Raw genomic sequence first — 144,179 nt, 5'->3', positions numbered from 1 at the left:
CTACTGAATGCCATGACTAGCCTACCCATACAGAGGAGATGGTCACCTACCAACTCAGATTTCAGCGCGGTTGAAGAGGCTCCTCCCCCCAATGCAATACTGTTTCCCTCTTTATGTGTTCGTTGAAGTCTTGATTTCTATCATTTTTCCCCCAAATCCTTTAACAAGGAACAAGGCATTCCTTTGCTCAATTAGACTTAAGAATTAAACTCCTTTATGCAGAAGGAGTGCTGTATTCAATACGGCGACCACGCTCTCAAAAAGCAGAAAGTGAAGGCAGTACTTGGAGACCAACAGAGAACAGGAGACACTGAAAGTGTCAGAAACAAACTAGGGGGTCAACGTTTTGTTCCTGGTTTTTGCTGAAGGTAATAACATACTACATGTACCTAGGATAAGGATTGGAGAATTAGTTCTGAATATTTAGACCGATGATTTCTATTTATAGGAAATAATCATGGCTGGTCATAAAAATAACTGAACACTGAACAAATGGACTCTTCGTGGCCCTGTGGGCCAGTTTCCAACAGTGAACATAATCTTCGTACCATTTTGTTCCCATAGATGCACAAAGAGTTGCTGCTTCGGTTTTCTTGCCCAGAGAATTGGTCCATTCAGCTCATCCATATGGTGCCCTAGATTCTACTGAACAGTCAATGAATCATGTGGGTGAATGGCAGTGGACCACTTCTACATCCTCATTTTCTTTTCCATTATTTGGGGTTTTAAAACTTTAGTTTGAGTTCATTTTGATTGCTAATTATTAAGTCTCTACAGCTGGTTAGAATTGCTGAGAAGGAGCTGAGAAGATGGTGGAAAAAGGCAAGAAGCTGGGAAAAGACTCAAGGTTGGTATGGGCATGTGACCAGCTGGGTTGCCCATTTCCTAGTGCTCCAGAGAGATCTCTATATTAAACCTTTTCTGCTAAAGTCTTTGCTTCAAAACCAGACTAATTCTCTAACAACTTCTTTCAGATGATTTTTTAAAAATACTCATTGCGCACCAATTATACAGGAAGCACTGTGACAGACTTTCAATTACAAAAATATTTTTAAAAAAATAATTCCTGTTTTCACGGAGCTCAGGGTCCTTGTGAAGGTTACCATGAAAGCCATACAGCTGAATAAAAACTATTATAATAACTGGTGGCAGATTATGAAGAGATGAAACTGTCTCAGAAGATAAGAGATGGAAGTGTTATCTAGCAGGAAAAACAAAGATCATGAAAAAGGTAGCATTGGAAGGAAGTCTTAAAATATTGTGATTGAGAAATATAATGTTATTTCAACATATGAGAACCAGAGAATCACTTCCAATTTCTCACCACCTGAGGGTGCGTAATACAATTGGGGGTTTGTGTTTCCATCCTATGCACTTTTAGCTACTTCCTGCTTCTATTGATGCACCGTTGGCTGGTTGGCTGGAAACTTTGCTACCACGTGTTCATCCTTACTTGTCCTTCATTCTTTATAAAAAATGACTCAACTTCTATAAACAGATTTTCTCATAGGTCTCTATTTCCCTATAATTTTATCATCTTTAGGCCCTTCCTTGACCATTTGTATGCCCTATAAATTCAGCTGTAATGGGGCTCTCCAAAGGGCAGAAGTATCAGACCTGGGACAAATCAAAATTGGTTTTCCTTCTCCCCTATGAAGTATGGTTAAAAAGAACATCAATGAAATCTATGAAGGAACTAAACAGAGAGGAGATCTCACAAAACCAACTGAAATGAAGCAGAGTAAGGCCTGCTTCTTCCTCTTGTTGAGGGAACACTGTCATAAAGGAAAGAGTAGGGACTCGGCCACTGGGAGCCTCTCCCACCTTTTCTCCCCATGCTTTCCATGTGATACAAAGCAGCCAAACCCTTGGTACCCACTTCAGGCCTGGATTCAAGTTGCATCTCTGTGCTTGTAAAAGCCCTCCATTCAGCTGGAACAGAGGGGACTAACTTAGTTGTCACAGCAGATAAGAAAGCACATGCAGTAGAAGTGGAGTTGCAGAACAGACAAGAACACACGGGTGTCGTGGAGGGCTTTCATCAACCTGAAGCAGAAGAAATCAGGCAGAGCACACACAACACAACACAACCCAGAGCAGAAATGCCTTTGTGTGTTCAGCACAAATTCATCACCCTTCCCTCTCCGCCCATTCATTCTTCAATAACTGTATCCTAGAAATTGATGCTCTATCTCTTCCATTAGTTATATTTTCATTTGCCCAGATGTACTTTTGCTCTCAACCTCTTGGCATAAGAAACAGGAGGACAGAATGGCCACTATTCTCCTGAAAAGCAGATTCCATCTTCAGTAGCTTATTGAAAGGCTGACAATAATTCATTCCTACCAACCACTTCCAGAAAGTCAGAGAAGGAACAGCCTAGCACCCTGAAGCAGAAAGTTAATTTCTCTGTGATTTTTAAATGTACAAAAAGAAAAATCTCTACTGCAGCACTGGCTATAAACTGCACAAACAATAAATTGTTTTGAAGATTGATTAAGCTCACAAGAGTTGCTATGACCATTAATCAATGGCATCAGCAAATCTTACATGACATAAACAGAGCAATTGTGAAAAATCAACAAGCACAACTAAATTTGGTTGTAATCTGTTCCAGCCATCTTAGACATCTCACGAAAATGGAAGACAAAACGAGTATTAAATGGTACAGAAGTCTAAGTATTCTGATTTTCATTACTACTGCACCAGCAGAGTTTGATTTTACATTGTAAAATTTTAGGGTAAATTTTGGTTTAGAATGTGTTCCCATTTTCAAGGAGGTAGTTTTCTTAGGCCAAAAAACATAGTCTGCAATAACTGTAAGTTTTTTTTCCCCTATATTTTTGTATCTTTGACAATAATACTTTATTTAACCCCTTTTCTCACCCTGTATTTTTTCTGCCTACCATTATAAATTTGAGGTGAATGAATAAGCTATCCAATTTAGCAAGCATTTTCTTTTATTTTTCAAGATTTATTTATTATTTATTTATTCTTATTTAATTTATTTTTTTGGCTGTGTCGGGTCTTAGTTGCGGCACACAGGATCTTTTGTTGGGGCGTGCGGGTTGTTCATTGTGGCATGCAGGCTTCCCTCTAGCGGGCCTCTCTCTAGTTGTGGCGTGCGGGTTTTCTCTTCTCTAGTTGTGGCGCGCAGGCTCCAGGGCACATGGGCTCTGTAGTTTGCGGCACAAGGGCTCTCTTGTGGAGGCGCACGAGCTCAGTAGTTGTGGCATGCGGGCTTAGTTGCCCTGTGGCATGTGGGATCTTAGTTCCCTGACCAGGGATCAAACCTGCGTCCCCTGCATTGGAAGGCGGATTCTTTACCACTGGACCACCAGGGAAGTGTCTGGCAAGCATTTTCTTTTTTAATTTATTTATTTGTTTGTTTTTGGCTGCGTTGGGTCTTCGTTGCCGCGTGCGGGCTTTCTCATTGTGGCGAGCGGGGGCTACTACTCGTTGCAGTGCGCAGGCTTCTCATTGCGGAGCACGGGCTCTAGGCACGCAGGCTTCAGCAGTTGCAGCACGTGGGCTCAGTAGTTGTGGCTCGCGGGCTCTAGAGCGCAGCCTCAGTTGTTGTGGCGCATGGGCTTAGTTGCTCTGCGGCACGTGGGATCTTCCCAGACCAGGGCTCAAACCTGCGTCCCCTGCATCGGCAGGCGGATTCTTAACCACTGCGCCACCAAGGAAGCCCCATAAGCAAGCATTTTCAATCATTAAAAAGCTGATGTAAAGGTAGCTGAATATGACCCAAGAAAATAGAATGCATCAGTAGGATTACCTGAAACTTATATCATCCTAAAGCAGAGGGGTCATCTCTAATCTTTTCTGCACCTCTTCTTAGTGCCTAATACAGGATATGGCATAGAATCGGTTCTCAGAATTGCTGGGTGAAATTGGTTAAAGATGAATATTCTTATGTTGTAAGAATACAGTAAATTTTGTTACCCACCTCTTTCAACATGGCCTCCATGGAAGCAGGAGACCATCCTGCCTCTTGGGGCTAAGCCTTGAAAAGTGGATTTGCCAAGGTCAATGTCAATAAGGCCAGTTACAGGATCATCCTTAGTAATCAGATCAATCTGTGCTGAAAATGTAGTTCTATATGTGTGAATTAGAAGTGATCTTATTAGAGTTTTATTTTTTAATTAATTAATTAATTAATTTATTTATTTTTGCCTGCATTGGGTCTTTGTTGCTGCACGCGGGCTTTCTCTAGTTGCGGCAAGCGGGGGCTGCTCTTCGTTGCGGTGCGCGGGCTTCTCATTGCGGTGTCTTGTTGCAGAGCATGGGCTCTAGGCATGCGGGCTTCAGTAGTTGCGGCACATGGGCTCAGCAGCTGTGGCTCGCAGGCTCCAGAGCACAGGCTCAGTAGTTGTGGCGCACGGGCTTAGTTGCTCCGCGGCATGTGGGATCTTCCCGGACCAGGGCGTGAACCCGTGTCCCCTGCCTTGGCAGGCGGATTCTTAACCACTGCACCACCAGGGAAGTCCCAGAAGTGATCTTATTAGGGTTTTAAAGTGTGAGACCTGACCGCAGTTTCAATCAAAATATCTCTTCAAGGAGGAGTCATGTATAACAGGAAGAGCACTGAAGTAGGAGTTGGCTGACAGAACTCTATCTTGACTGTGTCATTTTGAATGAATCTCTTTAACTTTCTAGGTCTCAGCATGCTCATCTGTAAAATGAAACAAGTTGAACCCCCAAATCTTCTATGTATGTCAGGGTGAAACTTTTTAAGTAGCCTGTTGCCTTTCACCTAGTAAACCAACAAATGTGAGAAATAACCATAACGGAGGTCTTTAAAATTTACCTTTAATAATTATTTAATAATAACAATAACTGAAATAAAAATGTGATGAAAGGGCGCATCTTATTTGATTCCTTGCCCACGGCCTTGTCTTTCCTCATCATTTTTTCTTCCTCTGTCTGATGCTGTTAGAACCTGTGGGAGAGCATGTGAGTGTACTTCTGGTCCCACTTTGACTACCGCGAAGGCTTAGTTTCTTGGATTTCCCCACAAGATTCTATTTGTCTGCCTGCGCTAGCACTTCTGTGATTTTTAGTAACTGCTTCTCTAATCCTCCAACATCACCCTTCCAGAACATCACTTCCTCAGCAAGCTCCCACATTTGTCTATAGTCTAATTTCTTCCACAAAATCTAATAAATCTTTTATTCCCATGGAACTTAGAGTGGCTCTGTTCTCTTAACTGAAAGCTGATGGGTACAGTGGCATGACATACCATGGTGACCACCAATTATAGTCTCTGACTTGTTGGCATATGTTGAGTCTCTACCTTCAAATCTCTTTGTCCTCAAGAAGGTACCCCCAAGAGAAAAGGACAGTGAACTTCCCTGACAATGTGATACATGCAGAATCACTGCATACCTATATACCTATTCTTTACCAGGTGGAACACAAGGTCTTAAGGATGCTTCCTGCTAAAAGGAGATCCTCGCCTATTCTGCGAGTATGAGAAGAGAATTCGTATGAAAGAGAAGTGTTTCTGGGCAGTTCTCTTTTTTAGCACCATTTCTAAAATTGTTCCTGAAGGGAAGAAGGAGTCAGGAAAATGGTTATCAGGTGAAACTCTTGTCAGTGTCCCCAAGATCTTCACACATTTGAAAATCCATTCATTCTCTCCTCAGAAAACTTAGGGTAAAATGCAGAAAATAATAAGAAACTGAAAAATAGATATGAAGGAAGCATTTAGTTAATGAAAGCCAGTATCAATAGACGTAAAACATACTAAAGAATAAAAGTAAAATTCTATTTTATTGACAAATGGATTTCACATTGTTCAGTGACGCAGAAACCTAGTCACTAGTGGAAGTGAGGGAAGGTATGACCTTCACTACTTTGAAAGGCACTCTGTCTTCTTTGTCCTATTGTTTTTCGAGTCCATTTCTAAGTGCCAATGCCCTATCAAATGCTCAAAGGCAAAAACTTGAGTTCAAGTAATTGTCAACACTCATCTGGACTCTTTTTTATTCCGTCTTACATTCCTAAATCATGTTTATTTCATAACTTTAAACTCAAGCCAGATGAAATCCCTTGACAAAAGAATTGAACAAGTCCAGGTTGATCTCTTAAGTGGATCAAGAGAAACTTAACTGAAATGGATTGGGGATTTTATCAAACTTGATATAGTAGAACACTAATAAGATCACTTCCAATTCACACATATAGAACTAAATTTTCAGCACAAATTGATCTGATTACTAAGGATGAATGGTCACCTTTAATAATGGATTAAGGTGGTAAAGAATTATCTTTTTATACAAAAATCCTTTTTTTTTCTTTTAAACTATTGGAGATTGCTTTAACTTTTCTTCTTATATTGAACTTTACTTGCTTCTTACATGGTCAGGTTTGAGTTTAGGATTGTTTTAATTTTCATAATTTGACCTGAATTTTTAAATTCAGAAATATCTTCTGAGGTATTCTCAAAAGGGAATTTTGTAACAGCCAGAAAAGCCATGATGATACAAATGTACTGCTCCAGTAAACCATAACATCCCTAAAAGCTGTTTGTAAGATAATGCAAATAATAATTAATAAAGCTGTCAGTATGACAGAGGAGTGTACATTTGAAGTGTTAGCTTTGTCCATTTTGTGACTATTAATATGATAATCCAGATACATATTTCTTAGAAGATCTGTTACACGTTAGAATTTATTAATATTATTCATAAAACATATGCATGAAAATTTGATGATCAATCTTCCAGTTGGTTGGGGTGAAGACTTAATATAGTGATGAATAAAGGCCAAAAATTGTATCTCTCTCCAATCCATTTGAAACATTAGAAGATTCATCCATCCAACATCCATGTCTTCATTCCTACATTCAGTGACTAGCTTCCGCAATGGTGTCAAGTGTTGGCTCAGAATGCTCCCAGCAAGTTTCACTTTTCTTCAACAAAGACAAAGAGTGGTGCTATGAAATGGTCAGATCCTAGGAGATTTTATTGGATACTTTGTTAGTGAATGCATGTGAATGTACCTTTTCCAGACCTTTTCTTCCTGGGATCATAGAATAATGTTCCATGACCTAAACCCCTTGGGAAAATCAGTCAGTCAATCTCCGTCTCTCTCTGTCTCTCTGTCTCTCTCTCTACTTTTCCTCTATCCCTCCCTTTCTTTTTGGTCTCTCTTCGGGTCTTTAACTCTACTGACTCAAAGTCTCCCCATCTTACATTAGGTAAATAGATCCAAAAGCAGAAAGCTTCTCTATACCTAAGAAAATGTTCAAACACTCAACCAAGGCTTTGTATCTTGTTCCTGCATGCTCCTTTGCTAACGGGTGGGTGTGTTCTAAATTAGAAATTCTTAAACATATTTGTGCTTCAGCAAGGAAAGAACAAGATAGAGCATGTGGTCTACTTTTTGCTTCTAGGTTCTTAGAACATAGATGGTTTAGACGGAGAAAATCCATCTAAAACGTTCTCTGTCTTTTTGGTTCAGGATAACTCACAAGAGTTTTATATTGGAGTAGGGGTCTAAAGCCCTAGAACTTCTGCAGTGTCCTTGTCCCTTGGGATGCCTTCTCTGTTCATCTCTGCCCAGAAGCACACACACACAAAGGTTGATTTGTCTAGTGTAGATTTGGATATAAATCTGTTCCTAAAACTAATACCACCGTAAGGGTCACACACATCTTACAACATTGGGAACTATACGAAATATAAAAATGGGCTTCCCGGGTGGCGCAGTGGTTGAGAAACTGCCTGCCAATGCAGGGGACACGGGTTCGAGCCCTGGTCTGGGAAGATTCCACGTGCCGCGGAGCAACTGGGCCCGTGAGCCACAACTACTGAGCCTGCGCGTCTGGAGCCTGTGCCCCGCAACAAGAGAGGCCCGCGCACCGCGATGAAGAGTGGCCCCCGCTCGCCGCAACTAGAGAAAGCCCTCGCGCAGAAACGAAGACCCAACACAGCCATAAATAAATAAATTAATTAATTAAAAAAAAAAAAGATCAAGATATTACAAATATTCTCAAGTGACATGGAATTATCCCTGATTTCCCTGAAGTCACTCTCCTCATGTAGGACTCTTAATTTTTATGTTGTTTTTGAAAATAAGTTTATTGTATTTTTTTTCTAAATGCAAAAGTAATGATGTGCTTATTGTAAAGTAAATATTTGGAAAATATAGAAAACTAAAAAAATAAAAGAAATAGAAACTCATATATAGTCCCACAACCCAGAGAAAATCATTATGCTTTAGAGAGGAACTACTCCGTGTTTAAGTTGAAAAGTTCTGGAGCTGAAGTGCTAAATTGAAAATTTCTTTCTGTTTCTAGACCAAAGCCCAAATAATGGCCACATATTTTGAATATTCAATGCAAGTAAAGGCTACCATTGCAGAAAGAAGAATGGTCAAGACATCCAAGAGACAAAGAATAGTTACCTCAATTTTTATTAAGAGTTAACTGATCCCATCCCCATTCCACTCACTCATCCTGCCTGATTATGTTGGAAGGAATTCAAAAGAGAGAGAGGGTAAATATACATGGTCTAACCATCTATGAGAAAGAGGATGCTCCCAGCTACCGCCAGTACCAGACCACTCCAGCCCTGCACAGAGAAAGCCCCTACCCATTTTCAAGTGGATGATAAGGCCTCTTTGACTTTGAGCAACACATCTCCTAAAAGCACATTAAGTGGACTATTCCTACCTCTTCTGCAATAAGGAGTCAAGAGGTTCTGTGGGGAGATAGGGTTTGAGCTCCTTTGAGAGACCAAAACCATAGTATAGGATGTGACATGAGTATGGGTAAGTAAAGTGGAGTAGCGGCAAAAGTTAATTAATGTGAGATAGTGGACAAAATGAGAGCTGAGGGTCATTGCTTGCTGTGAGATCAAATGTTACTACTTCCCTTCTTTCAGTGACCCTCTTGGAGGGATGCTTCAACATCCCCACTCTGCTGAACCTAGACTTGCTTTGGCCAAATAAATGTGTGTGAAGTGGTGTGAGTTAAAGAGATGCAGAGTTTTTAAGAGCTTGTTTGTGGTTTGCCATGCCTCTTTTCTCCTTCCAGCTAGAGATGGTTCCATTACCCTAAGTTCTAAAGGAAATACAAGGAACAGAGTCAACATTAACCACTGAAGGATATTAACATGAGAAAAATAAACATTTATGGTTATAAGTTAATAGGACTTGCGTGTTGTTTATTACTGCAGTGCACAATAGCCTATTCTGATGAATACATGCCAGGTGCCAAAGATTTCACAAACTGATGAGAGATAGATAATAATAGATGCTACCAACAAGAAGGGGTAGAGCAAACACAGCTGTAAGAACTGAGCTGCAAAAGAGATTTGTTTTTTTACATAAGAGTGAAAGGTAAACTTCTGGCAGCTGCATAGACTCAATTTTTTCACTGTGTATTTGATTTTGAGTCATACATTAATTTTATTCAACGTAATACTGTGAGCGTTTCTCATGTTTTAAACATTATTGGAAAGCAACATTTTTAATATGTTCTATCCCATTTATTCACTTATTGTGCCATTGACATTTGTCTCCTATTATATACCATTTCAATGATACTATAAAAAATATCATTATCTTGATACTCAAGTTTTGAATATGTAATTTTATAACCTTAGTTGACTATGAATTTTACTTATTTAAAATCTTTTTGTACTGTCCCTTGCATTATTAGATTGTAGCTCCTTATATGCACAGACTATGTCTATTACTTTCTCTTAATTTCCCTTGATATTTATTCCAGTAAATGACACAGAGCTAACCCATATAGTAATTATAACTAGCCAACTAACCAAATAGTGCTATGAACATACTTTTCTCTGACTCTTAAAGAGATAACTGACAAGATGGTGGAGTGTTTTCTTAACAATAGCTGCTGTATGGGTGAGGTAATTGCATAAACATTTATATTTACTTATAGGAAGGCTAACTCTGAGTTTTATTCTACATTTGATACAGATGGCCAGGCTCTCATCAAAGTTCTTTAGAAGACAAATTAAGAAAAATGGCAAAAGCCAGTATTTTAATACATCCAAGTCCCTATTTCCTTTCTTATTCAATAACTAAAAGCTATTAAACACAGTAAGATTTTACAAAGTCAAGATCATGACTGATTCAAGTGTGAAATAGAAAAGTCTGTGACTGAAAGAAAAACTAAAGTCTATACAATTAATCATCCGTAGATGACACATATTCATGCAGAAAATCTAGATAATTCCAGCAGGGAGTGAAGGGAAAGAACTAAGCTTCACCCCAATTATCATGTATGCTATACAATTAGATTCTAAATTCACCAAATGTAATGTGTAGATAAGATAGAGTGGGGTGATAGTTGAGAATGATAGCCAGATTTCTGACTTGAGCAATGAGGTGAATGGTGATACCATTCTCTAAGAGAGGGAAATCCAGGTTGAGGGGCTGGGTTGAAGGGGAAATGTCTCACATCGTCATGAACATGTGGAAAAAATGTGAGGCTAGGGTGTCTGACGTGTATATGTGCATTTATCCATTTGTCAAGTTTGGTGGTAATTTCCCATGTTTATCAACCTGGTTGGCGCAGGTTGATAAGTGTCTACCTGGTATCTAATCCTATTCATTAGCTAGTTACATACTGTGATTTAAACTTACAAGAGAATAGAAAAGCAGTGGAGAAACAGGAAAGTGTTTTACCAAGGCAGGAAAGTAGGGAAAATAAATGCTTACAAAATAATACGCTTTAACTCATTTGGAGTAAGTGCTGGCCATTAAATATAGTCAAAACAGTTACCATGCTGAGAATTACAGGGTCTTAAACATGCTTTAACTGATATTTGACATGTTAGCGTGTAATGGTGGGTGGAGAGAGGAGTATCACAATAAATAATTGAAGATAAATTCTAGGCCTCTCAGCAATGATTTCTTATGTGTTATTTTCACTTAAACACTGAAAGAAATGACAAAGGCATAAATAGAATGAAAGCCGACTTAATGAAGTCTTTTTTTATACAGTTAAGTAATGCTGAATCTAAACCAGTTTCCAGACAAGGCAATTTTGGCACTAGAGCCATGTCTCAGGACTGGTCTGCTGAGATCGAAACCGAGATGCAGTTCTAGAATTGTCTTTATTAGAATGAGTCAAAAAGGTGAATATCTTCATATCATCCACTTTTTGTGTTTTTTCAACTTGATGGTGTCTGCAAAATCCTTTTCAATTTACAAGATTTATTCTGTAGGTAGAAATGTGCTTCAGATTGGTGTATACTTAGTTACTTCAGAGTTTTGAGTGTAGCAATAAATCTAAATAAAGAAACACTATAGACTTTCAAAAGTTAAGGGGCCTCCAGCCCAACCTAGTTTACTTTTAGCTTCTAAGAGTACTTCTATCTGAACTGCCAGTGATCCAAATTCACATCATCATTGCAAAATCAAACCAAGTCAAAGATTATGCTGTATTGACCTTCCATACCCCAAGAGTTGTCTACGAACAAAAGTTGCTTCAAGAAAGGCAGTTGGCACTGGATATTAATTCATTCATTCAACCATTTTATTGAGGATCTATTTAATCTCAGACATCATGTACTGATATAATCAAAATATTAGGTGCATCTTCCCTATCTCTCTTTGAGACCTAGATATATGTATGGCTTGAATTGCAAATTTTAAAATACTGGGAAAGTCAAAGCCTTTCTCACAATTGATATGATTCCAGAGCCCTACTTTATCTTTAAGTCATCTTTTTTCCATACCCATCCATATCTGAAACTTAGTTCCTTTAACAGAAGATATACACACACACACACATCTGCCTATTCTCAAGTTTAGTAATGCTATTAAAAATACTATATACTCCTGGGGGTTTCCCTGGTGGCGCAGTGGTTGAGAGTCTGCCTGCCAATGCAGGGGACACGGGTTCGGGCCCTGGTCTGGGAAGATCCCACATGCCGCGGAGCAACTAAGCCCGTGAGCCACAACTACTGAGCCTGCGCGTCTGGAGCCTGTGCTCCGCAGCAAGAGAGGCCGTGATAATGAGAGGCCCGCGCACCGCGATGAAGAGTGGCCCCCACTCGCCGCAACTAGAGAAAGCCCTCGCACAGAAACGAAGACCCAACACAGCCATAAATAAATAAATAAATAAATAAATAAACCCCCCCAAAAAAAGTTAAAAAAAAAAAGTTCCCCAAAGGCTTCTGATTAAAAAAAAAAAAAAACAAACTGTATACTCCCAAGTATAGAATTATATGGCAGAATGTACAGCCTTCTCCCGTCTCTCTAGCTCCCCGTCTCTCCCCATTAAAACTCTCTCCTCTTCTCCACTCTCCTTCACCTCTCAAGACCTAAGCGGCAGCGCACTCGATGGTCCTACAGGTCTGTCTATTGCTTCAACAGTGTTTAGATGCACCAGACCCAGGGATGCCCCTTGCTTCAGTCTCTGCCCACCCTCCAACCTTTTTTCCAGTCTCAACTTTCCGAATCAGCCACTCATCTACCCTCGGCCACCAGGACCTGCCAACACCATTTTTTGATCTTAACTCCTTATTACCGATCAACCATGAGCTCCCAGATTCATCAGAATTATTCCCCTGAGGTAGAAGCTGTCGTCAACCGCCTGGTCAACAGGCATCTGCGGGCCCCCTACACCTACCTCTCTCTGGGTTTCTACTTCCACCACGACCATGTGGCTCTTGCCGGCGTGGACCACTTTTCTTTTCCGCGAAATGGCCGAGGAGAAGCGAGAGGGCGTCCAGAGTCTCTTGAAAATGCAAAACCAGCGCGGCAGCTGCGCCCTCTTCCAGGATGTGCAGAAGCCGTCCCAAGATGAGTGGGGTGAAACACAGGGTGCTGTGGAAGTCACCACGCTCACGGAGAATAACCCGACCTCGACCCTTTTGGAGCTGCGCGCTGTGGGTTCCGCCTGCAGACCCCGCCTCTGTGACTTCCTGGAGAGCTGCTTCCTGGAGGAGCAGGTGAAACTTATCACGAAGATGGCAACCACCTGACCGACCTGCGCAGGCCGGCTGGTCCCCAGGCTGGGCTGGGTGAGCATCACTTGGAAAGACAGCCTCAAGGACAGCTAGGAGCCTCCAAAGCCCAGCAGCCTTTGAGGAGCCCCTCTGGTGTCAGGGTTTCTGCCCGAAGCCCCTCTCTGCAGCCACTAGGCAGCTTTTTAACTACCCTGGAGCCCTCTCCCAAGCCTTGGACCAAATGGAAACAATAAAGCTTTTAGCAGGAAAAAAAAAAAAAAACCTAAGCAAACTCTTTTCCTAGTTGCATGCCTGACATTTCTGTCTTATTTTATTGAAATGCTCTGACTCAAACCCAAGTCTCTCTCTAGTCTGTGACGTTCGATTTCCCAATAAAATCTCTAATGTATAGAGCAAGGTTGTTCGATAGAACTTTCTGCAGTGAAGGAAATGTTCAATATTCATCTGGTCCATAGAATAGCTACTAGACATATGTGACTACTGAACATTTTAAGTGTAGCTAATACAAGTAAGGACCTGAACTTTAATTTTAATTAATTAAAGTTTAAATAGTCACATATGGCTAGGGGCTACCATCTAGAACAGCACCACTCTAGATCAAGTAATCTTTGCCAAGCATTCGAGTACCTGCTTAATTATCAGGGCTATATTGGCAACCGAGTCATTAAGTGTATCTTTACAGACCTCATTTTCTTCACGTTAAATATTCTAATCTCTTAATGAAAAAATGCCAAGGACTGAATTATCAAACCAGACTCACTTGAACCAGAGTTTCAAACTTTAGTAATAATTTTGAGTTTTAAATTAATCCATGGAAAAGGCAAAGCAGAGAAATCTGGAATCCCTAGTGCAGGTCCCCTGGTGCTTTCTTATCACATCAATACCTTCCAGCCCTGATGAATGTAGGAGATCACTAACAATGTATGTGACTACAGTACCTACACAGAAGGGATCTGTTTTAATCCTGAAATTCCTTCATTTTATACCAAATAGCTTTCATGACATTTCCTAGAAGGCCATGGCCACACATCCATAAATTTCATTCCCCGCCCCCTGCAATCCACAGACTGTCATAAGCAATCATGGACAGACCAGGTGCATCGGCTCAAAGTATTCCATAGATAAAAGACTCCCCCACTACTGAATGCATTAGTGCTTTTCCCAGGAGTTCTGTAATTAGAATGTGTATAAGAAGATTGACTGGGTCACCTTCGTTCTTTCTTGGAGGCATTTTCCAGGTAAAGGAAGAGAATGCATTGAAGACCTGACGCTTAACCATTTTCTTCCTACTCAAGAAACTGTCTTCACTGATACTCTGTTTTGTCCTAACTTATATGCATCCAACAGTTAGGCAGCTATGGTGAGACTGTATTACTGGTTAAGCATTATCCAAGATGTAGTTCCATATTTGGTCCAAGTTCAACAATCCCAGGGGAGCACTGAAAATGAAATCTTACTATCAGCTGCAGGTTACCTGGACTATGGAAATCTAGAGTTTTGATGTCCAGTATAGAAGCCACTAGCCATATATGGAGTCCTTGAATGTGGCTAGTTCAAATTCAAATGTACTGTAAATACAAAATGTGCACCAATTTTTGGAGACTTAGTATCAAAAAAGGAATGTGACACAGTACATTAATCATTTTTATGTTAATTACATGCTTATATGAAAATATTTTGGATATATTTTGTCAAATAAAACATATTATTAAAATTAATTCTACTACTTATTTTTACTTTTTTAATGTGACTACAAGGACATTGAAAATTACCTATGTGGCTTGTCTTTTGTGATTCACGTTATGTTTCTGTTGGGCAGCACTGGTCTAAAATATTCTATTTCAAAAACCCTTTGTTTGCCAGTTAAAGTTCAAAGCCTCTTTGTGATCTCTTCAAATTCCCGGATATTACATTTCCATGGCACTTTTGCCAAATACCTCCTCTAAACACACTGTCTCTGTTTTGCTCTATGTTAGCTCAGCACGAAATTCATAACCTTTATCAGTTATTAATTTAAAGGATAGGATTTATAAGTGTAGAAACATTATTGACAATTTATGGACCGGAGTTGCATCTCAAGATCTCCTGCCTTCTCTTTGCTGTCTTTCTTTTTATTCTTCGTTCATTCTTCCTTTTCCTCTCCTTTCTCCTCAGGAACAAAACAATCTATCTCTCTTTCTCCCACAAAGCAGTTTAGTAAGCATCATATTTTATGTAAGCATGCTTTTGAGGTCTCTCTCTTTACCTAAATACAGGCAAAATTTCTCCTTATGATGAAGTCTGGGGAATACATTTTTCTGCATTTTTTTACACTTGCAATACAAAGATGAAAGCCACCGGGGAGATTCTTAGCGTATTCATAATCTAGAGGGGGATACAGAGAAGTTAAAACAAAAATGAAAATGGAATATGGAAAGAGCCATGATCAAGCTATGTACAAGATGCTATATGAGAACATAGGGAACCGACAACACGAGTTGTTAATTACACAGATTGATAAACGCAATCACAGCTGTATGGTTTTGGCTACATTCACCCTATGCTCTAGCCAAGCGACCATGTGAGGTTCATCATTCACTCTACCCTAACTTCTCTACTCTAGAGATTTTCATATTTTAAATACAATTTTATTAAAAAGCCCCTTATTTAAATAAAACCCTATGGAAAAAATGTGAACCTATGACTCAAATGAAAGCACAGTCACTCTGATTTTGGTGAGCAGTGTGGAGTCCCATTTATTCACTCCTCTCTGCTACTGTGAAATGCAGTAATCCCTAGTGGGGCTTTGAGGAGCACAGTGTAAAAACCACTGCTCTGTTGCCTTGGCTCTTGAAATATTTCCTTTACCAATTTTCTGACAAATCCTCCTCGGTCAACGTTGAGGGCTGCTCTTCCAAACACCCTTAATGCCGGTTCCCTGTTGTCCTCCCCACTCTCAATTTCTCCCCATGTGTTTTCGTCCAACACGGCTTCAACTCTGCTCCCTAAAGGCTGGAAACATCCAAATCTAAACTTCCAGCAGTTTTCATCCATGCTTCAGGTTCAGATAGCAACATACCTGCTGGATAGCTAGACGTCTCCTGTTGGCTTGACGTTCCACAGGCACCCCCATCTCTATGTGCTCCTCACCTTACACCTGAATGATAACCCTCACACCTGAACGGTTTCTCCTCCAGCTTACTTCATCGCCATTGATGACACCTCTTAAAGTCAGCCTGTTAAACAGCCGGGCATGTTTTACCTTCTCTTTCACTCATCCCACACCATCTTCGTAAATTACAGAGTCCTCCTAAATATTTTTTCAACTTGTCCTGTGTGGTAGACAGAATAACGACCTGTCAAAGATGTTTCCATCCTTATCCCTCAAACTGGTGGATATATTACCTTACATGGCAAAAGGGACTTTGTAGATGTGATTCAGTTAAGGATTTGGGGGTGAGGATAATGACACAGGATAGTATTATCGCGGTGAGCCAACCCCAATGGGATCACAGTCATTATAAGAGGGAGACAGGAGGGTCACAGTCAGAGATGTGATGACAAAAACAGAGGTCAGAATGATGCAAGGAAGAGGCAATGAAACAAGGAATGCAGGAAATCTGGAAAAGGCAAAGAAACAGATTCTCCCCTAAAGCAACCAGAAGGAACACAGCTTTGCTGACACCTTGAGTTTAGGCTTATAAAACCCACTTCAGACTTCTGACCTCCACAACTGTAAGGTAATACATTTGTGTTGTTTTAAGCCATTAACTATGTAGTAACTTCTTATAGCAGCAATAGGAAACCAATACATCCCTTATCTCAGTCTCTATGTCCATAGCCCTGGTTTGGTTGTTGTCACGTCTTGTCTAGAACACTGTCACCACCTTTTTATTGTGACCCTTCTTACACACCGGTCCTCTAGAATCTAGTCTCTACTCACTATAGGGTTTTGTGAAAGCTGCCCGTTGCTTACCCCCCAAGGAATCACATAAAGATTGCTCACCAAGGCCTATGTGATCCCAAATGACCTGGCCTTTGCCTACTTCTCCAGCTTTATGCCTTGATACCTGCCACAAACACCACTTGAGGTCCTGTAACAGAGAATAACAAACCTGACTCCATATTGGATCTGTTCCTTTAGCCCTGTCCCTTACACTTGTGCTGTGTTGCCTGGGCTTAGTCATGCTGGCTCTGCACCTTTTGTAAAAGAATGTTGCCTAAAGCCTGAAATATACAGGATAGCCCATTCTCAAGGCTCTGATCTTTAAAGGAATAACACTTTTCCATTCATATAGAGATACAAAGTTGCAGAACAGAGAACAACATCTGCCTTGCTGGAGCTTTATAGGAACCTTGTGACCGGCCCCACATCGAGGGCTGCAAGAACAAAGGATTCCTGCAGCAAGAGGTGTGCCACAACCTGCAACACTCCCTCCCCTTTTACTATAAAAGAAGCCTGCATGCTAACTCGGGTAAGATGATTCTTTGGGACACTGGTCCACCATCTTCTCGGTCTGCTGGCTTTCCAAATAAAGTCGCTATTCCTTTCCCCAACGACTTGTCTTTTGATTTATTGGCCTGTCATGTGGTGGGCAGCACGAGCTTGGACTCGATAATGGTCCCCGTGTACTCTGTACAATTTCTTCCTCCGTGGCATTACACACGTTGCACCCACAAGCTGGAATGCTTTCCACAATCCCAACCCTCCCATAACCCTTTGCCTGGTTAGCCTTTAATGCCCAGTTTATTAATCACCCTCCAGGATCTCATCTCTGTTCTCCTTAGGTAGGATTAGATGTTACTATTAAATGCTCCCATAAGGCACCATGCATGTCTCTATCTGGCCTTTATAATACTGTCTTATATCTGTTTATGGGTCTCTTTTTCACCAGACTGTTAATTACTTGAGAAAAACAGTGCTTTATCTTTGAGCACACAACCCTCGACCTGGCATGTAGTAGTTGCTTTTTATTTGTTGAATGAATTAAATTATTCAATTAAACTACATAATATTGTACATCTATTAAAAGATCAGTTTAAAACAAAGGGAAGGGACAAATTTAACAGCAAATTGGAATAATATTGAGGAACTGTGATAGAAACATATGTGAATGAAATTTTAATGCATGTTATAAAACATCACAACTTATTCTGTTATTTATAAACTGGAAAATCCATCTAAGATAGCAAATGTCATATAAAACAGACCAGGGTGGCAATGGTATATTTCCAGTTTAAAAGTATAAATTACCTTTGCATTGATATGTTGCAGATAAGACTCATATTTGGTCAATGAAGGAAAAAGATTTTATAGGATAAGCAGTCATTTAAAATCCATATTCATATTGGAACTCAAATGAAAGTCTCTGGAATGATCTCCCATTGCCATATTTATCTTATTATATAGCTGAAAGGTTAATAAGCCCATCTCAAGGCTTCTTTTCGTTGCTTCATTTACTATAGAGTTAAATGTAAATTGTGGAGAATATCTTATGATTCATGTGATATTGGTATTTGAAAATTATACTACCTGGAAACTTCAGATTATTAGGTCAAAAATTCTGCCAGGCAAGCTGAGAAGTGAGAAAGTTTGTTCTATGCTTCATTTTTCTCTGAAATCTAGAACACAGGACTGAACTCCCTGGAATGAAGCAGAGGATTGCAGTAATCCATGGGTGAGATGGACTTCTCTTGCTAACATGGTAAACTAACCATCCTTGTTCTTCTTTACGTTTTACTCTCTCTTCTATGGATCTCAGATGCATAAATAACTAAGAAATTTGTGGTAACTTACAACATGCATTGACAATTATTTCATTGGTCCCTGCATTTCTATCACAGCTCCTCAATATCAATTTCATTTCCTGTAAAATAAACCCCCTTCCATTCTAAAAACCGATTTGAATGGAACACACTCTTATTGCATTGTTGCAGTTAATTTATTCAAAACTATTGTCTTTTAAAAATACCGGTAAGCGGTTTCTCAGTTCAGGATCCTTCATCTTGATCAAACTGTGCGGTCTCTCTCCTGGTTTTGTTGCTGCTGTGCTGTTATTATTGTTATTATTTTCCCCCTACATCGGCATCTCCATTCTTCTTGCCTTCCAAATTTCCCTCTTAGAATGCTTTACCTGTCACCTAAAATTCCTGGCTTGTTTTTGCTCTTCATTATCATGTAGCTCTAAGTATTCTGTAAAATATTTTTACTTAAGAGTTTCTTACAGTCTCTTTTTAATATTACAGATATACAGACCTTTTAAAGCTCTCCTTTTATTATTATTTTCTAATTTTACTACATTATTGTCATAATCTCCAAGATATTGATTCCTTGAGATTTGGTGGGTTTTCAGTGAGTCCCAGTAGAAACTCAGTTTTGGTGGATGGTCCATGGATGCTCAAAAATAATATTTGCTTATTGGAAATTAAATATATACGTATGTAATTTTATATATAAACATAATTTATATATAATTAATTAAATATAATCATGATTTTCAAACATTCTAAACTTCATGTCTTGTGTCTGTTAAAAGTTTCAGTTAAAATTGGTAATCCATCCAAATTTCCCTGTCATCCTTTCCACTGCTCACCCCTTCACCCCTCCTAAAAAAAAGTTCCGAAAGCAAGAAACCAAAAGGAAAGTAGAATTGTCAATTAGAAGTAAAATCATTTTTACTAGCTACGGCCTTAGGGCAGGATTGTGGAAGTGAGGCCTGTAATTTGAGGTGAATTGCCTTACTATTGGCAGGATTTTCCAGTGGTGAGAGAACCTGGCAAATTACACTTCCATTCTTAACATCTCCCCACAGCTGGATAAGCCATCGTCCAAGTGAATATCAGTATCCCATGGGTATCCCAAAGAACCAGTAATACCCATCATCAATCCTTCCCATCATCAGTCTTCCTACCAATGGAGGTTTCTTCTGCTTTTGCCCAGTAAGCAAAGAAAATTCAATACTTAGGAACAAACTGAAAATAAAACATTTAGTGGTTGGAGAATAGGAATAATTTTTAAATGCTTTTATTTAAAGATATCTGAAATGTTCCGGGCACTTACCATGTGACTTTTGATGCTTTGGACTTGATTCCAACTTGCCTCTGTTTCTTCCTAATTGGGAGGACGTCCTAAAGTTGCCATGAGGATTAAATGACTTAGTATATAGTTAGTGCTTAGAACAGTGCTAAAGGCACATAATATGTATTTGTTAAACATTAGTTATTTTTATCTTATTCCTGGCTACATTTCACTCTTTCTATTCTTTCCAATTTCTTGAATGATTCATGCTTTATAGAATGTGTGTGTGTGTGTGTGTGTGTGTGTGTGTGTGTGTGTGTGTCTAGAAGCAGCCTTTTATAGTTACTAAAATCTCCAGGAATTCTGCTTCCTCAAAACCATTCACCCATTCAGTTATGCAGGAACCTGAAAGCCATGACTGGATTCTGCTTGGGGTTAAAATTTGTTACCTGTAATTGTGACTAAAAGATTTGATTCTTCGTCTGAGTTTTTCTCTTGATTGGACGAGATGTATAAACTCAGGCATTGCGTAGCTAAGGCCAGTACAGGGAAGAATAGAAGTATAAGAGTCACACAGAGACAGAGAAGAGAAATGGAGAGAATATTGCCTAGCTTCCTGTAGCTTTCCAGTTCCAGATATGTGTCCCTTTCTGAGGCCAGACTGCATTCCTGACAAATGGTTCTTCAAGACATGGCTATATCCATATCCTATTCCCTCTTGTGCTTCAATTACTTGAATTGGTTTCTGTTACTTGCATCTAAAAGAGTCCTAAATAATATAATACAACACATCACAACCACCTTGTTAAGGCTGAAAATTGTCTTTGATGGCTTCTGGGATCAGAAGGTAAAACAGTAATCATTGTTCAACATCTTTTCATTTACCACATACCTGAAACCACAGATCCCAGAATGGCTGTCAACCTGACCAAAATATGAGAAATAGAGAATGACATCAGTGGAAGTATTCTGAAACTACATCATGCCGTCATCCAAAATAGACATCCACCTTAGATCCAGAGTCTTAGTAGGTGCCCACTGTTCTTTTCCTGTTTAGGCCCCCTGCCTTTTTCCATTTCCTACCTAGCTCGTGCAAGCTTACTCCATGGGGCTACACACTTCTCCTTTTACACTCTCTCCAGTGGAAATCCATCAAGTTACATCATCTTCAACTGTCAACTTTAATTACCCATTTCATCAAAAACTATTTGTTGGGTGATAGACATTTTCCAGGTTCCATGGTTGAGTCAGATTGTGGATAAAAAATAGAAAAGGCATGTTTTCTGAACCCATGAAGGTGCATTTCTATGCAGAGTACTGTTTTTTTTCCCTTAATAAATTTATTTATTTATTTATTTATCTATTTATTTATTTATTTTTGGCTGCTTTGGGTCTTCGTTGCTGTGTGCAGGCTCTCTCTAGTTGCGGTGAGCGGGGGCTACTCTTTGTTGCGGTGCGCGGGCTTCTCATCGTGGTGGCTTCTTTTGTTGCAGAGCACGGGATCTAGGCACACAGGCTTCAGTAGTTGTGGCACGAGGGCTTCAGTAGTTGTGGCTCACGGGCTCTAGAGCGCAGGCTCAGTAGTTGTGGCTCACGGGCCTAGTTGCTCCGCGGCATGTGGGATCTTCCCGGACCAGGGCTCGAACCCCTGTCCCCTGCATTAGCAGGCAGATTCTTAACCACTGCACCACCAGCGAAGCCCTAGAGTACTCTTAAATGTGATGGGGTGGGGAGAAGGAGAGATGGTTCTTTCCCATAGCTGATATTTACTTCCATGTAGAAGGCACCATGTTAGGGAAACACTCTTAGCCTCATTCTAGAAGAGTAGTGTCTTAATCTTATTGGTGAGTTTGAAAAGAAAAAAAAAAAACTGTATGTCTTTTCTCTCTTGGGAGCCATCCTGACCTCAGAGGGCATGAATTCTGCTGTGCTTCTCCACACCTTAAGTTTTACAGGGACAGAGACCCATGCGAAGAGGCCTGAAATGGTACAAGACTGCCTGCGGTGGGGTAAGTAAATCTTTCTAACCCCAGAGTTCAATGTTAGAAAGCCTACTTGCCCATAGCTATGAATCACATTCTTCTATATTAGCTGTATCAGAAATAAAGGTGATATTTTGTTCTCCTATCTGCCTTACAGTTTCGAATTCTATCTTAATTGATTAATAATTCAAGTAGGGAAGAGAGGTGCTATTTATAAGCTTCCCCAAGAACATTAACGATGTGTATCTAAATTCTCTCCTCTCACCTGAGCTCTTGACCTATAATCTGATGATCAGGGGATGTGTACAGATGGAATTTTCACGACCTCAAATTTAGCACTTCACAAATGAAAATGTGCTGTAATCTCCAATCACCTCATAAAAGGAAATCAGATGTTTACCACCAAACACCTCTGGTCAGTCACATGCTCCTTTATTTATCAGCTCATTCAGGCCTGACACCATGGAGTCACCTATGACTCCTCTTCCTCTTAATCCTCCAGAGTGAGTCAGGCACGATGTCGTGTTGGTTTTTTTCTGCAGAATTTCTCATTCATCTGCCCTTTTATTTCCCATCCCAATCTAGACTTCTTCACACCTGTTTACTGCAAAAGCTTGTCAGCTAGATTTTGCTGAACCCAGATTTTTCCTCAGCAACTCTAGCAGAGTTGACAACTTTGCTCAGTTGCCACTTTGACCATACGATTGCCTTCAGAAATGTATTCAGTGGCTTCTATCTTCAGGTCAAACTCATTTTCCTGATATAAAGGCACTGGCATAAGTGGACATGATACAATCAACTTCTCTGTATTTACTATCCTCAACTCCACTCAGAATTAGCTCTGTTATGAGCCAAAAGCATAGTATGCTTTTAATACATACCTTCCACCAAATTGCAAACCACACACACATCATCCAAAATCAACATCTACCTCCCGACCCCCTCCTCCAAATATTTAAGAACTAATGCGAAGCCCAACACACAATGTCACAGTTAATCACACACTGTATTCAATGATGTGTTCCTGCAGTTTATTATTAGATTATAGATTCTTCTTTATCCAAGCTGAATTACTGTGAGTTCCTTGGGCTGAAGAATCATGGTACATTTCCCATACCATAAAGTTCATTGTTAATCGCAGAGCAGATACAAGATAAATATTTAATGACTGATTGACGTATAAATATAACAAAGTAATTGTTTTTACCTGAGAGATGGTTTGATCCAAGAGTCAGGAATTTAAGAGTGATTTGATAATCAGAATTTCTACTCTGACCTTTTTGACTTTCTCTGTTGCTTGAGGCAAGGCATTTTAGCTATTTTGGACTCATTTTCTTAATCCAAAAATGGAAGTAAGACTTGTCATCTCTCTTATTCATAGAGAGTGGTGAGGAGTATCCCAGTCAATGCAAAGCACATGGCTAATACAAAGTTTAATAAAAATGATAAATAACATCTATTACAAAATTGAACCATTGTTCAATTTCTTCTGCCCTTTCAGTCCTTTGATTCAATATTCTCTCACTGAAATCTGAGAGCTTTAATTTGAGAAAGCATTTTACTAATAATCATAGACTTTCTACATTAACTTTTTGTTATCATTAGGCACGCCTGGATGGTATCAAATTATTCTTTTAAGGAAATCCATATATCACTATAAGTGCATAGAGAAACACCTGGTAATGGAACTTCAGATTAGGGAGACCTGGGTATGAAAAACTGCTTCAGAGCAAAATGGCAAAATGGATGGTTCCTGACTTCATTCCCCCTCACAGAAAGAGCAAATAGCACTGCCCATAGACAAGACGCCTTTGTGAAGATCCCAGAACATGGAGGTGAGGCTGAAGCACCCTCCTGGACCACAGAAATCAAGAAAAGACACATTAGAAGAGTGAGAGCAATGGTTTCACTTTGACCGAGTCTCCCCTCCCTCAGGTCAGTATGCCATCACACCTAGCAGTTCTCCCCTGGCCTACAATTTCTCCAGGGGGAAAAGGAGAGCCCAAGGCAGACACCCAGCTTCCCCAGCACCCAGGAAGCTTCCCAGAAAACCCACTTAGGTATCTCCTCATGGGAATAACTGGGGGAACAGCTAGAGATGGAGAAGAGCAGCCTCACAGAAACGAGCGTGTAGATCTTGGCAGACAAATTTCTGCTGGCAGTGATGCCTGATCTTAGATCTCAGCCAGCAGCTCTGCCCATTTGCAGACCCAAGCCGGTGGCCTGTCTGGCCAGAGAGCTTAGTAGAAGTTCTGCCCAGTTTGGGTCCACAGCCAGCGGGCTGTCCCAGTGGCAGATCCCCTCCTCTAAACCCGCCAAGACAGTGAAGCTGGTGAGCAGCTCCATTCAACTGCTAGACATAGCCTCCAGCCCTGCCTGACCAGCAAGCCCAGCCAGAGACCTTGGGCAGCTGTGAAGCTCATCCTGGAGCCCAGCTGAGGCAGAGAACCAAGCTGGCAGCCCCGCCCAACTGCAGAGCATAACTTCCGGCCCCGTCTGCAAGGGAGCCCAAACCACGACCCTAGGCAGCCTCCAGCTGAGCCCACAGGACTTGCTGGCTGAGCACAGCACGCTTCCTCCTACAGGCAGGGAGCCCAGCCAGCAACCCTGCCCAGTCATGGAACACAGTCTCACCTGCCCAGGAGGCTTGGACAGCAGCCCCTACTGACCACGCATCACAGCCTCCAGCCCCCCCCCCACTGCAAGGTAAAGCTGGAGGCCCTGCTCCACCAGGGATCCCAGCCAGAGACGTCGCCTAAGAGTGGAGCTCAAGCAGCAGACGGCCTGATCACAGGCTGCAGCCCAGCCTCAAAAGAGTCCATCCAGTGGCATCATCCAGCTGGGGAGCACAGCCTGATGAACATAGATTCGAAAATTCTCAACAAAATACTAGCAAACCAAATCCAACGTTTAAAGGATTGTACACAATGACCAAGTGGGATTTATTTTGGGGATGTAAAGATGGCACAAAATCTGCAAATCAATAAATGCGATTCATCACATTAATAGAACGAAAGATTAAAATCGTATGATCTTCTCAATAGATGCAGGAAAAGCATTTGACAAAACAGAATATCCTTTCATGATAAAAACTCTCAGCAGATTGGGTATAGAAGGAATATACCTCAACATAATAAAAGTCATACACAGCAAACCCACAGCTGACATCATACGGTGAAAGGTTGGACGCTTTTCCTTCAAGATGAGGAAGAAGACAAGGATGCCCACTCTCACCACTCCTATTCAACATAGTACTGGAAGTCCCAGCCAGAGCAGTTAGGCAAGAAAGAGAAATAAAAGGAGTCCAAATCAGAAAGGAAGAAGTAACATTGTCTTCGTTTACTGATGACATGATCATATATTTAGCAAACTCTAAATTTGCCACCAAAAAACTATTAGACAAATACTCTTTGATCTCACTTATATGTAGAATCTAAAAAGTTGAACTCATAGGAAGGAGATTGGTGGCTACCAGGGGCTAAAGGGTGGGGGTGATGGGGAGATGGTCAAAGGGTACACATTTTCTGTTATAAAATGAATACATTCTGCACGTGTAATGTACAACACGGTGACTGTAGTTAACAATATTGTACTGGATACTTGAAATTTGCTAAGAGAATAGATCCTAAATGTTGCCACTACAGACAAAAGTAGTCACTGTGTGAGGTGATGGATGTGTTAACTAACCTTAATGTGGTAATCATTTCACAATACGTACATGTATCAAATCATCCCATTGTACTAAACTTAAACAATATTACTTGTCAGTTACATCTTAATAAAGCTGGGGGGAAAACTGTATCAGAGAATTCCCCATTTTCCATGGAAGTGTTCTTTAAATAATCTCAAATAATTTTTCTGACTTTATTTCCTTATTTCCTTAAATGAAATTCTTGTTCTCTTGCTAGAAAAGTCACTTTTCAACCATTGTGAATTATGAAGAGTGGAAAAAAAAAAGAAAAACTAAAAATTCTTCTCTGTGTTTCTACAGAACCAGAAAAAATTTCAAATATTTATAGTATTGACATTTTTCACATTGACCCACTAGAGTCAGATGAATGATACCTTTATTCATAAGACAATAACTCTGTTAATAATAGGTCATGCAAGGTAGATTTTTGTTTAATGTTTTCATTTGGGCAAAAAATAAATTTAGAAGAATAGATTTAAAAATTATAGCACCAGAGGAATAGCTCTCTCAAAAAAAAATTACAAACCATCCTAGAGATGATAGTTGATGAATGTTCAACATTGTAGATCAGATGTTAATCTAACTTGGAAGAGAGAGGGGAAATCATGCTAAGGAGAGACAACAATAAAATTCCCAGAAAAAAGATTTCCCTCGTATGTTGATTACATATTCCTGTAATTACTTTCTCTTTCAATATTAGATGCTGAGCCTATTGCAGTTTACAAATACCTTTGGCAGTGTGAACTAATTAGATAAAATATAGGAATAATAAGAAAGTGGTAAAAACAAATTATCTTTTACTACTGAAAAATTCTATCTAGAATTTTAGGAGAGGGTAAGATTTGAAATTTTGATAAAGTTCAATGTTCATGTTGTGTGTGAATTTCTTTTGTCTGTGACATCTCCATTATACTGGGTAAAGACCAAAACTTTGAACGTTGCCTAGTAAGTCCTCTACAGTTGCTCCTCTTTTAAAGTGCATTATAAACTTTGTCCTGTGCTCTAGTTGCACTGGTCTTGCATTTACTTCCTTTAACAAGCCTTGCTTTTTGTGGTTCAGGGTCTTTATCACACAGTCCGCTTTGCCTATAACACTCCTCATCCAACTTTCCCTTTACCTGGTTAATGAGCACCCATCCTTCAATATCAATTCATATCACATCCTTAGGAAAGCCTTCCCCAACCCCCTAGACCAGATCACATTGGGGTATACTGCCTTCTAGCACTTGAGATTTACCCTAAATCTTAACAAGACATTTGAGCGATCAAGAAAAAGTATCTATGTCTTTAACTTCATGAAGCACAGGCAATACCAAATGTTAAGTATTGTGTTTCTAGCACCCATCTCTTTGCTTGGCATGGGGAGGTTCTTGAGGAATTTTCTTGAATCAATAAACAAATAAACTTTGACTTTAATGCCTTGAGTAATAAATTCTTAAAGGAACATGGCAATGTGGGAGTGAGAAGTAAACATAAGTTTAAGGTGGAATTCAGAACATGAAAAAAAATTTTACGGCATATTTAGATTTTAGGAAATGGAATACATAAAGATAATAATGACATATTGTTATATAATTACAATGTTAATTACTATGAGAAAAGTAAGATTAGTTTCTCTTATTTTTAAGAGAAGTTAGAATAAGAGGAAAATAACTGGCTTGCTCATACATTTCTTAGGGTTATACTCATTTATACTTATTAATTTAGTTTATTACAGCTAGAGGGGATTTCCATTTTTATAGTAATTTAACCTGAATTAACACCTTTGAAATCCTGTTTCGTATCTTTTTTCAGAGATTAATAAATCTTCAAAGCTAAAAACTTAAAGGGTACTGAATCCTAATTATATTTTTATTTCTAAATTCTTTCAAACATCAAACTTTTTAAGAGCATAGTTTTTAGTCAATGTCTGCTGGTGACCAGGTGTTCTTAGGCTTAATACTATAAAAACAGTAAAATCGCTATGAAGACCTGACCTTCTAAGTCAGATTCCTAGAAAGTCTGCACATATAATTTTTAGGGCATGTGGAGGCAAAAGCAACAGTACAGTTATCCATGACCTGCCCACCCATCCCAGGATACATCATCATCTCAAATTTTTATAAATTAGACACAGCCTAAAACTTCCAGTAGAAAATTATTAGATGTAGTTCAGCTGCAAAAGTCATTGTGAACCTAAACCAGCATGTTTAAGAGCCTAATGAAAGTTTTAAAAAATTATTAGCCATTACATATTATCTAATTTTTCCTACACATTTTCGTTACATTTCCAGTCATATTCATTAATTTTAAAATAAGTATATCTACATATCACATGGTTTGTATTTCTTTTCGAAAGTGTTTAAATTTAACAGGTGCAAAAGTTACGTTTCCTTTTTTATTGTTCTCCCAAAATATGTCATCAGGAAAAAGTGCTACTTAATCTCCTGTGTCTACTTCAAAGAGAAGTTTGGTCATCAGAAATATAGATTTTCTTCTGCTCTCCATTTCAGACCATTATTTGTTTTCAAGTTAGTATTATGAAAAAAGATACCTTATCAATAACATAGGAGCCCAAATGCATTTTCATGGGAAGAGATCATAGTAGGTCATTTGCTCATTTCCTCTATTCAAGACCCACCTACCAACATGAACTGGGGATGTAGGAGTGGGAGAAAGAGAGAACGAACAGGAGAGAAGACAGTCTGAAACTCTCCAGTTTTCTTATATTCTGAAAGTAAGACATTTCACAGAATTTCACAGAAGCTAATGGATTGCTTAAATTTAAATGTACTGTAAACTACTTCGAAAAAAAGTTTATCATGAAACCTAATGAATAAAAGTCATTTGTTCATTTAGTGAATGTATGAACCTAAAACACTAAGCACCTATTATGCTTTAGTCAGTAAAAGACAACTAAAATTTGCAAATCCAGGCAGAGAAAGGAATCGAGCATATCGATTACAATGGTATACGGTGAGTTCTACAAAAGAAGTGCATTCCAGAAGATGAAGATGGTCAGGGCTCAGGTCCTGAACCAGCTTGGGGAAAGTTTTTGGAAAAAGTGACTTTTGAATCTCAAACTTGAATGTTGGGTTAGAAGTATGCTATGCTGGGTATAGGAGATAGGAATGGTAGAAGAAAATATAATTCCTGTAGGAATCCGCAGTATGTCAAATGAAATGATGGCATATTTTCTTTGTTAGACTACTAAAAAGACATTTAATGTTGTGGCAGAGAATATGGAAGTGGTCACTTGTACCTGGAGAAAGAAACATGGCAGATTATGGAAAGCCCAGTATGCTATACAGAAGCATGGAATTTACCCACCCAGAAAAAAATATTAATAATTACTAGATGTGAAATCATAGAGGGTTTTTTTTAAACATGTACAAATCTTTTTTTTAATACATTTATTTTATTTATTTATTTTACTTACTTATTTTTGGCTGCGTTGGGTCTTCGTTGCTGCGCGGGCTTTCTCTAGTTGCGGAGAGCAGGGGCTGCTCTTCATTGCGGTGCGTGGGCTTCTCATTGCGGTGGCTTCTCTTGTTGCGGAGCACGGGCTCTAGGTGCGCGGGCTCAGTAGTTGTGGCTCGCGGGCTCTAGAGCACAGGCTCAGTAGTTGTGGTGCACGGGCTTAGTTGCTCCGCGGCATGTGGGATCTTCCCGGACCAGGGCTCGAACCCGTGTCTCCTGCACTGGCAGGCAGATTCTTAACCACTGCGCCACCAGGGAAGTCCCCATAGAGGGTTTTTACCATATTTGTGTTTCAGAAAGAACATTCTGGGGAAACATGTGAAAGCTGAATTATAGAGAGACAAGAAATGAGACTTTTGTTAAGAGGCGGGAAATAAGAAGACCGAATTAGGACAGGTGAAAAGAGAAAAGAGAAGTTGCTAGATATTTCAGAGCAGAGGACAGATGGATGTAGGCCATGAGGAAGAAGAATGTCTACAGTGTTTGCTGAATCCGCCACCACTTTCAGTTTTTAGTATAGAAATTGTTGTGAAGTGGGATACTCCAACAAATTCACACAATGAGTGACAGATAAATCCAATCATTAAAACCAAAGCCTTCAATTTAATGGAATGGACACTGCTAAAAAAAAAACACAAAACAAACAAAAAACAAAAACAACAAAAAACACAGCATGATTTTTACTAGGTAAACTATCAAAAGTTTATTTAACTTCCATTTCAAATGTTTTCTACTAAAAATATGTACAAAAATATATATACAAAGGTTGAAGCAACTAGAAGCATGACAGGTATACATATACATAAATACAATTGAAATTAAATTCAATGCAACATTGAGTGACATCATATTGCACCAAAATCTATTCCATACAAAAACACATGCATCAAGAGTTTCCATCAGATGAAATCACACTTATTTCATAGTATCTTACCACTTACACAAATAGCCTGTAAACACCATCTGGCAGTGTGATTGCTGTACCAGAACTCTCCCCGGAGGGAAATCATTAAGCTGTAGAAAAATCCATTTTATTTCACACATCACATGCTGGTATAGGCATCAGTGTCACAGAACCCTAAGAAACAGCACAATCCACAGATGAAAGTCCCTTTGCACCATTTATATTTTCATAGTTAAATATCTTAGTACTTCTAATATGGTTGGAATGCAGATACAGAAAAGAAATTTTGCTCTTTAAGAATTTATCAATATAAGATATTGTGCAAAATTTGTATAAAATAGCACAATCCCATTTACTGAGTTTCATTATCACAATGCTAAGATGAAGAAACCCCACCACAGATGAGGACCATGTAGGATGTCGGGCCTCCCTCTCCCTCAGCTGAACTTCTTGTTCCTGTATTTTAGAGCACCAGCCCAAACGCACCTCCCCCTAGTCACAATGAATGGTCCAAGGTCATGATGAACCCATTCCAGATCCAAGTTAATGGATATAGCTGGTCTATAAATTACAATCTAAGCACAGATCAAAGAGACAGCTGCCAGCACAGCCCTTCAGAATAACCGGACTACTTTCCCACTGGGCTAAATTGATTGCGTTGGCGCATATTATTGACGCCTACCATAGACTATGAAAAGCATTGAAATACATTCATATATAGTACCTAGTAATATGTTAATGAACATTACAATACATATGGATTTTTCTGCCCCTTGATAGTTGAAAAAGAAATTATTGCTACCAGGTCAAATTTTAACACAAAGCTCACTAAACCCATGTTAATAAAGTCAATACAGATATACAGACAATAAAACAACATGAAAGATTCATCATGAGATGAATTCTGAGTCAATAACTAAAAACCATCTCTACCAGTACGTCACTACCATCTAATCTGCTCTATGATAAGTAAAAACCAAACTCTTTGAAACCCAGAGTCAAATCTTTGTCAGAAAATTAGGACAAATTAAGTTCTTGAAGCATTCAGTACAAGAGGCCATTTGTCTTGCCTCTTTGTGACTTGCACTTATTATAAAACTGCAGGTAGTCAACATTTAGCATCAGTGAAACAATTCTATCAATACATGTTTGTTTACCAGTTTGGTGTAAAGAGAAGACACTGCATTACATGGTAATAAGCAATTTTTGTTTGTTTTTTTTTTTTAACACATCTGATGCTTATGTTCGCAAAGTTCCCCAAATGCTGAAATGTACCACTGAAAATTCATTACTATTGTGCTGCAGTCCATCTACAAAAAGACAGAAATTTGGGGCAAATGTCTGTGTCCACAGTAAGCAAGAGTAAGGTGATATGCCACTCTCTGAACACAGATGGATACTGTCAAAAGATGAACCCTGTTTTCAAGATAATAAGTATCAATAGTTAAGTTCTAGATTTAAAGCAGTAGTAACAACATTCACAAGGAAAAACCATAAAGTAAAAAATTTCTCCAAAAAGAGGATCAAAATAATCCCAGACTTAAAAAAAGAAAAAAAAAAAAAAAGAATCCCAGACTAGTTAAAATCTTTGCAGGGGTCTTGTGGTTTGTGTGCTAACCATAGTTATATATACTGTTTTTGCTTCCAGAGCAATTTAAAAGTGCTATGTGGTAGTGTCTGAAGTAATTAGCATACACAGTAGTTTAACGCAGATCATTTCTATTCTGTTATAAGCCTACACTCATTTGAAACAATCTGTGTTTTACTTCTCCAAAGTATTTTTACTTTATATTCCATTAGTCAGTAAGTGGAATGAAGTTTGGAATGAAGGAGAAACGCTAGGGAAAAAAATAATTCAGACATGCTTTAAAATAAGACAGCTCAAACCTCGGACCAGGGAACCACATTGCATCGCCTCCTGGTGCGCTATGAATGTGCTTCAGAGCATGCGCAGGAGAATGTTAATCAGTAGAAATAAGTGGGTTCTAACTTCACAATCCTCATTTCAGTCGGGCCCATCACAACCCAACCAGTTATACAGCTGTAACATCCAAAGGCCTAATCTGTTTTCCCACAAGGTGCTGTACAAAATACCCTGTTGCACAAAGTACTCAAAATACAGTCACTGCTGCAAAAGAGATAACTTGTGCATGTCTTTTTTTTTTTTTTTTTCCTCTCCAGTTTTCAACATGGCCTTTAGAGGCTTCCACAAGAGGTAATAAGGATTCAGGAGGCAAGTCTTTTAACCAAGAAATTAATTCATTTGAAAGTCATACTTTTAAAAATAAAATCAGTAGTGTATATGTTGAGGGAAAAAAAGTATGCTCACTTTCAAAACAGTGCATCCATCTGTATGGCTCCTAGATACCTAATGCTCCACAGTTTCTTGAGAGATTATCTATAAAACTGTTAAGGCACTTATTGATACTATAAATGTACCCTTGATCCAAGTAGCCAAAATACACACATGTAACAGATAACTATTTGGAGACCGTAACCATCCTCCACTGATATTTTAAAGCCAACGGTAACAGAGAGAAGGGAGCAGGGACGCACAAGGGCATAACCGAAGTGGTAGTTTCAGGCTAAGAATATCAAGTAATTGTATAAAATTAAGACTCACTCCTATCTTGAAAATATCATGTCAAAAAAATAAAACATAAAGGGAACCATTTGATTAACTCAAAGGAAACAGAGAACTGGTTCAAAAAGATCAAGTTATTATCCTGACGAGATTGTAGGGAAGGGCAATTATCTCACAACATACGGAAAACTGGTAAACTTTCTCTGAGACCATGATGTACACCTCTGTGAATTTGTATCAGACCTAAAAATAGACCAAGCATTTATTTTTAGACTCCAACTAATTTGAAAATGCGACAAAAAGAAGGATTATCTCCCAAAATTGGCTATTAAAATATCTTTTTAAGTACAGTACTAATAATACCTAGAGGTTACACTTTTAGGTATTATATATATTGAGATAAATTAAAAATACTGTTTATGGGAAAATTAACCTAAAATACATTTATAGGTAATAATTCTTTTACCTATATATAAATAATGTAAACAGAAGCTGCCAAGATGACTCTATCTACTCTAATTTATATCCACCATGAGCTTCTTGTCAGTCACACAATGCCATGCTTTAATTCCTGACTTTGAATGGTTATGAAAGTAAATGTAGCTCTGTAAACATTATCAGCACCAACATACAGCGTATCACGTAGGGTGAAATGAAACAAGGTTTTATTTAACTAAAATCAAATTTCTTGACTCCTCTGCATTCAAATTTCAAATCTCTATATATTTCTTTCCAAACTAAGAAAAGGAGCTACAATTAAAATCCCATTCATTGTTTTTCTGTCATTCAGAATTGACATATAAAATATGTCCAAAGCGAAACTCTCTCCTTATATATCACATATAATATGTACTATGAGAAAGCCACTTAGTTATATAGAGATATTTCAATTAACTCACAACTTTATTACTTAAAAATATATCCTACAAATACCCCATGCTTATTTCTAATAGATAAAGTAATGGGAGTACTTTGACCTTTCTCACAGGGACAGATGCAGATTTTTTTAGGGCCAGGAGTATATATAATTTTGCTAACGTTCTTCAAGAAACACAATACAAAATTCCTAATGCAAAATTAGGTACAGGACCTAGGAAAGGGCATGTCTAAGTAAGGGGCACTGAAGCTTACATTTCATTAGCTTTTAGGGGATCCACAAGGGCATAACCGAAGTCCCTGTGTACAGCAGACAGTTAATTTTTAATATTTCTCTGATTATATTGCATAATAAGTTAGACCAAAATATCGTTCCCTCCGATCACATACTACCTTTCATTTCCTGCTACTCTGACCTTTAGTTTTCTATCTTTTCATAACCCACTCCTCAATTATAAGAAATCAGCTATAGGTCAAAGATGCTCCCTTTCTCAGTTAGCATTACATTCATCTCAAATAGAGATAATAAGTTTCCTGAAGACTGATTCAGTTCAACATAGAATTCTATTGAGTTATGTAATTATACTCATGTTAACCATCTGTTGATATATCAAACAGAAATTGGGGAAACAACTGTACCAGACACATAAAACAATGTAGAAACTTGTTTCAACTTGCATATCTTAGTGTTAGAGAAACTGCCGTGAATTGGAAATGTAATTTAATAATCTGTCCTAATTTTGTGCCAGCAGAGGCAGGGGAGATACGGTATAAGCATGTATGCAAATGTGTACATACACACATCTAACGTTTATGTTTGGCACTGGAGTCAGCCATCTTTTCTAGGGCAAATCTTTAATCTTCTAAAGAAAGATAAGAAGAGGGTCTACTCCTAGCTGACCAAGACACCAGTTATAATCGTTTTCTTCATTCAATCTTAGAAAAATCTCAGAAAACTAGTCTAATATTTTTAAAAAGGGGTCAAAAACGTTTACTGAAATATTCATAATTGTGTAAGGAGAATCATTCCATTTCTCCTAGCAAATTGTTTTAGCTTTGGAGGTCTTTACTAGATCTACTAAATTCATATTTAAATACTTGAGAATCTATGTACCAAAAGAGCAGAACATTTGAAAATAGTATATTAGCCATCGTAAACTATATTGGCTACTTTTACCTTTTTGTGTTATAATAAACTGATAAAATGTATTTAAACATTTGAATATGCACACTGGTACAAATGTATCTCATCTAACAGTTCGATATATGAGAAAAATATATATGAGAAAAAATTTTCCTAAATATATGAGAAAAAATTACTTAGCATAAAAATATATATACATATAAAAGTGTGTAGGAGAGTTTTCAAACTAGAATCTGCTTGACATACTATCATTCCAAATAAATGTTACGACTATTGAATGGATGATTACAGAAGCCCTGTATCTTGTCATGATGTATCCTAAGGATAAGTAGAAATACAACTTAATCATCATCGCTTTAAAAAAAAAAAAATTACTGACTGACTTTCCATCTGGTTAAAATGGTATTACAACGGCATTAGAAATTTAACAATGCAAAAATCATTTTTTAAAATGATGAAAATAATAATGAATATGTAATCTAGTTAGCTTGTATAATGACATATTTAAAGAGAAATTAGAACCAAAACTAAAATAACTAAAATGAGGAGACCTATCTTCCACTTTTGATATAAGCACATTAACCTCAGGAATAATCAGTAACTATACAAACTTCTCCATGAGACTTTACCATTTGTTTTTTCATTAGGGGAAAAAAACAATTCCAGGAGAGTTTGCTGGTTTAGATTACATGGGCCTAGACTGTAAAAAAGAGTATAAAGGAAATCTGTTTTCACCTATAGCAACAATTTAGTGGGGACAGATGTAGACAAATGGATATAAGATGTACAGACTACAGATCAAATTCTGAAAATCCATGGTAAGAGAAAAAGGAAGGAATTTTTATAAATTCACTTAAAGACCCAAACACTACGTTTGGCTCAAAAAATTTCAATCTCAGATATATATTAAATTGAAATTTAATTAAATGAAATTTAATTAACTGAATTAAATTTTGAAATTGAAATTAACGAATTGAAAATTAATTAATTGAAATTGCCTCAAATTATCATCATTTCTACTTTGATCAACTGTCTATGAACTCTATATATCTGCTATTAATGATTTTAATCAGTGTAATTCTTCTAAAAATTCTTTTCAAATGGACAAAAATTACAGAATGAAAAAATTCTGGCCATGACTATTTACTGAGACAAGTAAATAATGGTTAACAAATTTCATCATTATATTATTCTCATTTGAAAATTCCACAGTATTTTCTAAACCCAGCATAGTAATACCTGTCTGAATATATACATTTCATGTACAGTTTCTTTCAGTGAATTTGTTATCAGTTATCTCTTTTACTTTGTCAGGAAATTACTGATAAAGCCTAGAGAGAGAAATGGAAACATTCTTAGAAACATCAGTTGTAAATCTTATTTAGCAGTGACATTTCTTCCTTAATTTTTATGTAAATACACGTCTTTTCCTAATTGATCTGGACAGTTTTGTCCAAAGAGATATTTTAACAATATAAAATGTATAAACAAAACGTAAAACTGTCAAAATTCATCACCATGTAAAAATAGCTATGAGACTTTAAAAAAATGTTCAGAAACACTAACAATGTATGTAGAACTATAGAGTTGGGCATAATATTTTGGGCATTTTCTTTCTTGGTGATTTCCGTCTTCTGTTGATATTGTAACTTGAAGATTTAAAAATGCACATATTTAGATGTATTTATCAAAGAGTAAATTATTAGTGAAACACATGATCATGCTTAAGAGGATGTAATACCAAACTGACTATTGCTTTGCTCTAAGAAAGGCGTTACATCCCTTCCTGATCAATTAGGCTGCCATGAAAACAAATGGCATGTAACTACGGAGCTTCCTGATAACGAGTGAAAAAAATCCTAACATCATAAATTCTCAAGCATTTTTTTTACTTAAACATAATTCCTGGATTTGCCTCATAAACAATAGCCCCTAGAAACTCTTCTTTAATGCATTGATCAAAATTAGGCATACCCCTAATTTTTTTTTCTTTTTCAAAATGCTCTGGGTATAATCCATTAAAACATGAATGATATCTAAGTTGATATCCGTGGGAAGCAATGCAATGCCAATGTAAAATAAATTTCTTTCTTTCCTCTGTCCATAATGATGACATACACTTTTTTTTCCCCAGAAGAGTAGAAAACAATTTTCCCAGTACAGTTATCTATAGTATATAAAAATTGTTTTTACAAAACCCATATTAAAGAAAACATCTCAGTTTTCAGTCTGAAGGTTCTTAGCCGTAAGATATGTCATAGAGAAAGACCACTAAAGTAACTGCCGTTCTGTAGTCTTTTTCCCTAACCTCAACAGGTAGGTATCAGGGACTCAATGGTCAATGTGAACTTACGGTATAATTGCATATCAGCGTTCTACAACTACATGGAATAATAACTAAATTTCTTAGAAACCAGTTTGAATACACTGGAAGACTAAACAGAAATAACCGATTCCTTTAGTCCATCTCCAAAGTTGCAATCCTCTGGATTTTCATAAAAGGAGTGAAGATCCATTTTTTGTTTCAGCCCTTTGGGCAGAAACAAAGCCAAGGATAGATTGCCAAGACTTCAAATGCATTAATTTATAATTTATGACAATCTTCTTCTGGTACAACTTCCAGTATTATTTGTAATGTTCTGGTTGTAATGTCTACAAAGAAATAAAGAAGAGAAATTTAAAATGCACAGAAATCAGAAATGCATAAAAACAGCAAAATGCAAATTATTTGGGATTGAATATTGAAAACTCACAACCGCCTATCTCATAGAGCACTTTCAAGAATTATTTATTTCATTAGAATCCTATCATGCTCAATTAATTTATTAGTCACCTCTGTAACTTCCCATGATGGCTTCTCAGCAAGAATACATTAATACCGGGGCTTCCCTGGTGGCGCAGTGGTTAAGAATCCGCCTGCCAATGCAGGGGACACGGGTTCGAGCCCTGGTCCGGGAAGATCCCACATGCTGCGAAGCAACTAAGCCCGTGCACCACAACTACTGAGCCTACCCTCTAGAGCCCACGAGCCGCAACTACTGAGCCCACGTACTGCAATTACTAAAGCCTGCATGCCTAGAGCCCGTGCTCCGCAACGAGAAAAGCCACAGCAATGAGAAGCCTGCGCACCGCAACGAAGAGTAGCCCCCGCTCGCCACAACTAGAGAAAGCCTGCGCGCAGCAACGAAGACCCAATGCAGCCAAAAATAAAAATAAATAAATAAAATTTATTTTTAAAAAAATAATACATTAATATTTTGCGTTCAAATAAGGACTTTTATTCCTGAACCAGGAGGCTGAAAATATTTTGAGACAATAGGACCAAGATATAAATAAATCTTCAAAAATACACTTCATATTGAGTCTAAAATTGGTTTGTTGTTTTTGCACCTATGAGAGTACATCCAACTCCTCAGCAACATCAGAAGAATCAGAATATAATTTCCAGTCTCAAACTTGTAGCGTATTATTGAGCAAAACATTTTCTCTCCTAGGGCCTCATTTGCCTCCTCTATAGAATGGGGGACTTGGGAGTGATGTCAGCAAGACGGAGGGTCGGGAGGTCTCCCACCCCCCAAAACAAGCAAACAAAAAAGAAAACCAAGAACAATAAACAGTTACAAATGGAAGAAAACAGCTCAGGAAAAGCTCTAGGCAACAAAGAAGCAGCAGCAAAAAAGCTGGCAGAGCTCAAAAATCAAGGATGGCCACATACAAAAGCAAAGGAAGCATTTTGCCCCCATCACCCCATCCCCCAGTCGGGAGCTGCTGGGCACCAGGAGGAATCCTCTCAGGAAGGTCACCACGTGGGGAGAAGGAGAGCAGAAGAGCCACAGCAAGCCTCGCCACTGTGGATGTCTACAGCTCTTGGTGCAAGAGTCTCTCGGTCTTCAATGATGCTGACCCTGGCTGATGGAGCAGCCTGTAGTACCCCCTCTTCTGGATCTACTCCCAGAGGCTGGAGATGTTGCTGAGGTGAGACCTGCCCTCAGGGGTCCCAGCTGTTGCTGTGCCCCACTCTCACACATTGGGTACCACAGCACATCTCCATATAGGACACCAGAGCGGCCATTGCTCTTTGCCCACCCCAGCCCCAGGGTGAGGCCTTGCTCCACCATCACCAAGGCAATCGCCCTGACCTGAGCCGTGCCTCCTGGGTCCCAAGTCATGCTTTGGCTGCCCGAATTGGCTGTTGCCCTGGGCCTCACCCCCCTGCCCCATCCCAGGTCAAGACTCTGAACTGTCATTGCTGAGATGAGTTCTTACTGCCTCCCAGGTTCCAGGTTCTGGCTCTGACTCATCATTGCTAAGGGCAATGCCACTATCCGGAGTCTCACCCCCATGGCAGGTCTGGTCAAGGCTGAGACCCTTCATTGCTGCTGCCTCTACCCTGAGCTCCGCCTCGACCCCAGATGGAGGCTCTTGAACCATCTTTGCCAGGGGTGCTACCACTGCCCTGAGCCCCGCCCCTCAGATTTCAGGTCAGGACTCTGACCCATGGAGGCTGGGACCAGGCTACCACTGCCCTGAACTTCACCTCCCATCCCAGGTTGCGGCTCTGAACTGTCATTGCCAGGGCCTTGCTGCCACTACCCTGTGCCCAGTTCCCTGAGTCCCAACACACAGCTCTAACAAACAACTACCGGAGTTGTACTATTGCTATCCTGTGAGCGCTCCCAGCGGGCGGGGGGAGGGCTGGGGGCAGAGGTCAGACTTTGACCTACCATTCCCAGGCTGTGCTACTACTGCACTCTGCCTTTTCTGCCCAAGCCACCACTGCACCTTGTCATCCCAGGGCCCTCGTCACTGCCGTATTCCCTCTCACCAGCACAAGTCACAGCAGTGAGCCCTTGAGACCCAAGTACCAGTTCCATAGGATATCTGCACATGTCCATGCCCTAGACACCTGTGTCACAGCCACAGCAAGTGTGCCTATGCTCCAGGACCCTGGCACTGCAGTAGTTCCATGTGTGCCTGGTCCCCGGACCTCAGATCCAATACTGCTCTGAGAACTCTGAGTGTCAGCACATCAGACCAGGCACCAAGAGGGGTCTCCTCAACTGACAAAAAAGTAGAGGAGAGCAGGAAGATGTCAGCAGCCTTAGCCTCTGAAGATACCAATAGCCCTACCTGCCACCTATAGGTCCTCTGCAGCCTTAGCCATATAAGAACCCCACAGTCCGGCCAATTTCAGCCTCAGCCAGTGGAGTGGCATGGAGACTACATCACTATGCCTTCTCGGGAACCAAAGACACTGCAACTCAGTCAGCAGGTGCTCTAACAGCCACCTCCAGGTGAAAGTCTTTCCCTACTGAAGCCGGTCTGAAAAGACCGGAAGAGGTGACTTCATCCTCAAATGCACAGATATCAACACAAACCCATCAGAAACATGAAAAAGCAAGGAAACATGACACCACCAAAGGAATGCAATACTACTCCATTAACTGCCCTTAAGGAAATAAAGATCTGTGACTGATCTGAAAAAGAATTCAAAATAATGATTTGAAGGAAGCTGAGTGATATGTGAGAGAACACAGACAGATCAATGAACTCGGGGATAGTATATGAACAAAATGAGAAATTCAACAAAGAAATAGAACACATTAAAAAAAAAATCAGAAATTTTGGAGAAGAAATCAGTGAATGAAATGAAAAATGTAATAGCTTTGACAAGTAGACTCAATCAGGCAAAAGAAAGAATCTTGGAGCTTCAAGACAGACCTCTTGATATTATCCACTCAGAGGAGAATAAAGAAATTAGAATAAAAAAGAAGAAAGCCTGCATGAACTGTGGAACATGATCAAAAGAAAAATTATCCATATTATGGGAGTCCCAGAAGGAGAAGAGAAGGAGAAAGATACGTAAAACTTATTTAAAAATATAATGGCTGAAAACTTTCAAATCTGGGAAGAGATACAGCCATCAAGTTACAAGAAGCTCAAAGATCCCCAAACAGATTCAACCCAAAGAGGTCTTCACTGAGACACATTATAATCAAGCTCTCAAAAATCAAAGACAAAAAGGGAATCTTGAAAGCAGCAAGACATAAAAGAATCATCACATATGAGGGAATCTTGATAAGGCTATCAGCAAATGTCTCAGCAGAAATCTTACAGACCAGGAGAGAATGGGATGATATATTCAAAATGCTCAAAGAAAAAAAACTACCACCAAGAATACTTCACCCAGAAAAGCTGTCATATAGAAATGAAGGAGAGAGAAAGACTTTCCCAGGTCGACAAAAGCTAAAGGAATTTGTAGTCATTAGACCTGCCCTACAAGAAATGCTAAAAGGAGTTCTTTAAGCTGAAACAAAAATATGCTAATTAGTAGCATGAAAATATATGAAAGTATGAAGAAGAGGGAACACTTCCAAACTCATTTTATGAGGCCAGCATTACGCTGATACTAAGTCCGGACAAAGACACTATAAGAAAAGAATATTACTGACCAATATCCCTGCTGAATACAGATGCAAAAATTCTCAACAAAATTTTAGGGACCCAAATTCAACAACACATTAAACGGATCATTCACCATGATCAAGTGGGTTTTATCTCTAGAATGCAAGGATGCATTCAACATAGTACTATGCCAGAGCAATTAGGCAGAAAAATAAATAAAAGGTATCCATGTCAAAAAGGAAGAAGTAAAATGATCTCTGTTCACAGATGACATGATCTTATATAGAAAATCCCAAAGACCCCTAAAAAACTGTTAGAAATAATAAATAAATTCAGTAAAATTGCAGGATACAAAATTGACACACAGAAATCAGTTGTATTACTATACATTAACATTGAATTATCTGAAAAAGAAATTAGAAAGCAATCTCATTGACAATAGCATCAAAAAAATTAAAATACCTAGGAATAAATTTAACCAAGGAGGTGAAAGACCTGTATACTAAAAACTATAAGACTTCAAGGAAAGAAACTGAAGAAGACACAAACCAATGGAAAGATACCCCATGTTCCTAGATTGAAAGAAGTAATATTGTGAAAATGTTCATATGACCCAAAGTGATCTACAGATTCAATGCAATCCTGATCACAATTCCACTGACATTTTTCACAGAAATAGAAAAAAACTATCCTAAAATTTATTTAGAGCCACAAAGTAATCCTAAGAGAGACGGACCGAGCTGGAGGCACTATAATACCTGATTTCAAGCTATATTATAAAGTTATAGCGATCAAAACATTATGGGGACTTCCCTGGTGGTCCAGTGGTAAAGAATCCACCTTACGATGCAGGGTACGCGGGTTCAATCCCTGGTCAGGGAACTAAGATCCCACATGCAGTGGGGCAACTAAGCCCACGCGCCCCCAACTACTGAGCTCGCACGCCTCAAGGAGAGAGCCCGAGTGCTGCAAACTACAGAGCCCACGCGCTCTGGAGTCTGCGTGCCACAACTAGAGAAGAGAAAACCCGTACGCCACAACTAGAGAGAAGCCTGTGCACAACAATGAAGAGCCTGCGTGCCGCAACTAAGACCTGATGCAGCCAAAAATAAATAAATAAATAATAAATAAATCTTAAAAAAAAAAACCCAGTATGGTATTATCATAAAAACAGGCATATAGATCAGTGGAAAAGAATGGAGAGCACAGAGGTAAACTCCCACATATATAGTCAAGTAATTTTTGACAAGGGTGCCAAGAACACACCATAGAGAAAGGACAGTTTCTTCAATAAATGGTATTTGGGACAACTAGATATCCATATGCAAAAGAATGAAACTGAACCCCTACCTCATGCCAATCACAAAAATTAACTTGAAATGGATCAAAGATTTAAATGTAAGATCTGAAACTATAAAACTCCTAGAAGAAAACATAGGGGAAAAGATCCTTGATATTGGTCTAGGCAATGATTTCTTGGATAAGCCACCAGAAGCACAGGCAACAGAAACTAAAATAAATAAATGTAATTGCATTAAACTAAAGAGCTTCTGCACAGCAAAGGTAGCAATCAATAAACTGAAAAGACAACTTACAGAATGGGAGAAAACATTTGCAAACTATACATCTGATAAGGGACTACTCTCCAAAATATAAAAAGAACTCACAACTCAATAGCAAAAGAGAAAATAATCCAATTTAAAAATTGGCAAAGGACCTGAATAGATATATTTTTCCAAAGACGGTATACAAATGGCCAAGAGGTATATGCAAAGGTGTTCAACATCACTAATCATCATGGAAATCAAAATCAAAATCACGATATCACCTTCACGTTAGCAAAAGGATGGCTTTTATCAAAAAGACAAGAGATAACAAATGGTGAGGATGTGGAGGAAAAGGAACCCTTATACACTGTTAACGGGAATGTAAATCAGTATAGCCAGTATGCAAAACAGTATGGCGGTTCCTCAAAAAATTGAGAATTGAACTACGGTATGATCCGGCAATTCTGCTCCTGGGTATGTACTCAAAGGAATTCAAATCAGTATCTCAAAGAGATGTCTGTACACCCATGTTCACTGCAGCATTATTCACAGTAGCCAAGATAAGGAAATAACTTAAGTGTCCATCAACAGATGAATGGATAAAGAAGATGTGGTATATATATCACATCTGGAATATTATTCAGCCATGAGAAAAAAGGAAATCCTGCATTTGCAACAACATGGGTGGACTTGGAAGACATATGCTAAGTGACATAAGTCAGACAGATAAATACAATACTGTATGATATCACTTATACATGGAATCTAAATAAACTGAACTTGTGAAAGCAGAGAGTGCTTACCATGGGCTGGAGGGTGGGGAAATTAAAGAGATGTTGTTTAAGGGTACAAACATACAACTAGTAAATATATAAGTTCTGGAGATTATAGTCAACAATACTGTATTATAAAAGTTGCTAAGAGACTAAATCTTAACTGTTCTCAACAACAACAAATGATAAAGATGTTTACCATGATAAAGACATTGTAAAGGTGCTAGCTAATGCTACTGTTTTATCTACTGCAATATATAAATATATCAAAATCAACACTTCCTACACCTTAAACTAACACAATGTTATAGGTCAATTTTATCTTAATTTAAAAATTAATTAATAAATAAATAAGAATGAGGGTCTTGGACTAGATCAGTGGTTCTCAAAGTGTAATCCCCAGACCAGCAACATTAGAATCACCTGAGATATTAGAAATACAACTTTTGAAGCCTCATCCTAGACCTACTGAATCAGAAACTGAAGGTAGGGCCCATAAATCTATGATTCTGATAGACGCTAAAGTGCAGGGGTCACTGGGCTAGGTGATTTCTACGGTCATTTTATCTCGACAGTCTTAGAACTCTGTGACTCCACTTTCCTGAGATATTAGTTCTTGTCTACCTCTTATCTCTGTAATTGGTCTCCACAAAACCTCTTCAAACTGCTACTGGTCCTGAAGCCCCTGGTGCCTATTGTGTTGATGGTTTTCAGAGCCACATCATCTCTCATCCAGACAGGCCATCATTATCCTCTCTTATGACTTGTCACCGGTAAGAGTCCCTTCCAAGCAATATTTAATGCCACTAAAAAAGGTACGTTTTTTCATCCTTTATTTTCTAACAGTGTTCCCCAAAGTTGTTTTTCTCAGCACACTGATTTTTATAATATACATTCATTACAAAGGGTCCAGCATCATTCTGGCAAATGGTAAACTCTATGTAAATGTTTCTCGAACGAATTCTACTTTGTCACAGCCCACTCTTGACATTGAGATGTACATGGAGCACAAGGGAGCGCTCAAGAGCAATTGAAGTTCATGTCTACAGGAAAGGGAAATGATAGAATTATCCTAGAAAAATAGACTGTGGAAAAGTAGATATCAGTCAATAGTAAGGGCGATGTGGCTTCTGCAGGCAGAGATGGAGCTAGGACTAACTGATAGCTTTAAATAACAAGAGTTCTGCCATGGTCAAATGCAAAGCAGTGGGATTAAGGGGACATGCTCTGCAGCCCTTCCTCTCTGGAGAAGTCCTGCAGTCACTACTCGAACTAGTCTCTATAACGACGGAAGTTCTTGAGTGTGTGTGACTATTTATGCATTTGTCTACTGAGATTTTTCTTTTTTTTAACAACTTTTTTATTTATTTATTTTTTTTATGCAGCATCTTCTCCTCCATGCCCCAAACGAAAGTCTTTTCCAAAAGTGTGTCTCTGTATTCTGGAGCCCCCAGCCCTTGGCTTTCTTAGACATCTTACTGACCCATGTCACAACACTGCATGGGTTCCAGACAAAGGCAGAGCAACTTAAGAGATCCTGTTGCTTCGCTCGTGTGACATTCTCCTTCCTGAAAGCTCCATTTGGATCTTCTATTCAGTAGCACTTTTGGGGCCAAAGAACCTCTCTCCTGGTTCTACACACCCAGTAGAACCTCCACGCTCAGTCAGCCCTGTTGACAGTCCCTCGTGTGGCTTTCTTATGCTCTCTCTTGGGATCTCGAGATTTGAATAATTTTCATCATGATGGAGGTTTGAGCAGAGTGACTGATTTGGGCTCTGAGGGGCTTTTGGAGTCCTACCAACTTTTCCCACCAGGTCATCTACAGCCATGGGGGTCACAGAGCGGTACTCAGCAGACCCAAGTAAGCCTCTGAGGAAGCTTCCTGCTTGCCCAAAAAAGCTGCAGAGCATGTGGTCTCCAACTACATCCCTACCCATACAGGGCCTTTGGCTTTGGGGATAATCAGCCCCTCGACAATATTTCTTTAAATAAAGTCGAGCCATTGAGTCTGCATTTGGTGTTTTTAGTTATGTAAGCTATAAGACCAAATAGCAATTGAAATGTTTTTAGCTTTGTCTTCCATGTTCAGTAGTTGTTTCTGAAATCCGTTGAAACAACTACTGCCCTTGCAAAATCTGATTTACCCAATCATACCTGGTACAAGCGTGGGAACTACAGCCAAACTGGAATAAGCTTATGAAACCTTAGCATGAAACCAAGCTTCCCCAGAAATCATAACAACAGTATCTGTGTTTTTCTTTTTTCTTTTTTGAAAAGCCTTCGAAACCTTTTCACATGCATGGCCCCATTTTACCCTTACAGTGAAGATGGTTTGGTAAGAAACGCAGGCAAGCTTAACTCATGTAAAACATCGCACCTCAGTCTTCGTGAAGAGTCCGTCAAATGCGTGCAGCAGCTTTCAGTGAAGCATCATAAACAAACTGATCACAGCACACCGTATGCAGAACATGCTTTTAGAATTCTGGTTTTGCAAAATCTGTGTCCACCACGACGGACAACAGTCATTTTGCTGGTGCTGCCCGGTATGATTCTTTATAACTAAAGATTTTGTTTAAATACAGCTGTCCTCCACATCTCGCCCGGAGCCAGAGGGACCAACTTCCAGTCACCCCACTCACTCCCAGCTGTGATGGGGTTGGACGGATAAAGAGAGGCAGCCGAGGAAAACGGCTGCGGGGAGCCCTGGCTGGGGTTTGCCGGCTCCAGCATCCCCGTGAATTTGAGTATGTCAGTGGGGTACCGGTCCCCTCTTCCTTGGGTGAGAAGCTTGTGTTTCTATAAATAAATAGATCCAGACGAATTAAGCACTCCATCACAGATGGGGGAAAAAAGCTCTCTGCGCATCCGACTATTCCCTGAAGAGCACATTTTCTTTTCATCCCAGGAATGCTATCAAATGAAGCGTGGTTCAATACTGGCATCCTGTGGCCAGAGAAATTCATCAAATCTCTGAAACTCTCAGCTCCTCGGGTTCTGAACGTTCTCTGGCTATCTAAACTCAGCAGCCTGTCTCCGTTTTCTGAACGCTGTTCGGTGAGCTTTTTTAATGGATGCCCCCCTGATAAGATGTATTTTGATAAACTATCATTTCACAGGGATGATCTGTTCAGGTATAATCGGGTGAAAATAAGCGATCAGACCAAGGCTAAAGAACGTTCCCCAGCAGAACAATTTGATGTTAACTCTAGACACTGGTCCAAGCAGAGGCTCTCTGGCTCCAAGTTTACACTGAGTTTCTCCCTAACAACAAGGAGGCAGTTGGGAGAAGAGGTGAGGTGATGGCTCAGGACACTGCTGTGTTGTGTGTCTGTGTGTGAGTGTTTTGTTTTGGCCAAAGGCTAGGAAAATACTTGCTACGGCCGCAATAAATATTATGAATTTTCTCTATTTTACTATAAGAATGCTGCCTAAGAGGAAAATCAAACAAAATTACAGAGGATTGTTGCTTTTCGCAAACTCCCTCGAAAGGCAGCTATAAAGATAAAGGGTTACAATGATCGCGGTTTAAAGGCAGAATTGCCACGCTCCCTGGTAAGACTCAATGGCATTGTTGAGAACCAAATAACCATTATGGGACTGCTACTTGCTGCTACTTTCACGAATGGCTAACACTACATTTAGAGTCCTTGGAGATGTTCAAAACGCCATTGGAGACAGAAAAATAACAGAAAACTTCAAAACTACATGAGCATGGAAAAACATCAAAGAAGGAGCAAGCATGAAAACCAGTAGTTGATATGTACCGGCAAAGAAATGGAAGGACATATGCACATATTAGCAGAAGGAAAGCATTTTTAGAGTTGGCTGACTGCAAACAGGAAGGACAAAATGCCTACTAAGTGGGCAAGAGCAAGGAATTTGTTCTTTCATCATGGTCTCTCACACTGTAGTCCAACTCTAGGGCTACCCACTCTTTCTTCCTAAATTCTCATGGTTTTCCATGCATTCAGGGGTTTTAATTATCTCTAGCCAGGATCTGAGATGGACACAGACCCTCCCCCCCCAGTGGTGAGTACTAATCTACCCTGAACATTGGTAACGAGCAATCCTAATGGTAAATACTGTTTAACAAGACTTGGATTTGTTTTTCAGCAAAGGCTCTCTATGTATTGCCTACAACAGATAAAACGTAACTAAAAATATTCTACTGAAAACCAGTGTGATCTAACAAGACACAGAGATTAAATACCCTGCTAGGCAATCCGTGTGCCTGTGTAAGCCTTGAAGAACCTAACTTTTATAGTAACACTTCTTCTGGGAATAGTGATGCCAGCTAGGAAACAAAATGCAGGTATAAATAGTAGTATAAGGTCTAAAGATATCAAACACCAATTAAAAGCTAATAGAGAGTAGTAGCAGAAGTCTATTTTATTTTATTTTATTTTTATTTATTTATTTATTTATTTTTTAAACATCTTTATTGAAGTATAATTGCTTTACAATGGTGTGCTAGCTTCTGCTTTACAACAAAGTGAATCAGTTACACATATACATATGTTGCCATATCTCTTCCCTCTTGCATCTCCCTCCCTCCCACCCTCCCTATCCCACCCCTCTAGGTGGTCACAAAGCACCGAGCTGATCTCCCTGTGCTATGCGGCTGCTTCCCACTAGTTATCTATTTTACATTTGGTAGTGTATATATGTCCATGACACTCTCTCACCCTGTCACATCTCACCCCTCCCCCTCCCCATATCCTCAAGTCCATTCTCTAGTAGGTCTGTGTCTTTATTCCCATCTTGCCACTAGGTTCTTCATGACCTCTTTTTTTTTTTTTCCCTTAGATTCCATATATATGTGTTAGCATACTGTATTTGTTTTTCTCTTTCTGACTTACTTCACTCTGTATGACAGACTCTAACTCCATCCACCTCATTACAAACACCTCCATTTCATTTCTTTTTATGGCTGAGTAATATTCCATTGTATATGTGTGCCACATCTTCTTTATCCATTCATCCGATGATGGACACCTAGGTTGCTTCCATGTCCTGGCTATTGTAAACAGAGCTGCAATGAATATTTTGGTACATGACTCTTTCTGAATTATGGTTTTCTCAGGGTATATGCCCAGTAGTGGGATTGCTGGGTCATATGGTAGTTCTATTTTTAGTTTTTTAAGGAACCTCCATACTGTTCTCCATAGTGGCTGTATCAATTTACATTCCCACCAACGGTGCAAGAGTGTTCCCTTTTCTCCACACCCTCTCCAGCATTTATTGTTTCTAGATTTTTTGATGATGGCCATTCTGACCGGTGTGAGATGATACCTCATTGTAGTTTTGATTTGCATTTCTCTAATGATTAATGATGTTGAGCATTCTTTCATGTGTCTGTTGGCAATCTGTATCTCTTCTTTGGAGAAATGTCTATTTAGGTCTTCTGCCCATTTTTGGATTGGGTTGTTTGTTTTTTTGTTATTGAGCTGCATGAGCTGCTTGTAAATCTTGGAGATTAATCCTTTGTCCGTTGCTTCATTTGCAAATATTTTCTCCCATTCTGAGGGTTGTCTTTTGGTCTTGTTTATGGTTTCCTTTGCTGTGCAAAAGCTTTTAAGTTTCATTAGGTCCCATTTGTTTATTTGTGTTTTTATTTCCATTTCTCTAGGACCTGGGTCTAAAAGGATCTTGCTGTGACTTATGTCATACAGTGTTCTGCCTATGTTTTCCTCTAAGAGTTTGATAGTGTCTGGCCTTACACTTAGGTCTTTAATCCATTTTGAGTTTATTTTTGTGTATGGTGTTAGGGAGTGTTCTAATTTCATACTTTTACATGTACCTGTCCAATTTTCCCAGCACCACTTATTGAAGAGGCTGTCTTTTCTCCACTGTATATGCTTGCCTCCTTTATCAAAGATAAGGTGACCATATGTGCGTGGGCTTATCTCTGGGCTTTCTATCCTGTTCCATTGATCTATATTTCTGTTTTTGTGCCAGTACCAAACTGTCTTGATTACTGTAGCTTTGTAATATAGTCTGAAGTCAGGGAGCCTGATTCCTCCAGCTCCATTTTTCGTTCTCAAGATTGCTTTGGCTATTCGGGGTCTTTTGTGTTTCCATACAAATTGTGAAATTTTTTGTTCTAGTTCTGTGAAAAATGCCAGTGGTAGTTTGATAGGGATTGCATTGAATCTGTAGATTGCTTTGGGTAGCAGAGTCATTTTCACAATGTTGATTCTTCCAATCCAAGAACATGGTATATCTCTCCATCTATTTGTATCATCTTTAATTTCTTTCATCAGTGTCCTATAATTTTCTGCATACAGGTCTTTTGTCTCCTTAGGTAGGTTTATTCCTAGGTATTTTATTCTTTTTGTTGCAATGGTAAACGGGAGTGTTTTCTTAATTTCACTTTCAGATTTTTCATCATTAGTATACAGGAATGCAAGAGATTTCTGTGCATTAATTTTGTATCCTGCTACTTTACCAAATTCATTGATTAGCTCTAGTAGTTTTCTGGTAGCATCTTTTGGATTCTCTATGTATAGTATCATGTCATCTGCAAACAGTGACAGCTTTACTTCTTCTTTTCCGATTTGGATTCCTTTTATTTCTTTTTCGTCTCTGATTGCTGTGGCTAACACTTCCAAAACTATGTTGAATAATAGTGGTGAGAGTGGGCAACCTTGTCTTGTTCCTGATCTTAGTGGAAATGGTTTCAGTTTTTCACCATTGAGGACAATGTTGGCTGTGGGTTTGTCATATACGGCCTTTATTATGTTGAGGAAAGTTCCCTCTATGCCTACTTTCTGCAGGACTTTTATCATAAATGGGTGTTGAATTTTGTCGAAAGCTTTCTCTGCATCTATTGAGATGATCATATGGTTTTTCTCCTTCAATTTGTTAATATGATGTATCACGTTGATTGATTTGCGTATATTGAAGAATCCTTGCATTCCTGGAATAAACCCCACTTGATCATGGTGTATGATCCTTTTAATGTGCTGTTGGATTCTGTTTGCTAGTATTTTGTTGAGGATTTTTGCATCTATGTTCATCAGTGATATTGGCCTGTAGTTTTCTTTCTTTGTGACATCTTTGCCTGGTTTTGGTATCAGGGTGATGGTGGCCTCGTAGAATGAGTTGGGGAGTGTTCCTCCCTCTGCAATATTTTGGAAGAGTTTGAGAAGGATAGGTGTTAGCTCTTCTCTAAATGTTTGATAGAATTCACCTGTGAAGCCATCTGGTCCTGGGCTTTTGTGTGTTGGAAGATTTTTAATCACAGTTTCAATTTCAGTGCTTGTGATTGGTCTGTTCATATTTTCTATTTCTTCCTGGTTCAGTCTCGGCAGGTTGTGCATTTCTAAGAATCTGTCCATTTCTTCCAGGTTGTCCATTTTATTAGCATAGAGTTGCTTGTAGTAATCTCTTATGATCGTTTGTATTTCTGCAGTGTCAGTGGTTACTTCTCCTTTTTCATTTCTAATTCTATTAATTTGAGTCTTCTCCTTTTTTCTCTTGATGAGTCTGGCTAATGGTTTATCAATTTTGTTTATCTTCTCAAAGAACCAGCTTTTAGTTTCATTGATTTTTGCTATTGTTTCCTTCATTTCTTTTTCATTTATTTCTGATCTGATCTTTATGATTTCTTTCCTTCTGCTAGCTTTGGGGTTTTTTTGTTCTTCTTTCTCTAATTGCTTTAGGTGCAAGGTTAGGTTGTTTATTCGAGATGTTTCCTGTTTCTTGATGTAGGCTTGTATTGCTATAAACTTCCCTCTTAGAACTGCTTTTGCTGCATCCCATAGGTTTTGGATCGTCGTGTCTCCATTGTCATTTGTTTCCAGGTATTTTTTGATTTCCCCTTTGATTTCTTCAGTGATCACTTCGTTATTAAGTAGTGTATTGTGTAGCCTCCATGTGTTTGTATTTTTTACAGATCTTTTCCTGTAATTGATATCTAGTCTCATAGCGTTGTGGTCGGAAAAGATACTTGATACGATTTCAATTTTTTTAAATTTACCAAGGCTTGATTTGTGACCCAAGATATGATCTATCCTGCAGAATGTTCCATGAGCACTTGAGAAAAATGTGTATTCTGTTGTTTTTGGGTGGAATGTCCTATAAATATCAATTAAGTCCATCTTGTTTAATGTATCATTTAAAGCTTGTGTTTCCTTATTTATTTTCATTTTGGATGATCTGTCCATTGGTGAAAGTGGGGTGTTAAAGTCCCCTACTATGATTGTGTTACTGTCGATTTCCCCTTTTATGGCTGTTAGTATTTGCCTTATGTATTGAGGTGCTCCTATGTTGGGTGCATAAATATTTACAATTGTTATACCTTCCTCTTGGATCGATCCCTTGATCATTATATAGTGTCCGTCTTTGTCTCTTGTAATTGTCTTTATTTTAAAGTCTATTTTGTCTGATATGAGAATTGCTACTCCAGCTTTCTTTTGATTTCCATTTGCATGGAATATCTTTTTCCATCCCCTCACTTTCAGTCTGTATGTGTCTCTAGGTCTGAAGTGGGTCTCTTGTAGACAGCATATATATGGGTCTTGTTTTTGTATCCATTCAGCCAGTCTGTGTCTTTTGGTGGGAGCATTTAATCCATTTACATTTAAGGTAATTATCGATATGTATGTTCCTATTCCCATATTCTTAAATGTTTTGGGTTTGTTATTGTAGGTGTTTTCCTTCTCTTGTGTTTCTTGCCTAGAGAAGTTCCTTTAGCATTTGTTGTAAAGCTGGTTTGGTGGTGCTGAACTCTCTCAGCTTTTGCTTGTCTGTAAAGGTTTTAATTTCTCCATCAAATCTGAATGAGATCCTTGCTGGGTAGAGTAATCTTGGTTGTAGGTTTTTCTCCTTCATCACTTTAAGTATATCCTGCCACTCCCTTCTGGCTTGCAGCGTTTCTGCTGAAAGATCAGCTGTTAACCTTATGGGGATGCCCTTGTGTGTTATCTGTTGTTTTTCCCTTGCTGCTTTTAATATGTTTTCTTTATATTTAATTTTTGATAGTTTGATTAATATGTGTCTTGGTGTGTTTCTCCTTGGATTTATCCTGTATGGGACTCTCTGTGCTTCCAGGACTTGATTAACTATTTCCTTTCCCATATTAGGGAAGTTTTCAACTATAATCTCTTCAAATATTTTCTCAGTCCCTTTCTTTTTCTCTTCTTCTTCTGGGACCCCTATAATTCGAATGTTGGTGCGTTTAATGTTGTCCCAGAGGTCTCTGAGACTGTCCTCAGTTCTTTTCATTCTTTTTTCTTTATTCTGCTCTGCAGTAGTTATTTCCACCATTTTATCTTCCAGGTCACTTATCCGTTCTTCTGCCTCAGTTATTCTGCTATTGATCCCATCTAGAGTATTTTTAATTTCATTTATTGTGCTTGTCATCGTTTCTTGGTTCCTCTTTAGTTCTTCTACGTCCTTGTTAAATGTTTCTTGCATTTTGTCTATTCTATTTCCAAGACTTTGGATCATCCTTACTATCATTATTCTGAATTCTTTTTCAGGTAGACTACCTATTTCCTCTTCATTTGTTAGGTCTGGTGTGTTTTGACCCTGCTCCTTCATCTGCTGTGTGTTTTTCTGTCTTCTCATTTTGCTTATCTTACTGTGTTTGGGGTCTCCTTTTCACAGGCTGCAGGTTCGTAGTTCCCGTTGTTTTTGGTATCTGTCCGCAGTGGCTAAGGTTGGTTCAGTGGGTTGTGTAGGTTTCCTGGTGGAGGGAACTAGTGCCTGTGTTCTGGTGGATGAGGCTGGATGTTGTCTTTCTGGTGGGGTCGTCCACGTCTGGTGGTGTGTTTTGGGGTGTCTGTGGCCTTATTATGATTTTAGGCAGCCTCTCTGTTAATGGATGGGGCTGTGTTCCTCTCTTGCTAGTTGTTTGGCATAGGGTGTCCAGCACTGTAGCTTGCTGGTCGTTGAGTGAAGCTGGGTCTTGATGTTGAGATGGAGATCTGTGAGAGATTTTCGCCGTTTGGTATTACGTGGAGCTGGGAGGTCTCTTGTGGACCAGTGTCCTGAAGTTGGCTCTCCCACCTCAGAGGCACAGCCCTGATGCCTGGCTGGAGCACCAAGAGCCTTTCATCCACACGGCAAAACCCACCAATTTGATTTGTCTGGTCCTTTACACGATGTTGAATAAGAATATACAAAGAGATTCAGGCAGCTTCCTTGGGATTTCTCAGTCCAATTTGTGGAGTGCCCTTTGAGGCAAATCCAAACCTCCTCACTGAGCCCAGGAGTGGCTGATCTCTGCTAGGTGACCTAATGCGAGGTGTCCTGATGCCTCTCTTACCCGAACTCTGAGGCAGAGCACCGCTTGGATGAGCACGGGGCAGAAGTCTATTTTAAATGACTAGCTTCTAAATGGGTTTGTGTAGCACACTAGAGATGCCATATGTACACAAAGTTGTTGTTTGTTTTTTATTTTTAGTAACACTGACATTATTTATTAATAATTTTACCAGAAATCTCCCTGAACTTTTTACTGGGCTCTAAAAAATTAATGATGGTAAAGTAAGTAAATTAAAATGAATGAGAAGAAAAAAAGTGGATTTCTAATCTCACCAACCTCACCAGCAAGAACCTATCTGCTCCTCTGGATAAAGTTCTCCCTCCCTCTCTTCCCACAGGTATCCAATCTAAAAAGAGCATGAATTTGAAGTCCAGCATATGTGGGTTCAAATCCCAGCTCAATGGTTTAAAATCTATACACTTAAATTCTCCATCTCCCTGCACCCTGGTTTTCCCATCTGGGTATAGAAATCAACCAGTTCACACGTGGATCTTGTGGACAATTGAATGAGATGATGTGAGGAAAAGAGCTTCACTGGCAGAGCCCCTGACAGAGGCTGTTCCTAAGCACCCTTCCTACCTACTGATTTTACTGTATTTTCCTCTCCCCCAACTCACCTGGTCACCAAGCTCTGTTGGTTTTTCTCCTTTAATATCTTTCACTTCCTCTTGGACCCTGCCAACATCACCTGTGTTCAGACCCTCCTCAGTTCTGTCAGGATTACTGCGATAACCACCAATCTCTATTTTTGAGAATGTCTTCAGCCTCACGCTCTCTAATCCATCCTCACTGCCTGCACCCCTCCACCAGGATGTACTTTTATAAAGTACAGAACTGCCTGATTTGCAATTCTAGGTCTTCTACTTAATATCTGCATGACTTGGAACATGGGATTCTCCCATACCATAACTCAAAATCTATAAAATGGGGATAATTTTTCCTGCCTCACAAAGTTGTTATAAGAATTAAACAAGGTTATATATGTGCTAACACATAGAAATCACTCAGTAATTATCAAGTTTCTTCCCTTGATTCTTTCTTTTTTTAAAAAAAATTTATTTATTTATTTATTTATTTATTTGGCTGCACCGGGTCTTAGTTGCGGCATGCGGGATCTTAGTTGCCTGACCAGGGATCTAACCTGGGCCCCCTGCATTGGGAACGCGGAGTCTTAACCACTGGACCACCGGGGAAGGCCCCTCTTGATCATTCTTGCTGTTCTTATGACCCTCCATGATTCACCAATAGGGTGGTGTTATAATAATGATATTTAAGTCCTTTGCAGGCTCTACCTAACTCCCCACCAAATCTCATATCACTCATTAAGTAGTATGTTATCATACAGAATCAATAAACTATGCTCAACTGAGGATAAAAACAATTAAGTTAGTAAGGGATTCAGAAGAACAATTAGGTCGTTTACAGAACTGCTGATAAAATTCTATCGAAAAATTTGTTCTCCTAAGAAGTGATTAAAGCAACTGAAACTCAATATCCTGAAAAGGATTCAGTGGCTCTACCCTAAACATCCTTCCTGCCTTTTCTTCTACCAGTTCTCATTAGAATACAGTAATGTATTCAAACTAGCAATTTCCCCACTTATATTTTCAAACTTTAAGGTATGCATGTTACATATGTACACATAGATGGGTTTTCTACAACATGGTCTCTCAAAAGGTCCCGAAATTGCTTAAAAGTCTTACCTGACATTCTTCTAAACCACCTGGGTTTCTTGTCCCATATAATAAAGAGATAGTAGGCAGGGACCCCGGTCAGAGTGATGATGAAGCCAATCCCTGTACTAAATGGGTCTGAATAAAGGGAAAGGGCGACCATGAAGAGACACGTGAAGGAAAACAAAGCTGGGATGAAGAGCGGCACCTGGAACACAGCACAGAAGAAAATCACTTCAAAGGTGGTTCAAGAGACAGAAGGTGGATTCAAGATGAGCACATCAGTCATGTGATCAGGTGATACACCTTGATCACGTGACCAAGTGACAGGCACCATCCTACCATACCTTCGTACCAAAATCTCTTGCATAGGGCCCAGAGACTATATTAAACACACTCCTTTAAATTAAAAAACAAAAAACAAAAAACTTTGGGTAGAACAAAATCTAAGGATAAATAAGTGTGTTTCATTAGAGATGTTCTGTTTGAATTATTTTACTAGTTAAGCACTATGTTTTACGATTTATGGTTTTGATTGTAAAAGATTGGTTCTTTGATAATTATGATTAGAATCCACTTTAGTGTAGAGCCAAGAGCACGGGCTGCTTGTTACATGTTAAAGCTCTTCAGTGCATATTGATTTTCTGTTGGAGATTCACAATAAGAACTGACAGGGATAAAACAGGCCAACTCCTATTCAACCACTAATAAAGATGTTGCCGGCATTAGGCAATGAATATAATTAGAAACAAATTCTGACAACGTGACGGGCAACATTATCTGTGTTATTTCTTAAAAGCAAATACATAGTAAGGACAAATCAGTCCATGAACTTTCAAGGCTAGAGGCGATGAGAAGCATATGCGTCAGCCCTCCCAAAAGAAAACACTTAGCTATGGTAAATGGACCTTCTATTAAGTGGTATATTCACACATCTTCGCTTTCCCTATGTATTTCACATTTCTACTCCTTCTGGAGTGTACAATGCAGAAAGGGGGCAATATAACAAGTCATAACATTTAAGAACACTTAAAATGCCTTTTTGTAAAGCAGCATCCTTTTTAAAGTTTTAATTAGTGATGATTTCATACATATCTGCCTCATTCTTTCTCAGTATGGTTGTCCAAAACTGTTCAGCATAAAAAAAAAGAAGCAGTCTATATTTTGAACATATCAGATCATTAGACACATTCATGAAAAATCAATATAACAAACATTGTATATTAATATCCCCACTTTTCAACAATGTGACCTACAAAGTTCAGTATATCACAAACAAGCTGATGAACTATTTTTCCAAAGTAAAATAAATCCTATATGAAGGCATGACCTGCAAGAGTTAAACATTTTATTCCAGAGGATTCTGCCCTCTGCCCAAGCTCCTCCTCATCAACTTATGACAAAGGGAGGACCAGGTATTAGGGGGAAGATTTATGTAAACCCATCAAGATTGCTGAGGTTACCTTGAAAGGACGATGCATATCTGGGTGTTTGTATCGAAGATAAATCAGCCCAGCAACCGCCAGCCCAATAAAAAGCCACCTGGCAAAACTGAGGAAATTCAGAAGACTGTAGAGGTCCCCAGAGAAGAGCATTATCATTGTCAAAGGGTGCTGGGGGTGGGGGGAAGGGAGAGAAAAATCATGCACAGTGAGTTAAAAGAGAACACACGTGATAACAAGCAATACCATCACTGCACATTATTATTATCTTTTCCAAACAATTCTTTCTACTGATAAACGACCATTGCGATTAACACCTATACTCAACTAACCACCTAGCTATATATCCAGCTTTTCTACTCTCTCTTTACACGCACATATGGATGCATTATTTTTAGCTGTTTTTCATTTGAGTTAAGAGAACATGCTTTCAAAGAGCAAAACACAGGACACTCAATGACTCAAAATTTACAGACCCAGAGACTGAGATGGTCGGTAAATAACTAACAATAAAAGTCAAAAGCGCATCCAATACACACATTTGCAGAAAGCTCTGCAAATGGTGTCTGATGAGCCCCTGGCTATGCATACACAGGAAAGACAGCCACCTCTAGAGACTGTGTCCTCTCCTGAGTGCAAAACGTTGACCTTTCCTTCCTCCACACTTCCTCTCCCTGGGTGCTTGCCACATGTGACCCTCAAGACCGCAGAAAAGAATGAAGCGCAGAGATCAGCATAGCAAGTCTCTACAGCTGCACAGACCAAGGACAGCATGACTGATAACGCAGGCTTAAAATGAAAGCCCTCTTCACCAATAATACATTCTGTTCCCACAAAATAATACATTCTGTTCCCACAAAATAATACATTCTGTTCCCACAAGTGAAGTAAATTTCCAGATTCCACACAGAGTACCCCTCCCGCCCACCGCACTTCACAAAGAAATTTCAAGGAAACATTTTGAAACAAATGAAACCCATGGAGGGTGGAGATGGGGGAGGGGGGAACAAAAGTGTTCCGTGCATTCTGTGGTGCTCCTGACAGCAGGAGATTGGGAAAAAAAGTTACAAAATAGTAGGTAAAAAGGAATATAACATTGCCAATGGGGATCTGAGGACTTTTACACCTTACACTTTCATATCCCTCCTTTCACAAATACTTTTCTCTGCATAAAGAATCCTACAGCTCAAATTTAAGTTTTGGTGCTTTTATTTCTCCCATTTAGGGTTGCTCTCAAAATTCTCACTTTCAAGCACAGAATCCCTGCACTGTCTAGGATTCTGTCGACTTTTTCTATAATTTTGTATGCATTTCATTTATAAGGGGCCTCTGATGAGACATCTGGGCGTTTTGGGACTGTAGCTTTTAGCTCCACTTTCAATAAGTAGAATTGGGACTTATTACTCGACCTCCTTTTCTGCGAGGCTCTCTTGTCAGTAACAGGAGCCCAGGCAATCATTTCCCTTTGATCTCACAAATTTCTACACAGATGAAAAAGAAGTGACGTGTTATTGCCCCAAAGCATCAACTATGCATCAGATATACTGGAGGAAGGGAAGCGATGGAAAATATATCCTGTCTCTGCAAATCCACCAGGATACCCATAGAGCCAATTTAGCAATGAATGAGAACAGAAAGCACAAGCTGAAGTCAAGTCTGAAATCCCCTTTGCTAAGCTGTTCTTTGAGGTTCCATCTAGATACACGTTACTAGGCATTACCAAAACAATAACAGCTGCTACAGGAGTATGCTTGCGGATGTGAATCATGGAGAGGATTTCCGGAAGGTGACCCTCCCGAGATGCAACATAGAATAACCTGCCAGGAGAAAAACGTAAAATTAATCATTTCCAAGGGAGAAAAATCCAGAAATCGAAGAGAAAACTTGCATCTTCTTCATACCAAATGGTTTGCCATTTCTTAGGTGATGACTTCCAATTTTATAAAATCTGCCAAAATGTTAACGTTCCTTTGAGGAGAAGTGATAGCAACCTCTGACTCAGCATAGCTCACCCCACATATAAACAGCTGGTGGTGAATTCAGTTCTAGATTTCTAATACGGCACGCGTGTTATCAATCCAGTCCAACTCAACACACACACAACATTCACATTTATCTGATTGGGTTTTCATCAAATTAAAACAAAAGGGACTTCTGCATCAAACAAAAGGGATACAGATGGTGGGATGGTGATGTCTGGCGTCTCTTGCTTTACTTTTTTGCTTGTCACCTTTAGAGAAACGGAAGATTTTATTGCCAGAAATAAAATGCTGTTGTTAAACTCTGTAGACATGCGTTAAAACAACAACAACAAAAGACCCCTTCATCCCTGGCTTCAGAGTAGGCTATGAGTAGACAAGCAGTGCCCTCTAATGGACAGAATAGGACATGCTGTTGATACTTGGAGGAAGATTGCAATCTTGCGTTTCCCTTTAAAAACAGCAGGTTTAGCAACCGCAAAGCACAGGGAGATCAGCTTGGTGCTTTGTGACCACCTAGAGGGGTGGGATAGGGAGCAGGGGAGGGAGGGAGATGCAAGAGGGAAGAGATATGGGAACATATGTATATGCACAACTGATTCACTTTGTTATAAAGCAGAAACTAACACACCATTGTAAAGCAATTATACTCCAATACAGACATTAAAAAAAAAAAAAACCCCAGCAGATTTAGAGGCACTATTTCTTTTCTTTTTAAACTTATCCTTATCACATCCCATCTCAAACACAGAAATGCATTTCTAGAAATGCTTGAACTCACTCACCTGGAGACAGCAAACACACCACCATTCATGGAACCAAAGCAGGAGAGGGCAACAAAGATTGGAACTGCTACTGAGAAATTTCCCAGGAGCCGCTCAGAAAACGTCTAGTGAAAGACAGAAGGAAGCAAATTAATGCTTTGCCAGAAAGTGGAATAAAATGAAACAATTTAGGCCAAACACGCTCTACGACTTTCTGTTCACCTGGTGATATGTGTGTGTTTTATAATCCTTTTTTTGGGTTAGGGTCAGACTAACCTCTTAGAACAATAATCAAAGGCAGGTACCATGTCCTTGCTTGTTGCAGAACTATGGGCAATAGTCCAAACAAGCACCTTCCCTCTACTTCCAAAGAGCAATGACCCATTGATCAAATCTTGATCAACTATGATATCTACTGTCTCTGACTCTGGTAAATAAAAAAAAAACTCAGTACAGAAGTTCTCCTTTTGGAGACAGAAATCCTTCTGTATAATACCTTCTCTTTCGTCTGGAAAGCCACGTTTTTATAGCAAAGTACAAAGGTACACTGGGAAGTGCTGCACATACCTGTTTCATATACCAATCCCACTGTTACGACTTAAAAGCGTGGCAAAAAATAATTGAGGACTTAATCATGAATATTATGGATATGAACAGTTCTGAAAACCTTTTGCCCAGAATAATCACATCAGCTGAATCTCTGTTTATGAAGTCAATCCCGCCCTCTCAGGTATCTGGCAATTCCTTCTGTAGTTTCCTATTAAAAGGCTAGAACACCAACACAAGTCCAAGGAAATCAAGCTACAGAAAATATAAAAGTTAAACAAAACTTCTGACATTTCCTTTTGTTCCATGGCATGTGCAACATTGCAAATTTTCATGAAGGATGTATTTTCCAAAAAAAAAAAAAAAATATGTGGGATTCTTTACTTGTCCTTGACGCAGCCGGTGCTATGTAATTAATGGACCACATTACACTCAAAGACTAAGTGCTGCCCTTTGTCTAGTAAGATGAGATGACGACCTGACATCAGGAAGTTCTGTGCATTTGGTTGTCTGGTAGAAGTTACAGCAGTGGGCAGAGTCTTTTTTAATACAGTGAACTCGTACATAGGTTCACATGAAATGAGATAATTTGTTCCCTGTGGACGTTGCTGATATGAGGTAATAGTGACTATTTTAAAAGGAACTGACAACTAGTGATGGGAAGTTCTTTTTTTTTTTCACCCTTCATTGTTATAAGGTCATGAATGAGTGCTCTCTTACTAGCTAAGTTTTTATACCAAAAAGTCTGTGTCACAGAATAGCAGTCCCATAACATGACCTTTGAAAGCAAAAGATGATCCTGAAGTCAAATAAATTTTGGAAAATGCTGTAAAATTATGAGTATCCACGTCTTAGGGAGTTAAAATGTACATTAGCTTCTCTAATATTCTGAGAAGTACTATAGCAATGACATCTGTTTAACTTTGAATAACTCAGTATTTCCTCAAATTAATAATATCCTAGAACTTGTATTCAAAATGATATATATACTAGAAAAAAAAAATGTTATGTGGTCTATTTGGAAATTCTAAAGTGGTACTTTGGGAAAAAGATTTTAAGTTAGCATTTGAAAAGCATCTAAACAGGGAGGAGTACAGAATAAATTGCAATTTGCATACCCCAAAATGCATTCATTTAAACTCAGTAACTGCCCACCTGCCTTTAAAGACATGTTGGAAGAATAATGACTTCTATTCAACATGTATGTGTGGAAATATGTTTTCAAGCAGGCATATGTGGAAATGTTTTACATGAAATTAACAGTACAGAGAAATCATATAAGAGTGTAGCTGTATCCGTTAAATGGAATATGCTAAGGTATGTTCTAAATTTTTAAAATATTCATTATCATTCAGTTAAAAAAAAATTACTGGATTTTGAAACACTTTCTGCTGGAGGGAACTACTATAAAATTGCATCATTTCATTAACCTAAATTCAAACTGGCATTTTCCCAACTCAGACTTACCACTGCCACTGCCTTTGAAAGCAACAGCTCCTGGGCACTAATGGTCGTAAAGTAGGCCACATTTGTTAGCACATAGCCAACTGTGACGACCGCCATGGATATACATATCGCAAGGGGGATGGTTCTGAAATGCACAAAGGAATCGCTTATCAGTCATCTTTTGTTAGTCATTTCTCTGCAAGCAAAGAAGGTAACAGCCTCATTCAAACAAAGAACAAAATGGTATGGATAACTACAGGCTCTGTTGGGTATGTATAAACATTTCATCAGGGTGAAGTACCACATATTCCTTTGTAATTTACTAAAGTCCATAAGGGGAGGTACTACATTTGTCTTGTCTACTGCTCTACCCCAGAACATACGGGTCTGTCCGATTCTTGTGCTCCATAAGTCCTAGAGCAGGGTTTCACAAACTTGAGAATGCATCACCCGGAAGGCTTGTTAAAACACAGGTTGCTGAGCCCACCTCAGGAGTTTCTGATTCAGGAGGATTTGCATCTTTAGCAAGTTCCTGGGTGATTCTGATGCTGCTGGCCAGGGGACCACACTTTGAGATCCACTGTCCTATATATATGCCTTTCGAATACGAATTCACTTGCCTTGACACCTTTCTAATACTAGTTTCCCAAAAGATCTTTCGCATTCAGTGTTTTCCCCTTCAGTAATTCCCCTTGCCATCAAATACGTGTACACTTTTGGAAGCATGGCAGCAACATATATCTACCTTTCTAAATGACGGTAATAATAATTTTGTACATAACACAATAAGTCCAGAAGTGCTCCCCATAATGCCTTTGCACTGCCCTGCTGTGAGTTCAAAGGAAGCTCAAGATCATGAGTATCTATTAAAGCAACAGCACAGATAATCCCATGAAATTAGAGGTGACATGCTGGGAAGTACATATGACTGGACAGTGCTGACACTATGTGGCATCAAGAAGTACCCAGCACAAATACAATGTTATGTCTTCCTGGCTTCTATGAAAGCCAGGAAGTTACTGACCCTCATAATTTGATTCCATGTTACTGATACACATTACTTGCTTAACATAATCACTTCTTCAGACTGTTTCCAGTTCAAGCATCTTAAACCTTCGGCTCCCTGCACAAAGGCTGATGGGTTTTGGGTTTTGTTTTTTTTTTAGCCATAGAGCTTATCAGCCTTCATGGAGCCTTAACCCTGCTGGGTGCCACTAATGAAGACCTCCATATAATTTCTTCCCAGATGAAAATGCAGGTCCGAACCAGGAAAAAAAAAAAAAAAGGCACAGCCTGCCTCACTCCCCAAGCTGGGTGTGTCGAGCACACTAAGTCCCAGCTCATTACGTTGAATTCTCTATCCCCTGTTGAGAACAGGCAAACCCAGCCAGTCAGCAACTGCCATTCATTATGCTGCTTGGAGCCTGACACTTCCCCTGGTCCCCAAAGCCTGAAGCCTTGATGGGGAAACACATTGACCTCTAAAATCCTGGCATCCTACTAGAAAAGGAGCAGATGTTCCCCTTCCCCAGTGTGAAGAGGGTCCTGTGGAATTTTCTGTTCACGCCGTACCACGCATTGCTGCCTGTGATTGATAAATGCTAAACGTAAGCAAAGGAAATCACTGGGCCAATTAAATACAGAGGGTTAAGTGGCATAAGGCATATTAAAGATGAATTGATGAATTCTGTTTCTTTGAAAGAGAGGTGACAGATCAATGCAAAGGGGTAAGAAGGGGAGCACAAAAGTGTATAGGCAGCTTTTCAACCACTCACTGTATTATCAATATTTTAAACTTGAATCCTTTAGCTCTTATAACATGCCAAATGGGGTTTTGAGTTCTTTCTATGGAGGAGAGAAGCAGAGAGAAAGAGAGGGAGAAAGACACTCTCTAGAGATCTCCTCGCAAGAGTAGGATTAAGAAATGCAAAGGCTCTGCTAAGAAAAAGTGAGTCGATTTATCGTTCAGTGCAGTGAAGTCACCTAACCTGTCCAGGACAGGTAGTACAGTCACGTCACATGATGCTGTCAAAGAGCACAGAGAAGTCACTCTGAAATTTGACTGTGGCCCTGCCAGCATAGACTCTAGCCTCCCAGCCCAGCTCTTTCAAGGCAGCCTGTGTTTCCTGCCCGGAGATTATGGTCTCTCTGAGGGAGGATTTCTAAACTGACTTTAGCAGAAGGGACCTTTACAAAATTTGAAACTTCCAGGTTAGTTTTCCTTTTGTTCTTCCTCAGCTTGTCAATAAAAAAAAAACAGCAGGAGCAGATGCTGCTATGTACCCACCCTTTTATTAGCTACGTTACATGTTTGCCTCATTTTATCCTTGGAAAATCCTGTGAGTTAGCAGCACCATCACCATTTTATATATGAGGAAATGAAGTCTTAGTTTAAACAACTGTTCAAGGATACACAGCTGGTAAGTGGAAACCCAGAATTCAGCTGCACATCTAGCCTACCCTGAAGTCAAAGCATTTAAACCACTGAAGTGTATTCTCTCTCATGCATGTGGGTCCTCAAACTCTTAACTATTAATTTTCAGAGAAATTATAATTATTGAATATAATCTTTATTGGAAAGCTCTTAGCAAGGCTGTATTCCTCATGTATTCACTGAAAATACAGTTTTGTGTAGTATGAAGGAGGGGGAAAGACGTATTCCATGATTTTCATAATTTTTCTGTGTGATATGAACTATAACGTCAAGTGAATGTTTTCAAAAGTTTCAATATTTTGGAAATACTAGTTTATTTTGAATTTAAAAAACCACAGAGGCACACTGAATAAACTTCCCTAGACAACTGTTATAGAAAAGGAGGAAAAGTAAGCATACTTATCAGACAATATGAAACAGATTATTAACAGTTTTACTATCAGCCAAGTATACTATATAGATACTAGAGGGAAAAAAAAATCAAAGGAGCTTAAAGTATAGGATAAAAGAGAAAAGGGGGTCTAACCTTGCAATTCACAGCAAGCCCAGTAATTCCTCTCTAGGTAAAATTAAGCCATGGGAATTGAAGAGGATGTGGCCAGATAGCCAGTAGCTTCTGTCCTTAAGGTTCCATTTCACTTTGACAAAGGGAAGGAGAAGGGTTTGTGGCTGCCTTGGCATAAACAGCAATCATTTACCGAGGAAATCAGTTGACTTGTTCAGAAGGGCTTGGCACTGTGTGGGTAACTCCTGGATTTCAAGCAGCAAAGCTTAAGAGCCACTGGGTGAGCTGATAAGAGCTATTAGGGCATGCCAGAGCAATCTTTCTGGCGGCTTTAGATGCACAGGGCAGATAAACACGGTTAGTAATCCAAGATTAAGGCAAATGGCACATGATAATAAAAGGAATTACAGGAACTGGTAGGCCACTGACATTTCAAAGCCCCTGTGTAATTGCGAGGTATCCACCAATTCTAAGCGCAACAAAAGCATTGTTTTTAAGCTGAATAAAAATGACTCACACCTATGAGTTGTAATCCTTCTCAAATGTTGTGTATATATTTTTTTGTGATTAACAAGATACCAATGTATTGGGAAAAGTTACTTAATCCTTAAGAGCTTTTTGTCATTATACATAGTCTTTTCAATTATGTATTAATGAGAAATAAGCATTAAGTAAGTGAGAATCTGATATTTTTCTTAATTGCAAATGGTCTTCAATCAAAAGGTCTTGGATAGTCTTCTTTCCTTGTAGGTTTATTTTAAATTGGCATCTGTAACCAGTCTATGCAACACATGGATAAATATTTGTTTTATTGGAAATTATTAAATGGAAGTCTCTGGAACATCTGCTTAGAAGCACTCTCATTCTAAGGATAGAGCTCCCCAGGAATTTAAATGGTCCCAATAGAAATGGCAGGTAGCTTATATTTGTATAATCTACAAAGCACTGGCAAACGCATTTTATCTCCAAATATACACATTTCATTTCAAATCCTTTGTGGAATAAGATAGAATATGAACAAATGACAAAATCCACAACAACCCACTGAAATAGGAGGTAATACCACCATTTTCAAACAATGGAACCAAGGCTCAGAGAGGTTAAGTGACTGGCCAAGGTCACAAAAGTAGTTAAGTGAGAGAGCTGGGTCTTGAATTCAGATCCTCCATCGCTAAGTCCCACATTCCTGAAATATCTTGTCCGTGATATCATGGCTGTTTTGTGCCTACTTTAACTCTAGGTACAAAGTTCCTAGGATCCTTACATGCTGACAAACATGTACTCTATTTTATATATATGATACAAATATCAGAAGGCTGATTGTTACAATGTGACACATTTTAAGCCAAGTACATTTTACTATGCACTTAATAGTCATCACAAATAATCTTGCAAATGATGGAGCATGGGATGCATTTTTAATATACTTTGCAACTATATGGTAGAGCATCAGCAATGATCATTGTTTCCAGTGCTTTATGTTGGCTAAAAAGACTCCTGCCATGAAAACAGAATGAGTAAACCTAGCTTCAGAGAGTTGAGGACACATGAAGGTCACAAGGATTTCTGATATTCAGGCCATCCGAGTAATTCTGTAGTCACTTGTATTTAGGACATTCCTAAAATTGTTTTATAACTGGTGCAAAATCTTCTGAGATTTATGTGAATCAAAATAAGTTTCATACATTCCCCGGTGTGGATACATCCACTGGAGACCACAGAAATCATTGATCCTGGGGCATCCAAAATTGTCTTTGAGCCATGGGACTGGGCATGATGCCAGTTCTGCTAAAACCTTCTCTTGTGTGTTCTGGAATCTTCTAAGAGAAGTGCTTGATACTTCACATTTTCTATTTAAAAATCATTAATGTTTTAACACATGTATTTTGCATTCAGGAAAAAGGAGGGAGGGGAGAAAAGAGGAATTAAGAAGGGCAAGAAAATGACAAACTTCTTAATGTGTGAGATGCAAATAAAAAGGAGAACAGGGTTTTTCAAAGAACTTTTAAATTTTTTAGTAAATTGTTTATATATAATTGAAACAAAGCCATGATTCATCTCAACATAAAGTATTTAAAATTATAAATGAGTATTTCTTGATTCTTAGTATTTATTTTAGAATCATACCTATTTCACATTTTCTTTATAATGACCCTGTAGAGACCTTGAAAGCTTTTCTCTAGATCTGACCCAGAAGTGACACAAGTATCTCTTACTTCTCTCTTTTTGATCTACCAATTTATTTTTGCAGGATTATTCAGTTTACTTTATTACCACTGCTGTTAATTTTATTGTACTCCTCAAACTTCAGTCATGTGTTACAAACCAAAAGATAAATACTAGTATATCTCAAAGAAAATCTATCTATATTTTTCACTCACGTGATTTTTTTCTTCCATACATTTTTATATAATTTCCCTGATTCTTGCTCATCTCAAACTTTCCAGAGACACCCCCCTGCCCCCGGGCAGGCATGAAACTGTACTATCTGGCTATGTGATTTCTGATATTTCTAGCAGGGACTGAATTACAAATAAGGGTTCTTGATTGTTTTCCGGACTTGAAACAATTAGATTACAGATGACTGGAACCCTATGAACTGCCTTGTATGTTTTTGGTGATTTTGTCCCCTTGTCATTTAGTGCTATCACTGTATCTCTAGTTGTACATCGTGAGTGGGAACTGGACTGTTAATAACACTATAAGAGAAATGCACTTGAGGAGACACGGCAAGTTGGGGGGGAAGGTGTGGGTTGTCACTGAAAGAAGAAAATGTAGCAAGAGGAAGAGTACATTCAATAAACCTATTCAGAAACATTCTTAAAGGTCCATGGTTCATGTTCTAACTTAATGACAATTTCTGGGCCAAGGCTGAACACAGTGATGTGACAAGCAGATTGTCACATAAAGGTACACAGTGATTCCACTGATTTCAAGCACTAAACACCTGCCCTCCGCTTCTTACTATACCATGGCAAGACTACGGGTGTTTTCACTGAGACGTTTTAAATTTCAATACCATTGATGTCTAATCTAAATCTCACCATTCTCCATTGTCCACAGATGAAGAACTCCATAAACAAAAGAGAAGACAGAGGGACCTGTAGGGAGATGTAAGAAATGAACAGACACAGATTAAAAGACTGCAGCCTGAAGGAGGCTCATGGAAAAAACGTACACAGATGCATGAAGGAGATAGAAAAGTGCAGCAAAACCACGTAGAAAAATGAACTGAAATGGAAACTTATAATTCAGAAACATAGGGTCATAAGCAATCAGAAGCATGAGTCTAAGCGTTTTCAGCCCTAATAATACTTTATTTTTTCATCCAACTAGCAGAATAAATTCCTGCCTAAATAAAATTATTCAGCAAAATGTAGCTCGGGGGTAAATTTTCATTTGCTTGAATTTCATACCAATAAAAAATCTGCATTGTCTGCATCTCATTTGTTCTCATTTTCTCAAGATTTAGAGTGTGTCTTCCAGATATATTACAGTTATCCATATTTATCATGGATGAACGTAAAGAAATTAGTAGGCAACTTTGAGTGCACAAAAATAGAAACAAAATTGGTTTTTGATAAAATGTTAGCAAGTAAATAACTAAGAAAACAAAATATTTTAATAACAATAAATTACATTTCACACTAATGTTCAGCTCTTATTTTTGTTATATTGTTTTTACAGTATACTTTTTAAAATGCTATCATTTCCCTCAGGATTTTGTCTAAAGTACTCTAAGGTGATGCAACATCTCAGTGAACCTTTTTTTTCTTTTTTTTTTTTATAACAGAGTTCCTGAGATTCAGATATGCATGGCTGAGAGAATGAAGTACTCACCACAGTTTTGTGTTCCTCTTTCCAAAGTATCAGTCATTTCTGAGAAGAAGCTACCCAGATAGACCACATTTTCCAGACTCTCTGGTATCTAGGTGGGAGTGTGACTCATTCTTATGTGTCAACTGATGTGGCAGTTTCAGGCCAAGGGGGTTAAGAAGTGGGTTGCCTTGTCTGCCCCCGACCCTTTCCCTAGTTGTATAGAGGATCTATAGAGAGGCAGAGCCACATGTGGAAGGAATCTGGGTCACAGAATCCACATGAGGAAGAGAGTCCACCACTCAGCCAGGGACACCAGCAGTGGACTACAACATGACCTAAAAACTAAACTTTCGATTGTTTAAAGCCATTGAAAATTTGTGGTTTGCTTGTTGGAGCAGCTGGCATTACCCTAACTAATAAAAGAATGAAGGGCCTCATTATATCAAGACTTTTTGTAGATCTCAGTGAATTAGTTTACATGAGACAAAATGGGTCCTCATTAATTTTTATCTCATATTTTTTTTGTTTCGTAAGAGACCGGTATATGATATAAAGTCTTTAAAATAATGTCCCAAATGAGATCAAATTGAAACACTTACATCTGCTAAAGTTAGAACAGTGAAAATTCTATTATTCAAACTTCCCAGAAACAGAGCAAACATAGACCCCATTGTTCACTATTTTGAAATATAAAATCTCCTGCACATTTGATAATTGCCTCCGATCCAACAAAGATCAAAGTATAATCGTCTCTTGTTTTGGCCAAAGACACATAATAAAACAATGCAATGTTAAATAAATATACTCTTATGCTAAGAACAAGGCAAGGTAAAATAAATATACCCACTTTGGTATAATAAGTGGGAATTAGAGTCAAAATTCCCTCAGGCCATAAACACGTGTCTTAGAAGGAACTGATAACATTTCTCCTACTATAAACCCATAAATCAAAACCAGTCACATTTCTGACCAGCTGCACGGTAAGAAATGGAACAGGTACACATGGAGACATTCAACCCTGACAAATGAACTACTGCTTCTACCACCGAAAACTGCCTTCAATATTTGTGACCAACAATGACAAGTCTAATTATTAGTAATCATTTTACTTTGAAATCTGGTAGTCAAGGAGACACCAGGGTAATATGGGAATCAGAATAGAAGGTGGACAATTGATAAGATTAGCAGCTAACCTGTTCTCACTCACGTGCACCAGATCAGTCCTCTTTTCCTTGTTTTATGTATTGATATACAACTGAAGGGATCCAGTGCTTTCAAACAGTTTTAACATCACTCCTCTAGATGCTACAAGTCAAATTATGTCTTTAAATACTTTTTCTGGACTCAGTGCTGGCTTCCTAAAGTATGGTTTTCAAACTCTATGAACTGGTTTCATAAAATGCCTATCTATGAATGATTATACAGGTATGTATGTATGTATATATATATTTGATCCTACAAAGTTGAAAATAATTTTTCACTGCAACAAATTCTATTTATAGGTAATTGAGGGAAACATTCATAGTAGGAAAGGTATAAGGTTGATAGGGGAGCCAACAGCTATGGCCTGGCTTTAATCAAAGTGGTAAATCCACATGGCTGGGCCCCAGAGAACATGACACAGGAGCTTAATGGAGCTGCAGAGAAAGGTGAAGATGAGAAGATATTGAATTGATGGGTTAAATACCTTTCCAGCTGAGAGAGATGATATGTCATTGTCAAGAAAGTGATGATGGTGACTCCTGCTTGGAACAGTTGACAGCTCCCTGCAAAGGTCACAGAGGCCCCAGAATGGCAGAACTTCCTGTAAGCTCCCCTCTCCTCTCCTCGGGCTGTCCATTTACAAAGGTTCATATTCCCAGCAGAAATGGAAATTTCATTATCTTTTATCTTTTGGCTCAAAAGTTAAACCTTTCAAAAAATAAGCTTTTGTGCTTCATTTTATATTTGCTAATGCCTTTTCTTAGACTACAAGGATTCATAGGCAAATTTCTCCCTAAGGATACTTTTGCAAAGTCAAACACAACATGCAATGGTTGAGGGACTACGTGCCCCAGAAAGAGAAGTGGTCCCCGCATTCACCCACCCTGTAATTTCCCTTCTCTTTCATATTTTCCCTCAGCCCCATCCCCAAATTCCTATAACCAAGAAAAAAATGTATATGTATCATCCCAAGTGTAAGTTTTCTTTATGCAACATCTTGTCTCCGACGTTTTGCCTTCAGTGTTTGTTTTCATTTCATAGAATTATGAACATTCTCTGGACTCCAATCTGAAAGCTGGGTCCAGTAATGTTCCAGTCACTGGCAGGAACCCAGGAGATCACTAGACCTCTCTAGGCATAAACTTCCTCCTTAAAGAGGGTGCTGAATTAATGAAATCTAACGTCCATTTCTCTTGGAAGTTCATTATTCAATCACTTTAGCAAATAAAGCTGATCTTTAAAGACTGTTTAACAGAATACTTTGAAAACTTAGTTAAGTCCTTGCTCATGTAACAGAGCATCCTAAGGAAGTGCCTGCCTCTGTCTTGTTCTGTCGCTCAGAGGAAAAAAATAGAACACAGATTGTATCAACTCTTCTCCTGGGTCTTGAGGTTATGATCCCATCCTCAATCAGGAATACCAGTACATCATAGAACCTTCATAGTATCAGCCTGGCTGAAAACAGTGATCATTACAGAAGAGCATTTAAAGGACAAGTGGTGAGAGACCTTCAAAAAGGCAGAGGAGTAAGCGGTGCAGATCAGCTTCCTCCCCCCAAATACATCGGAAATACATTTACATGTGGAACAACTCCTACAGAACACCTACTGAACTCTGGCAGAAGACTTCAGACTTCTCAAAAGGCAAGAAATTCCCCACGTACCTGGCCGTGTGGCTGATAGGGTCTTGGTGCTCTGGCCAGGTGTCAGGCCTGTGCCTCGGAGGTGGGAGAGCCGAGTTGAAGACATTGGTACCCCAGAGACCTCCTGGCTCCATGTAATATCAAACGGTGAAAGCTCTCCCAGAGATCTCCATCTCAACGCTAAGATCCAGCTCCACTCAACGACCAGCAAGCTACAGTGCTGGACACCCTATGCCAAACAACTAGCAAGACAGGAACACAGCCCCAACCATTAGCAGAGAGGCTGCCTAAAATCATAAAAAGGTCACAGACACCCCAAAACACACCATGGGACGCAGTCCTGCCCACCAGAAAGATGAGATCCAGCCTCATCCACCAGACACAGGCACTATTCCCCTCCACCAGGAAGCCTACACAACCCACTGAACCAACCTTACCACTGGGGGCAGACACCAAAAACAACAGGAACTACGAACCTGCAGCCTTTGAAAAGGAGACCCCAAACACAGTAAGATAAGCAAAAGGAGAAGAAGAAAAACACATAGCAGATGAAGGAGCAAGGTAAAAACCCACCAAACCAAACAAATGAAGAGGAACTAGGCAGTCTACCTGAAAAAGAATTCAGAGTAATGATAGTAAAGATGATCCAAAATCTTGGAAATAGATTGAGAAAATACAAGAAACGTTTAACAAGGACCCAGAAGAACTAAAGAGTAAACCAACAATGATGAACAACACAATAAATGAAATTAAAAATTCTCTAGAAGGAATCAATAGCAGAATAACTGAGGCAGAAGAACGGATAAGTGACCTGGAAGATAAAATGGTGGAAATAACTGTCGGGGAGCAGAATAAAGAAAAAAGAATGAAAAGAATTGAGTACAGTCTCAGAGACCTCCGGGACAACATTAAACACACCAACATTCAAATTATAGGGGTCCCAGAAGAAGAAGAGAAAAGAAAGGGACTGAGAAAATATTTGAAGAGATTATAGTTGAAAACTTCCCTAATGTGGGAAAGGAAACAGTCAATCAAGTCCAGGAAGAGCAGAGAGTGCCATACAGGATAAATCCAAGGAGAAACATGCAAAGACACAGATTAATCAAGCTATCAAAAATTAAATACAAAGAAAAAATATTAAAAGCAGCAAGGGAAAAACAACAAATAACATACAAGGGAATCCCCATAAGGTTAACAGCCAATCTTTCAGCAGAAACTCTACAAGTCAGAAGGGAGTGGCAGGACATATTTAAAGTGATGAAAGGGAAAAACCTACAACCAAGATTACTCTACCCAGAAAGGATCTCATTCATATTCGACGGAGAAATTAAAACCTTTACAGACAAGCAAAAGCTAAGAGAATTCAACACCACCAATCCAGCTTTACAACAAATGCTAAAGAAACATCTATAGGCAGGAAACACAAGAGAAGGAAAAGACCTACAATAACAAAACCAAAAAAATTAAGAAAATGGGAATAGGAACATACATATCGATAACTACCTTAAATGTAAATGGATTAAATGTTCCAACCAAAAGACACAGACTGGCTGAATGGATACAAAAACAAGACCCGTATATATGTTGTCTATAAGAGATCCTCTTCAGACCTAGGGACACATACAGACTGAAAGTGAGGGGATGGAAAAAGATATTCCATGCAAATGGAAATCAAAAGAAAGCTGGAGTAGCAATACTCATATCAGATAAAATAGACTTTAAAATAAAGAATGTTAGAAGAGACAAGGAAGGACACTATATAATGATCAAGGGATCAATCCAAGAAGATATAACAATTGCAACTATTTATGCACCCAACATAGGAGCACCTCAATACATAAGACAAATGCTGACAGCCATAAAAGGGGAAATCGAGAGTAACACAATCATAGTAGGAGACTTTAACACCCCACTTTCACCAATGGACAGATCATCCAAAATGAAAAATAAATAAGGAAACACAAGCTTTAAATGATACATTAAACAAGATGGACTTAATGGATATTTATAGGACATTCCATCCAAACACAACAGAATACACTTTCTTCTCAAGCGCTCATGGAACATTCTGCAGGATAGATCATATCTTGGGTCACAAATCAAGCCTTGGTAAATTTAAGAAAATTGACATCGTATCAAGTATCTTTTCCGACCACAACGCTATGAGACTAGATATCAATTACAGGAAAAAATCTGTAAAAAACTGAAACACATAGAGGCTAAACAATACTTTACTAAATAACCAAGAGATCACTGAAGAAATCAAAGAGGAAATCAAAAAATACCTAGAAACAAATGACAATGAAAACATGACGACCCAAAACCTATGGGATGCAGCAAAAGCAGTTCTAAGAGGGAAGTTTATAGCAATACAATCCTACCTCAAGAAACAAGAAACATCTCAAATAAACAACCTAACCTTACACCTAAAGCAATTAGAGAAAGAAGAACAAAAGAACCCCAAACTTAGCAGAAGAAAAGAAATCATAAAGATCAGATCAGAAATAAATGAAAAAGAAATGAAGAAAACAATAACAAAGATCAATAAAACTAAAAGCTGGTTCTTTGAGAAGATAAACAAAATTGATAAACCATTAGCCAGACTCATCAAGAAAGAAAGGGAGAAGACTCACATCAATAGAATTGGAAATGAAAAAGGAGAAGTAACAACAGACACTGCAGAAATACAAAGGATTATGAGAGATTACTACAAGCAACTATATGCCAATAAAATGGACAACCTGGAAGAAGTGGACAAGTTCTTAGAAAAGCATAACCTTCCGAGACTGAACCAGGAAGAAATAGAAAATATAAACAGACCAATCACAAGCACTGAAATTGAGACTGTGATTAAAAATCTTCCAATAAACAAAAGCCCAGGACCAGATGGCTTCACAGGCGAATTCTATCAAACATTTAGAGAAGAGCTAACACCTATCCTTCTCAAACTCTTCCAAAATATAGCAGAGGCAGGAACACACCCAAACTCATTCTACGAGGTCACCATCACCCTGATACCAAAATCAGACAAAGATGTCACAAAGAAAGGAAACTACAGGCCAATATCACTGATGAACATAGATGCAAATATCCTCAGCAAAATACTAGCAAACAGAATCCAACAGCACATTAAAAGGATCATACACCATGATCAAGTGGGGTTTATCCCAGGAATGCAGGGATTCTTCAATATATGCAAATCAATCAGTGTGATAAACCATATTAACAAACTGAAGGAGAAAAACCATATGATCACCTCAATAGATGCAGAAAAAGCTTTCGACAAAATTCAACACCATTTATGGTAAAAACCCTCCAGAAAGTAGGCACAGAGGGAACTTACCTCAACATAATAAAGGTCATATATGACAAACCCACAGCTAACATCGTTCTCAATGGTGAAAAACTGAAAGCATTTCCTCTAGGATCAGGAACAAGACAAGGTTGTCCACTCTCACCACTACTATTCAACATAGTTTTGGAAGTTTTAGCCACAGCACTCAGAGAAGAAAAAGAAATAAAAGGAATCCAAACTAAAAAAGAAGAAGTAAAACTGTCACTGTTTGCAGGTGACACGATACTATACATAGAGAATCCTAAAGATGCTACCAGAAAACTACTAGAGCCAATCAATGAATTTGGTAAAGTAGCAGGATACAAAATTAATACACAGAAGTCTCTTGCATTCCTACACACTAATGATGAAAAATCTGAAAGAGAAATTAAGGAAACACTCCCATTTACCACTGCAACAAAAAGAATAAAATACCTAGGAATAAACCTACCTAAGGAGACAAAAGACCTGTATGCAGAAATCTATAAGACACTGATGAAAGAAATTAAAGATGATACCAACAGATGGAGAGATATACCATGTTCTTGGATTGGAAGAATCAACATTGTGAAAATGACTATATACTACCCAAAGCAATCTACAGATTCAATGCCATCCCTATCAAACTACCAATGGCATTTTTCACAGAACTAGAACAAAAAATTTCACAATTTGTGTGGAAACACAAAAGACACCAAATAGCCAAAGCAGTTTTGAGAAAGAAAAACGGAGCTGGAGGAATCAGGCTCCTGAACTTCAGACTATACTACAGTAATCAAGACAGTATGGTACTGGCTTAAGAACAGAAATATAGATCAATGGAACAGGATAGAAAGCCCAGAATAAACCCATACACATATGGTCACCTTATTTTTGATAAAGGAGGCAAGGATATACAAGGAAGAAAAGACAGCCTCTTCCATAAGTGGTGCTGGGAAAACTGGACAGCTACATGTAAAAGAATGAAATTAGAACACTCCCTAACACCATACACAAAAATAAACTCAAAATGGATTAAAGACCTAAATGTAAGGCCAGACACTATAAAACTCTTAGAGGAAAACAGGCAGAACACTCTATGACATAAATCGCAGCAAGATCCTTTTGGACCCACCTCCTAGAGAAATGGAAATAAAAGCAAAAATAAACAAATGGGACCTAATGAAACTTAAAAGCCTTTGCACAGCAAAGGAAACCATAAACAAGACAAAAAGACAACCCTCAGAATGGGAGAAAATATTTGTAAATGAAGCAACTGACAAAGGATTAATCTCCAAAATATACAAGCAGCTCATGCAGCTCAATATCACAAAAACAAACAACCCAATCCAAAAATGGGTGGAAGACCTAAATAGACATTTCTCCAAAGAAGACATACAGATGCCCAACAAATACATGAAAAGATGCTCAACATCACTAATCATTAGAGAAATGCAAATCAAAACCACAATGAAGTATCAGCTCACACTGGTCCAAATGGCCATCATCAAAAAATCTACAAACAATAAATGCTGGAGAGGGTGTGGAGAAAAGGGAACCCTCTTGCACTGCTGGTGGGAATGTAAATTGATACAGCCACTATGGAGAACAGTATGGAGGTTCCTTAAAAAACTAAAAACAGAACTACCATACAACCCAGCAATCCCACTACTGGGCATATACCCTGAGAAAACCATAATTCAAAAAGAGTCATGTACCACAATGTTCATTGCAGCTCTATTTACAATAGCCAGGACATGGAAGCAACCTAAGTGTCCATCGACAGATGAATGGATAAAGAAGATGTGGCACATATATACAATGGAATATTACTCAGCCATAAAAAGAAATGAAATTGAGTTATTTGTAGTGAGGTGGATGGACCTAGAGTCTGTCATACAGATTGAAGTAAGTCAGAAAGAAAAAAACAAATACTGTATGCTAACACATATATATGGAATGTAAAAAAAAAAAATGGTTATGAAGAACCTAGGGGCAGGACTGGAATAAAGACGCAGATGTAGAGAATGGACTTGAGGACACTGGGAGGGGGAAGGGTAAGCGGGGACGAAGTGAGAGAGTGGCATGGACATATATACACTACCAAATGTAAAATAGATAGCTAGTGGGAAGCAGCCGCATAGCACAGGGAGATCAGCTCGGTGCTTTGTGACCACCTAGAGGGCTGGGATAGGGAGGGTGGGAGGGAGACACAAGAGGGAGGAGATATAGGGATATATGTATATGTATAGCTGATTCACTTTGTTATAAAGCAGAAACTAACACACCATTGTAAAGCAATTATACTCCAATAAAGATGTTTAAAAAAAAAATAAAAAAATAAAGGACAAGTGGTCTGTCCATCCTTCCAGATTCTAAAACAATGTCTGTAGATAAGGTCAGACCTCTGGATGCCATATTACATGGACCATATTATCACAGACACTCATATTTTATGCCTTTAGTTTTTATCAAAACTGTATTGCAAATATATTTTTAAAAATCATATGAATTTTAGGAGGACATCTGTAGTAATATTATTAAGGATATTGTCCTTTATCAGAGTCCTTTATAAAAAGTTCACTTCATCACTGTTTATCAAATATCTTCTTTATGCTAGACATTATTATAAGTAAAGTGATAAAGACATCAACTACAATCAAAAACTCACTCTCTCGTGGAATCTAAAATTCAAACAGGATAAGACATGGAGCTCTCTGCTCTGGTTCTTCACGTGATCATCTCATTCCTGTCACTTAGGCTCAAATCAAAAGTCTCCTCCTCAGAGAAATCTCCCCTCCTTTTCTAAGTATGCCCCACGACCCCTGTACTCCTCATTCTCTACTATTTTTAATGTGAGGAAAACAAAACCAAACATTTTCTAACTTCAACAGTCTTCTCAAATATCTTTACATATTCATACTCACCAAATTCTATGGAGAAATTAAGGCTATTCAACTGAGCATGTAATGTGGCCTGAAAGTATTTCCTCTAAATCTCTAGGGCAAATATTTTTGAGAGGAGTTGTCAGGACTGTTTGCCACCCTTAAGGATAATTTCTGCTTTTTATTAGCTTGTAATCACACATGGAAAGAGTTCCTGACCTCTTCGGCCTCTGTTATTTATTTATCTATTTATTTTTTGATTTTTATCAACCTTTTATTTGTAGGACATGTTTTATTTTATTTGTAGGACATGTTCTAAAAGAAATAGTTCATTAAAACAGGGAGAGAAAATAACTACTTTGGAAAATATAACTTGGGATTAAAATAATTAAAATAGAAGTGTGTTTATAATAGTGGTGAAAAGACTCACAAAACTTACCAAATTTAAATTACTTCAACCAAACTAAGCTATCGTTTTGACTCTTCCTTTTACATTATTTTCACAGCTTTGAGATAAATCTGTACAAACCTCCCAAAAGAAGACTTTAAAAAAATAAATAAATGGAAGCAGTGAAGAGGAAAAAGGAAATAAAAGGTTAAGAGGCAGCTTTAACAGAGAAAAGGAATGTTTATTCCACCAAAACCTCATGTGAATTCTAAATTATTAAGTCTCTGAGAACACCTGATTTATGAACAGGATAACACGGCCCCTAGCCAAAATCATTTTTAATAAAAAGCAGGAAACCTCCTGAAGTTCATCTCAGATTTAATATCAAACACAGCAGCCACACATGAACATCTCCCCATAAAACACAAACAAACACAGCACGGCACAGTCAGCTGGCAGCCATCGGCAGGGAATCAACAGTACAAACAAAGTGTGTCGGAACCATGCAAGGGATCAGGCTTCCCAACCTGGGGGGAGAAGCCAATGGAAATGGAACACAGAGTAAAATGATGTCATTGAGGAAGGAAAAGGGCACAAGGGAGACTCATTTCTAAATACACAATAGCAGCTGACTCACTCTTGGTCAAAGCACTGAGGTTCTTGATTGACTATTAGATTGAGAGAGCAACACAATTGTGTCTTGAGTTGATTTCTGTGCATACATTTGGAATATACCAGATGAATTGGAACCAGCATGAGAAAACAAATGCTAGAAATGACATAATCCAATATTGCCATTCTCATTTTGTAAGAAAAGTAGCAAATGTCTAAGAGATGCATAAAACATGATTCAAATATTTTCCAACAGATGTTTGGTTCAATCATAAGAAGGATATCAAGGAAAAAACTTATTCCGTCTAATGTATGTTGCTTAGGAATTGTGTTTATTACCATGTTAATAATCTATGTGGCAAAGGATTATTTCTCAGGAATATAAACTCAACTATTTGGATACATACATGATAATTAAATTCATTCATGTTTAATCCCTTACAGGGCAGTTTCAACAATTACAAGGATCATAAAGAAATAATTTTTTGCATGTTTCCATTGATATTTCCACTAATATTTTGGCATTTGGTATTTTGTTTAAAAATATTCAGGAAAATAGAAAATCATTATAAAAGGTGCTTCATTAGTAGAGCTCAGAGGTTAAAAAAGAAAGGCTGAAAGGGGAAAAAAGTAAGACTAATATTATCGGAAGATATCTTGTAGGTTACTTTAATTAGTTAGTATTTTTAAAATCTGATAGAAGTAGAAGAAGAAACCAATTAACCATAATATAACCAATATACAGAAGTCAACAATTAACCATAGTACACAGCAAAAGAAATTTCTGGACTACAAAGGATTTAGTCATATATGCAGAATATATCTTTATATGGTACAGATTATATTATGAGATAATACTACCAAGATAATTTGAAAAACTATGAGCTTTACATTTCAAAGCACTGTATATAGATTCTCTTCCTATGCATGAAAAGCTGAGAGTAAAAACTGCCTTCATACAAATATGTTATACTCAACGTTGATTTATTTAGAGAAAAAGAATAATACTTAAGGCCACCTTTCCCTCCAGATTAAAAAGAGTATTAAAACTTTTAATAATAAAAATTGTATAGTAATTGGCTGATATATCAATAGATAAGTGGAGCAGAATAGATTACCTTGAAATAAAATCTAGTATATGACATAAAAACTTAATACATAACATGATAAGTGTAGTAAGTATTATAAACTAAGTAAATACCATAAGCTAAGTGGTATTATGACTGTTCAATAAATGATGGGATATTGGGAAATTTAGGGGGGAAATCAAGAGCTTACACTGGATGCATCACACTCAAAGAAATCCATTCCGGATAAGATTAAAAGTTTAATGGGAAAAGAAATCAGGGGAAAACAAACAAATAAAATATGAGTGAGATTTAAATGATCTAGGGATGTAGATAGATTTATGGTATAAAAGCAATATACAGAAAAATTTCAAAATGGTTACATTTAAATGTAGCAGTTAAATTTAAATATCTAACTTATTAATTACTATATTTAAATTCAAAGTTCTATAAGCTGAATCATAAAGAAAAATTTAGTTACATGAAAAACTGATGAAATGTTTACAAAAAATATAGGATATAAAGAATAAGTGCCCATAATATACAAAGAATTCTGCTGAATCGTGAATATTCATGCCCCCAAATGGCATCCATACACAGCTACTAGACATGGGAGAAGTATTAAGCCTCATGTGTGATCAAAAACTGCAAATGAGGTATAATTTTTGCTTTCAGTTAACAAAGATTCTTGTTAATAATGACACACACTGATTAAATATTCTTAATTATCACTATTGGCAGAGGAAACTGATATACCCATTTTGTAAAGCAACTTGGTGATACAAAAAGAGACTTTTTAAAAGTTCATTGCCTTTGACATAGTAATTCTCTTTCATCTGTCTTTCTAAGAAAATCATTGAATATGTACAAAGATTTTTATATTAAATGAGTAACACAGCATTATTAGACTAAGAAAAATTGGAAACATTTTCAATGCCTAACAGGAAAACAAGTAAATAATGGTGCACCTACCCGATGAAATATTATACCACCATTAAAAATGGTGTTTACTTAGATTTTAAAGATCTATGAAAATCTAATGAAATGACATGAAATGAAAAAAGGATAGATCTCGATTAATAGAAAGAGCTAGAGCTAAGCTCGAGATACAGCAAATCTAGATGGCAGAGCAGACTTTAGGGTACCTTCAAACTGCTGGGGATGCAGCAATGAATGACACAGGAGAAACTGACAATAAATAAGCAAACAAGTAAATACATATTAAATATAATGCCAAGGTTATGAAGAAAAATGCATATGTACATTCATCTCAAGTAATATAATGCAATACACACATGCATGGCACAAATACACACATATACACACAAATGTGAAAAAAAATCATCAATAACAATGAGTACTTTCATTTGATCTGATTATGAGAAGATAGGTGACTAATTTTCTTCTACATATTTTTGAATATTCTAAACTTTGATCATCTAGTATTATTAAGAGAAAGGAGGAAAGGCTACATATTGTTATTGAAAATACTGAAAATCATAACGTTTTCCTTTGACTTTTCCTGGTTGGGTACAGAAGCCATAGAAAGTAATTTTCCTTTCTATCTCTCGACTAAATCATTTGACTACAACTAGAGATGGAGAATTGTGTCCTAGCCATTTAAAAAATGGAATAAGCAAGGTGTGTCTGTTAGGAGAAATATGAGAATGAGATAACCAGGATATCTTGTGCTCCTAGGTGCCCCTGGATCAGCCACGTGGAGTTGTGAGGCCAGGCTGAGAGGTGAGGGACTTTTGGGAGGAGTTGCTATAGAAATGGCAACAGCAGGAACAGAACTAACACTACCTTTTAGAGAACAGGAAACTGCCGCTCTGGTTAGTTACTGACTTGCATCATAAACTTGACGGTTTGAAAGCACCTACATATCCAAGCGGAAGCTCTCTCGCTCGCTGCCGTTCAGAGTTCAGGCTGTGGCTTGGCAGCAAGACAAACAGCTTCGTGGCCCAGACAGAGACATCACTGAGTTCAATTTGCAGCTGCTTTCCCCCCACCTTTGCTACTTGCTCCACTCCTCCCTCCTCGGCAAGAGTACACGGCATTATGAGGATCAAATAGCTAAACACATACATTTAAAACACATTTAACCTTTCCTCCATCAGACCCTGAGTGGCTACAAAAGTCTTTTAGAATCATGACCTCCTCTTGCTATCTATCTCATTCATTTCTTTTGTCATTCTCTGGCTAAAAAAAAAATTAATTGCATCTTCTATCTCAATTTCTCTTTTGCCTGCCTCAGGCCAGAATACAGGAAGGGAGATTTTGATTGTTTGACAATATCAAGACAGGGAAATTAAATATTGCCCCCCACAAGAGATAGCAGAACTATTTTAAGAAGCAGTCTCTCTGTAAAGATGTTAGAGAAAATAAAAAGCAACTATTTCCTGAGAAGAGCCTTACATTTTAGCATTTCCTAATCATCAAATTTCTGTTTTAATCTTGTAACTAAAAGACCTTCAATAAACGACCTGGAATAGAATACTTAATTCAAGTTAGCCTGGGACCTCTTTCATTATGTGTGTGAATAAGTTTTAGAAAGTCGAATGCAGGCAAATGTTAATGCTTTTACACATTTTTAAAAGCAGTTTTGTTCTCTTCTCCAATGACGTACAGGTCACTCCTAATGATTACATTCTCCTCCCAGCTAATTTCAAGGCTACGATCTCGCCCTAGCCATCTCTCTTAGATGTGTATTCAAACAACATTAAGTATTTAGAAAGAGGAGTGGAAAGGGTTCAGGATTTTAACTCATAAATATAGACAAATTAATCTATCTCTATGACTTTGATTCTTTTATCTTTACAAAGAAAGTGTTGTAAAATTTGATGGCCACTTCCGTTCCAATTCTAACACCCCAGGCCTTTGTGATTTATTTTCTCAAGGTCAAGTTCATTGTGTTGTTAACTCTGACAGTGAGTTAGTCTAATAGACTAGGCCACCCCAATGCCAGTGTGTGAATGGAAGAAGGTAAATGGATGGAGAACTATTTGTACACAGAGGTAACATGAAAATTGAAACAATTTAGACCTTTAGAGACATTATTACATCCTTTGCGATCTATCCTTGAGAGAATGACCATGATGGTAGAATGTTGGGGAGGAAGATAAAATGGTATCATGAAAGGCCAACAGGTGAGACACTCTGGATGAGGTGGGACATGAGATGCCTATAAAAAGCACTGTGTGATGGGTAACCTACCAGGTTCTAGAAATGACTGTTTATAAAGCCATGAATTATAATCTTTAGTCTCTTTCTCATTTTATGATATATGACTACATATTATAAGCCTTACTTTTTCACATATTATGAAATATTTGAGTGCTATGCTATAGACTTAATTTCATAAACTATCTTCCATATAATATTGTATATCTCACCATGTAAAACAGTGGCCTTTGTATTTCATCACTGCATTCTCAACTAATTTGCATTGGTATTGATTATTGTTAAGCTTTTGGCAGTTCTATTTGTTCCATATTTAAAATTTTAAGAAAGAGAGAGAGAGAATACAAGAAAAGAGGAAAATTAGAATATGGCACAGTAGTGAACAGTCAGTTGGGAAAATCATTTGATTTTTAAAAGCTATGAGCTGGTCTCCTTAGAAAATGAATGAAATACTATATGTTTTTGAAAAAGAACCTCCAAATTCAAAGATTAGAAATGCCTAACTCTGAGACTGAGATAATTTCTGCCTCCCGTGGCAAAGTGTTTCAGAAAGTGTGTCTTTTACCTTGTGATAATGGATCGCAAACCCAACACTTAAGCAGGACAGAGGAGAAATACTTTGCCCAAGTTTACAAATCCTGATCTGATAATCCCTACTGGATTACAAATGAGCTAATGACATGATGTTTGATGACAACAATAAAAAGTAAGTTGACTACCATTAAATAAGCATCTACTATGAACAAAATAATGTCAGACACGTCAGTATATTATTTCTAATTCTCACCAAAACTCTGCAAGATAAGCATTAGAATACCCACTTAACAGTTGGGTAAAGGAATGCATATACACTCTTGAAAGTTATTACCAAAATCTCTCTTTCTTTCTAACTCTTTCTCTCCCTCTCCTTCTCTCTCTCTCTCTCTCTCTCTCTCATTCTTTAGGTAGGCAGTATAAAATTATAAATAAATCAATAATTCTAATTGGATTATTGGAAATGTCTTATGCTTAAAGTAGTAGACCTATCAGAGAAGATACCTCCCTGCATAAGTAATTCCCTCATAATATATGCTTAGACTCTTGAGAAAAATAAACACAGTAAAAGGTTACTAGGAACATCCTGTACCACTTTATAGACCATTTTATACCTTCTGTAGGCATATATGATAAAAATAGTAAACAGGATCTAGGATTCATCATCAGAGATTACTGATCATCCTAACAAGTGTATTAGCATCTATACTCCTCCTGGTACACGCCACATATCATAAGATCCTGTACTTAAGGTGACCCCACTGCATCAGATTCCACAGCTTGGACTAACCCTAGATCTTCAGATCTAATAATTAAGTTTCCACATAGAGAGATGCCAATCTGACTTTATCCCTGCCCCCCCATTTGTCCATCCAAATTTCTTACCATTTTTGAAATAACTTGAAAAACTTTAGTCCTGTCTGATCTCCAAATCATCATGAAATCTAGAAACTGGTCACAGAATCCCTTTCTCTGTGTCTGTGTACTTGACACTTTTTCTTCCTGAGATAGATCTTGTAAGTTTCATCCCTTCGCCATGCTCCCAAAATATCTTCTACTTGTCAAACTAGGTACTTGTGTGTCATCTACAAGAATCATAGAACATACTAGAGTTGACAGAAAACTCAGAATTTGCTACTCTACCATTCCTTTTCTGCAGATGAAAAATCAGCAGCTCGGAGGGGATAAAGGATGTAGCTAAGGTCACAAAATTAAATATTTTCAGAAGCAGAACTAGAACCTTACTCAATTACTCCAAGTTCAGAGCTCTTTCTACAGCACCAGTGTGAATCTCACTGTGGCTGGCAGTGCCAATTACCTCCCAGCACAACTCTTGTCCTCTACTGGCATAGCTATTTTCCTCACCTCCTTATGTCCCCTTCCCCTGGAATATCAAATGTTTGAAGGTCAGCTTTTTTAACACATCTTATTTAAAATATTTCGAAACTCTGACATAGGATTTCTATTTGACCTTAAAAATCTAACTAAGGATTTTTGGATTTCCTTTATCTTCCTAGTATGTGATACCCTCCCCAACAATATAGACCTATGATGTAGTATATGCTTCCCCACGTTGATTCCTATATATTCACTAACCTAAAAAGAGAACCTTTATATTACAGAACTAGAAGCAAACTTAGGCAACGGTCTCTCCCTTTTCAACCTGAATATCTAAAGAACTGTGGCTAAATTATAACCCCTTCTACCTCTATTTTGAGAATTCCAATGCTTAACCAAATTCTCTTACGTCAACACATTTGAATATAAATTTTATTCTAAAATGAGCTCTCTTCTCATTTAATCTCACTTGCTCTTTTACTGGCATGGAGAATAAATGATACCACCTTCTTCATTCATTCATTCAAAAAAAGACAACTCTATATATTTTCGGAGAGTTATGTGAAGGCTGTGTTGACTCACTCCTTTTCTCTAAGCAGTTTGTTTAGTCCATATCTTTAAGCCAGGACAGTTATTCCTAGCTTAAGAAATTCTAAGAGAATCTTAAGATTCTATTATTCTATTATTATTCTATTATAATTCTATTATTCTATTTCCTAGAATTTTCTGCCATGTAATTTGTTACCGTGTCTGACTCTAGCAATGGTTCAAGTTCAGGAAACAATTACGTTTTCCAAGATACTTGCTTTAATTAAAAATAAACTTATAAAAGATTGAAATGTGGCTTCTGGCACGGTAACTCTCTTTAAACTGTACATACGTCACAAAAAGAAAATCCACTGATTGTGCCATTGGGGTCATCTTCCCCAAGCACTGTTTCACATACACCAAAAACATGCAACATACCCGCACCCCTCCCATCCCACGGGCTCCTGGATCAGGTCCTAAACTCTTGTAATGGAAGCTAAGGCTCACCCCATGCCAGCACCCACATCTTAACTACCCCCGTGTCTTCTATTCCTCTTCATGATCCTTTGCTTTAGCTACAGCAGTCTACACAGGTTTCCCTGAAACCACTGAACAGCTCCACGGCTTTGTGCATGCCCATCCCCTATCTGAGATGCCTTCACTTCTCTAGTCTACCTTTCTAGGTTCTGCCCTTCTCCCAACTTCCTCTTCCTCCATAGCCAAGTTACTTCCTTAGTCAGCCATTACACCACCTTGCATACCCATGGATCATTTCTGCTCTGCCTCCCAAAGAGAACAACTGGCATTTGAAAAGAGCTCTGATGGATGGATCTAGAGGTGATCGTATCAAGCAAAGTAAGTCCAAAAGAGAAAAGTACCATATGATATCACTTATACTTGGAACCTAAAATATGACACAAATGAACTTCTCTACAAAACAGAAACAGATTCACAGATTTAGAGAACAGACTTTGTGGTTGCCAGGGCGGTGGGGGTGGGTAGCGATTGGAGGGATGGAGTGGGAGTTTGGGATTAGCAGATGCAAACTGTGATATACAGAATGGATAAACATCAAGGTCCTACTGTATAGCACAGGGAACTACATTCAATATCCTATAATAAACCATAATGGAAAAGAATATGAAAAAGAATGTATATATACACACACACACGTATACATATGTATACACATACATATATACACATACATATGTATAAGTGAATCACTTTGCTGTATACCAGAAACTAACACAACATTGTAAATCGATTATACTTTAATAAAAAAAAGAAAAAGCAAAGCAAAGCTCTGGAGCCAGACAAACAGTCCATGCGTTATGTCTAACATGGATTATAATCCTAATCTCCTCATGTACTAATTACATGGCCGTGAGAAGTGAATTCACTTCTATGCACTTCCTCAACTGAAGAATGGAAATAAAACACATCATATTTTCAAAAATAATGAAGTGCTACCCTGTCATCCATCTCTTACTCAGATAACAAGTATCATTTATATTTTTAATAATGCATTTTTAAATTAGACAGAAATTCATAAAAAAAATCATTTGGGCCTAAACTAACACTTGTATTCTCCTGTTTTGTACCAATTCTATAGCTTCTTTCCTGGAAATAAAAATTAAAATTTCAATACATGATACCAGCCACTCAGGTCAAGACCTTGTTTGTCAGATTTCATAAAGGAGTTTCTTGGTAAGACAGTGAGCCTAAAAATTGGTGACTGAAGTGGAAGTACAAATAGTCCATCCATTATAGCAGCACCATTGGCCAACAGTGTGACGAGGGCAGTATGGGTGTGGGTATGCAAATATTGGTTCAGAAGGAAAAAAAAACTGCCAAGAAATTCATTCTGATTACGATGCGTGAGCATATTACCACCTGAGGGAGGTTAGAGACTATTAAATAAAAAGCAGTTCTCATCATCTTCTGAACCTTTTAACTACCGATAATTGGGTACTTTGCTGATGGTGCAGAACAACTTTTCAAATTAATAAGTCATGTGTGTTGAAAAGGCACCCCCGTTCATAAAACAATTATGCTAATCCTCTCATTATTTCCAAAGATTATGAAATATTCTAATCTTTGAAGAACATAGGTTTGGGTTGCAGATGGGTTTGTATATTACTTGTCAGGCTCATTAACATTTTTGATTTTCACATATTTTATCCTCACAACCTCATGAGAACTGCAATATAGGGATTATTATCCTGTATTTAAAAGGGGTAAACAAAAATTCAGAAGCAATTTAGAGGTCTGCCCAAGGTCAAACATCTAGTTAAGAGGAGACAGCATTAGAATGTTTATTTTCTGAACAAGTGCTATTTTCAAAGACTCAGTATTTTTATAGTTCACAAAAGTGAAGAAAAATGTTGCTTTACTGGAAAGTCTCAACTTTACTGGGTTCATTTTAGATGTTTACATTATTGGTAATACAGCTTTAGCTTGCACCTATACGAATTCCTAAGTGGCTCATTTTCCTGAGGTGGTCGGTAAGCTGAGTCAGTGTTTGAATATGACTAGAACTAAATTATCAAAATTACTTCAGTGCATGGTGAGCACATAGATAACGGCCTAGACGCATCTTGTCTCTGCCCATAAGGAACAATGTGGGATATTATTCTATTTTTGTGAGAATCTTAAACAACATTGTTTCATGAATGAATGAATACCACGCAGTAGTCCACGAACTAGATATTAGGGGGTCTAAGAAGTTTTCCACCAATTATAACCCAGAATGTAAAATTTAGTTATGAGCCACCTGTTGGGTACAATCATTAACTTTCCAATCCAGGAATAGAGAAGGGTAGCTTATTTGCATAAAACAGAATACGGAGGAGAGGACCTACTAAAGTGTGAACTCAAAAGCAGGAGACAATCCAATGACTGACTTATTACTTCTGATTGCAGGAGGTACTTCTTTTCAGATAAGAGGATTCTGACTCTGCAACCTCTGGTGTATGAGAAATTAAATGGCATTTGGGTTGTACCTATTTAGTCAAGACATTTGGCACACCCTATTTATGCCAGGCAGCCAACAGTCTATCAAAGTTTGAAATGGTCATAGAAATTAGCAGGTTGGGGGGCGGAGTCAAGATGGCAGACTAGGAGGACACGGAATTCACGTCTCTGCGAATCACCTCGCGTCACAACTGGGGCACCCACCACGCACCGGTGGAGGACCATGGACACCTAAGGGGACGGAGGAACCCCCAGCGACTGGGTAGGACGTGGGGCATGGGGGGAGTGGGGGGGGGAGGAGAAGTGGAGGCGGGACGGGACTGGAGCCCCTGAGGGGCGGCTGGGGCAGGGGTAGGGATCCCACGCCCGAAGGGGTAAATTGGGGAACCACTGGGAGGTCAGAGGATCAAAAGGGAGTGTGGCCAGGTTTCCCCTGCCCACTTTGGCCCCTAGGAACCTGTGGAGATCCCAGGCCTGATCCTCTGCCCACCAAGGCCCCCTCCAGCCGTGCAGGTACTGAGGGAGTGGGAGGGAGGGAAGGGGGAGCAAAAGTAAAGACCGGACCTCCAGGACCCACACCCCTGAGGGATGGCTGGGGGAGGGGAGGAGTTCCTACACTCAGCGGGACCCATACACAGTTAGTGGTCCAGCAGGGACGGGGAGACCCTGGGGGAGAACTGGGGGTGAGGGGGCATGGAGGAACGGAGGGGAACGCAGCCAGTGCTTTCTCTGCCCACTTAGGCACGGGGGAGACTGTTGGGCTCCAGGGCCTAATCCTCTGCCCTCGGAGCCTCCCTCCTACTGAGAGCCCAAGCCCCGCCCCTACACCCCAACCCAGGGCCCCACCTCTACACTCGGAGGTACCCCCTGAGACTCCCTCCAACGCACTGGGCCTAAACCCCACCCACACAGCCTCACCCAGGGCCTTACCTCCAAACTCTGGAACTCCACACTCCAGAGGCCCCCCTTTGGACGTGCTGCCTCTCCGCTTCCGGGCAGGTCCTAAGCAGGGGGCCCTGCCCCATGCTTGAACGTCGCCCCTCCTAGGCCCCACCCCCCAGGGCCTTTTCCAGCTACGTGGGTCCTGAGAATACACCCCCCCGCGCCCCCCCCCCGCCTAGATCCTGTCCCACCCAAAACCCCATCCCTGCCTAACTTCCACCCCTGCCTAAACTCCACCCCCCCACAGCCAAGGATTTTTTTTTTTTTCTTTTTTCCTCTTTTAGATTGGGGTTCTGTTTTACCTTGCTATTGATTCATTGTTGTTGATTCATTTATATTTTTATTTTTTCTAATAAATCTTTTATTTTTCTAATTTTATTTCATTCTTTATACTTTGTTATTGTTCTCCTTTTGGCTTGTTCCCCCTTTTCTTTTTTCTTTTTTCCTTTTTTCTGTGTGGTTTTGTTTTACCTTGTTGCAGTTGTTTCAATTATATTTTTATTTTTCCTAATATATTTTTTATCTTTCTAATTTTATTTTGTTTTTTATTCTTTGTTATTGTACTGCTCTTTATTTTCTTTTTTCTTTTCCTTTTGGCCACGTCATGTGGCTTGCGGGATCTTGGTTCCCAGGCTGGAGGTCGGGCTCGAGCTCCTGTGGTAGGAGCTCCGAGTCCAAACCACTGGACTAACAGAGAACCTCAGGCCCCTGGGAATATTAATCGGACTGAGGCCTCCCGGAGGTCCTCATCTCAGCACCAAGAACTGGCTCTATCCAACTGCCTGCAAACTCCAGTGCTGGACGCCTCAGGCCAAACAACCAGTAAGACAGGAATACAACCCTACCCATCAAAAAAAAAAAAAAGAAATGACAAAAAAAATATGTTACAGACTAAAGAGCAAGGCAAAAACCTACAAGACCAAATAACTGAAGATGAAATAGGCAACCTACTTGAAAAAGAATTCAGAGTAATGATAGTAAAGATGATCTAAAATCTTGGAAACAGAATGGAGAAAATATAAGAAACATTTAACAAGGATCTAGAAGAACTAAAGAGCAAACAAACAATGATGAACAACACAGTAACTGAAATTAAAAATACTCTAGAAGGAATCAGTAGCAGAATAACTGAGGCAGAAGAACAGATAAGTGAGCTGGAAGATAAAATGGTGGAAATAACTGCTGGGGAGCAGAATAAAGAAAAAAGAATGAAAAGAATTGAGGACAGTCTCAGAGACCTCTGGGACAACAGTAAACATACTAACATTCAAATTGTAGGGGTCCCAGAAGAAGAGAAAAAGAAAGGGTCTGAGAAAATATTTGAAGAGATTATAGTGGAAAACTTCCTTAACATGGGAAAGGAAATAGTCAATCAAGTCCAGGAAGCACAGAGAGTCCCATACAGGATAAACCCAAAGAGGAACATGCTGAGACACATATTAATCAAACTATCAAAAATTAAATACAAAGAAAAAATATTAAAAGCAGCAAGGGAAAAGCAACAAATAACATACAAGGGAATCCCCATAAGGTTAACAGATGATCTTTCAGCAGAAACTCTGCAAGCCAGAAGGGAGTGGCAAGACATATTTAATATGATGAAAGGGAAAAACCTACAACCAAGATTACTCTACCCAGCAAGGATCTCATTCAGATTCAATGGAGAAATCAAATGCTTTACAGACAAGCAAAAGCTATGAGAATTCAGCACCACCAAACCAGCTTTACAACAAATGCTAAAGGAACTTCTCTAAGCGGGAAACACAAGGGAAGTAGAAGACCCACAGAAACAAACCCAAATCAATTAAGAAAATGGTAATAGAAACATACATATCGATAATCACCTTGAATGTAAATGTATTAAATGCTCCAACCAAAAGACACAGACTGGCTGAATGGATAAAAAACAAGACTCTTATATATGTTGTCTACAAGAGATGCACTTCAGACCTAGGGACACATACAGACTGAAAGTGAGGGGATGGAAAGGTATTCCATGCAAATGGAAGTCACAAGAAAGCTGGAGTAGCAATACTCATATCAGATAAAATAGACTTTAAAATAAAGAGATAAGGAAGGACATTACATAATGATCAAGGAACAAATGCAAGAAGAAACCATAACAATTATATATATTTATGCACCCAACAATAGGAGCAACCTCAATACATAAGGCAAATGCTAACAGCCATAAAAGGAGAAATTGACAGTAACATTATAATAGTGGGGGATTTTAATACCCCACTAACACCAAGAGACAGATCATCCAGACAGAAAATAAATAAACACAAGCTTTAAATGACACAATAGACCGGATAGACTTAATTGATATTTTCAGGACATTTCACCCAAAGGTGAAGAATACACTTTCTTCTCAAGTGCACACAGAACATTCTCCAGGACAGATCACATCTTGGGTCACAAATCAAGCCTTGGAAAATTTAAGAAAACTGAAATCGTATCAAACATCTTTTCCAAACACAACACTACGAGATTAGAAATCAACTACAGGAAAAAAAAGAGTAAAAAACACAAATACATGGAGGCTAAACAGTGCACTGCTAAATAACCAAGAGATCATTGAGGAAATCAAAAAATACCTAGAAACAAATGACAACAAAAACACGATGATCCAAAACCTATGGGATATAGCAAAAGCAGTTTTAAGAGGGAAGTTCATAGCAATTCAAGCTCACCTCAAGAAACAAGAAACATCTCAAATAAACAACCTAACCTTATACCTAAAGCAACTAAAAAAAAAAGAACAAAGAAAACCCAAAGTTAGTAGAAGGAAAGAAATCATAAAGATCAGAGCAGAAATAAATGAAATAAAAACAAAGAAGACAATAGCAAAGATCAATAAAACTAAAAGCTGGTTCTTTGAGAAGATAAACAAAATTGATAAACCTTTAGCCACATTCATCAAGAAAAAAAGGGACAGGACTCAAATCAATAAAATTAGAAATGAAAAAGGAGAGATTACAACTGACACCGCAGAAATACAAAAGATGATAAGACACTACTTCAAGCAACTATATGCCAATAAAATGCACAACCTGGAAGAAATGAACAAATTCTTGGAAAAGTACAAGCTTCCAAGATCGAACCAGGAGGAATTAGAAAATATAAACAGACCAATCACAGGTGATAAAATTGAAACTGTAATTAAAAATCTTCCAACAAACAAAAGTCTAGGACCACATGACTTCACAGGTGAATTCTATCAAACATCTAGAGAAGAGCTAACACCTATCCTTCTCAAATGCTTCCAGAAAATTGCGGAGGGAGGAACACTCCCAAACTCATTCTATGAGGCCACCATCACCCTGATACCAAAACCAGACAAAGATATCACAAAAAAAGAAAATTACAGACTAATATCACTGATGAACATAGACGTAAAAGTCCTCAACAAAATACTAACAAACAGAATCCAACAACACATTAAAAGGATCATACACCATGATCAAGTGGGATTTATCCCAGGGATGCAAGGATTCTTCAATATACGCAAAACAATCAATGTGATACACCATATTAACAAATTGAAGAAGAAAAACCATATGATCATCTCAATAGATGCAGAAAAAGCTTTTGATGAAATTCAATACCCATTTATGATAAAAACTCTCCAGAAAGTGGGCATAGAGGGAACCTGCCTCAACATAATAAAGGCCATATATGACAAACCCACAGCAAACATCATTCACAATGGTGAAAAACTGAAAGCACTTCCTCTAAGATCAGGAACAAGACAAGGATGTCCACTCTCACCACTCTTATTCAACATAGTATTGGAAGTCCTAGCCACAGCAATCAGAGAAGAAAGAGAAATTAAAGGAATACAAATTGTAAAAAAAGAAGTAAAACTGTCACGGTTTGCTGATGACATGATACTATACATAGAGAATCCTAAAGATGCCACCAGAAAACTACTAGAACTAATTAATTTGGTAAGATTGCAGGATACAAAATTAATGCACAGAAATCTCTTGCATTCCTATACACTAACAACGAAAGATCAGAAAGAAAAATTAAGGAAACAATCTCACTTACCATCACAACAAAAAGAATAAAATACCTAGGAATAAACCTACCTAAGGAGGCAAAAGACCTGTACTCAGAAAACTATAAAACACTGATGAAAGAAATCAAAGATAACATAAACAGATGGAGAGATATACCATGCTCCTGAGTTGGAAGAATCAATATTGTGAAAACAACTATACTAGCCAAAGCAATCTACAGGTTCAATGCAATCCCTATCAAATTACCAATGGCATTTTTCACAGAACTAGAACAAGATATTTTACAATTTGTATGGAAACACAAAAGACTCCGAATAGCCAAAGCAATCTTGAGAAAGAAAAACGGAGCTGGAGGAATCAGGCTTCCAGACTTCAGACTATACTGCAAAGCTACAGTAATCAAAATAGTATGGTACTGGCACAAAAACAGAAATATAGATCAATAGAACAGGATAGAAAGCCCAGAGATAAACCCACACACATATGGTCACCTTATCTTTGACAAAGGAGGCAAGAATATACAAAGGAGAAAAGACAGCCTCTTCAATAACTGGTAATGGGAAAACAGGACACCTACATGTAAAAGAATGAAATTAGAACACTCCTTAAGACTATACACAAAAATAAACTCAAAATGGATTAAAAACCTAAATGTAAGGCCAGTCACTATAAAACTCTTAGAGGAAAACATAGGCAGAACACCCTATGACATAAATCACAGCAAGATCCTTTTTGACCCACCTCCTAGAGAAATGGAAATAAAAACAAAAATAAACAAAGGGACCTAATGAAACTTAAAAGCTTTTGCACAGCAAAGGAAACCATAAACAAGATGAAAAGACAACCCTCAGGATGGGAGAAAATATTTGCAAATGAAGTAACTGACAAAGGATTAATCTCTAAAATTTACAAGCAGCTCATGCAGCTCAATATCAACAAAACAAACAACCCAATCCAAAAATGGGCAGAAGACCTAAATAGACATTTCTCCAAAGAAGATATACAGATTGCCAACATACACATGAAAAGATGCTGAACATCACTAATCATTATAAAAATGCAAATCAAAACTACAATGAGGTTTCACCTCACCAGTCAGAATGGCCATCATCAAAAAATCTACAAACAATAAATGCTGGAGAGGGTGTGGAGAAAAGGGAACACTCTTGCACTGTTGGTGGGAATGTAAATTGATACAGCCACTATGGAGAACAGTATGCAGGTTCCTTAAAAAACTAAAAATAGAATTACCATATGATCCAGCAATCCCACTACTGGGCATATACCCAGAGAAAACCATAATTCAAGAAGACACATGTACCCCAATGTTCATTGCAGCACTATTTACAATAGCCAGGACATGGAAGCAACCTAAATGTCCATCATCAGATGAATGGATAAAGAAGATGTGGCACATGTATACAATGGAATATTACTCAGCCAAAAAAAGGAATGAAATTGCGTTATTTGTAGTGAGGTGGATTGTCCTAGTATGTGTCATACAGAGTGAAGTACATTAGGAAGAGAAAAACAAACACTGTATGCTGACACATATATATGGAATTTTAAAAAGTGGCACTGATGAACATAGTGGCAGGGCAGGAATAAAGATGTAGACGTAGAGGATGGACTTGAGAGCATGGAGGGGAAGGGGAAGCTGGGATGAAGTGAGAGCATAGCATTGACGTATATACACTACCAAATATAAAATGGATGGCTAGTGGGAAGCTGCTGCATAGCACAGGGAGATCAGCTCGGAGCTTTGTGATGACCTAGAGGGATGGGATAGGGAGGGTGGGAGGGAGGCTCAAGAGGGAGGAGATATGGGGATATATGTATACATATAGCTGATTCACTTTGTTATACAGCAGAAACTAACACAACATTGTACAGCATTTACACTCCAGTAAAGACGTGGAAAGAAAAAGAAATTAGCAGGTTGATAATCAACATATGCAGGTAAAAAATATTGGTAGCCCAGTGAAAGAGGTTATAGTAAGTTTCTCATTGTATTTTACATGAATTATATCTGTTTAAAGATATGATGGAGGAGATTCATGCATTTGGTGAAAAGCTAGATTATACAGTGTCCAAGGTCGTCCTCTGGTTCTGAAGTTCTTTGATTCTATTCACTTGTGGTCTCTTATTTTATGGATAATTAATGGGATCAGAAACACAGGGTAGAATTAAATCAGCCACTATTATTGCTCCTAAAACACGAGTTTATGAGTCTAGACTCAAAACATAAACTTCAATAATGCTAAAATTCAAATTTAGAAACAACTAATGTGAAAGGACGTAAAGCAGTCAAAAGCACTGACCTTCAAATTTTTGCCTCATAATGGGGTTAGAATCCTTAAAATTTTTAAAAAAATATCTAAATGTCTTCCACAAAGCACTTGAAGGATTAATATCTGTCTTCTTTGATTAGTGCCTGATAAAATACTATAACATAATCCTGTAATTTCTGCATCACTTATTTGACATTTCAGCCTTACAGGAACAAACTGTGTTTGAGCCAAACGTATTTTTTATGCATATGTGAAGCTGAGAAATGCAAGAATTTTGATCCCAGAGTACATCAACCTCATGTTTCATCAGTGAGAGATTTTTAAACTGCACAAAGGCAGAGTAACTTGGTGACCTTGTTGTCTGAACATAGAATCATTTCTTCTCTGTGTCATCTGGACAAATACTGATCTTTTGTCTGCCTCAGTGGCTCAACCACTATATTTAAAAATGGATTTACCAAACTTTTCATATATATATATATTTCCAGAAGAAATGCATAAAATAGAGTGATTTTAATTTAGGTTTCAATTATTTCAACAACTGAAGAGAAACACTGTCACATATTAACATAATCCTAGCAATGCCTTGTTGCCATTAATAAAGAGATGCCTCATTTTGCCAAAGAAATCTTTGTAAATTTTGGTATAAATTTAATTTTACAAATTAACCTGGTTAGGAGACGTCATTTCTAAGAAGTTCATTTGGCAAATTCTTTTTGCAAATTAATTCTGCTTAATAACCCCTATTTTTTTCTATCTACATTTATCTACAGTGAGGTAACTGTGAAAATTAGTTTGCATACCTTAAGAACATATATCCCTTGAGTATTTGTAAAAGACACTTTGAAAATATTCTAAGAATGTAGTAGATAACATTACTTTTTAATAAAAAGATCACAAAACATAGTATTACTGTAATCTGCCCACGTATACATTATATGCTATTTTCTAGCAACTGCTGCATTAGAAAGCTAGAAAGCATATAAAGAGGAAAATTTGCCTCTCATAGAAAACTGCATCCTTAAAATGCCAGTATGCAAGATGAAAGTCTTCAAATCAACTTTTAATATTCTGTCATGCAACTTTGCTATGGCACATTTGGGCAAGACTTTTAAATGGCTTTGTTTTGCTGTGTTTTTAATCATGTTAACAGTTTTATATGTCCTATAAGCAATAGGCCTTATAAAACAGTAAAATATTATTAATAAATGCCTTTACTCTGGCTTAATATAAGTCAGTGAGGATTAAAACATATATGCTATGAATTTAAGACTGTACCATCTGAACTGAATGTACATAATGTGATAGTGGACCATTTATGAACCCCTCTGATCGATCACAGACCTTAAACGTCTTTGGGCATTTTTCCCAAACCAAATTTCTCTTCTTCTAAGTTATCATTGGTGCAAGGTGTGATGACTTTCAGGCATCAATTAATATAAATTGAAAGCAGGCAAAGTATTAATTAAACATGACACTCTGATTATTTAAACCTTCTATTAAAGTTGATTATTCACAGAGTGTTGATAGCCTGCTCTTCAACAATGACGGATGATATCAAGGTTTACTGACTCCCTTCAAGTCTAGTATTTCCAACTATTCAGAACAGAAGGAATAAATGAAGTGAGAAGAACACTGGAATGAGTCTGACAGACAGACTGAATAATCTCAGACCCCCAAGGTCAAAGTAAAGCAATTCATTTCTTGGCTTTCATCAACACGAGACATGATTTATCCATCTGAGACCAGGATTACAAACATTATACATCTCACTGATATGTTCTTTGCACCGTGTAACTTTTTGAACAGTGATAGATTGCACAGTTGCCACAAACTTAATGTCATAAAGCAAAACTCATTATATTTGCAAATAAAAACACTTTGATTTTTAAGAACAAATGTACACATTAGCAATTATTACCACTACACACTTCATTTGGGGGGAAAATAACATTTTAAAATTCATATATTCCTTGGGATTCTATCACCTTCATGGTCCAAACTTTGGATATCTGTGCTCCTCAAAATACTATTCTTACTCTAATATTTATTGTTTGTGGAGCCAGTTGCCATGCTATAAATAATTATTAAATGAAATACTTTTATATTCCTATAAAATTTCAATGATAATCACTGTGTTTTCACATAAAAATGTTAAAGACCTCCTAAAGGGTAACTACTCCCATAGATCCAAAGCTACACTTAGAGAAGAAAACATAAATTATAAGACCGACCATGGGAACATTTTTTAACATTATAAATGTAACCACAGAACAGGAATTTTGCCCAAATTTTTAGGATTAGTGCTTTACAAGCTTTAAAGAGTAGATGAAACTTAAGAACAGAAAGAAGCCACGAGCTAGTTATTTGGATTGCATTAATCTCCCAGTTTATCTCCCACTTGTTACGACATTAAGGAACTGTTCTGTAAGTCATACTCATAATAGCACTTCAGAAATTATCCCATAAAGTAATGTTAGCTAATTTGAAAGATTTCCACTGAAATTAAATTACATGTAAAGGGTAGCCAATTGTGATCATGAAACCTTATTCCACATCCTATATATTTTAACTCACATTGCTATTTTCACTGATCTAAATTAATGATCCCTTTTTCTATCAGGTCACAATTTTAGGGAAATTTTATTGCCTAGGTGGAGGAGGACAGTAAAAAGGGTTGTATCTCCAGCTGATGATTCATTTCACCAGCTGCTGAATGCTGCCCGTTACAGCACACCTGGACACATGCACCCGTGACTGATGGGCAAACACATTTATCTTGGCACGTCACAAAGGAGATGGAATTATAATTATTCTCCTTTGTATCTAAAGGTATTTTGGAGCCGTGTCTCCCTACAAAATAATACAAATTACACATCTGGACGAGGTCCACATAATTTTACCGTCTGTTCTCTATATTCGATCATCAATATTTCCCAAAGCATTCTCTGTGTTTAAAAAATAAGATTTAGTTTTAAAAGACCTGGAAAAATTGTCAACATTTCAGGGAAATGCTATTTTTAAAATTAAGACATTGAATAAATTGCTCAAAACCCTGAATTTCTTTGGTTGATAAATACATAGTACAAATTTAACCTGTACTTGCCATTAAGGGGATTTTGGAGATTTCTCATATTCTGATTTTGAGAAAATAAATGTGTTGTCTGAGATTTACACAGACTTCTCCATGCAAACATTGAATATCTGAGTACCTAACATAAAAGAACCAAAAGGTATCAGAGGTTTCTTTCTTCAAGTTGTCTTGGCAGTTACTCATTATCTTGACCTAAAAATCTAGAGATCTGTACTCTCTCCTGAAAAGTTCCTAAGTTTAAGAGCTTAGAATATAATTTTAAATTAAAAGTATTCTAGGAATATTTAATGAAATTTGCAGAATCATGATTTCCAGAAAATGACAATATTTCATCCAGTGTAACCAGTGATAACAATCTTAGTCTTATACAACAGGCTTCAATATGGTGTGAACATTTTTTTTGCATTTCTTTCACAAACACTGAAGAAAGAGAATTGCTCCTAAAATAAGGATATAATAATAGTAGCAACAACCAATTACGTAGAGATTAAAAAGTAACAGTCACTAATCTACGTACTCATGACCACAACCCAATGAAGTAGGTGTTATTATTATTCTCACTTTTTGAGATGAGGAAATTTCTTTGCAACAGCGGACAACAAACCCCGAATCAATACATCACTGTTCTTTAGTATTTGTAGATCTTGATCATGAACATTATCAGTGTGTGAAACTAAGCCTCTTAAATTAAGAAGAAGAAAGAGGGAGAGAGAGAATCCTTGACTGGCATACCTCTCTGGCAGAATGCATCAGAAATTCAGATCAAGCTAATAATGGCATAGTTTGAATACGCTTAATATGCACAATAGTATAATGGTACATATTGAAAACAAAATCTATGCTTAAATTATTAAATAGCATTAAATGAGAATATGAACTATCTCCATGCCATTGATGTACCATGTAATAACTGTTACATTATAGGTCACATCCACAGACCTACAGTTTGCCATTCTTTTCATAAGAAATATTCTCTGATATTGGATTTTAGTAATTGGTCTCTTTAAAATGTTTGTAGACTTAAAAAAGACAGTCATAAACCATAGTAATCTCTTTCACACAATGGAGACTCAATAAATACTTTACAAATAATCTAGCAAGAGGAGTCTTTCCTCCTCATTGCCACTTACACACTAATTATTCCCAAAAATAAAAAGGCAGGGCAACCCATTTATCTCTGTAATCAGTGGATTTAGAGTCATAATGTAGTTTATCATTTCAGAGCAATGCTAGAAAGAACTAGTTCCTGGTAAATGTATGTTCTCTACCACAATTCCAGGTATAAATATGAAAACATTGCTAGAAATTGATCATATTTCTCAATAAAATAACCATTTCACATGTTTAAATTACACAGTGATTTGCATAATGGTTAAATCAGATAGTATGAAACACTATTTGAACCTCAATTACTGGTTTGTATATTATTCAAAATTCTGACAACTCTGGTACTTGGCCAGATCTAATCGGCTGCCAATATACTTGCTACCCGAATTTTAGTCTACCTTAATTTGAATTGTCAAACCTTAGGCATGTTCTCTGAAGTCCAGGCTACTTCATACTGACTCACCTTTGTACTTGTTTCCCTTTCTTGGAAGTTTGTCCCTTCCTCTCTCTTCTCTCTCCCTCTCTCTCCCTCTCCCTCTCCCTCTCCCTCTCTCTCCCTCTCCCTCTCTCTCTCTCTCTTATAATTACCTAAGGAACACCTACTCATCATTTGAGTCTCTATATAAGCAACAATTCCCTAGATAAATATTTCCCCTTTTCGTCTCTGTCAAATGGCGAAAATAATCTACTATGGTACCAATCACACCATGTTAGTTATTTGTTTACACATTTGACTCAATGACTAGACAATGGAATCTTGAATACGTCTTATTCATCATGTCAGATGATGCACAATAGTTGGAACATGGTATAGATATTTCATAAAAGTCAGATGAATTAAATAACTCTAAAATTCTGTCTTTATCTTACACTGTACTACTCAAAATTTCCCTTTTCTGGCTATAGATTATGTGATTTTCCAGTAAAAAGTCAAGTTTTTAGACAAATCATAAAAATAATTCATTTTTCAAAGTTCTAGGTTAAAAATAATTCATTCTGAAACATTATATAAATCATCATCAAATCACCTAATCATCAAAAGGATGATCTTTACCAATAACAAAAAGTAAAAGCAGTCATCCAGCTCCCCAAATTTACAAGTTCCTAGATATTCTGCAGTTATTTATAGGCTTTCATAACTACTTGTTCATGAATTACATTATTCTCTTTAATTGGATAGCTCTGAAAAAACTCACAGGAATTACTAGAAATAATCAACTTTTGGAGTTCACATCTCATAGCACGTTTGTGAACAGCCAAGAGTCCATTTTAAGTTGTATGTATGTTTTTATGAAATGAGTTACCTAAAATATAACTCTATTCTTTTATGCTTTCAGGTTATCAGACAATTTTATATTGGATGTAGAATATACAATAAAGTTATTTACATCTAATTTATGATAAAATCAAGTAAGTTTTACTGCCCAAGAGAATGATGATGGTGAGAAAGCTAATTAGCCCTCACTGAATTCCTTCTTTAGGTCCACTTTTTTAACCATACAACCTTACATTTCATTCCTTATAAATATTTCAGAGTAGCTGTGGCTACTTACTTTTCAGGATTTTCCACTTCCTCAGTAACAAAGTTGAGATAAAACCTAAAAAGACATACATGAATTATAAACCATTAATATATTTTATGATCATCACCCAAAGTTTGAAATTTTAAATATTTAAAATCAAACTCAGAATCATAAAATCTTTATAAACAAATAACCTAAGATGAAAATCTCCAGCACCCAAAGCTCCCACAATTCATTTTTCTATTAAGCAGTATTTATGGAGCTCTTTTTTATTTCTTAACTTTTTCATAGAGGTATAGCACACAAACAGTAAAGTGAACAAATCTTAGTATACAATGATAAATTTTTACATATGTATACACCTATGTAACTGACAAAAGGATCGAAAGGTACAACATTTCTAGCACCCTAGAAGGTCCCCTCAAGGCCCTCTGCAATCATTATCGTCTCCTCCACCCTCCTGTAAAGGCAACCACTATTCTGATTTCTACCACTATAGATTAGCTTTGCTGGTTTCATTACAATAGACTAATAATATTTGCTTGTATAACTATTATACAATACTTATTCTTTTGTGTCTGGCTTTTTTGCTGGACTTTATGTCTGTGGGTCTCATCCATGTTGTTTGTTGTATGGAGCAGTAATTCATCATTCTTTATTGTTGCTTTTCATTGTATGAATGTAACACTATACACTCTACCACTGATGGACATTTGAATCATTTCCAGTTTACAGCTATTATGAATATAGATACCATAAATATGCTTGTATATGTTCTTTTGGGAACCATGCAATCATTTCTCTTGGGCATATACTCAAGAATACGATCACTGGGTCACAGAGTAGATACACGTTTATAGTCAAACTATTTCCCACCATTTCTGCATTCCTGCCAGCAATGTATGAGATTATCACATGTCAGTCACTGGGGAAATAAAAGTAGAAAATCTACAGTCTTTCTCGTCAAGGAGCTCATAGTTCATAGAAGGGTCCATAGAGTGTTGTGATACAGCACAGAAGGCAATGTTAGAGCATGCCCAGGTTACCATGGAAGCCAGGGCTGAGGTCTAAACCAGACTGGCAGGTCTCGGAAGGTTTTTGAGAGAAGGCATCACCCAAGCTGAGTCTTCAAAAATGCTTGATGTTTAGCCCTGGTCAAGTGGCGTGAGGACATTCCAGGCAGAGTACAGCGTATGAGCACGGGGGTGTGGGAAAGCGCTATACGCACGGGGGTGTGGGAAAGCGCTATACGCACGGGGGTGTGGGAAAGCGCTATATGCACGGGGGTGTGAGCCACAGCTTAGTACGCTGCAGCACAAAGCGTGCCCTGGGAGTGAGAACAGAATGCAAGTACAAGATGGCCTTTGGCTTCTGGGAATCCAGGTTTTAGTAGGGGTGATAAAAACCTGCAGGACAATAGAAGCATGATAATAGCATTTCTTAGTTTTAGGGAATTGGCTTCTGGATATGAACACAGAAAGCACATAGGAAATAAAAATGGGATAAAGGATAATAAATTCTCAATTTGCACTTTTTCCTTTCAAGTCACTGTTTTCCAATATGCATCCCATCCAAATAACCTCAAGTCATAAGGCAACTATGCCTTATGCATAATAGCAACGGTGAAGTTGCTTTGTGTGTGTGTGTGTGTGTGTGTGTGTGTGTATTTAGGCAGCTAATTTTAGGCCCATTGTTAGTCATGACACTAGTAAGTTGATAACTAAAGGGCAGAACACTTTGAATATTTCCCCCAGATCCTGAACACTTTTGTCATCTCTTACATGACAAGAAGCATTGGAGGCACACAATATTTCACATTCAAGTCCCATAGGGTTACACATATTACCCTAAATTTATGGCCCTAGAGAAATTCAGATTCCTTTCCCTCACTTTATGACATTACTTACCCCATCCAGGCATGTCAATTGCCTTGCATCCTTGACTTCTTTTTCTAATCTAAAGTGACTTCTGGAGACCATTTAAAGCCCTTAAAGTTCTCTTTCAAGGTTCCAAGATGTAAAATTGAGGCAGACTCCTCAAATAAGCACACAGAGATAACTGGATCGTGAAGATGGGAGAACTAAGGGATCATAATGAAGAGAACTAGACATACAAAGACCTTTCTACTTTTCCATTTCAGAGGCTTAGAAACGTTCCCAAAAGTAAAAAAGTCACATTTTCATTGTATTCCTCTATGCTCTTATTATTCCTTAGAAGATAAAATAGCTATTATATAGGTCCACAGAAGCATGGTTCTATAGGGACAAATTCTCTATCATCTAAAACCAAGAGGCTGGAATATTAGCCCATCAGCCTTTAATATAATTAAGGTATCTCACACCTTAAAACAAAGATGAGAAAACCTGTCTTATTCCACCTTTATTCACAAATAGGCAGTTGATGTTCATGGTTGTAAAACAAAACAAAACACAAGACAACAGGCCCAAAATGGAGTCGCTTATGCTAAGCCTCGTGTCACCAAACCAAACTGTAATTCACTTAAAGTTTCAGATCTCCCAGAAATGGAATCTGAAACCAGTCTATTAGGAATTGCATTATTAAAGCATTCTGCCTGACAGACCCCTGCCATCCCCTAAATGAAAATAACTTTGTAATAACCAAGCTGTTTTATGGCTGTTTTATAGGCCTTCTGCCTATAAAAGCCTTCTCTTCTGTACAGCTCCCTGGAGCTCCTTTCTGTCTGCAAGACGGGATGCTGTCAATTCATATCGATTTTTGCTCAAACTCTTAACATTTTAATATGCCTCAGTTTATCTTTTAATAAAGTTCAGGTGTCTAATACTGTAAGGACCATGTTCTAAGTAGAAACATTTGAATATCTGAGAGAAAACAGTAGCACCAAAGGTGATCTAAAAAGTCAGCAGCCAAGGATACTTTTTAATGACTAGAAAGTAAGTTTCTAAAAATAGAGGTTGTAGTTACACCAGGAATGCAAGCAACAATCAATACTTATATCTGGTATATGCACTCTGAGGGATCTGATGTGTTTGTTATAAGCCCAAGGCAGTGGGAAGTACAGGAAGAAAATGAACAAAACAAAAAACCCCCCAAAAAACCAAAAAAACAAAAAACCCACGCAAAAACCACACACACACTTGGAAATATTTCCAGGCTTCTCACTTCAAAAATAGCCAGTTCCTTCTAAACAGTTATTTTAGAACTGGTCTTTTTCCAACAATGTTAAGGCGAGAAAGGAAATATTTATGAAAAAAAGAACGCAATTTCAAATATTTTGCCGTAGAGAAAAGGAAAGGGCTTGGGACAGGGTGGGAGGTGGGAAGGAGAAAGCTTCTTATTTTGGTCCAAACATTCACTCCTGTGGGAAATACACCTTTATGCTCTCTAAGTCTCCAGCCATGCGTCCATAGCCCATCTCCTCAAGTTCTCTAGAGAATGTTCATAAGATCTATTGTTCCAGCTTTTCCATGATTGTGTATAAAAGGCACTGCAAAGCTGGCAATGCATTCTGATACCCAACTATGTGAATTATTTTGAAAAGAAGCTTATTCTTTAGATTCGATTTGACACAATGCTACAAAATAATCCCAGCAGGTGCTTTAGATAGGCTAAATCCACTGAGGATAGGATTTAAAAGGGAGAAAAAAGACAGACCAAAAAACTATTTTCTATCACACAATTCAAAAAAAAAAAATCCCACCAAGCAATATTTAGCTTTGGATCAGGATATGGGACTGAAATTGATTGAGTTCCCCTGGGCCACAAGGGAGACTGGCGGACATATTTCTCTGAATGCAGACGTTGGCAATAATATAAAAGTTGTTCTGACCCAACTCTGTGACCTGGCTGGGTTAATGATTTCTTTCCCCCTAATCATGTTTCTGTGAAGGAGTTTTCATCATTCTAAAAAGGTCCAGCGCTCCTCATAAACCAACAGCCTGCTCTATTCAGATCCAAGGTTTGGCTGTGTCTTGTTCCTATTCAACACATAGGGGGTGACTTACTAACGGATCAAGGCCTCCCAGACAACAAGGGTCTTGCTGCATTTACTTACACCCTGGGTGGTTAACTTCTGAGGACAACAGCTGCTTCTGTCTCCTTATTTGCAATGCGCCCTACACCCTTTTTTTTTTTTCCTTTTTTTGCATCAAAGATTGTCAGGGCAGGGCAGCACAGGGAGTGGAGGCTCATTTATGGCACCCAATTTATAATTCCACAACCCAGTCTTGTAATTCCATCATGAAAGACAAAAAAAGGTCAGAGAGGCAGGATCACATTTGGAAAGTGCCTAAACACCCCCTGCTTTGGGAACTCTTTTAGTCTCCATCTTGTTCCATTTATATCCAGATATTAACTTTTTCCTCTGGCACTCTAAACCAACAGACTAGTTCTTCTACACACAGCTCCCTTCTTCTAAGACTGATGGCCACAGATTAACAAGCAGGTGATTTCTACCTATCCACAAAGCAGCATTCAGGAAGCAGAACAGCCTGTTGGAGACATAACAGTTACTTATCTGCCCCCTACGTTAACCACTGGTAACGCGTAAGAGTCCATTTAAAATCCCGGCCTTAATTTCCTACACTATGATTGAACCCTCTAGAATACAAGAAAACCAACAGTTTCCTGTTCTTTAAACTAGGATGTGGACATGAGGATTCGACGGGTAAAAGTATGACCAAAGGTTCATGTAAACCCCATTTACACTGTAAACAGAGTATTGAAATATATTTCTAGGTTCAAGATGGAGCCACTCAACCGCCAAACGCCAAGCCAGCTCTGGGCTCTATAATTATTTCCTTGTTTCATACTCATTTTCTATTTCTCTTTTCTTTGCTCCTTACTCTTCATGCTATAAAACTTCCTGTCCTCCACCCCATTTTGCAGTTCTTTGGACTCATTTATTATCACCTAAATTGTCATCTTTTAATCATTTTAACAAGAGTAACATTTGGGGTTCAGCATCAACAAAACTAAAGATTAAGATAATAAGATCATTCAAAATGAAAAGAGTCTTTATACTTGGAGAGATCTATCAGCCCTCAAAAGCTTACAGAAGTGGAGAAGATTTGCTCTACGTAAAGCAGGTAACCTGAACATTCAGCACTTAGAGTAGGGGAGTGAGTTGGGTAGAAGAATATTGTTAAGATTCCGTGGGAACAGATGCATGGTACTCACAGGCAAAAGAAACTTCATTCAATAGAATTAATCAAATCTCCCTCGTGACGATCTCCACATTCCGCATTCCTGATTGAATACCGCCAAGCCCCCAACACTTGGCTCTAGCTGAAAGCTTTTGTCACCTCCCCGCTTGCTCTGGTGTCTCTTGGTGACCCTCCCAGGGCTTGGCTGGTGCCCCAGGGTGCCAGAGCTGTGATCAGGCTGAATAGCCATAGAATAGATGATTCTGCTGCTAACCCTGGGAGCACAATTCCGTTCTATTTTTTGTTCAGCACCACGTTGTACTTTGGACAAAAATAAAAAGACTTCAAAAATACTAAGAGTAATGCTTACACGCAATGGCTATCAAAATATTTCGAGAATACAGAAATATTTTACACTAGACTTTTTAGAGCTACAGTCTTCTAAGAACTTCAAACATTTTGCTTCAAATACCATATTAAAATTTTTAGTTCCTGTACTCTCCTAATTCTCCTCAAGTGCTCTATTGCCATAATTCAGTGAGATTAACAGGGTAAAAATATTTTTATATTCCATGCATTAGCTGGAAGGTAAGATCCTAAAAACAAAAGAAACAAAAGGAAATTGTATTTGTATTTGAAATGCATTTACATAATTTTTGAGCTAGTGTAGTTCATTATTTTTAGACTCATAGAACATTCTCACAGCAACTGTACAACTGTTAGCTCTATAAATAATAAAGAAGAAATATTGCTAGTAATTATTCCAAAACAATGAAATTTAATTGCATTACAATTATTTTGATGTTTAAGCAGTATTTTTCTACCTAATGGGATTTCTTGCAGTAGTCGCTTCAACTAAATCTTATTAGATCAGTAAAATGTAATTAGGAAAAAAATCCCACTCCTGGTCATGATTATTGTCATTCAAGTTCCTGAACAAAGCAAGACATGAATACAAAGCTTTAATGCTTCAACCAGAATGGCATCACAGTTGGACAGGGATTTAAGGAAATGTACTTGTGGCACAGTGATTTTATTCATCCTTCCTGCATTTTTTTGTTTTCAAGTGTTGAGGAAATTTTAAGGAATTTGTAAGGTCCTTTAAAATGTAACAGATTATCTAGTACACCTGATTTCACTATCCTGTTTTCTCCTCCCTGCCTTTAGAGTACCATTTTACCTCCTGGGAACATCTTACTTATTTCTGTATCTGAATTATTTCCTTCTCATGGGAGGGTGGAGTAAATTAATTAATCACTATTGGGTACACCTCTGTAGCTTCTGCTGGGAGGCTTTCTGACAAAGTATCAATACTAATCTTTAATTTCTTGTGGCGCTCTTATGCCCTTACTGATCCATACTTATAAGTGATTTGTACTGGTTCTCAAGACCCAGCATTTGTTTCTTTTTTACATTATCAGGTTAAATCTGGTAGCTGCCTTGACTGGAAATGATGTGATGTTTGTGTTAAGTTGTGTGCACGGTAATTGGCCTGGTGAAGGGAGCCACATCATCTTTCTCACTTCAAGTAAAGTATGTCACACTGGATTATGCCTGTTCACATTTGCCTAGCACCTTGCTTGGCACTTAAAGTACTTGAAGGAATTAATGAACCATCCAAATCACCAGTTGATAGCGATATCAACTTACCAGCCAGCGTATGCATACATTCCATAATAAAAAGCCAGTGGCAATCCCATAATACTTGCATCTCTTCCGGAAAAGGCATCTTTAAAGTGTTGTGTTTGCCCTACAATAAGAATAGAAAGATTTAGGACTTTTCAAAGAATTGGTTATTATTCATTCTTTAACCATAAACATGAATGGGGGGGGAGGGGGGGTGTTGGGAATGAACTATACAGTTTCAGGTCTAGATTTCTTACTCTCTGCTCATTCCCAACTTTATTAATGCTGTATCCATTCTAGAGAAGGAGTCCCAAAAGTATACTGATTTCCACTAACACTACCTCACATTTATTTTAATAAAATCATGGCAAAGAGGAAAATGGCATTTCAAAAACAATCTCTTTTTTAAGCATGCCTCTACTCGTAACAGAGTTTGACCATGAAAGAAGACTAAAGGATCGGCTGTAAACTATAGTTTTTAGGAGTGTGATATAATTCTTAAAAATGATGATAATATAATGCTTGGGAAGAAATATTCAAGGGTCTATCTTCAATGAGGAGGCATGAAACCCAAGAACCACCTTCTCACATCATTTAACTTACTTTCTGCTTTCTCCCTATAGTTCATTAGATACCAACAGGGGTTGGAAAACCCTGGGGAACAAATCTGCTCCACACCCCCAAGCTTCTTTTGTAAAGAAAGATTTATTGGAGCACAGTTAGGTCCACTTATTTACCTATGACTGATACTATCCGTCTATGGCTAATTTTACTCTCCAGCAGAGCTGATAGTTGTGGCAGAGACCACGTGGCGCACAAAGTTGAAAACATTTACTATCCGCCCATTTACAGAGAAAGTCTGCAGACCCTTTCCTAGAGAATGGCATGGTTTCCTTCTAGAAACACAAAAGAAACTATACTGAACTCTAAAATAAATAGTTTAAACAAATTTTTGCATCAACATGTGAACTGAGCACTTTTATTTTTTATAAATTTATTTATTTATTTTTGGCTGCGTTGGGTCTTCACTGCTGCGCGCGGGCTTTCTCTAGTTGCGGCCAGCAGGGGCTACTCTTCATTGCGGTGCATGGGCTTCTCATTGCAGTGGCTTCTCTTGTTGCGGAGCATGGACTCTAGGCACACGGTCTTCAGTAGTTGTGGCACGCGGGCTCAGTAGTTGTGGCGCACGGGCTTAGGTGCTCCACGGCATATGGGATCTTCCCGAAGCAGGGCTCGAACCCATGTCCCCTGCATCGGCAGGCGGATTCTTAACCACTGCGCCACCAGGGAAGCCCTGGACTGAGCACTTTTATGCATAACAGTTTTCTCTACTTTGTAAATCATAATGGGACTTTTCCTGTATATCTTTTGGATAATTAAAAAATAGAAATTCAGATTTACTTTAGTCAATCAATATTCAAAGTTAAGCATGAAAAGTCTCTAGTTCCCAAAGAAAATAGCAAATGAAATGATCTAAATGGGAAATGTGACTTGTTTCAGAACTGGCCTTCCCGTAAGAAAATAAAAGGCAGATGGGAGGTAGATGATATACATAAGACCCTTTCTCTCTTCACTCAAATCTCAGTTTTCGCCTGCATTGTCCAGACAACAACACATGTATCAATATAACGTGCAAGTTTTGAGACCCAAAATGGAGAATATTGAGTTATCCACTACATGACTTTCCCCTCAAAGCATCCAATTCCCAAATACAGTTCATTTTTAAAAATGATACTGTCAATTCAGAAATACCTATTTTACAAGAACATCTCTGTGTCCTCATAGAAGGAAAATATAAATACTGGAAACCCTGTAAAAACATCTGTTGCATATTGCTTTACCATGATCTGTGGTCTACTTGGCCTTAAGGGACAATATTCCTAAGAGTGCAGCACTGAATAATCAATAAAAGATATCAAACTTTGTGAAGACTGAATCCCAAGCACAGATCCTGAAAAGGGCCATTTTGAGAGTATTACGAAAGAGAGGTGTTTCTAAGTTTCAGGAATATTTTGGCTGCATAACAGAAGTCTCACGAAGATGAAAGTTATTATATTCAAAGGAAAGTTTAACAAATCCTCATAAGAGAATACAGAACATACAGCTAGTTTCTGGATCTCATTAGATTAGAATAAATGCACAATCTGTATAAGTAAAATTTTTCTCTTCTTGAAGTTTCATATTAATGTGAGAAATGTGTGGTAAGTTAGAGACAAAGAGAATCACTGTTTTATAGTAATAGAGTAAATAAACCTGCTAAGAATACTCTCCAAAATATTTAATTTACTTTAAATGTAGTAAAATTCTCAGGTCACTTCTCTGTTAAGTGAGATATAAGGAAACATGGTCACTGATATCGAAACTGAGCAGTACCCTGTGGGGCCTTCCTGGAGACAGACCACTCCCCATGTCCCCTGCCTCTTGTTTGTAGAAAAGCTTTAACCTTCTAGGCCTTCCCCGAGTTCCAAAGAGCAATTTTAATCAGAGAAGTGAGAAAATGCAGAAACAAAGGAAAGCAGTCAAACAAGACAAAACAAAATAGTAATAGTTTAACCGTAAAACAAACTCAAGGTCTTTTAGTTACTCCTCAAGGGCTATAGATTACATCCTGAGTCATACCCTTGAGTTGTTTTCCAGATACTAAAACCCCCACCAGGTGGAAGAAGCTAACTGCATGATCACCACAATCTTGTGGCCCCCAAACTGGCTGCAACCTGAGGATCGATAATGCTGACCTCTGTGACCTTACCTGTTACCTCCTCATCAACCAATCAGAGAATGGTGCATGAGCTGATCATGCACCCTGTGACCCTCTCCCTCGCACTGTCTTTAAAAAGCCTTTCCTGAAAGCCATCCGGAGGTTCAGGTCTTTTGAGTCTGAGCTGCCCATTCTCCTTGCTTGGCCCTGCAATAAACACTGTACTTTCCTTCACCACAACTCGGTGTCAGTAGATTGGCTTTGCTGTGCATCGGGCAAGCAGACCTAAGTTTGGTTCAGTAACAATATCATAAGTATTAAAGGATCATTCTATTGTAATGTCAAAAAACAAATCTAAACAATCTATCATGGCTTTTGCTCTCAAGGAATTTGCAATACACCACCATTTGGGCAACCTCACCTCACCTCACACACATATATAAATAAGTGGTAAAAACTGACTACAGTCTTACATTACATCAAAAAGAAAAAAGAAAAGAAAAAAATCTTTGTTTTAAAGGATAGTATATCATCTTTTGGAACCTAAACTAGAACAAAAGAAGGGTCCATGACCCAGAGTTTCTGCACTTTCCAAAAATGGAAGAAATTCCTTACAGAAGTCTAAAGAGTTAGCCCAGAAAAGGAAAGCAGCAGCAAAACAGATTATTTTCCCTACATTTCTGATGGGTCAGATAAAATATGGGCAGGCCAGCTCTGTGGAGGCCAAGGTGAATTAGAAGAGTGAGCCCACGTCTTCCCTTCAGTGTAAGCTATAGTGTTAAACATCTTCACTGTGTTTACGTTGGCTGAGGTTGCTGGATTTGATGCAAACATTTAGCCAGGAGAGCTCTAAGCTCTCCCACAAGGCTTATTAAATGGACAGCAGCAGCTCCCTTTCCCCAGCTACAGAATGACGAATTGTTCCACTTTTATTACTGTTTAATGCCTCTACCATCAGCAATGATTTTTTTTGCTTAATTTTGGCATTTCCTTTTGTCTTGTGTAATTCTTCTCTTGCCACTTCATTAAATTTCTCTATAAATTCCCTTTCTTGGAACAGACAATATCGATGTCAACATTAAATACTTAACATGCTCAAGTTATATGTCACTCCTTTACAATTTCATCTCACTTTCCTACTTATTTCCTACCATTGTGCCCATTGTTAGTTAAATAACTCACCTGGACCTCCTTCTCATCCAACAACGTCCCCTGAATCCAAGCAATTGCCTGTGCCTTCTTACCTAGAACTGAAACTCTAAATGACATCACCCTCAACCATCTCATCTTTTCTTATTTAATAGGCAAGTCTATAAGGCAAATACTCCCAGAAGATGGTGTTACATTTCCACAGAAATGCAGATTTTACATTAAAAATAATGTAACAATAAAACTTACATTGTTACAGCTATCTTTATTGTCAGATAATATTTGTCTTTTTGCGAATGCTATTCCCATATCTGACTCTCCTTCTGTCAAGAATCCATTCTCAAGGTAAAAGGAATAATAACCGTAAAATAATTATTCATCATTTTTCATTATTTTCCAGATATCTTTTTCTCTCTAATCTTTAATATTGTGGTTGAACTACTTTAAGTAAAAATAAGAAGACATATTTATCTGTAGTTAAAACTAATGGCTCATTTTTCCTTCCCCCTTTGTGTTTTCACTACAAATAGTTTAGACCAAGAGAAAATTCACTGATGCCTTATTTTGTTGCTTGGCCCAGTCTTAATCCTCTTGTTGCCATTCAGCTATAAATACCAACTCAACCCCCAATGTTGCAGGCTTTCATATCAATTAGATGACAGCACAGAGTCTAAGTTCCATGAACAGATAGACTAATTAAGGGATTCTGCTAGTACAAGCGAAAGTTAGTGTTAGAAGAGACCAAAAGCAGAAACGTATTTTAAAAAGCATTTACTTTTCAGTCCCTACCTTTAATTAGCTGCATCACTCCAGGGACTATAATGATCAGAATTGCTGTGAGCTTGCAAAAGGTTAGGAAAATCTGGATCCGGGCGCTCCAGCTGACACTCATGCTATTTAGGACCATCACCATTGCTGCAAACAAATAGATGAAGTTAGAAAAGGTGAATCATCACTGGTATGAAGACGTCTTAGGTTGTGGCTCTTCAAAGTGCCATCCGTGAACCAGCAGTGTTGCCATTACCTGGAAGCAGTTGAGAAATGCAGAATCTCAGGCACCACACCAGACCTAAGGACTACAAATCTGTATCTCAGCAAGATCTCTAGGTGATTTTTATGCACACTGAAGTTTCAGAGGCTTGGATGAAACCTGTGAACAGTAAGAAGTTCTCTCTTGTTCTTTGTATATGTCAATAAGAGTGGACAAATACTGTAGCGCCCTAATAATCATATAAAAATACCTTCTAAGCAAATCCCGAAGTCATCATATGCAATGAGATTGTTGAATGTGACTCTTCAGCTTGATACAGCAGGCAACTCTTTCCTCGCTCAATGATTGATCTTGTGCATAGTCACCTGCCAGCTCGGCATCACACTCAAGAAGGGGCAATGTGTGAGCTGGGACGTGATTCTTCACCTTCAGGACTAGCTGTAGACAGCACCTTTTGCATTTCCTTTCCACTTTCCAATCAGCACAGTCAGGAGTGACTTTCAACCTACCCTAAATGTATAGGCTTCCCAGATATGTTTTGGAACTTGGAAAAAATGTTACAAGGGATGAATCCAAAAGAGTTCCCAGATGCACATTGGGTCTGAAGCCAGCAGAATTTCCCTTTCTTGGTGATACCGTCCACAGTGTCCCGAGTAGTATTCAACTATTCACTCTCCCCGCACTGTGGACCATGAGAACCTTGAGGGCAGAACAAGCATTATTCATCTCTGTCTTGCTAGTATCCAGCTTCATCCCTGGCCCAGGAAGATCATCAACATGGTTTTGTTGAATCAATGAATGAGCTGGATCCTCAGTTTTAAAAAACCACCCTCGGCCAAAGAGGAATGAAATGAATGGCGATATTCTCAAACCGCGCCTCCTATACACTGCTGGAGTGACTTATTCTAGACAGTGGATTTCAACTTTACGCTCTTTCTAAAACCTTATGCTTAGTGTTACTTGCTCCCTCCTCCACTGCCCAAAAAGCTACTTCATACCTGACATTTGTAGTTATTATCTATAAGCTTTATTTTTAAAAAGGTGTATTCTCCCTAAACAAATAACAAAAATGTATGAAAATACTTCTTGGAGGATAAAACCAAACACAGAATTCTTACAGTTCAGGTTGCAATAGGAAGCTTTCCATATGTACAATAATGAGTGATCTTCATAGTTCCAATTGCCTGATACAATCATTAGCTCATTTCAGAATTTAAGAATTGGAGCAAATGTATCAACACAATGTATAATAGCAAAATTTAAAAAATAACCTAGCCCCCTAAAGGAAGGCGAATTAAGGTATACCTTTTTAAGGGTTTACTATGCAGCCATTTAAAATCATGATGCAGTTAAATATTTATTACATGGAAGATTGTTCATGACGTTTTACTGACCAATACAGCAAATTACAGAGAGATGGGTAGATGATAAATTGATATGTAGACAGCAAGATAAAGACACAAAGACAGAGAGAAAGGAACGGAAAAATTCTGAATGAGTGTTTACCAAAACATTAACAGAAGGTATCTATAGATGATAGAATACTGAATAATTTTCAAGTTTAAAATTTTATTTTTCTACATGATTTAAAATAATTTTTATAATGAACATGAAGTATTAAGTAAAAAAATCAATAAAAGCAATTTTCATTTTTGAAAACAACTCAAAGATGGGAAGAATAAGGGACCATGAAAAGTTAGATAGGAGGTTACTAATGAAGAAATGTTTCAAAGGACTAATGATGAGAATGATTAGAAAGGCTGGAGCCCTGAATAAGCTACATGGGAAGCTAAGAGAAATATTTTATCTATGTTTGAAGCTGGAAACATGAAGAAATAGACAGGTCTATTGTTAATCACCAAGTGCATTATTTTATCAGTGAAAAGATAAAAGATAATTATTTTCCTCTCCCCTATACAAAACACTAATATATTGAAAATAATTTAATGCAACTCTGTGCTCATCTTCATCATCCAGTGATTCTTTTCCTTTTTCTATGTAAATTACTCTGTGATAAATGAGTCATGATAAGAAAGGGATTATTTTTTTAGTTAAGGAGATTCAGCACTGATCTGAAAATAATTGGGTGCATGTTCCCACCAACAACAAAAGAGCACTGTTTTCTTTTAACTAGAGCTCCTAAAACCCCAAACACTATTTTTGAGAGTACTCCACAATAGAAAAGAGCTGTTGTAAGGAGAGGAGGGGAGAAAAACGAGGAAGGAGAAAAAGGAATAGAGGGAGGGAGAACAGGAAGGAAGAAAATGAAGAAAGGGAGGGAGGGAGGAAGGGGGAGGGAAAAGAGAGAGGCATTCTCATATTTAGAACCTCTATATATTTGGGAAGAGGAAAGAAGGTTTGTTACGTTCATAAAGAGCGTAGGCATTACATTCAATGTCTATTGAAATAGAAAAAAAATGAGTTTTGGGAATTTTATATTTTGTAAAGTTTTCTTAGAAAAATGGAAGACAAAATCAAACAAATATTATGACTGGATAATCTCACCTTGCTTTCCTCTCAGACAGCTGAAATAAAAATTCTGGTTAAGCCTGATTTCTCTCAAAGGTTTCTCAAAACCCTGCTTTATCTGAGCATCCAGACATTGCCCTCATTATTCCATACACCAAATTCCAGCTGAGATGTACCTCTATGACCCTGAAGAGATACAGATTAACAAGTAACAAGGTAGCCAGTACAGAGGCACTGTGAAGGTCCTCCAGTGGCTGAAACTGCTGTTTCATCATGTGTCTTTACAGAGAAATTTAAGTCTACGTATATTGCTTATCCAACAATACTGAAAAGGGAGTTGGGATTCACTAAACACACGTTTTCAGAGTTTCTGAAACAACATCTACAATACTTTGGTTTTTATACACTATCTATCCACATTGTAATCATCAAAGAAATCTGAGCAAGCTTTCAGCCTAGCTTTACTTCCTTTGAATAATGATTGCTAATTTCATGCAGTAAGAATTACTTGTATCAATTTGGGCTTATTATTATTATTGTTGCTTACCTTAAATGTTACCAAAATGGAAACAGAGGGACATATAGTTTTTATTTATTTATTAATGACGCCGCTTCCTAAGAACTGAAATGCAGCAACGAGGAGTGTTAAAAACTGGTACCATGATTTAAGGACTGGCAAGTATTTCTTTCTGCACTTCCGTAATTCAAGTCTGTCTTTTGTTTTGCAGAGTGAGATTACCGAGCCTGGATATATTGGGTTATCTCCCAGCTTCAGGTTCTCCCTGGCTTTTGGCTTCTGACTGCTCTGTGCTAAACTGGTAAAATATACGGACACCATATGGATGCGACACGGTGAGCTAAAGTGAATTGTTCCACTGTTCTTTGTAGCAGCTGCCCGGGGTCGCCTCTATCTCTTTGTTTGCATTTGTTTCCTGGATACATTAATTTCAGATAGGTTTTTAGCAATAAACAACCTTTATAAAGCAGGGAGACTATATCTAGGATCTCACTATTGGGAATAAAAATGGTAAGCCTTAAATAAATATATACTATTGTTATATGACAGACATTGTGCAAGGACCTTACATGGATAATGTTATTTAATCCTATCTCTATGACGTGGTTACCATCTCTGGTGGTATTTTTCTGATGAGCAGCTGAGAATCCAGATATTACTTAACTTGCCCGTGTTCACGAAGGTAAGGTGTAAAGATAGGATTGAAGCCAAGTAAGCTGACCCCAGAGTCCACACTTTTACCAGTCGTTCACAGGTAACAATGAGGAAGTAGCTCAAAAGACACATACGATCTCACTAATATACCTAGTTCTTCCAAACTCCCGGTGACTCTTCCTCTCTGCTAAGGTTCATGTTTATCTTGGCTGGGATTTCAGGACACTTTGATTTCACATTTTATTTCTCATCCTCCTGAAGGGTATAGTTGCTGTTCTGCAGTCCTTGTATATTTCAATACGACATGTATTTACCTAAGAATTGGTTGTCATGGTATCTAGTTACGGTAGAAAAGGAGTAGGGATAGTCCAATTTCAGATTTATAAAGAGCCACTCCATGTACAATGTTTGAGAAGCTAGCACAGAACCGGGCCTAGAGTTTCTTTCATGTAATTTAATGATGCCAGGAAAGTACAGTTTTAGAAAAGAAAGTACAGTACTGCATTTGTAGAAATGGCTATTTCTTTTTCTCACATCGCAATCATTAGTGTTACTTTGTTTGCTTCCCCCAATTATTCCCACAGGTTATGGGAAGAAGGTAGGGCTCTTTACTCACCTACGTAAACTAAACTAGTAAGAAAATTGAGACGGAGAGAGAGGTTGTTAGGGATGCATCTGAGACTAGATCCCACATTTTAAGGAAAGTATTTTTATTATAATATTCTGCCATTCGAGTGTATACTTAAACAGGGTCTAGTTTCAGGAGAGCAGAACCAAAAAACTAAATATCATCTCAAATATTGAACATACTTCAATGTTTATTGAAGCTACAAGGAGAGTGAAAATTCATGGAGTTCCATAGAAGTTAAAGGGAGTAATGTCAGTATTGGGCTGGAGGAGAGAAGACAAATGTGAATATATAAGATTTCCCCATTCAACTTCCATGTGCCTGATACGTTTACCAGAATGGACAAGATTTGGGGTAAGCCAAAACTTTTCATTTTTATTAATTTGACAGAAACGAAGTAGAGTACTTTTAAAAGGGGAGAGGGTGAATTAGTATTTAGTAATGCCCCCCTACCACCCCACTCTCATTTCTCAAGTGGTTGGTTAAGGCACTCTGCTAAGTCTTAAAAATCTGACTAATTTCATCCTTCCACAGCCATTCAAGATAAATTATCTTTTCACAGGTATTTTACCAATAAATAAAACCGATGCTTAAAGAGGTTTAATATTTAGCCCTAAATCACATAACTAAGAAATGATGACACTAACTTTCAATTCCAGGCAGTTTGCCTCCAGAGCCTGAGTTATCACCACTATGCTAAGATGGTTCAAAAATTCAAAAATTCAAAAATTCATGGTGTTAGATCGGAGCAAACTATTCGCCTCCATCTTCTTGCTGCCTGAGAGACCTGAAGATGTGTAATCCTCCAAGTTTAACACACAGGCATTCTATTGGCTTCTCTACTAGAGAAAAATTCTTAGACCTCTTCTCATAAAAATCAGTTGTCAATAAATATTTACTGAGCACAAACAACATGCTAGGTGCTATGGGAAGGGCTGGAAACCCAGCAGTGAGTAAGCCCCTGGTCTCATGGAATTTGAGGAGATGTTTTCCCACAAGAGTATAAACAGCTACCATTTGTAACTTCATTCTTAAAAAATTTCTGGCAAAAAAAAAAAAAAAAATTTCTGGCATTCTCCAAAACACTTTATATACAGTGTCTCTTTTACTATCATTTAATCTTCACAAGACACCTGACGAGGCTGGGCATGATTTAAAGGTAAGAACACTGAGGTGCAGAAAGTTGAAGTGATGTGTCCCCAAGTCTCACATCTGTAGTATGTATCAAGGGCAAGATGAATCAAGAACACCATTACCTTTCCAGAACTCAGAAATGTCTAATTCGAGCATCTTTCTTTGTCTCCCTTCAAAGATTTCACCGACCAATTATTTGTGTATGTTCCATGAATTAAGGGGGAGAATCCAGGATGAACCTACTTAAGTTCAGAAATACATGTACCCAGCACTAGAGATATTCTATGTGGATTTCCTAACTCTTTCCTGCTAACTAACCACTCACCCCTCTACTGTCAGATGTTCATCTCTCTCTTCGTTGTTCTATTGAAATACTTCAGCCATGTATAACTACAAATTCTTTCATGGGTATGCAGTTCAATTATTCCTGGGGAGCTCTCTATCTCCAAGTAGGTCAAACTTAATCAAGGGGGATCATATTGATTCTGAAAACAGTGATTCAGTTAGTATCTACAAGTAAGTGATCATCTCCCATCATATTTAAGAGTTTGGAATGTTGACTCTTATAACAGGAAGTTAGAGTCATATTGGGCTTCATATCACTTATGTCATGTTGGCCATGTTCCTCTTTTTTAATTTCCTTTTTTAGAAAAAGTTCTAATATCTGTGCCCATTGGTGAAAATGAACAACTTCCTAATTTAGAGACAATAAAGAAGACTCCTAGTTGAGAAACACTACTAATAATCAAATACTGGAAGAAGACTCTTGTGACCATCGATGGACAGCTAAAATCCTAACACTGAGAGTGACAGCTGCTAACACTAGAAAATGCATGAACACTACACACACCCAACACACAAACACCATTCCATGAGGCTAAGTGCGTTATAATTCAACACGTTATCGGTGAGGAAGGATATTTTCCAATACAGAATCCATTTAAAAATTGGGTTTTCATTTGTAAAAGTCTCTTTTTAGGTACAATCCAGTTACTATTTTACTAACAAAGTGGTTTTGTTTGCCTATTTTAAAAGCTTAGCCATCATAGCTACTGACCCAGTGCAAAACGGGCATGTAATGTCATATCAGGCATCACTCCAACTCTTTATTCTTTTCTTTGTTTTCCAACACAAACTCGGCAATGAACTGTAAGCAAGAAGAACACTATGTGGGGAGCAGTCCCACCACATAAAAAGTCTCAAGAAACTTTGTCTCCAATGACTTTTGTAGGGATTTTTTTTTTCTTTTTCATATTTACACCTATGATACTCACTTATGCCCACAGCTGTAATGAGCTTGACTGCAAGTTCAGGAATTTCACACTGAATGAAAAATGGTTCCAGAAGGTACCGTCCAAAGGCCAGAGATATCACAGCAGTGGCTGCAGGGCTAGAAAAAAAAAAAAAACATATTTAGGTTAACTACAGAAAAAAAAAAGCATCTTCACTAAACTTTTTCTACCTTGAGGTGATATTATTCAGCATATGGAACATATTAAATAGGGAAGTCTGTGATTTTCAGAACTCCATATTTGATTAGGTTGTCATAGACATTCCAAATGAAATATTGTCTACAATTTTGGTGGCTACTTTTTAAACTTCACATCTCCTTGGGTACAAGGCTGGGTACTGTTAGTTTTGCCCCTGCCTTCCCATATTTGACTTTTTCTTAAAAATTTAGTTTATTACCTGAGATCCTGACAGAGGTGGGCCTCACAAGAAGCAATCTTCTTTCTCAGTAAGTCAACAATTAAACTCCAGCACAGTATGAATGCATTAACAGTGCAGGTCTAATGGGCTGGGGCATGGTCAGAAAAGGAACACAAAACTCACCTTATAAAAATTAGTACTAATAAGTGTTCATTGCAAATATATGCTTATGTGCTTGATATCGTATTAGTCTTGGTTTTCCATACAGACCAAAACTTGAAGAGCCAAGTGATTATTCTTAATTCCACAGAAATATTTAGATGCAAAGTATACATTGAAAAATAAAAGTACTCTTGTAATTTTACAAATGGAGAAAACATGCATGAAATAAGAAAATGCAATAACTTCAGGTATATAGTGAAATAGGTAACAAACCATTCTATCTTAATTTTTCAACTATTTCTATACAAAAATTACAGATGCCTTTTCAGTTTAAATATATCTATATATGAATGCATATTTGTTAGATACACAGGCAAGTCCATGATATTACCTACTTTGTCCTGCCTGTCTTCCCTTTCAGCTTATCTTCCTTCTCATGGTTATACAACACCCATGTCCAGCTCCTAACTGTCAGAAAACCAACCACCATTATGTGTTCCAACCTTGACCTGCCAGTACTAGCACGACAGATTTCTTGATTTTTTTTTTCTTTTCCAAGAGAACCTCCTCCTTACCCCAACAAGATTATTTTTCTCGGTCGCCATCATTTATAAATTTTGGACGTATAAATTAAAATCTGATCATGACATCTTAGTGCTTTCAAAACATGCTCAGGATATGCAAAAACTCTTCAATTCAAGGCTCTATCTGCTCTAAGCTTTTCCTTCCTCTTCAGTGTGCTTCCTCCCACACAAGGATATGAATACCCTTTGCCTGAGGCCCCTGCAACTCACTGACGGTTTCTTATACCTCAGGTCTTAGTTCAGTCTTTTGCCCAAGGAAGCTTCTCCAGTCCTCTGATTGGGTTAGATCTCCCGGAGTATATTCTCTTCCGGAACCTCATGGCTTCTCTTTCACAGTGTGTATCACAGTAGTAACTTTATATTTTCTTATGTGATGTCTTGATTCATAACTATTTCCCTCATTTGACCCTGAGATCCATGAGTACAAGGCTGTGTCCATCTTAATCATTATTTCATCTTCAGTGTATAGTAGTGTCTGTCATACAGTAGAAACCCAATGAATATTGAATATATAGTGAATGTGTGAATTCAATCAAATGACCCCTGATGTGTGATGTTTTTTCCTTAAGATTTGTTTTTACAGACTAATTCTGACAAGAGTGACTTAATCTGATGTACAATTTTAATAGTAAGTATTTAGGTACCATGGGTGTTTTCAATGGAAGAGAAATGTTAAAGTACCTAGGTATCTTGTCACCCCTCAAGCCATTCATTACTCTGCCTATCTGAGAAACCAGTTGAGTAATGTGAGTCCATTATTACAAAGAAATATATGAACTCATTAAAAAAGCTTCTAGAATATATCTAGGTAATTTCTTCTGTAAACACACACACACACACACACACACACACACACACACACACCCCACGAAGTAGCTGTCCTGTGATTAAAGTAACATTTGATTATGAGCTGCTTGAGAATAGGAACCATGGCTCACTCCACTTCAGGTCTCTTTAACTTGCCATTCACCATTTAGTAGCAGTTTGTGGAATGAATAAGTGAATGCATAAGCACTGTATCGGTGCTACTACTGCAAATGGAATAATCATGCTCATCATACTGACAATACAATCAGCCAATACATGACTAAAGCGGGACTCAAGTCCAGCTACATCAGGCTCCAAAAGCCTACTGTCCTGACAGGCCAGCACTCTAAATAAGTAGTGTAGTCATCTGAATGCTGAGTATGTTGTATTCAAAATATGATAACCTTAATCTTTCAGTTACCTGTTCAAAAAGAATTTAATATCTGATCATCAGGGCACTGAAGTAAGTAGTATAAGGGTTACAAAAAGGTGTGAGACCTGGTCTTATATGCTTGAAATACTTGCAGTTTTAACAGGGAAACAGAGCATGGATTCCTAAAATATTAAGTAAGGTTATATGACATCATGTTCAATGTCAAATGAGAAGAAGAGACTGCATTTTTTTCAGAAGCATTAAGAGAGGAAAGACATACTATAAACTAGGGTGAACAGGAAATTAACTGTGGAAATGATAGAATTTAAGTTGACCTTTGAAGAGTAATATTCAGATTATCAGAAAAGAGTGGAAGGCACATCCTGGGCAAATCCCAGAGTTTAGAAAAGGAACAAAATACCTCCTTATCATTATTTCATTATAATAAATTTTAAATAATGCAGAATTGTCTAAAATGAGAACAGATTTAACAAAGAAGTAAATACTACTCTAAGCTCTTTGATAAAAAAGAGACTCCTAGAACTATAAAAACCAAGATTAGTGTGAAGTCAATACTTATTAGCTCTGCATTTGCCACTTAGCCCCACTTGACAGGATAAAAGCTCACAGGAGCTCTCAGCTGTGTAAGTTTGATAAGTTTACAGTAAGAGCAAGTTTCTCTCCTTATTTATGTTAAACTCTGCAATCAGAACGTGCTAGTCACGTTTCATGGATGCTGTTTGCCTTCAGGATACTTTTAAACTTCTCAGGTGACATCATAAGTTTCCCACAAAGTTGGAGGAAATTTGCTGTTCAGAGTGACTTAGCATTATTTGGTTTGAGGGCAATCAGGAAAAGGAACGTATTCTTACAACAATAAACGCAAAAAAGCTTTTCGCAACTGTAGTTCACTGATTTGTTTAAGATGAGGACATGAGTCATCTGTGACAAGTGAAGTTTTGTTCTTTTATAGAGTATAAAACTTGGTAACGGGCTTCCCTGGTGGTGCAGTGGTTAAGAATCCGCCTGCCAATGCAGGGGACATGGGTTCAAGCCCTGGTCCAGGAAGATCCTACATGCTGCGGAGCAACTAAGCCCACGCGCCATAACTACTGAGCTTGCGCTCTAGAGCCCGCATGCCACAACTACTGAGCCCACGTGCCACAACTACTGAAGCCCGCGTGCCTAGATCTTGTGCTCCACAACAAGAGAAGCCACCACAATGAGAAGCCCACACACCGCAATGATGAGTAGCCCCCGCTCGCCACAACTAGAGAAAGCCCGCACGCAGCAATGAAGACCCAATGCAGCCAAAAAAAAAAACAAAACAAAACAAACTTGGTGACATACTAAATTGTTAGGAACAGAAGTTTCCTAGTCACGAAAACTGAGTAAACTAAGATGGCTTAATGGTGTAATCTACAAGAAGAAAAACACGAGTTCCTATAACATAACATTTAATTTTGTCTAATTATGATTTACAATCAAACAAAAGGTCTGATTTATCAAGGTAGATTTTGATGCTTCATATCCTTTTCAAGTCAGCATCTGTCCTGAAAATGTCATGGAGAATAATTGAATGTTAACAAAAAGCAGATGCTTTAAAAGTTTGGCAGGGTTGGCAAACTACCGCCAGTGGCAAAATTGCATTAAACACATTAATTGAGAAAGGTATTCCATCACAGATTTTATGTCCTGAAGTAGACATGTTTACCACATACATAATCACATGACATGTATATTTCTAACTACTTAAAAATAATCAAGGTGATTAAAATATGGTATAATGAATAGGTTTATTTTTCCTTAATTTTTTTGTATGTAGGTTCTTACCGTATAATGAGCAGTTCTACCCAGACTCGCACAAAAGCTGGTAATGGGCCAAAGACTTCCAGAATGTATGTGTAATGACCACCAGATTTCCTTATAGTTGTTCCCAGTTCAGCATAGGACAAGGCTCCTGTGAAATATTTATAATAAAAAGGTGAAAAGTTAAAATATTACCAAGTCATCCAGCAGTAGAATGGATACAACAATGTTTCTGTTGTGTGAGATGTTACTACATCCTTTGATCTGAATGACATCCTTTTTCAAAATTAATAACAGTCATCGAATTCCTAAGAGCCTCCAGATTCCTCTTGCAACTTCCTCACATTTGAGATCTAGTTCATTCTATTCAAACAATGTAATTTTACTTGAAATAGTAAGGACAAACTTCTAAAACAATATCATATTATTAAGAATTTTGAATCTCAAACCTGACAACAAGAGAAAAAGAGTAGATGGATGCCAATATTACTAACCTATTTTTCAAAGAACTTCACATCAAGACAAGGAATTATCACAAATTGACCTCATTATATTGAGAATCCTTTTAATAAATGATATTTCTGTGGCATGTCAAAATAAATAAGATTCATCTGTTCTCCAGAGAAGTATGGACTCAAGGCTTTGGAAGGCTTCATTTAATTTGTAGGATATATTTTGTTTGTCAACAAAATGAATTTTGACGCAGATATTCTGTTTTTAGGAAAGTTTTTCTCGCATGTCTTCGAAGTACACACTCTGTATGGCTGAAATAACACATTCTTTTAAAAAAGAGGTGCTATGACATATTTACATACGTTAGGTAAAATTAACTATAGACCAAATTTTAACATTTAGCAATAAACTTCACAGAGAGTTGAGCAAGTTATATAATCTCCCCAAACCTCAGTTTCATCCTCTGTAAAATAAAGATCTTAATTCTCACATCACAAGGAGTTTGTGTGTTTAAATATAAAATGGGTGCCAAGGACAGCACTGGGCCTGACACACGGAAAGCACCTCATGAAATACAGCTATACCTACTAATGTGAGCAATTAATTTCCAAGAAAATGAAAAATATATTTTGACATTATGTGAAAAGTTCTATCCATACTGCTAAGTACTCAAATGTAAGACGTAATTTCTGCCTGGCCTGCTCTGGGGACTCAAAGTGTGGGAAATTATTACTAATCAGTAAAGCTTCAGGTAGAACTGTCCAACACGAATGTAATTTGGATATTCAGCAAAATCTTAGTGTCAGTTATTGTATTTCTGTATCACTTATTGTATTCTTGAACCTAGTACTGTATCAGAGTCACCTGGGGAGAATTTTTTATTTAAAAACAAACAAAAAACAAATGCTAAGGCTATACCCCAGACCTACTCTCTAACCAAGAGAGGCCAGACTCTCCAATAGAGGCATCCAAGAAAATCTATTATTTTAAAATTCACACAGGTTAATTTTAAAGTAACTAGTCTACAGATTGATATTTGGGGATCACTGACACAGCCTGTCTGTTTATAACTAATTGTAACTAGTTGCAACTCACTTTCTGTTGGAAACCAGTCACCATGTTGGCAGGCTGTACAAAGAAGCAGCCAATATAAAACGTTATTGGAAAGTGTCTTAGGTACCTCAGAATTTATCCCCCAAGAATCAATACCTAGACCTTTGTATGCTTTGCTGAAACTCCAGGATAGTTGCCCCAGGTTTAAATTGAGTTCTGGAGAAATGAAATTTTCATTTAAAGGTCTCAAGCTCCATAACCATTTTACCCAGATGAAAAAAGTTCAAAATAGGTTGTAAGAATCTATGTATTGACCCTGGCTTTAAAAAACACTGTAAATCCAATATACAAATTCTTAACTCTTAGTCCCAGAGTTCTAGAGTTCTAAGACAAAGGATTTTTTTCCTTATATTTTGCTTTGCTTCCTGTTAAGAAGGCACTCCTATCAAAAGTTCCTAGTAACTTAAGTGATAAATGCAATGCAAATATAGATAAGTAGGTTAGTACAGAAGTACTCTCCCTGCAGTTAGTAATCAAAGAATACCAACTCAAGTATAAACTAAGCTAGTCCCTTTAGCTTTTTTTTTTTTTTTCCCTGAACTTCTTGAGATGATATACTTATGCAGAAGCATATTTTCTTAGTACAGGTCAACATGACTTTCATCACTTTAACTAGTTAATGCTCAGAGCCATCCATTTTATTATATCTGAATAACCTTTTATTGGGTACAAAAATGGAATCACATAGTGGGAGCTGCATGCACACAGTCTGCAAAATCCAGGAAACTGGTTATGGTTTCTCCTATCAGACACTGATTTGTTCTGAATATACCATGTGTTGGAGAAGATTAAAGGCTGAGGAGGCACAGTCATTTAGAAAGATCAACAGTTAAGTTTCTCTTTGTTCATCTATAAACGTACATGCCACACCATATGAATACCACGAACTCTTTGTAAGCTAAAATAACCCAAAAAGAATTCCTCTGTGGGTCTTTCTATACAGCGTTTGTTTTAACAAGTTTTATTTGAAATACCTTCTTCCTAATAACGGAAGTTTGAGTTCTCTAGATGAATGCTCAAACCAACGCTGAAAACACTACAAGGCCTTAAGAATAAACAGATTGGTCCGTGTAGGACCAAGAGTTAGTACTTGGTCCTAGAGTTTGGACAAAGAACAGTATCTTTTGAAATCAGAATACACTGTTTGCCAGAGAAGAGCAAATATGTCTTAGACATTTTTCCCATAACATAAATAAAATTTAATTTTCTTGACCATTCACCAGTTTTTGTCACCTTCACAACTAACCCAGGTAGCTTTCTAGTAATGTGCCCACCTCATGAGGGGACATTTATTACCTCTTTACTATTAATTGTCAAGTCAATAAAAGAGATCTAGATTTTTGAAGAAAAATTAATAAGCATACTTCTTCTACCAGTTCTGTTTAGACTAACTCAGCAGACAGGTGGACCAATGACCTGTGTCTCTGAAGACCAAGTGAACTAGAAATGAAGAAAACAGAGCTGGGCAAACACAGCAAACTAACACCCAATTCCGATTTTACAGTTTATATTGCAAAGGTTTATGGGTACTGGGGAGAGATGAAAAGTTGAAAAAAATGCGAAATATGCTCAGACCCTTGCAATATTCTCATTTACAAAAGGAACTGAATTATATGCCATCACACTTCTTTCCACAATAAGGACTTTTGAAAGAATACTGGGAACTGACAAGCGCATGAAGTTAAAACATTAGAAAGGAAAAGACTGCCACCCATTTGTTTTGCCAATAAAAAGTCAGTAAAACTTCTGCTGAACACTCAGTTCTGTGTCTAAACAGGCCACACCGGGTTTCACTTCACAGGTGTTTCATTCAGTGCGCCAGCTGCCAAGATGCCCCAAACACAGGTAACTGAGCACGAATGCCTGGTACAGAAAGCTTGCCTGTATTTTACTGGGTCATCAAAGCTAGGCTTGATGTTCATTGCCACAGGGAAAAATCAGAAAATAATCTACCTTAGTCAGGAAAAAGCGAGCACAGCCTACAGGTCGCAATTTCAGGGAATTCAGGATTCTCCAACAGTGGAGAGTGTGCGTGGATAGTTCGCATACCTCCCCCCAGATCAGAAAATCTGGGGGAGCCTTGGCCATTCATTCCCTCCTTAGAAATCACCCTCTGTCCTCCCAGAGAGCACGGCACCCAGCCCCACAGACACACCCCCAGCGAAGCAGCAACACTCACCAAACAGTGACAGGACCCCGCAGACCGTCCAGACCACCAGGGACAAGCCCACGCTGCCCGTGTTCTGGAGCACGCCCTTCGGAGAGATGAAGATTCCTGCTCCGATGATGGTGCCGATGATGATGGAGATCCCTCTCAACAGGCTGATTTTCCTCTTCAGCACAACTTTCTCCTGCCCAGGTGGCTCCTTGCCGCCCAGGGAAGACAGCCTCGCGTTAACACTGCCCTGCAGGTAACCCCCATTGGAGATGGCGGATGCCACAGGCTTTCTGACCATGGTAGTGACCCGCAGGGAAAAAAGGAAACAGAGCAAAAGAAAAAAAAAAAAAAAAAAAAAAAAATTAAAAGAATAAAACCTCCAAACTTTCAACTTTGGTGTCTCTTGGGGTGACTGACCGATCTGATCTCTTCCTCTTTGCGTTCAGATTCTTTCTCAGCGCTAGTGTGCTCCCAGGTAAAAACTCTAAGGTGTATTCTCGCCTTCCGCAATCTAATTACTCACAGGAACACCTGTGTGTTCGTTCATGGTGTTCTGGTTCCTCCACCTCCCCGACTACCTCTGCTGCTGCGGCTGCGGCTGCCGCCCTATCATTACAGCCCAGCTCAACTTCCTCATGGGCTGGTATTTAAGCTTCTGCCTGTCACACCAACTTACTCCAGCTAGATGATGATGCAAATTCTCCAGGTTTGCATCAGCCACATGAGAAGGCTCCAGCATTACTCAGCTCTTTTTTTTTTTTTTTTTTTTTACCACGAGCAGAAAGTTGCTCGACTGACCAAAGCTTTCAGAGAACAAAGCACACTCTCAGCAGGGATCTTAACCAATCCAGAAGTAGTAAATTCGGAACAGACCTTCCCAGAGATTTCAAGCAACTCCTAGTGAGGGACAAAAGCTCTTCACTCGAAAAGAACATGAAAAATGAAACAGGAAATGATCACTGTGTTGAAAGGAGTTTCTTTTCTTTAACGTACAAATAAAATAGTTTATACCAACCTTTTGATCACAGAACAGATCTCAAAGCTGCACTGTTTATAACAACAAAATTTAGATTTCGTGATGCTTCCTGCTTATTTAAATTTCTTTTTATTTTGGGGTTTCCTAGCAACACGGTCAAATCTAATATTTACAAACCTAGAATGATTCTGTATAGCTGCTGTCAGTTTTACTTAACATTAAAAGATAAAAATTATTTCTTACTACCCATAATAACACCAGTACTTAAAATTGCCATCCGAGTGTGACTACTTCAAAAATTACAGTGACTCCAGAAAAGAGTCATTTTCTGATTCTCATAAGTGCTAGGTGATCTCCTAAACTAAGTAAAAGATACACTCTTCATTTGCATGTTGTTCCAACAAATTAAACACACAAAAAAATCTAATTTCAAAATTAAGCAAAATTTACAATGATATAAAAACATGCATATAACAAAGGCTTGAAAAGGGATACACAGAATAAAATTGAGGAAAGTGTTAAGATTACGTAGGAATTTTTTCTGAAGTATAGCAACTATTGTTATATTATGATTATAAACTTAGAATTAATTAGAAATATAAGCTAAGATTAAACTGTTTAGTTTGCTAATAAGGACCTACTGTATAGCACAGGGAACTCTACTCAATACTGTGTAATGGCCTATATGGGAAAAGAATATAAAAAAAGTGGATATATGTATATGTATACCTGATTCACTTTGCTGTACACCTGAAACTAACACAACATTGTAAATCAACTATACTCCAATAAAAAATTTTTTTAAATGTTTAGTTTGAAACAGTAAGAAAGGCAAACATTTTAAAACCCTATTAACTTTCTTAACCAAGTGTCCATAAAACAAATACCGAAAGAAAAGAAATCCCAGGTATCACTTTTGGCTGTGGTCATAGGTGGTTTTGGATTCAGTGAGAAGAATTAGATGTTATCATTATCCTGAAGCTACATTTGCAAACGCGATTAAATATGCTTCTGAACATCTGAGCAAAGACAACAGACAGAAAACTTGTGTGTGCAAGGTGGAGGTGGGGATGGAGAGGGGGTCAGGATGACACAAGAAAGAAACAGCCACTAGAAGGTAGCATGGAGAAGGTTAGACTGTTTTCTCTTATGTTGGCACCTGAGGAAATGATACCACAGCAGTGCCCTATCATCCAGATAACTGAGGCTACGTCATTTCTTGTTTGTATTATGTAGCTAAACCCTACGTAATTTGCTTTGAGTATACCAAGTTAGGGTTTTTATCAAGCCAAAATAAATACTTTTCCCAGCTGCGTGTCTTTCAAAAAATAAAGATGGGTAGTTTTCCTCATTCAACCTTGCTGAAATGCCAAAAAAAAAAAAAAAAAAAAGCTACAGGAAAAAAAAAAAAGACGCTAAAGGAAGATTCTTCTATTTCTCTTTCTCCTCCTACGTGTCCTTCAATTACACAATTCTCTTGATTAATGCACATAATGAAGAGAGGAGAGGCCTTTGTTTCCCAAAAAGGGGAACAGATTAGCCCTGAAGAAATATGAGTCAAAAGTAGAACACAAACTAACGCAGAGCCACAGTTCAATTTTAAATTTTGTGCTAAATGAGTAAACTCATACATTGAGAGTAAGAATGCATTCAGACAGAAGTTAGATACATTCTAAAGGAGGAAAAATATTCTTTTAATATCAAATGACATTCTCCTGCTTTGGAGTATTTTTAAAAATTATTTACGAAGAAAAGTTACTGACGTTAGAACAATGGTCAAAAGGATTGTACTATCTATATTAAACAGAGTCACATTCAAAACCTCTGCAAAGCTGCAAAATAGTTACCGAAGACACCAGTATACCTCATCCAGTCACCCAGAAATTTACAGAAAATGTAGTTTATAAAGAAAATGTTGAGTTACCTTCTGGGTTACCTTATAAATCAACAGTCCTAAACTTATAAATAAAAAAATTGTATGGTCTTCAAATATGTGTGTACCATAAAAATTAGTTCCAAGCAAATGCATTTATATCCTCCGTCCTATTGTAGGCCTTATTTTAAGCATTCCCGTCAAATTGGGAAACTATTCGAGTGCTATTTACAAATATTAATTTAGTGCACAAGAAATAGCCCCCGCTCCCTAAAAGCATTTCATGGAAGAAATAGATGTGATATATCATGGTAGCTTCCCTTTTCTGGTAATAATTTCTGTCCCATGATTATAACTATGGGCATATAATGAATGACCTGGCCAAATATAATCATCTCCCCAGCTGCAGGGTATAGGAATGTGGCCTGAGCTGGGATATTTCTAAACAGAATTAGATTTATTTTTTTTTCATCTGTCAGAAGTTGTAAAGATGTGACCCTAGAACAACTGGAGGCCATGTCTCCTGCCATATTGAGAAAATCCTTGCAAAATAAAAGAGAATAAGCAGAGAAGAGAGATACTTAGAAAGTCCCAACATCATCAAGCCCTGTTTTCATTCCTAAGGAACCCAGATTGGCTCTGGATCCTGAAGGTCTTCCTTCAATTCTATAAGCTACTTAGTTTCCTGGTTAAGTATGCTACCTCATGCTACACACGAGAAAACAATTGCATTTGGGTGGTAGAGTTAGATGTAAATGGCATATCATTAAAACCTCTAAACTAGGTTAATATGGCATGTTGATAGCCACGTATGATAGCGCTTAGACACATATGGTTATCAGCCTTTGAAATGTGCCTAGTTCAAATGGGGATGTGCTGTAAGTGTAAAATATCCACTAGAATTTGAAATCTTATTTTTTTTAAAGAACAAAAAATATCTCCTTAATAATTTTGTTATCCCTATTAATTTCTCCAGCTTCATTATATTTCTAATGTGGCTACTTAAAAATTTAAATTATATGTGTGGTCCAAATTTGTGGTTCACATTGTTTCTAATGAACAGTGCTGATCTACAAGAAAACATAGACTGTATTTCCCAACTTGGTATAAGTGGGGATTTCTTAAAAGGGACACACGAAGTACTAACCATAAAAGAAAGGTACATAGGAATATATTAATATTAAGAATTTCAGTTCATCGAAATACATGATCAAGAGATTCATGATACAAAATACATGATCAAAATACATAATCAAAAGTGAACCATAAGGTGGAAGAAGGTATTAGCACCTGGCAAAGATCCCATATCCAGAATAAATAATACATTTCTACAGATCAATAGGAAAAAGACAGATAACCCGGTAGAAAATGGGCAAGAAATTTGAACATACACTTGATAAATACATTTGATGTGAAAATCTACAGTAAATGAACATCTTTTTGGAAAACAAATAGATACTGAAATGGCACTGAAAAATAGAAAAATTAAACAACTAGAAAAAATTGAATAACCATTTAAGGTGGTAATCAAGGATATCCTTGACTCAAAAAAACAAAATAAAACAAAACTAAGCTTCATTTGATTTACAGATAAGGCCTACCAAATTTTTATGAACTAAATAATCTTTCTTAGAAAAGTTATTTAAGAGAATGGAAAAAGAAGAAACATTATCCAACTCATTTTTGTGAGTATAGTGTAGGAGTTGGCAAACTTTTCTGTAAAAGGCCAGGTAGTAAATATTTAGGCTTTAAGGCCACACATAGTCTCTGCCCAGTGTTCTTTGTGTGTGTGTGTGTGTGTGTGTGTGTGTGTGTGATTGCATGTGTATGCATTTGTGTTTTACAACACTTTAAAAATGTAAAAATTATTCCTAGCTCCTGGGTAGTTTGCCAACCCTTGGTCTAGTAATACCTTGACTGCAAATAGGATAAGGTCATGCAAAGTCACTGCACTAGCTTTGACAGATGACTTTGTAAATAATTTTTTATTAAAGCATAGACATGCCCACTTATTTGTATATTGTGTTTGGCTACTTTCACACTACAACGGCAGACATGAGTAATTGCAACAGAGACTGAATGGACCACACATTGGAAAATGCTTACCATCAGCTCTTTACAGAAAGTGTGCTGACCCTGGCCTAAGAGAACATACAGGAACTGCCAACCCATTTTTTTTTTAAATTTTGTCTCTTGCTAGTAACTCTTCTTGAACATTCAGAGCTTGCTAATCCTACAAGATAGACATGCTGCAGCCTTAGGGCATTTGCAATTGCTATTCCCTCTGCCTGAAATTTGATTCCCTTAATATCTACATGTTTCATTCTTACCTGCTGTACTAACTTCTATCACAAATAATCATTCTTTTCCAGTTAGTTTTATTAATTTTCTCTCTACCTCGTTAGATTGTGAGTGCTCTCATCTTGGACTGAATTTTTACTTCTGCATCTTGAAATGCCTACCCTGTAATGTGTTACAGACTAGTAAGTACTGGATATGTATTTGATAATTATTAACTCCCAGAAACATAAACAATATTATTCTATAGCTCTACTGGGGAAAAAAAGGGGTGGATTAAGGGGAGAGAGGAATAGCCAAAGAGCCAAATCATCATCTTTCATAGCAGAAAGTTGATATATAACATACAAAACAATAACTGTAACCTAACAGGACACACATATTATTTAGAGATATGGACACAAAGAATAGGAGAAAAATCAGGTTCTGGGGGAATGTCTTGTGTCTGGGGAGCACCAAGAAGGGTAGGGGAAGGATGGAAAGGGATATAAAAACAGGAACACCGATCGTGTTATAAGCCTTATAGAATAACTTGAATTTTCAAACTGTCTTCTTATCTTTGATAAAAATAAAACCAAAAAATAAAATAAAATTTAACAAAATATAGCTAGATTTGGATAAGATAACATAAAAATGGGAAGTGGTTAAAGTAAGATTACTAAGGCCTTTTTATTTGAGCATAGGAAGGTAGAGGTATTAATCAATTAGATTATATAAAGTTGTGTATTCATGTGAATAATTTAAGAGTAATTCTAAAAAGGGAAGAAAGAAAGGAAGGAATAAATGAGGGAAGGAAAAAAAAGAGGAAAGAAAAAAAAGAAGTGATTCAGGACTCCCAAATCCAAAGACAGGAAAAAGAAAATAGAAAAACCTCAGTTATTCCAGATTGCAATCAGGAAAGAGGGAAAAAAGGGCCAAGTAAGGGCAAGCTAGACAAAACACACAAAATTAGATGATAAAATATATCCAAATATATGAATAATATCTATAAATTTAAATGGAGTAAAAGCACCAGTTAAAAGACAAAGATTTAGATTGAATTATAAAAAAATCAACATTCAGTTAGGTTCTATTTACAAAGAGCACATGAAGTTAAAACAAAATAACTTTAAGATAAAAAATTATTATGGATGAAGCCACTGTGCAAATAAAACATTTATGCACCTGAAATATAGACACAAAATAAGTGAAGCAAATTTGATAGAATTACAAGGAAAATTTGACACACAATTGTTGGCAACATCAACACTCTTATTTTATTTTAATTTTATTTATTTATTTATTCATTTATGGCTGCATTGGGTCTTCGTTGCTGCGTGCAGGCCCTCTCCAGTTGCAGCGAGCGGGGGCCACTCCCTGCTGCAGCATGCGGGCCTCCCACTGCAGCGGCCTCTCCCGCTGCGGAGCACAGGCTCCAGGCACGCGGGCTTCAGCAGCTGTGGCACACGGGCTCAGTAGCTGTGGCACGCGGGCTCAGTAGCTGTGGTTCGCGGGCTCTAGAGCACAGCCTCAGTAGTTGTAGCGCACGGGCTTAGCTGCTCCACAGCATGTGGGATCTTCCCGGACCAGGGCTTGAACCCATGTCCCCTGCATTGGGAGGTGGATTCTCAACCACTGCACCACCAGGGAAGCCCAACACTCTTATTTTAACATTTGTTGAATGAATAAGAAAAAGTTTTATCCATTGTAGCCAATTATTGATGTTCTATCCAAATTTCCTCATGTCACTATTTTTGTTCCTGTGTACCCATTTCCTGGCTTGTGATTTTGCTTTATAAAGCCATAGCTGTGACTCTTCTCAGAGGACTGCCCACGGACTAATGGAGTCATTTCCCAGGTTCATAGAACAGGAAGTACCTGGGAGTTTACATCCCTTACGAGATGTCAGTCAATGACCCAGTGATCTGATTATATGAATGTCCAATATCCTTGCCTTGAGTTGAGGAAAACTCTAAGGCATAGTTTACCCTCAAGAAGTTCTTACTGCAGAATCAGGCTGGAATGTTACCTGAAAAGTTGTATAACGAAAGTTGTATAACGAAAGTTGTATATTTGCTTGTCTTCTTCCCCCTCCTTGCCCTGCTTTCTGTATTCCCTTACAAGTTTTCATGAAAGCATTTCTTTAGAAAATCACTTGCATATGATTCCTCATCTCATGATCTTTTTCTAGAGAATCTGAACTAAGATGGCTGATATTGAATATAGTCTAGAATGTAAACTCTAAGAAAGTGATGGTGTAGTTTACTCACTCATTTGTCAAATGGCAGTAAGGATCCCATAACTAACGGCAAGTAGAGCAGTCATAGCCCCTTTCAGGCTGTTGTATTGCAATTACTAAGACTTTCACCTGAGGTGAACTGGAAAAAAACACAGCTGGAAAGGGATGCACTGCCTTGTGCAAGTTCTTTGGTATCTGAGAACATGAGAAGCATTCCTCTTAATGTCAAGAATAACTCAAAGAAAATTTTTGTTACCATTATTTAATATTATCTATGAGGTACTAGCCACTGCAATTAGGCAAGAAAAAGAACTTAAGTATTTAAAAATAAAAAAGAAGAGGCAAAAATGCTCACTATTTTATGAGTAATTACCTGTAAAAAACAGAACATTCAACAATAACAATAAAAAATTCCTACCAGAATCAAAGAATTTATAAGGTAATTAATAAAACCAAATAAATACAGAAAATCAGTAGATAATAAATATATATATCTACAAACAGGTTAAATGAAATAATGAAATCAGTTATGCCATTTATAATAACAATGATAAATTTAAAATCAAAGAATGAACTTAATAAGAGATTTGTAAAACTTATATTTTAAAAAGATCAGCTTCACCACATGGAAAGGTATGTCATGTTCTTAGATAGGAAGACTAATATCATAAAGCTGTTAATTTCTTAAATTAATTTATAAATAGAACATGATCCAGAGGAAAATGCCAAGAGTTTGTTTGTTGGTTTTTAAGTGATTCTGCACTTATACAAGAATACTGTTTTTAATTCTGAAAAATAAGAGCATTAAGGGAATATTAGGTTATCAAAATATACTACAGTTATTCATTAGTTAAAATTTGTGGCATCAGTACATTAAAAACCGAGTAATAGAAGAAAATACAAAGCCCAGTATTGACCTAAATACATTCAGGACTTTATGATAAAAGTGTCATCTCAAACTACAGAGGAAAATATGGACTATTCAATAATGATGTGGGGGAAGCTGAATAACCATTTAGAAAAACATAAACTTTTATGTTTTACACACCAGTTCTACACACCACATAAGAGGAATAAAATCCTAATAGGTCAGAGGTATAAATGTAAAAATAGAATCATAAAAGTCCTATAACAAAACATGTTATAGAATTCCTTTAGAATCTAGGAGTACAGAAGGTTTATCTAACTGACACACACTCCAGAAGTCATTAAAAAAAATGATAATGTTAAGAGGATACAAATTTTAAAATCCATGTAGCAATAAAACCCCCCACAAAACTCAAAAAATAAAATGGGAATGATATATTTAATATTACAATCAAAGATCTAGCCTCTTTAAATTTAATAGTTTTATACAAGTAAATAAGAAAAAAAAGACAATCCAACAGAAAATGAGCAAAGCATATGAATAAATTCTTCACAGAAAAGGAAATACAAATGACTTTCATAAATATGACCAGATTTTCAACCTTACTCATGTTGAGAGAAATGCAATTCCATAAATCAAGAGTGTGCTCAATAATGAATAGAGCTGGTTGAAAGAGACTCTTTCTTGAAGCAGCTCTTATAGTCCAAATTTGGTAATTTGAGCATCAGGAAAGATAATGATTGCAATGGATTATAGCATACTTTCGTAAGGGTGTGTATGGTTTACTTAGGAAAGGCAGGGAGAAGGAAAAGGAGAAGAAAAGGAAAGTTCTCTAAAGAATCACCACTAATGCATGTAAAATGATTCATGGATAAACAGAAATTTTGAATGCTTCAATAGTTAGAAATTAATCAGCAGTTTAAAAATCATGTATAACAAATGGACAAAAAGCATACTGGTAGTTTTATAGGAAAGATCCGTAAATAATCAAAGAACACATAATTCATGTCTTAAGCAAACTGTCACCCAAAGTAGTAAAAGAGAAAAAACTCCCAACTCTTTAATTATACTCCCAATGTATTTAATAATTCATAATTATCATCAGGCTATCTCAGTAATATAAAGTAGTTACCCTGTTTTATTTTTCATCATAACAATTTATTTTTCGTCACTGCTGAGATAGGGAATTTCCCAAGACCTAGTATCTAGCACATAGAATTCCCTTGATAACATATGTAGAATTATAAAAATACCAAAAGAATTTAAGTATTTATAAATTTATCACATTAAGTTGACATTTTTCTGTACATTAAGTTGACATTTTTCTGTACATTAAAAATCACCATAAACATAGAAATAGGCCATATCTGAAAGTTAATATTTATATTTCCAATAAGAGAAATACTTAAAGTCTAGAATATATAAATTTGCAAATCTATGAGAAAAGATAATCCAAGACAGAAAGGATTTAATCAAACTATTCCAGAGAAGAAAACCCATTTGGCAGAAAACATAAAAATGTGTACCTCACTAGGTACACAATCACTTTATTGGCAAATGGTAGTAATAAATTTGACTGGAAGACCAGCACCACTTAGGAAAATCAAATGAGGTTTATGTACCTAAAGCACAGAGAAGGAAGCAAATGCACTCAAGATATACCTCAAAGTTCTCAGCTACATTCTTCAGCACAGACAGAAGTTCAAGTTCACCAGTTGTAGACCATAAGATATGAATGAGATGAGTGAGGTCCCCCTGGCTTTCTGTTAGCATGACATCTACTCTCCAGATCTAGCCTGACATAATCCTGGAGCAATTCTGCATGTAAACCAATCCGAGTAAGTGCCAGGATCACCTTATCTGGGCCAGGTTTACCTCATCAATCTCAGAAGTGTACAATCTACAATTTGATCACAACTTACCCTACGTTTTACTCCTAGACATGAACAAACCTTCTCATCCAGCCTCATAAGCCTTCCTGGGGTCAACATAGTCTCATCCAAGACAGAATCAGAAGAAAAAAACACATTCTTCTCAAATACACATGGAACAGTTATCACAGTTGACCATACACTAGGCCATAATACAAATCTCACAACTTTTCTGAGAAAAGATATCATACAGATTATGTTTTCTGACCACAACACAATCAAGTTAGAAGGTGGAAATAAGAAAATTAAAATCCACATAAAAAAAAAATCATTGGTCAAAAAATAAATGGTAAGCAATTGAAAAATCTTTAGAGATTAATAAAAATGAGAGTACTATACCTAGATTTGTGGAGAATAGTTAAGGCCTTTCGAAGAGGGGAATGTATAGCCTTAACTACTCACATTAGAAGAGAAGAAAGATTAAAAATTAAAGAGTAAATGTCCAACATAAGAAATTAGAAACAAACAGTAAGCCCAAAGAAAGTAAAGAAAGGAAATAATTAAAAGTATGAAATGGAAGGTGATGAAATAAAGAAGTCAACAAACTCTAAGTTGGATCTTTGACAAGTGACAAAATAAAAGCTAGCCTCTGGTAACACAGATGGATGAAAAGAGAGAGAATGCACACATAATTTTATGAGTGATAAAGGAGACATACTGCTAATGATGCAAGCGAACTTTAAAAAGATAGTAAGTAAACATTATCAGCAACTTTATTCAAGTTTAATTGAAAACCTAGGTGAAATGGAAAAATTTTTAATAGAAAGGTAACCAAACAAAACTAACTTGTGAAGACAGAGAACACCTGAATGGCAATATAATTTTTATTAAAGAAATTGAAGAGTTGTAATATGTTAACAGAGCAACACAGATGGTTTTACAGGTGAATCTTACCAAAACTTCCAAGATTAGTACAGTTGGAAATTTGCTCACCCTACAACCCACCGATTCTCCCCATAGCAATTTAACTAAGAGAAAGGCTGACATGTACACTGTGAGAGGTCCACAAGAACAACTAGAAAGCAAAAATTACAAACAACCCAAATTCCCTTCGACTGCAGAATTGTTAAATTATGTTTTATCCACACAATGGAGTGTGAAAAAAAAAAAAAAACTATAGCTGCATATAACAACATGGCTGAATCTTACATAATGTTAAGTAAAATAAAGTCCCCAAACCCTTCAATAGGATACTCTTTTCATGAAGTTTAAAAACAAGCAAAAGCAAACACACACACACACAATTCCTAAATGGCAAGGAAATGATAAACACTTTAAAATTCAGGGTTATGGGATGCAAAGGGAGAGGATTTGAGAGTTCATATGTGTCCATGACATTATTTATAAACAAACAAACAGGTAAATAACAATATGGCCATGCATGGTCTAACATGGTTTTGCATCTTGAACCTAGGAATATAATGAATGTAATGCTTGAGATCCTAAAGGAAATAAAAGAAGTAATTGTACCTTCTGGTCTCCTAGTAACAAACCTTAACCAGCTAATTTACACACGGAAATGAAAGAAAAACTAACATTTTACTCCTTTCAGGTTGTCAAATATTTAAGATGGATAACATCCACATTTGGTGAGGTTATGGGGAAAAAGAAACCTAAATATTGATCTGAGAGTGTAAATTTATACAACAACTTTAGAGAGCAATTTAGAAATATCTAGAAAATGTAAAGTTGCACTTGCCCTATGAGTTATGAATTTCACTTCCAGAAATCTACCCTAAAGAAATTCCCATACAAGTGTTCAAAGGAGACAAGCACAAGATCTCTCATTGCAGCAATGTTTATAACATCAAAAATGTGGAAACAACCTAACTATTCGTCATAGAGGAATGGATAAACTGGCTTATTCCTATAAAATGCGATACAACTGGTAAAATGTATGAACCAAATTTGCATGTATCAACATCTCAGTGAAAAAAAGCAAGTTGCAGCAGGATACACACAGTATGATTCCACTTATGTAAAGTTTAAAAGCACACAATACGATTTTGCATAGCGTTTATGAATCCATTCCATATGTAATAAAAGAACAAAAAACACAAAGGGATACAACCAACTCCAGAAGAGTGGTTACCCTTGAAGAGGAAAGAGAGGGAAGGGTTACAGGAATGAAGCTTTGTTGGGATCTTTAATGTTGTATTTCTTTCAAATAAACTGTGATCTCCAGGAAGCACCACATCTGTTAAATAACGTCTGTTAAGTCCAAATTGTGCACCCTGCGTTTGTTATATTATTTTCTAATTTTTCTGTATGTCTGAATGATTTCATCAATAAAATTTGATTGAAGTATATGACAAAATAATCTGACATTTCAAACTTTACCTGAAGTCCCAGTGAGCACCGTCACCTCCAGGAAGGATTCATAGTACACACCAGTAAGGGAATCACTGGAATCTTTGGAATGGTAGGATGTGTCTAGTCTTGCTTGTAATTATTTTACTTAACTAAGCCTAAATTGTGACTTGAAAGAGATTTGGGGAAGAGTACTTAGCCTCCTGTAACATACATTTTTATCAGTCATCAGGGAATGCCTGAAAGTACTCTTTTGTAACAGATGATTGAGGTTATATTAAACCTAAACAGACTAAAATCATTCATAAATGAGCAATTTCAAAACACCTAGAGTAATTAAGAGCTTTAATTTTTTGTACTGTGATTTTTTTGGAAAAGGTGTGAACTCCAGAGGAAATATTCAGAAGCAATGAAGGAAAATTATAAATATAAGTTATAAATATAAATATGTACAACTGAAATATCATGATTCTTATGGTATTTCCATTTCAAAAACTCAAGCTATAAATGAATCATGTGCTTTAATTTCAATCGTAGCATTGAGTCATCACAATATAAGTACAGGCAAGTCTCAACTTGGATTTCTACTCTTCGTTCTTTTAAGAAGCTGGAAATCTTATAATCTCTGAAAAGGATACACCCATCACCACTACTGACAGCACACCTACAATACGATTTATGTCAACATTCAGTAGTATAATTTGTTAGAGGTCCTGTACTTCATACCTTGTACCAGGAATGAGCTTATTAAAGGAATTTTCCAAAAGATAGTTACAAACAAAATAATTGCTGAATGGAAGGGAGGGTGGAATCTTTGTCTCTAACATAAGCCAATTCACACATTTTATCTATTAAACAAAGTAAGTTAAAAACTGTGAATTGAACCCTAGTTAATTCAGTCATGAGTTATATGAAAATCTCACTGTGAAATTCAGGGCCAGAGTTCACCAAAATAATTTCTATAAAATGGCAGGTGTCACTCTCGCAGGTGCCACAAAGAATGATAAATAAATTGTAAAATCAAAAAATAATAATATAAAATTATTTTGCTGAAATTGGATTCTTTTCAAATCTGTTTATTAAGTATTTGAATGAATTTTGCTAAGCAAATTCTCTTTCCACTTGAACATCCTGTGAAAGCATAAAAATGAGATATGAAGTCGTATACCTGACTGTATGTAGCCCTTAGACGAGAACAGCCACTTTGGAAGAACCAACCCAATTCATTGACCTCTTTAATCTATGCTTTTCCCCTGTGCATCTGTCCATTTACTCCTTCCTTCAGCAAACATTTAATGAATATTTACCAGGGGCCAGGCATTATATTATACAAGGTGGGAATATTTAGTGGTTAATAATAATAATAGTAATAATAATGTGTGTTATGTACTTGGAACTGAATAACCACTTTACAGTCCCTTCCTTCATGAAGTTTACAGTTTAGTAGGGAAGAAGCAGCTAATGAATCTATTTCAATTATAATAAACAATTAGAAGGAATCCTATGGGAATCTAAATGACGGGGAGATGGTCTGAAAGTCAGGGATGTTGTTTGTGAGAAAGCACAGGAACAGAAAGCACACCACACCTCCTTGTCTTGCCCCACTTGTGCAATACCGCTTTTCTCTGAACACCAATGCTGTACCCCATGGACCTCACTCAGCCTCTTCCTACCGCTTCCCCTTTCTCTCCCATGTCCTGACTTGCCCTTGATAATAAGCTCATACTTGGCCTCCATCTCCATATTTAGGCAAATATCCTTCATCCCACTGAATATGCAAAGACTCACATGAGCACACATGTGCAGTTATTTCCCTGCATCAAATAAGCAAACCCAAAGAGAATGCAGGAATTGCTGATTCAAAGCTACCTTTTCCCCAAATTCTTACATCACTCCTAATTCGCAATCCATTCTCTTTCCTTGCAAGGAAGAAAATGAGAGCAAGAGGGCAGGAAGGAGGAAGGAATAAAAGAAGACAAAAAAAGAACAGAAAGAAAAACTGGAAGAGAAGAAGGAAAGGAGGAGGAGAGAAAGGTAGCGGCAGAAAGTTCATGATCAATTTTGAAAGCATAGGAGAACTCCGACATGCCTTTTTCCTCCCTCCCTTTTTCCTTCTTCCTCTTCTTTCTTTCACCTTTCTCCTTATGTTCCTTTTTATCTCCTTTGGCCATCAATACACACAAATGCGCAAATTACATAACCTACATCATGCGATCAATATAGCCAGAGTTCCTTCCTACATGCAGATGACACTGCCATGCAAAAGTCAGTCCCTGAATATGAGGGCTGCATAGTATTGAGGTCACCTTTCTGACATTGGAGAGCTTTGCCTGGTCATCTTCCTTCCAGACAGAATGCCAACCATTGGAAAGTTATCCAGTCGCTAGTTATCCCTTAGCTACTTTCATCTTCTCTCTCATTCTCAGGCTGCCTAGAGAACCTCAAACTTCTTATTTTGCCACCAGAGCAATTGGTTTGCCTTTGCCTCACTCCTATCCCAGCCTGTTCTTACACCAAGAGACATCATTCCACAAACCAAATGGCCCATCATAACACTTGTCTCCAGAAGGTGTTTGCTTCACCAAAGAGGAATTCTTTCCTATTTTTTCAGCTAACAGGTTCTTTTTTCTTCCTGTCTATAATTTTGAAAACATAATTGTGAATTAAAATAAAAACGCAAAAGCAAACAGAACAAATCAGTCTCAAAGGAATAATATTGAAAGGTAAAATAAGCTGTCATAAGTATGTTTAAAAATTCTGGCTAGTACCTTATAGAAACAGTACTTCACGGAAGCCATTATAATGGAATTCTCTCCAACAAATACAAGTTTTCTTCAGTTTGTATACATATGTGTGTGTGTGTCTATGTATCCAAAAGTCTCTACGATAGTAAGAAACAGTCTAATATGCGGCATACCACACTGTGAGGACAAAGAAGAAAAGAATTAAGACTTCAGTGAACAGTCAAGCAGTAGCAGGAACCTCAGAAATATAAGCACAGATATTGTTACCGAGTCCAAGCTTGCACTATTCGCTGCAAGACAGGCCAATCAATTGAGAGATGAGTTTTTGGGGCAAGAAATAGTGAATTTATTCAGAAAGCCAGCAGACTGAGAAGATGGTGGACGAGTGTTCCAAAGAACCATCTTGCCAGGATTTGGATGCTAGTTTCTTTTAGAGAACAAAGAAGAGGGGGTGAGGAAGTAAAGTAAAAAGGTGATAAGTTATTGTAAATATTTCCTGGTTCCAGCGAGAGTGCAGAGGGAATCTGTTAATATCTTCTTTCCTACAGCCATTCACAAGTCGGCCTGGTCAGGATGTTTCCTGTGAGCTAAACAAAAGGTATTTTAGCTTAGCACTCAGGCGTGGGGGGCAGGGTTCCCGGAGATGGGCCATTATGTATACTTTAAACTATAAGCAGCAACCCTTTAGCAATTAACTTGTAGCCAAAGCAATAGAATACAAAGGTTAAAGTGAAAGAAACAGATTCAATATGGTTTCAGATTTGTTCTTTCCTATTACATTATGACTCCGAAAGTCAAATAGGTTGTGCAAATCAGTGTGTGTGTGTATGGTGTTGGTTGAAAAGGTGGGATGGGAAACGTGAGAACTGCTAAAGCAGCCACTCAAATGACAACCATACACCACGTATCCAGATGGTCCATTTGTTCTGCCTTCCCATGAAACTCTGAGTTGATCAATCTGCCAAGTTAATGAGCAAACTGCAGCTTAGCAGTCTGTCCCATCCAAGCCTGTGATGATCAAACACCACGCTTGTGAAAGAACCAAAGAGGAAGCCAGGCTAGAGCTAACCAAAAACATATATCACCTCCTGGGAAAGTGTCAATGAATCTGGAACGAACACTTCAAAAAAAAAAAAGTAAAGGAAGAAAGTATCAAGACTTGACAGGTGTTCATGACAAAGCTGAAAACGATGGGGAGGATGATAAGTGAAGCTGATGCAGAGGGAGTGTGTTGAATATTTTGAAGTAATGCAGGTAGTTATGCTTTGCTTGGGGATTACAGACTCCAATACAGCACGATTGACAATAACTTAAATTTGCAAAGCTCTAAGTTGGAAGTGAGTTTTAATTTGACAAAGCAGCCTTTTCCTTCCATGAACGTCAAGTCAGAATGCAGCCATTTCAGTTAAATAGCCAGCTGCAACATTCAGTGCCCTTGTCATAACTAGGTATTTGACCACATTATTGTGGCTTCGATTTCTTGACAGGAATGGTAGGAAATTGGACCAATTACAGCTTTGAAGTTTGGGTATTCAATATGCCAATGAAGTAAGGGTTCGAACTGTACCTATTAGTGTCAGGTATCATTTCCTAGCAAACTGAGTCAACACTGGTTTGCATTTTAAGAAAAGGAAGGAAAGGAAAGAAGGAGGGAGGGACGAGGGAGAGAGGAAGTCATCTTTTAAATATATGTACGTGGCTAGGTGTTTTATGGTCATCTTAATTGAGAATGCCATATGAGAAAAGCATCCAATTACAATAACTCATGTTTCTCCGACACATTTTAAATATGAGAGAAAGAAATTGAAGTCAGCCATTTTTATGGGTTTGAGAGAATCAAAATATTTTTGCTGTTTTAAAAGATGAAGGTCAGACAATCTATGGCGTGCAAAGTCTTTCAACGAGAACATGTTCGGTGGCACACTTAGGAAAATGGTAAATCAGGATAAATTTATTGCTGCTCTCCTTCAATCATCCTTTTCCCTCCTTTCAGCTGAATATATTTG

At 37.8% G+C, this 144,179-nt stretch overlaps 1 protein-coding gene and 1 pseudogene across 1 annotated transcript; one reads left to right on the top strand and one right to left on the bottom strand.

Moving 5' to 3' along the window:
* The first annotated feature begins 12,526 nt into the window (after positions 1–12,526).
* On the top strand, positions 12,527–13,192 carry LOC133091728 (ferritin light chain-like; annotated as a pseudogene).
* Positions 13,193–37,180: 23,988 nt separating this feature from the next.
* SLC7A11 (solute carrier family 7 member 11) lies at positions 37,181–127,253 on the bottom strand. The gene is made up of 12 exons (XM_061191082.1): positions 126,977–127,253; positions 123,256–123,382; positions 119,121–119,236; positions 112,243–112,368; positions 107,631–107,730; positions 100,888–100,932; positions 61,467–61,590; positions 59,475–59,578; positions 58,431–58,527; positions 56,732–56,881; positions 55,299–55,476; positions 37,181–37,248 (listed from the first exon to the last, which is right to left on the bottom strand). The coding sequence occupies exons 1-12, from the start codon at positions 127,251–127,253 to the stop codon at positions 37,181–37,183; spliced, it is 1,512 nt and encodes a 503-aa protein (XP_061047065.1).
* Between the last annotated feature and the right edge of the window lie 16,926 nt (positions 127,254–144,179).

Source organism: Eubalaena glacialis, chromosome 5, assembly GCF_028564815.1.
Source record: "Eubalaena glacialis isolate mEubGla1 chromosome 5, mEubGla1.1.hap2.+ XY, whole genome shotgun sequence".
NCBI classification, from domain to species: Eukaryota; Metazoa; Chordata; class Mammalia; order Artiodactyla; family Balaenidae; genus Eubalaena; species Eubalaena glacialis.
This window is presented reverse-complemented; position numbering and strand designations above follow the sequence as displayed.

Coding starts and splice junctions, on each gene's coding strand:
- SLC7A11 (XM_061191082.1), bottom strand. CDS start 127,253: ATGGTCAGAAAGCCTGTGGCATCCGCCATCTCCAATGGGGGTTACCTG. Junction 119,237..123,255: donor GTAGAACTGCTCATTATACG/GTAAGAACCTAC, acceptor TTTTTTTTCTAG/CCCTGCAGCCACTGCTGTGA. Junction 59,579..61,466: donor TTTCAAAGGCAGTGGCAGTG/GTAAGTCTGAGT, acceptor GTCTTTCACTAG/ACGTTTTCTGAGCGGCTCCT.